Genomic DNA, 144179 nt, shown 5'->3' on the forward strand with positions numbered 1-144179 from the left:
CTGGGTACACCCTGCTTTAGCTTTTATCACTGTCTGGAGTCTTCAGATGCTACAAGAAAAGAATTAGTAACAGTACGTATGCATGTTAATAGGAAAAAAATACCATTTTCATACTGACACCCAAAAATGATCACTAGAAATAATAAATTGGGGGAGAGAAAAGTAAAGTGTTTGTTTTTTTTGTTTGTTTGTTTGTTTGTTTTTATTAAAAATGCTAATGATAAATTTTAAAAAGTGCCCAAGATGGTAGTAAGGAGAGAAAAGATATTATACGTTGTCCTTAGAGGTCTGTCTTCATCCTGAGTCCATGAGTTCTCTGATTAAGACTGTTACTCAAACCACAAGGAAAAATTAGGCATGTTCTGAGAAAGTAAAATGACTTGTGCTCAAGGACACATTTTCTTTTCTTAGCAAAGCTTAAAAAAAATAATGGTTGGCTGGCATAGCTCACAAAGCACCTGTTTTCAGTTAGCTGCAAAGAATAAATACTTTGAGGCTGAACTTCAGTAATGTGTTAGTCAAACATTGCTTTGATTACTTTCCTTTTTTCCCTCTCTTTTCCTTGTGCAGGAGTTGCAGAAACAGTCACAGTGATTTGGATGCATGCTGGTATCTGATCCAGTGTGGGCACAGAAGGATGTAGCTACACATCAAAGCTATCATGTTAACAGAGAATTCCACTGAAAGCCAGTTTTTGTTAAGCTTGAAAGAAATGTATAAACGTTACAAAAACACTTACACAGTTGAGTGGAAAAAAACTTTCAGTGAGAGACAGAAATACAGTTGAATGTAATGAAAATATTCATTTTATTATTGCTTTTCTTCTGTGTCACGTAGGACTGCCATCTTTCTGGTGCAATGAGCAGAGGGTTGACTTTCCCTCACCTGGATATTCTTGTGTAGTTAGGAGATAAATGTGGTGCCACAAGCAAAGACAAAGGGAAGGAATTTGAGTTAACTGCAAAACAAACCACAGATAAGCCCTAGTGCAGTGGACCTTGATGGGGGGTCTCTGAGGGGATCTCATCGATGTTTTTAAACACCCGAGGCACAGACTGGAGCTTGGTTGAACACCAGAAAGCACTTCTTTACTGTGCAGGTGATGGAGCCCAGAGGTTGCCCAGTGAGGCCATGGGACCTCCCTTGGAGACCTTCAAGAGCCACCTGGGCACCCTGCACTGGGTTGGAGCAGGAGACCTCCGGAGGGCCCTGCCAACCTCAGCCACTCTTTGATTCTGTGTAATCCTGAGTGAGTGATCACAAGGAAATGTTGTTATCCTTGATAATGTGCAGAGCCATATCTTGAGGTGATTTCCAACAAGAAATGGATTATGTGGTCATTCATGTGCAACTGTAACCCTTGGCAGTGTTTCTGCTGGCTGATCAAGTGAAGTTCCCGGCAGAGTAGCCCCGAAGCCATACGGGCTGTGCCCTGGTTTCCCTCCTTAACCAAGGGACTGGTGGCTGCTCTCACCCTGTGCTCATCCCTGCATGGATGGCTGGCCTCACTCTGTGCCCCCCTGCCACGTACTGCAGGAAGGATGCTCTTTAGGCCCTCTGCTTGCAGCAGGGGCCAAAAATTAAGCCTGGGAATGAGAAATTCTTCAGACCTTGCATTTCACAAGTTCTCATCTACAAGATGACGTGGCAGGTTTGGTGAAAATTTTGATTGTTTGTCTGCTTGCGTATGTCAAGAGAAGATATCGAAGTGAAGTGGACCAGCCTATTTCAAAATATTCTTTATAGTTAAAAGAAAAACGTGGATATGAAAAGGGAGAGAAAGACAGGGTTGTGCTGTGGCCTGCTTGTGCTCTTGTAGCACCCGTTTAAATTCCCATTTTTATTTTCCTAATACTCTCCTCTCCCTTTTGCCTCAGAGCTATTTTAATTGAATTTGCTTGTTCTGCCTGCCATTTAGCTGCGAGCTGCACTGACTCAAAACAGTTCCAATGCAATAACAAACCAAGCTGTTTCGCTACATTTCCGGTGTTAAAAGCAGCTGACCTTCGTGTGCTGCTGGGGGGAGGCAGTGCAGTGGGTCCTATACTGAGAGCCACGCACCAGAGATGCCCGGGCACTGGTGTGCCTTAATTGTGATGTGAAATTAAAGTAATTGCAGTCACTGCTTGTGTTAAACACGGGGGCTGGCTTTTGCATGCAAGCGTATGCCTGCAATTTTTGATATATTTCAAATACTGACCGCGTTTAGAGTCAAATTATTAAATGGCCTGTAATGATATGCTCTAGTACATTTGGGATGAGTATTTATTTTGTAATAATTCATTCCTAGGCATAACAGAGCCTTTTCTCTTGATTGTGCTTTTTTTTTTTTTTTTTTTTTTTTTTTTGGTAGTGTTTATAAAAATAAGTCAGTGAATACAACATTACAAATGTTAGAACACAACTAAAGGAATGGAAGTCAAAATTTAATTTCCTATAATACGCATTTGTACAATTACACAGCTATTAAAGCTGTCACTTGACCACCAGGAATACCAAAACTCCCAAGTCAGGGACACCCTTGCATCATTAAACTGACAGGTTTCCCCATCCACTTCAGTGGTCCAGGTGTTCATCCGTTGAGTTGTCAAGATTAGACCTGTTCTCCCCCCTGCAACAGAATCCTGTTTGCTTATGTGAAACTTCTGTTGGACATTATAGACAAAACTGTCTGTTTTTCCCAGCTCTACTGTGCTCTCTGGGGCTCCTGGTAGTCTGTTTGTTCCAGGCATTCAGGCTCTTGAGTGAGTGATAAGATTCTCAAAGAGAGGTTTAGGAAAGTCTCTGTTGCTTCTCAGTGGTTTGGTTTTCTTAAGTGGAAAAGAATGCCTCAAGATAAGGGGGTTCAGTAGCACCAGTGCTACCAAGAATAACCTACATGCACAAATGCTGCTAGGCTCCTTATTTGCACATTTTGTAAGCTACTTTAATTGCTAGCTATACCAACAACGTATCTGTTAAGGCAGAGAATAGATCCGGACAAATCTTGTGTAATTATCAGAGGCTGCCTGAAAGCAGGATATGTGCATTAGGAGAACTGTACAGAGAAGGAAGAGCTGCTGCTGCTTGTCCCCATCCCTGCCTCTCACCCTGCTCCGAGGTTCTCACTGGAGCTGCCCAGCTTTTCCTCTCTGCACCAGGACCAACGGGGAAACCAAAGCTGAAGTAGAAATGTGTAAACTGTATTGAAGTCAGTTCATTTAACACATTGCAGTATTAAACTACTTGGCTGAAACAATTAAGTTTGCTGTTGAAAAGGGCATTTCTCAAAGCCGATTTTAAACATATTCATTTCAGCAAACTGCTTGGTTTAGGAATGATCATGAAAATCCTTCTGTTGCTTGCAACACCTCTGAAAATCACTTACGGGGAAACATACTAGATGTTAAAATGGGTTGGTGCATTCTCAGTGTAATAATGAACATTTGGACAAATTGTTCTGATTTTTCTCTCATTTTCACACACACAATTACTTTGAGTTTCTTTTATGCTAAAATATAAACTTTAAACTATGGTAAAGTTTATATTTTAGCATAGGTTGCAGAAAAGTAAAGAAAATTAGTCTGCCAAGTTGCAAGAAAACTACATAAGAGCAGGTCCAAATAGTTTATACTGGTTATTCATGGGGAAGTTTGAGTTATACAGTGCGAGATTACCGTAAGTAACTAAAATTAAATTTTGAGAAAGTTTGGGGACTTTTTTTTTGAGTTAAGAAATGTCACACGATAGCATGATTCATCCCACCTCCCCTTTCCATGTTTAATTTTCTTATTCTAGTAGCAGACTGTTGTAACACACTGCTTCCTCTCCACAAGTTGATTTACTGTTCTGAGCTGTGAAGCTTAGGCAAAAACAGGAGATGTAAAGATCTAGGTGGGAGGAGAAAGAGGGAACAAACTCTCAAAGTCCTGGTCGTTTTTATTTCCTAAAATATATGTGTATATATAGAGAAACTGGTATAGAAACAGTATAGAAAGTGGTATAGGAACATTGGAAAACTGGGGAAAAGAGTATACAATACTGCTGAAAATGATATTGGTGCTGTATTGTAGTGCCTTCAAAATGCTTTCTCTGATGAGAATTTCAGTCTGGTTTCAGTCCTGTCTAGTTGTATAGGTATTTGCAGCTCATTTGCCCCACAGAACTTGTGCTTCTCATGTCAGATTTGTTACTTGGCCTTCATATGGTGGTGAGCTTCCCAGGTCCCATGCTGGTGTCATCCAGAAGCTGTGTTTAGGCATGCCTTTTCTCAGGTACGTGAGATGCTGGCTGTGTTCTCAGTCTCTCCATCTCTCTGGCACTGCAGCTGTGGAGATGAGCTTTCACTGCAGGTCTCCAGCTCAGTGGCCCAGCAGATATGGTCACCTGGAGGTTTTCTGTGGACTCGTCCAAGCTAGATGCTCACTGCATGGTTGTTTGCAGCTGATTTCTCCTCTCTCACATTCCGCTTTGAATGTGACCCCTGTACACATGGCGTGCGGTCATTCCCCATATGCAGAACTTCAAAACATTTGTGATTTCACAACATTTCATAACCATAGCTAGCACTACTCTGTATGCTAAATGAATTGTACTGAACTGGAACTGAAACATTCCTTATCCTTAACTTAGCAAGTTTTGCACATGGTAAGCAACAGACACAGCTGTTTCAAAAAAAACTTCTGTTTTTCATCTTTTTTTTTTTTTTCCAATTAAAAACATTTTTTTCTGATAGCATAAAATTTCTGGGAATCTCAATTTTGTTTTCAGATAGTTCATACAATTAAACTTCTTGTGATCTAGAGTGTGGACCCCCAAGACAAATTCTGAACTCAGCGTCACTGCTAGTGGCTTTCTTTAAGGTAATACAGTACAGGAGAATAGATTTTGAAAGTTGTTTAACCAAGCAAAGTGATATAAATGCCTACTTCTTTTGGAGGGGAGCTACTTCATCCTTACTGGACTTTGAAAATATTTACACTGCAAATTAGTGAAGATTAAGTAGAGTACCATAAATTCTTGTCCAACCGCTTTGCATGCTAACTTCTCCAAGTCACCAGTCATCATACTGCTTTTGATTTTTAGTCAGCCATCAACTCGTATCTTTTTCTAAACAACCTTTAATCGATGAAAGTGTTTTCAGAAAGGTTTCAGATACAAAGAAAGCTAACAAGAAGTGGTCACTGAAACAAAGTTTTTATAACATGTCTTTGCAGTGACAATGTACGGGAGGAGAAGGCTGCTTGACACAAATACGTGAGCCCTGCTTGTGGTTCAGAAGCTGAGTGTGTTAAGGACCTAAAAGACAAGATGTAACATGCTACCTATTCTTAAAATAATTACTCAGTTTGTGTGTATGTATACTAAGTGATAACAGCTGTTTTATGGCACGTTTTCCAGATGTGGTAATTGCATGCTGAACATTGCTCAGCTCACTTAGTTCATTGGTGGATGAATTCTGTACAAGTTTCAGACATGTCACATACTGAGATGCCTGTGAAGTTTCTGAGTGAAAATTTTAATTTATTAGTCTAAATAAAATTGATCATATGAGCTAAGACTTTGGTAAAGGACAATGGAAAACATAATTTTAGCTTTACAGGGGCTTTGTTGAAGGTAACGTAAGTTAGTCAGAGGGGAGTTTAACTTCCAAAGTCCTTACTTTAATCATAATAGTGGGCATGTGTCAGAATATTTGATTTCATGGGAATTGTGGAGTATAGAAAAGTTAATTCTCTCAAAGGGTAGAATTTGGTCATGTTACCCTAACAAGCATTCATTGTAAGTTTAGTATTATTAATTGCTGTTCTTTAAAATAAAAACAAAACAAAAACAATGAAAAACCTGTCAGTAAGGAATTTACTGATGAAATTAAAGCACTTTTGCTTTGAAGCTCATTTCAGAATACTACACAGGATGTAGTATTGCTGTCCAAAGGGTTTTGGCACCATTTGCACAACCTGAAATAAGTCACCATGTTTGCAGTGGAAACTTGAGGCTGACTTCTCCAAGGATAAGCCACTTTATCTCCTGTCTTTTCACTTGGTTAGAACACGAGAATGAGAGTTCAGGTTTCATCATTCATCTGTATAATCACTTTCAGGTTCCTTCAAAGATTGGCAGAATCCCCCTAAAAGGAAGTAAGGCAGAACTTTGTTATGCTTAATGCAAAGCAGAGGATGGGTGGTGCAGGGAAAAACATGGAGACTCCATACCATGAGACGATGCTACAGCACCTTTTATATTACATGTCTAGATCTACCCTGTGTAGCAGAAATAGAAGAGAGTAGCAGTGGTGGTGTAGCGGTGGTGGTCTAGGAAAATCTAGAGGCAAGTTTTGCAAGGTGTTTTTTTTTTCTCTCTAAGGGAATTTTTTGTCTTTGAAGTGAGCTCAGCCATTAAATGCTCTGTGTTGTCATAGCTGGGCAATTAGCCTGTCTGACTAATCAAAGCATATGTTATGATAGGTAAGGTAATCGCATGTGCATAGCTGCCTATCAGCATGCCTGTAGCTACTACGTTTGCTCTACCTTGTCTGGCAGAAATACTAAAATATATATTTGGAGGGCTTGGTGGTGGTAAGGATTGAGTGCAGGGCACAAGGAGCAGTAGAAGCTGAGGAACATAGCCTTTTTGATACTTAACTTTCCTCTTCCACTCAGCCTCCCTCCATCTCTTTCCAACTTTCCTCCCCATAATGTGAAAGAACATAGGAGAACAACTCATTGAAATCATCTGATCCCTCTGAAGACTTTTTTATGAGTCCATTTATCTGGCTTGCTTACTTTTCTTTTTAATTTCTTTCTTCCACTTAAAATAACTTATGGAATGTGGATTAGGCGCTGTACAAAAGGCAGTAAAATGACCCAAACCTCCAAAAATGCATTCAATACCGAAGTCAGAATTGGAGGGGTTTGGTACTTTTTATTCCAAGCTAATTGAATAATAGAGTTCTCTTGCTATTGCAAAGGAAACAACTTTGTGCTGTGTATTTACAATCCAGTGCTTTGTATCAATGCCACCATACTTTTTCTTTGAGAAAATATTTGTGGCTTTCATTATTTCTGCAGTTACTTGTTTTCTCAGGAGAAAAACATGAAAATGAAAATCCCCCTTTTACAACTACATTTTGCTTGTCTGGCACCTCAAGCGTCAGTGAAACTCCACATATCATCATCTCTCTTTTCTTGTGTTAAAAACACCAATATTTTGTTGACACATGTTAATAGGTCCAATGGCAATTCCGAGCATTTCCTAAGCAACTTCTTGGGTCAAGATAACAAATTGCAAGCACATGTGATTAGATCTTAGTTTGTGGACAAAATACCCAGATTTCATCAAAGTTCTGCGGACAAGTTGGGAAACTGAAGACTAACACTGTTTGTAAGCCCTGATGCTGTTACTGTGGTCTTATCTTGCAGCAGAGATTGCAGTCCCGCTTCTTCTGTTTGCTAGTTTGCTCTGGGAGAGGAACTGGCCTGAAGATTATGGATGTCTGGCTGCTCTTACTGGTATGATAAAGAGGACCTTGGAAATAATTTGGTTGGCACTTGAGAAAAATGAGTTCACATGTTGTGGAGAACGCAGCCTGGTTCTCTTTTGTTCACAGGCTGCCTGTAAATACATTATTTTTGTATGCCCTTTGTAACTACAAAGGGGTGCCTGGCTTTAGCTGTCATCAAAGGCATTACATTGGCCTCCAGATATTCTGAATCAATGTTTGCATGTTATTTGATTTGGGTAAGAGATGAAAAATGTAACAGACAAAGTACCCTTTGTCTGTTGTCACCCAGAAAATTGATTTTTAAGCCTAAAACATTGTTTAGATTTCAATTTCAACCTTAGGAACTCCAGTGTGTAAATTGTTTCCTTTTTCCAGTGGCAATGCCAGAATTCCTACATCTCTTTTACTAATGAGCACAAACTTTGCACACAGCAATTTTGTGGTAAAGGGGCTGGAGGGTCTTTACATAAGCTTGTGCTTTACTCAGAAATAAGCCTGATAGGAAACTTTTCCAAAGTGGCAAGATGGCCCGATGCTGAAGGCATTCAGGTCACTGCTTGGCGTGTCAGTCTCCCAGAGCAGTCAGACAGATGTTTGCAGACAGGCGGAGTGGTGGTGGTCCAATGGCAACTGAGCAAACCTGCTCCTGGAAGTGTTGGTTTGGGGCATCTGTGGTAAATTAAACATTTGCACTGTGAGGTGCTGTTCATGATGGTCATTATCTGTGAAGTGTAAAAAGCATTTCAAAAAGGTGAGGGGCTGAGATGCCTTTCTTAGGTATTTTTCAGTGCCTAGGACACAAATATATATCATTGTCATTTGTGAGGGTGTAATTTGTTTAGTTTGTTAAAGCTGTGGGTTGAAGATGATGAGTTTTTCTTCTCTCTCAATGTAACGTTTTTGTGCTATTAAAGGGTTTGCTCTTCAGTGAGAGATACAAAACCAGACCCGCTGTGCTGTTTTGGGGCTCTGTGTCAGGTTAGTAATTAGCTATGTTTCAGTAAGAAAGAAGCAAGTGGAGCATGCTACTTTTCTATCACAGGATATAATCCACATAGGGCATCCTGCCTTTACAGTATGTCAGTATATTTCATCAAGGGAAAGAGAATAAGAATTTCTATAACAACTCTTACTGTTAGTTCTCAAGGAGAAAAAATAAACAAACAAACAAAACTAAGTAGCAGTGGGAGAAATACATGTTTACACAGAGGGAGGTGATGGGTTTCTTCACTTCTCAATAAGTTTATTTCAGTTGTACTGTTTGAACCCAGCACTATCAACTGTCCCATCAACCAAGGTGAATCTGAATGTCAATTGTAAATTTAATTAAAGTTTGTTTTTAAAACCTAATGTATTTTCAAAGAGCCTAAGAAGTTATAGATGTGACATGGAGGATCTCCTCACTGTACTCAGAGGCAGGCTGCTGGATAGAGGTGGACTGGCCTCTGGGAGCCCAGTCATGCAGGTCCTGAAGGTTAGGGATAATTTGGAGCAGTTGCTCACATAAATAAAGGCTCATGTCCAACACCACTGTCTAATGCCAGCACAAGCTGGTGTGGCTGCCAAAAAAGGCAGTGTGACTGCCAGCATCTCTGCTTTTCATGTCACCCCCCATGTTTCTGACACTGTAGAAATATTGAAGGGATCTCATGGGGAATCATAGAGAGGAACCGGTCAGATTTATGGTCCTTCCTTTTTCAGTTTTAACTCAAATAGGTTTACTTGCTTCTTCCCATGGACTCGATAAATGCTTGCAGTGGCTGGGTGAAGGTGGCAAGGAGCAGCCAGGAACTAGGTGAAGGATGGGGACTCTTTTTGATGGTATTGACCTTTAAGATGGCTGTGAAACCATGGCAGGCTGCAGGGTGGGCATAGAGTGCGAGGGCTATGGATATAGGCTAGATGTGTTCATTCTTGAGCTGAACTTCCTGTGTTTCTTAATATCACTTTTACCTACGCTTATGCTTATTGTAATGCTATTCGTTTAAATAAGAACCTATTAGCACTTCTCTTAATTGCTATTAACCTTCATCAAGATGAGAGGTGAACTGTGTTGGGTGCTATGCAAACACTCATTAAAGTGCCTTCCCTACCTGGTAAATCTTGCAGCCTAAGAAGACTAATGATATAAAAGCAGTTGAGGGCCATGCCTATTAATGTGGCCACTGAGAGTCATTTTATTATACGTGTCATGAGGAAGAGGTATTTCAAAAAGAGATTTTTAGAAGGCCATGATGATTCAGGATGTCGTTTCTATTTCTGACAGTACTTAATAAATATGTGCATTAATTCTCCTTTCAGTCAGTGAGACTAGATTATGCTCAAGGTAAAGTTCTCTGAATTAGATGCTTCATGAAAAGAGGACATAGAGGGGTTACAGATAGTTTTGTAACTTAAATGCAAGACAGTTTAGTGGCATGGAAAATGGGGAAGGACTACTTTCCTGTTTAGTGTACCACAAGTAGAGGGATTTGGGTGGGTGGGAGACCACAGCATGGATTTGGGTGGGTGGGGGAGAAGCCAGCATGTCATGGGCAAAAGTAGATGGACTCATCAGACAAGACCCCAGTAAAGCAGAATAGCTTGTGTTAACCTTGCTGTAGAGGTGGTCACCATCTAGGATGCTCTTGATCATAGCATGACCAATGGTAAACGAGAGTTTTTCTTGCCTCGTGTATTTCTGATCTGTTTAGGAACCCTACTTAAATTAAAATACAATACACAGTGAACACTAATGTATATCTTCTGTATTTTTTGTTTGCTAGACTCAGTATACGAGTGTAGAGTACAGCTAAATTGTAGTAATGATTATGCATTGTCAAAATAAATTAAAATTGAAAACCTTATTGAGATAAAAACTTAAATTTGTTACTCTGAAAACTAATGCATGTCCGTTTTTGGACACAGCCTCAGGTACAACCCAAAGCATCTTAAATGCACAAGACTTTGGTTACATTTGGTTAGTGAGGAGGGCTGGAGAAATGCAGCAGGAGGTAATGTCTTAATAATCCAGCTAATTCTCTCAGTCAGAAAGCAGCTACAGATATGAAAGTGGCAAAGGGCACTGCTGAATTAATTGCAGTAAATCTTCACAGGATTTCAGTTGCAGAAGCAAAGGAGCCAAATTTACTGATTATTCTTTCAGTGGTCTTAAAATTGGGTGGGTTTAGCATTGACTGGCAGAGCAAGACTTGCATCAGACAACAGAGCAAGTAAGTTTCTGTACTGAGGTCAGCTAACCCATGTCGTGAGCTTGACCTGTGTCACTGGAGTTGCACTAAGGGGAGTCTCATATCTTGCCAAAAGGTTTGTATCTTCTGTATTTTAAGCAAATGGTAATGCTGGCCAATTAGAGGTATGTGGGCATAAAGCTTGCAATGAGGGAAGACAGAAATAGAAGATTTGGTCTGATTTCTAAACCTAACCTTCACATGCTGTCTCACAGTGATGGCTTTTAATAATGAGAATTTTGTTTCATTGCCATGCAGAAAGCTAAGCTGCATGAGTCATGGGCAGAACAGTTTGCTTTTAATAAATTGAAGTGGATACGGTAATAAAAAAAAAATAAAAAAACAGTTCGACTCCAAAACCATCTACCCGTCTAGACAGATAGTGCCAAGCTCGCGTCTGCGGAGAAATATCTTCCTAATACTGCTGTAATAATGCTACTACTTTTACAGTACTTCCCATTTTTCTAAGTGCTGTACCCGGCTAATTCATTGTTGGCTGGGCTTGAGACGGCCTTTTGCGGAGTTTGATAGCATTTTTGTGTCTTGCTTTTCTGTAATGTGCTATTTTGAATGCCATGTCCAATCAATTAGGGAATCACAAGAATGTTTTAGGCAGCAGTTCCCAGGGCTGGTCAATAATCCTTGTCCCAGCTCTTCCAGGGTTGCCTATTCATCCCTTCCTGGCAGAGACCCTGTGTCTCCCCATTGCCCTCTCCTATAAAAAAAAAGCCCTTGTCATGGCCAAATGTTCTGCACAGGCCCATTTTCCTCATGAGTGCTCTTCTCTTACTGGTGCCCCATGGGAAAGGATGTGCGTATGAGTATTTGCACCTTTTCCCACCTGTAATTTGCCTGCTTTGTGTCAGAGGCTCACTTTTGTCCTTATTCCTCCCTGTCTGTTCACACCAGGTCTCTCCTCCCTCCCTCTGTGGGGCTTTCCCAAAAAGTTGGTTGTGTTCACCAACCGGAAAACTGGAAGGGAAGGATGGGAAAGGGAGTGAAAGGCAGAGCTTCCTGCATGTTTTACCCATTTCCCCACCCTAGCATCAATCTCCTGGATGACTTTGTGGCTCATACAGTTGGGTGTCAGCATGTGTTGGCTCTGATGTCTCCATACCTGTGTGTCTTCCTCCCCAGAGGACCTCAGGGGAGCACAGAAGCAGTATGAATGTGCATTTAGCTCCTTCCATGAATAGGAAATGGAGGAATTCCCCAGGGCAGTTGTCACAGCACTAAGCTTGCCAGAGTTCAAGCAGCATTTGGACAACACTCTCAGACACAGGGTCTGATTTTTGGGTGTTTTCTGTGTGGAGCCAGGAGTTGGACTCGATGGTCCTTGGAGGTCCCTTCCAGCTCAGGATATTCTGTGATTCTATGAGGATCCTCATCCAGGAAGAAATGCAAGAAAGATATATGGCACAGGGGGAGGACACTACCTTACAGGGGAAGATGATGAGATTCTTGTTGTAAGGGCAAAGGTATATTGTTAGTATATGGGCTGGGAGGAGCTTTCAGCAGTCAGCAGTGGAGAGGAGATGGTCCCTGAGTAGCAGCATGCAGAGAGCTCGTGGCTAGAACAAGCAGGATGTGAAGAGTTCAAAGGCTGCATGTTGAGGGCAACTACTACAAGCTGCAAGAGTGTGGCATCCTTCATCCCTCCCAAGTTCAGGCCCCTTTCAAATTAGCAAAATGTAGGAGTTAAAAAAACAAACCTCGAGCAGAGAGTGGGCTGTCCCCTTCCTGTGGCATGCAGCAGGGGCTGTGTGTCTGGCTGCCTTGTGCTGCACCGAGTGCAGTGTGTCAGGGGTGGAGATGAACAGGAACTACAGTGGAGACATCAAAATTGGTTCCTCCTGATACCCAGCTCTGAAGCTTGACCTCCAAAAGTGCAAGAAAATAGCAGGAGTGAACCTATCATCACATAACAAGGCAGGAGATCAGAGTCCCTTCTAGCACCGCCTGGATTTTTCATCTATACAAACACTGGTATCACGCCGGGGAAGCATGGGGGGATTATTCAAGTTTCCCACCTATGTGGGAAGAGTATGGATGAGGGCTCACTAAAAACCACTGGAAGAGCATCTTGTTTTTTGTTTTATTTTTAAATAGTAATTTTAAAAATGCTGATTCATGGAAACAAACTTTCCACTGAGCTCCCATCTCACAGGAGTCAGGGCAGGCTGGCCAACTAACCCACTTCAGAATTAGAAAATAACATTGAAAGAGAGGGGAAAAAAAAGCAATAGTCAGTGAGATTGTGAGGGCTAAAAACTCGGAAACTCAGCCCATATTGGCAGTGCAGAGGTTCCAGCTACTAAATATCCGATGCAAAGATTTCCTGCTTGGAGGAACAGCCTATTAATACCGCTTGATGTTTTGAGGTTAAATCAATGTGCTGAAAGCTTTTAGATCCTCAGATGAAAGATGCTGTTAGATACACAGTATATCCACAGAAGGGATCACAGTGTGTGATATTACCATGGGGCAAATCTCCCTGCTCAAGGACAGTAGATGTTGCTCCAAAGCTCTGCTGCCCCTCTGCTTGAAAGCAGTGCCACCACCTCCCTCTGCAATGGATATGGTGATAGCTGCTAAAGGCTGAGCTGGGAAATCTTGAGCTGTTTTCAAATAATAATACTTCTTAAGTCTCTTAGCTTACTTTTGAGATGCTTAATTGATTCAAACCAACTCTGTCCTTTTCTTACTTTCTTCTTTCCCGAAACCAAGCCTTGTTAACTCTATGTCGTGGTTTAACCCGGCTGGCAGCTAAATACCACGCAGCCGTTCGCTCACCCTCCCCCCTCCCTCTCTGGGACGGGGGAGAGAAATGGAAAGTGAAGCCCGTGAGTTGAGATAAAGACAGTTTAATAAGACAGGAAAATAATAATAACAAAATAATAATAACAATAATAACAATAATGTTACAATGGTGATAATAGGAAAGTAATAATAATATGTACAAACAAGTGATGCACAATGCAATTGCTCACCACCCACTGACCGATGCCCAGCTTAACCCCGAGCAGTCCGGCCCCCTCCCCCCGGCTAGCCACCCCTATATATTGTTTAGCATGACGTCAGATGGTATGGAATACCCCTTTGGCTAGTTTGGGTCACCTGTCCTGGGTCTGTCCCCTCCCAGCTCTTACTGCACCCCCAGCCTGCCTGTTGGCAGGACAGAGCAAAAGGCTGAGATGTCCTTGGCTTGGTATAAGCACTGCTCTGCAACAATTAAAACATCGGGGTGTTATCAGCACTCTTCTCATCCTAAGCCAAAACACAGCATTCCACCAGCTACTAGGAAGAAAATTAATTCTGTTCTAACTGAAACCAGGACACTCTAATATATGTCTTAGCTGTCTAGTACATTCCCTTGTGGTTCCCGATGACTTCCAGAGTTCCTGATGGGGAAGCGTACAAAAGTTGTTTTATTTAAACTGCATGACTGGAGGTATGCCCTCTCTCAGTCGATGGCACACATTTTCCCTTTGAAGTCTCTCTCTTTCTTGTGCCTGTTACAGCGTGCCAGGTCTGCTAAGCGGCAGTTCTGCATTCAGCACAGAGCAGTGCAGGTTTGCAGAGCTGAGCTGTGGCACATCCGCTGCCTACTGTCAAAACCGCTTTCCTTTCTGAAATCCCACGGAGATGCGACTAATTAAAGGAGATCCCCCCACCCACCCCCTGATTCATATCAGAGGCCTGAATCTCATTTGGAGATTATCATTTTGGGGGAGCTCTCAACATACACTGAAGGGTAAGCCTGATTTACCCAGTTCCTTGCAGCAGAACGAGGGTGCAGCGTGGGAGTGTGTTGGGCTGCAGTTCTGCAGCCAGACAGGGCAGCAGCCTTCATGTGGCTGGTCCCACCGTGGGCAGGAACACTTTTAGCTGCTCCCCCAGAGAAGGGAATGAGCAGTGCCTCCGAGCACCGTGATGCAGCAGAACCTCAGCTCCCAGAGCTACTCCTGGCCCTTGTAGCCAGATGGCAGGGAGCTCAGTTATGTGCTCTAAGAGCAGCTACCTATTTACCAAAATGAAATGGTGCAAGTCAGATTATCCCTTCCCGAAGGGCTTTGGTGCACACTCAGAATCTGTGACGCTTCCTGACGTGTGTCGGGTTGTGGTTTGTGTTGCGTTAGGCGCACTAGCAAAACTCCAAAGTCATCTTCAGTGTTACATCGCCCTTTATGGCTCAGGAGCCAATGTGCACTAGGACCTGTGTTTCTTTCTGCTTTGGTGATGATGTTGAGTGAAATAGGGTCCAGATTTTGAAAGCATGTGGTTTGTCACTTGAAATTAAAATCTAGAAGGCTGATACTCCCCCTCCCCAGCCAAAATCCCGCAGGTCAATCAAAGCCAGACCTTGTCAGCATCCAGCTTGCTGGTTTTAAATTCACAGGCAGCCTCCTTATCGTTTGCAACTGCAGCAGCTAAACTTCTCCGCAGAGCAGAAATCACTTCACTGAGCCAAAAACCGGCCGGACCCTCCCGGGGTGCAGGTGGGGCTCCTTGCTCTGTGCATGGGGTGCATCCCCTCAGCGCCCCCCTCTTCCCCCTGCCAGCATCCAGCATTTGCCTTTTTTTTTTTTTTTTTTCCCCTTGGCGTGAGCTTTTTTTTTTTTTTGCCTTTCCTTTTTCCCTCCCTCTCTCCGGAGGAGCCTGCACAGCCCTGATTTGCTGCGGAGCGGCGGAGCGAGGCTCGCCCTGGGCAGAGCCGGGCTGCTGCTGACGCGTGGCCGCCGCCGCCGCCGGGAGCAGCCCCGGTGCCACCGCCACCGGTGCCACCACCCCCGGCACCGCCACCAAGGTACCGCGGAGCCCCTGCGGCACGGGGAAGCGGAGGGTATGCCCGGGTGTGTGTGTGTGGGGGTATTGCAGATTGCACACACCCCCCCTCCGATTTTTTCTATCTTTTTTTTTTTTTTTCTTTTTTAAATCCACCTATTTATATAGAGAGGCGGAGAAGCAAGCCCCGCTCCCAGGAGCCATTTTTAAGTTGGCAGCCGCGGATGGGGGGGGGGGCCTGTGCGGGATGCCGGGGGGGTGCTGGGGGCCGGGGGGTGTGCGGGATGCTGGGGGAGGCGGCGAGCGGTGCCCCCGTGATGGGAGCCGGAGGGTTGCGGGGGGGCGGGGGGGGGGGGAGCTGCGCCCTTGTGGCTGGGCCGGAGGGGCTGTGTGTGTATGTGTAGGGGGGGGAATGCAATTTTATTTATATTTAGAGCATTATTTTTGTAGCAAACTTCACCAGGCGGCACAGGCGCCGCGGGGGGGGTGGGTGGGGGGGGAGGCGTGGAGTGGTGGGGCACAGGCGGAGCCCCCCTTATCCTCTCCGTGGGGCGGGGCGGTGGGGCTGCCCCCGCACGCACACACACTCTTCTCCTCTCCCGTTGCCTTGCGGTGGCTGGGGGGGGGCTGTTTCCCTCCTCCCCCCCCCCGGGCCGTGGCTTCTGCAATGCGGCGGGTGTGGTTATGCACGGAGCTCATCGCAGCCCCGGCCCGCTGCAGTGCCTGCGCCGCGCCCCCCCCCTCCCCGGGTTCCTTCCCCCCCTTCCCTCCCCGGGAGGCAGCGAGGGGTCCCCCCTGCTTTACTCTCCCTTTTGGGGGTCGCAGACGCCGGGCCGGGGCTGCCCTGCGGAGAAATCACGCGTGGGGGGCTGCTTGTCACTCCCAGGTGTGGTGTGGAAGTGGCGGTGGCCAGGGGGAGATGGAAAAATAAAAATAACAAACCCCTAGGGCATCCCCTGGGAGACCCAGCCTGCGGGTGCGGGGGGGCTCCGTAGCTCTTTTTTCTTCCCTCAAAGAGCTGAAACTTTGTCAGATGAAGGGAGAAGCCTGAAAGCTCGCACCCCTGTCATCGTTGCAAGTAGCAGAGTGCGTCTGATGTGGCTTTGCACTTTCCTGATTTATTTTTTTCTTGGAAGCGGAGGGCGTCCTGCTTATAGCTCCGAATGCCGTTTTGCAGCCTGTGCTTGTGTTTGAGGCAGAAAGTATTTCCCGAGCTCGACGTGCATGTCAGTTAGAAGTAGAAGGAAAACTACCTGCTTCATTGGAAGTCTTTGCAGTCAAAATAAATGCAAGTCAGAGGTTGTGCTTGCCAAAGAAAATCTCTAGGCTAGGTGTGTCGCACGTGCGTCCGTCTCTTTGCAGTGTGGCAAGCTGAACTCTCGCCCTTTCATTTTACTTTTAATAATATCAGCGTTTTCTTTGTCACCAGAAAGCAAAAAGACTTATGTGTATATATATATATAAAAAAGTATCAATCTCGTAGAAAATAAGCAACTAAGCAAAATATGCTTTTGACCAGCAAAGATTCATCAAATTTCGTCAAGTATGTACTTTTCCTCTGAAACTACAGAGAAAAACTCCTCTGTGGAGCAGAGCATGGAACGACAGACACATGGTCTGATTTTTAGAGTGCTCCTTTGGGGACCCAGGAGTTGGGCTCGATGGTCCGTGTGGGTCCCTTCCAGCTCGGACATCTGTGATTTTATGAAAGCTCAAGCTCATCCTGCTGCATCAGCACTGTGATTGAATTCACCGGTCTTGCTGCACCTGTATGTGTACTCCTATGGTACACAGAGAGGTGAATGCTGCTGTGCTGCTCTCCTTGGGCTGGAAACTTTCAGCTCTGCTGCTAGGATGAGACCTGTACAGCAGTAAGGGGAGAAGACAGCTCGAGATCCCCGCATTAGGGTAGGAGCTGTTGGAAGTTTTTTTGCAGCGCTGCCTGAGCAGGAATGGAGCCCACGGCATGCCAGAGCCCTGTTTGCTGCAGCAGCGAATAACCAGACGCAGTGAACTGGCGTGCATTAAAAATACATCGCCTTTATTTCATCGGGCCAGCACGGCCCGCGCCTCTCCCCGAGCTAACTCCGCGCAGCCGCATCCCTCCCATCCCTCCGTCAGCAAGGCAGCCGGTGGCCTTTTTCTCCCCGGAGGCTGCCCCGCGTGACGGGGAGCTCGTCGGATGCGTGTCAGGAGCTCAGCCGATGGGAGCCAGCCTCTGCGGTGGGCAGGTTTAGCCTTTGGAGGAGGAGAAGAGGAGGAGGAGGAGGTGGGGGGCAGCAGGGTGGGGCACCCCTCCCCAGCATCCTGGGCAGGGCAGGGCTGTGCCTGTCTTCGGGGGAACCACAGCGAAAGGAGAGAGTGTTGATTTTAGTTTGGGTTTTCTTCTCTCTTCCAAGAAGGAGCGAGTGAAGGTGAACCTCCGACTTACGTAATTCTTTGCATTAAAACAGGGTGAGGTCTTTTTTTTTTTTTTTTTTTTTGTCTGAAGGGGAAACCTTTAATAAGAAAGTTACTGCTCATGGGTTTTTATTTGAAGGCTGAGATTTTGGTTTGTTTTTTATAGATAATACAAGCTCTGATGGTAGGCTTGACCCACGGTGGCATGCTCTCACCTACGTTTTGTTAGATTTGTTGTCCGGTGCGTTTGTTGCGAATTCCTTGGGGGCAATGCATGGCGGCTTTTTTAAATATGTAAAATGTCACTTCTGTGTATTTCAGGCGTGATCTGGAGTTAACAGAAACTTCTTGAAATGTGTTAAATGTGCTATTCACAGCGGGTGACATTCAGGCTTGTTTCATGGAAATCTCATGTACCAGTAAAGGGCTGTCTGTTGTCTCAGAGAAGACATCAAACCATTTACAAGTGGTTATAAAAGAATACTTGTTTCTCATGAGATGAAGTATCGTTTTTTTCTCCCAAGCTTTAGCCTTATCAACATGAGAGCATTTATAACTGTTTTTCACATTGAAATACATCCTGCAGTGTGAATCTGGGTACGTTCAACGCGTGTTCACTGTGTGCTGGTCTTTGAAAACAAAGGGTCAGTCCACGCAGGGAAGGCTCTTTCATGAGTCTGCAGGAGCTGTGCTTTTCTCAGTGTGTATTATGGCCCTAGGATATTGTGTTGTAGGATCTGACTTGTCACATTTTTAACTGGAAATATGATTGAAGAGTTTGAATTGTCAAAGTATTTTGTTCAGACATAACTTCTCTCTTATGAAGTGAAAACAAATGTGTGTATAACTGAGAAATATGATTGCTGTCAAATAGGCTGAAGATTAAGCCAAAAACATTTTTATTTTGTTTTATTATTATTGTTTTTTTTCTGAAGGATCATGATGGATTGTTTTTATCTGGTACAAAAGTTAGAGTATGTAAAGTAGTGTTACCAGAACTAGACTTCAGGAAATATCACTACGCATTTTGAACAAGTACAGTAAAGGAAATTTTTAAAAGAGGAGAAATACCGAAAAGTTGGAAGATTATCTTAGTTTTAAAGCATCTCTCTTCATTTTGCATATCCAGCACATGTCATTTCCAGTGATGAGGTAGTGGTCCAGGTCTAAATGTGGATGCAGCTGCATAGCCCTTACTCTCACATTAGCTGGCTGGAAACACCCAAAGAGAAATGCTTGTTTTCTTTGGGAAGATCTCCAGCCAGTGAAAGGAACAGCACCAGCAGCGGAGAAGAGGAGCATAACCACTTGTCTTGGTGTCAGTAAGAGAGTCCTATAGGCCCTTTGCTCCTGCGCCTGCCATTATCAGTAGTCGTCACTGTAAGCATCAGTGCAGAGGAAACTCAGGAGGATTGCTGAGAACTAGGTATCCATGGAGAAATGGGTCAGTATTTGGGACAACCGAGTTAATCTGAGACAATGTGCCGTACAGCCAGCAAGCTCCGTATCTCCTGCTCGCTTCCTGAATAAGTGATGTCATGAAATGTTGAGTAATGGTCAGCTTTTTGTCTCTGGAGCAAAATGAAATCTTTACTTCTTATTTGGTCTTTATTTGAATGTATCAGCAGAGCTGCTCATTTTTAAATAAAGTGGATAAAACCTGGAAATAAATTAATCTTCTAAATCACAAATCTATTTGCATCCTATAGGACACAGTGTATGAAAAGGCAACATGTAAACGAAAGTTTAAAAAGCACACAAAAATAAAAACGGGGAGGAAAACCCCTTTTTATATGGACCCCTTCCAGTTTTACCCTTTCCTTTATAGACCTTGGAAGTACTTTGTGTGCTGCAGACAGAGAACCCCTTTCAGTGGCTTTGCTACCTATCAAAAGTGATCTGTTCGCGAGCCGAGAAACAAAAGCAGTACTGAAGTGCATGTGAGGATCACCCACCAGATGTTTGATCCTGCTGAGGAAAGCCTTTAGCTTGGAGGGTTAGAGAAGAATGTGGAAGCTGGGGACTGGGAACGTGTGTGTGTGGGGGGCAAGGGGTGGAATAAATTGAAAGCATCTGTGGATATAAAGAAAATCTGGGGGAAAGGGAGGGGAGTGTTAGCGAGATCTAGTGCCGGCTACATGCACGCACGCATGTATTGGTATGAAATATGTGCTTACTGACAACGTGGTGGAAGTGATAAGTCATTGCGCTGCCTTAACGGGTTAGAGACAATGGGCAATGGTTGCTGTTGCACGTTAAAAACCCAGCTACTGAGGCACAGCATGTGTCCATCCGTCACTTGGCTTTTACTGCAGCCCGTCCCCCAAAGCAGGGGCTGTGTTTTGGTCTCAGCAGTACTGGCTGGGAGATGGGCAGTGAGGGGTGAGTTTTTTTGACGTGGGCATGGATGCCTTGCAGGCTCTTTGTCCGCGCTGTGTTGTTGGAGGATGAGCCATGTGGTGGGCAAGAGGAGGAGAAATACATGCCCCCAGGCCCCTAGCAGAGCAGTGGCTTTGCCTGGCTCCCAGCTGCCCTCTCCCCACCTCCACATGTCCCCTTCCCATGGCTGTGGTCACCACTGGGGTGCCCCTTCTTCTGGGCTCACCAGTTGGGTCCCCAGGGCATTGCTGGTGGCAGTGGAGCAGGAGTCCCTGGTGAAAAGTCTCCTTGTTTACTCCATGTGAACATGAGGGCAATTATGTCTAACGCCTCCTGGTTTCCTAGGACATACTGTCTGCAAATAAAATCTCCTTTAATAAGCCAGAGAATGCAAACAGGCTGTGAAAAAAAAAATGCTCTACCAGACCTAGAAAACATATGTTTATGCTAGCTGAGAGACCTGTTCTTGCACCCCTACTCGCATCGGATAGCGTCTTTGTCTGCGAGCCTTCCCACGGAAATCGGTAAGCCTGCCCATGAAGCAAGGCTTGATCTGGGTTAGATAGAAACATCAAGATCCAACCCTACAAACTGTAGCTTAGGTCAGGAAGCTGTAATCTCTCAGAGGACCCCGGAGATGATTACTTCACCACGTCTGCTGAATTCATCACTGTTTTCTTTCAATTGAATTACGGCTGTTGCAGAGCAGGGCTTTGGGCGTGCAGCGCTCCGTCCCTCCGCTCTCTGGTGCTATGGGGTTGCTGCAGGCACCCCACAGCTGCATGTGGGTGGGTTCCTGAATGTATGCATCTGTGCAAACCGAAACAATGCCATGTGGGAAATGTGTGCACCAAGAAACCCAGTATCTCTGGTTTATTCCTCATAGGTGATGCTTAACTTTATGGTATCAGTAAATACGAGGTTTGGTTTGAAAAACAGAAAAATGTGCTCTCAAAAGAAAAAATTCTTTTCAGTTTTGCTAGATGGTCTTGGTAGCCGAGGCACTGCACAAATTAAGGGGCTTGTGTGGGGAATTTAGCATCTGTCTTGGCTGAAGGGGTGCAGGGATGGCTGGGAGGAGTGCAGCATGACCCAGCACATCACCCTGTGCCTCAGCAAGGAGTAAAACAGAGGTTTCAGTCCCGCTTTAGACACTGGCACTAGACAGAGTTGCCTCTTGCTGAGTAGTTTTCTATAACAGGTAACTAATTTTTTTTTTTTTTTTTCTGGTACTTTGCTGGTTTAACCATTTATCTCATAGGCAAATACTGATGTAAAATCTTGTGGGTAGAAAAATACAGAATGGTAGGCCCAACTGCAGGGCTTAAAGATGAAATGAAATTGCTGATTTTTATGTTGGAACTCACATTTTCCATTTTTTCTCTCCAGTGGATCATTCCAGAATACTGAAAGTTTTGGTTAATTATATGTGCTTAAAGGAAAACACTATAATGTAGTTTCCATGTACTGGAGCATTATTCTTGTACAGCTGGAGCTGGCAGCCTTTCATTCCCTTACCACCTCCTTTTTCTCCTAAAAATAGCAGCACACTACAGTGGGATTACAGGAGAGGCAGAAGAACGTTTCCTGAGCAACAATTTTTGCCGGATGGTAGTTGAGGTAGCACCATGAGCAGATTTTGGAGGAGTCAGAGGGAGATAGGAATAGGAATAGATTGAAATCGGACAGAGGCAAAGCAGGGTGGAGAGGATGAGGGTGGGTGGGTGGGAAGCATACTGTAGTGCCACCAAGATGTGCTGGGCTATGTCACAGTTTGCCTGGGGAATCAGGAGAAGCCTCACCACTTGAATCATTTAGAAGTTGCTGAGACAGAGCACTCAACAGCACAACATGGGGAACAAACTCACGGCGCGCGTAGGAGACACGGGCAAAAATGACCTAATTTCCATCTCTGATTTTTATGATTTATTAAAGAGTTTTTTCAGGCTTTCTTCTAGCAGGCTTAGAGATGGAATTTGAGGCACGGCAATTAGGAGAGTCCTTTAATTCTGTGCCAGCACGCTGTCGGCTTTTGATCACTTACTTGCCGCGGTAGCATGCGAAGCAGTGGCAATTCTCCACTGCAGCACACACAGGTAGCAGATGGGCCCTGCTCTGTGTTAGTGCCCTGGTTTTGTCCTGCCCTCAGTGCCACTAGTAGTGTAGATAGATCGTATATGTGTGTGTGTATAGAGATTGTACAAGTATGTGTAAGAAAAATAACTTATTAATGTTATAGAGTAGACATTTGGAAAAAGTAACAGTAAAAGAGAGAGCTCCCCCCCACCAAGAAAATACACTTACCATGCCACCCTCTTCACTGACACCCTGAAGAACTAGAGAATAGTCGATTTGTTTCAGTTTATAGCAGTCCTGGGAATCCCTTTCTTCCCATAATGGGTTAGCAAAGAAGAGCCGGCAGATAATGCTGCCCCCCACGCTGGCTGGCCAAGGACGGGAGAAAAGGCAGCACCCAGCTCCTCCATGAATGTATTAAACTATATTCAACTTTTTGTCCACATAAAGTGCGTGCCTACTTGCATTTGTATGTAATTAAGTGTGCCACATAATTAATTATTGCTATAGTGAAATACTATTATCACCAATTTTCTTTGAAAATCCTGCCTTTCTCTTGAATGTTGGTGTCGAGGTCATTATTTCTGTTCAGTACCCACTGGCCAGAATTCTTGCAAAACCAAACCAAAATACTCAGAATTTCACAATGTTTAAAGTTCAAAAGTATTTTATCCTCATTCGCTACTGGTGTGACACATATTTCTTGACTTGCTCTTCAATGTGTGAACCCATAACTATTTTTCTTAGATTCATATCATATATGAAATATGAATATACTACTTTGCAGCTTCTCTACTAACATGGTAGTGCAGAGCAGTAAAGCCACTCCTTTCCTCAGCCTGAGGGGACAGTGATTGAATTAAGGATGCTGAAGTGAAGAATAATAAAAAAAAAAAATCCTTCTCTTTCAATTTTTACCATCTTTCTGCTGCTTTGCTATTGGAAAAGACATAAAATGTCTCTTTCCGGTATATGGCAAATGGTTTGGTTTTGGGGTTAATCCTGGAATCAAGGCAGTTTTAGTTTCTGCATTGCACTGGCCAAAGGAATACAGGCACTTCTGCAACAGGAGTGCCTGCATTAAAGTAAACTCTCTGCCTTGTTTTGTACTTGCTGTCTCAAGGTCCACTTATTTTTGCTTATTCCATATGCAGACACATTTGTTGTGTTTTCCACAGTCCTTTGTTATTCCAAATCCTCCCACCACACTAGCAGTTTGGTTATTGCTCTTTATTTTGCTGTTTGCATGTGTCTTGCATTTTCCATGGTCTAAAGCAATGTTTTCTAACTCTTGCTGGTGTTTCTTCTATCTAATAGCAAGGTAGCTGGTATGAAAGGAGATGTTCCCTGTGACCTTCTGATCCTCAGATATTGTTTTGAAGAATGCAGTCAGTGTAGTTTTGCTTCCTCCTTCTGACCAATTTGTGGAAATCGATACAAATGCTTAGTACCTCTGCAGACTTGTAAGAAATCTTGTTCTGCTCTTTATTCGAAGTGAAAAATGTCGATGTGTAATAGATGATGCAGTAACAAGCCAGTATGTGCATTATAAAGTTACAAATTACCATAAGAAGATATGCCATTTTCTGACTTCCAAGCAGTTATAAAGGGATAAAATAGACGCATTTAGTTTACTAAAAATGCTTTGCTACATTCTTTTAGGTCACTCCAGGACTATCTGTGTTCCTAACTTGCAGAATTACAAGTTTGCTTCCTTAGTAGTGTCCTCTGTGCCTGTGATATTGTTAAAAGAAGAAAAATCACTGCAGGATGGAACTTGGCACACAAATCAAGGACTCAGCCAAGGAAATGCATTGTCTGTTAATTTTCTAAACAAAACTAGTTCAGCTGAATGCAAGTGCATTTGCCTGTTTTGTATCTGATTTCCACTGGTTGTATTTTGATTTTTGTAACATAGACATGATAAGCAATTATTTCTGCTTACGTGGCATTGTTTAAAAAATACTAATGGTTAAATATTTCTTAATTAAATGTTGGCTACTGAGCCTGAAAAAAAACTGTTCAGAAATTCAGAAGGGGTAGTACAAACATGAACAAGAGTCCGAGTAAGTGTTGGAGTGATAAACAGGATTATTTCCTACTTAAAAACATACCAGTTTGAGAAGTTGGCTGGGAAAAAGCCGCTCTTCGACAGGGCATGGTTAAGGCCAACATCTTGAGATTCTCAAGAGAGGAATCCTGCTTTCTAGTGGTGTTTGGCCTTTGTTTTAAGACCTTGTAAAATCTCTAACCTAGTATTCTGAAATTACAGTATATGGAAAACCCATTTTAAGTTACTCTGGAAATTTTTAGAACTTTATTTCTTTCTGAGCTCTAGTTAAACATGCAGTAGGGAAATTATTTATCAGTAATATTACAGAGATATGAAATTAGTGCTGAAGTGCAATATTTAATGTCACTTAAGATAGCAGCTCTGCAAACTGCATGGTATCGTCAGGAAATGGAACGGTGAGGCAGGACAAGTTTTTCTGTTACTCACGAAGAATTGGCATGTGTCATTGCTGGCAGTGGGTACTCAAATGGCCCCACAACCTGTTATGTCACTCCTCATGACAAGGAAAAGGCAGCTACTTGAAAAGTTAGTGGGAGCTTGGAAATATGTATGGCCTTCAGTGGGGAAATGAAGGAGTGACTGATAGCAGGTGAGGCTTCCACTCACGCATAGGTGAAAAGCTCCAGAAGTCCTTCTTGCCAAAATCCCTTCAAGGTGTAGATGAAGCCCTCAACAGTGTTCCAGTCTCCTTCCTAGCAAAACACGGTGTTTCCTATCAATGGATTTGCTCAGGGTCCTGCCCTGCTTTGGAAAACCTCTTCTAAGCTATGAGTGAGAGATGGAGGATAAAGGTCCCGGCACCCTCCTTGCTGCAACTCCTGCGAGGAGAACTGTTTCACCCCAGGATGCCGAGGCTTCTCCTTCCCCACCTCCAGACTTCCCTGTAGTAGATCTGGTGGGTAGGTGGCTGTCTGTGCCGCTTGATCCTTTGTTGTAGACACCACAAAGATTAATAATTCAGTTTGTCAGGTGAAAATTTAAATTGCTGCAGTCACACCTCTTGTAGAGTTATCCTGTGATTAAAACTGACAAACAGTTTTCATTGAAATGTTGTTTTTGCATGTTCCTAACCTTTCAAAGCATTTGTGTTTGAAGCTTAAACATGCCATCCGCACTCTTCAAAATTCACCTTTAAAAATATGTTTAATATAAGGAGGGAAGAAAGTTTCACCTATGGTTTAGAGAGAACTGAAAGTGTGTTTGTTTCTACTTGAAACTTTGACCCTTCTTGCCTTGCTGCTAGGAACAAGCCATAGCTGTCCAAGCTTTGAATTTTTACACCTGTCTGGTGTGATCTCTTCACTGAGGACTGATGCTGTTAGACTTGATGAAACCAGAATGATTTATCTTCTGGTAGTCTCCTAAAATAGTCTTAACAGTGGTTGATAAAGGCTGAGCAGTCATTGAAATATTTTGCAACACTAAAACCTTAAGGCATTTAGCAGAAAGTCAGGAAGAAAATCAGCAATCTCGAGCCGCAGGATAAAATTTAAACTGAGTGCATTCCTTTCCTACGCTCCCACTTTGTTTAAATAGCAGATAACTTTCTGCAAGGGTGCAGCCTTCATCTTGTATGAAACCAGCCTGCAGCTTCAAAACCACAAAAGCTGCATCTGAAGAGCTTGCTTTATCTCTGCCACGTGAGGCAAAATGCAAGGCCAAAGCACGTCGTGACTCCCAAACATGTTAAGAGGAAACAAGAGGGAGGCTGACCCGCAGCGTTCCAGGGTTTCCAGCAACAGGCGACGTGGTTGCTTCAGGACCATGTGGTATTGGGAATGCTGATGGACCCTTGCCAGTTGTGTTATGAATGGATCTTGCTTGCTGTTTGCAGCAATAGCACTGCGGCAGCTGAGCAGACGTTGCCTGCTCTGGAACAGATAATATTTGGAGATGGGGGGGCCTGTTTTGCTTTGTGGGATCGAGGGTGCTGCATGTGGTCGTCCAGCCTTCATACTTGAGGGTAGGGGAGCTTTGGACTCTGCAGGTGTCTCAAACTGTATTTCCACTGGGGCTAAGTGTAACATGAGTTTGTGGATATTCAGTGGCATTTTTTTTGCCACCAATCCATGGGGGTTATGGATCATCATCCTCCTGCAGCCTGCGGTGTGAGCATGCCGGGCATTAGTCTGCTCCAACCTGATGTGCTTGTCCCAGTGAGGCCATGCAGTGCTGTAAAAAAACTACAGGGCTCACTTCAGACATCCTCTCTTCTTCTTTTTTTTTTTTTTTTTTTCAACTGGGAAGCCAGAGATTTTCTTATAAAATATTGAGTCCTCTTGAACACCACAGCAACTGCATCCAACAAAAACAGTTGCCAACCAACTCTGTGTAGAAAGGTAATCATTTACATGAATGTGAAAAACAGATTTTCAAGACCAAATTGCTGACCTCGATTTAGCATTGCAATCCAAAGTAAGATGCTTGGTTTTCACTGTGTTTATTCAAAAGATCTTTCCAAATCCTAATTCTTTCATTGTAAACTCTGGGATTGGATCAAGCAGCTGTGTAAATCCTGGTGGATACGCAGTTCTTGGCAGTGGATTTGCCATGCAAAACGTGTGAGCACTTGTAGCTTTCACCCATCAGTCTTCAAGCCCTTTGCACTCCACCTATTGGCACTATAAAAAGGTATTAGTTTAATTACTTGCTCATTTAATTTCCTTGATAAAAGATGAGACAACTTGTAAGTAAATTGAAGGGTTTGGGCCTAAAACCTGTAAGCATAAGAGGCTTTGGTCCTAGCCCGTAGTCCTAGAACTTGGAAAAAGAGCTTTTTAGGGACTGCTTAGAAATAAATGATGCATATTAGTGCCATCCCTGAGTGTGGCAGCTGGAAAGTTTAATTATAGGCTGGAAAGTCAGTTAGGGATTAGGGAAAGTGTTAGCAGAAGGGGTGAATGTTACTGACAGCTGTTTGCTGTAGGCCTCAGAGAGGCAGCGGATGTACAGAACATAAATAAAGTGCAGAGCCAAGCATATGCAGGCTTTGAACACTCAGGATCTCCAGGTCACTTGTTCCTTGACACATGAGCCTGATTGGTGTGAAATCATATTAATGGCTTACATGCATAAAGATGGGTGGTGGTGGTGGGGAATTCACGTGTTTGTTTAGGAGTATTGTGCATGGGCAACATCGTGTTCACTGCTCGAAAACTGCACCAGCACGGGGGCTGGGGATAAATGTAGAGTGGGAGAGAACAGAGGGATCATGTCCACATCAGGCAAGGGGCATAAGCCCAGAAGAAGGAGACCTGTGCAATGAGATATCAGGTGCCACGTCTGTTTTGGCGCATGCACTTTGGCCTGGCTTTACTCTGGTCTCTGCCAGCATGTAGGTGGTGCCTGCTGAGACCAATCCTCATTGGGAAGCAGAGAAAAGGGGATGGGGCTGGAGATGTGCTTCAGATGTGCCTGGATCAGATGTGCTTCTCACTTCCACTGCAGTTAAAACAGGCTGGAAAACACATGTCACTGAGAGCGGGGCTCTCCTTTTTTAAGCGTACTGCAACCGGTGTTGCAGACCTGCACCTCTAGTTTGAAGGAATAGTCCAGATCCTTTCACCTGGATATATTTCTGCATCTGCGTAGCACACCTGTAAGTCCTGTTGTGCAGCTCAGGCAATGGTGCTGAGATCAGTAATGTTATGAATTGCTACGAGAGTTATGGCAAATACAGTGTTAAAAATTAATCAGTCTTTTCTGTATTTTTTTTTTCTCAGGATTGGAGTTTTTTCATTCAAGTACATTTGGTGTGGTCTGAAAATAGCATTTTTTCTTCTTCTGTGAAACAGGTTTTCCGCTATGTATGTTTTGTTGGAATGAGGAGGAGTTGGGAGGGATGTGTGCCAGACTTAAGCTTGCTAGGTGCATATGTGACTTATGAAATCTGCTTTTTAACACACTGCAGTTACCGGAGGCCATCCTTGGAGAAGACAAAGAATGATAACAACCACCTATGGAGGAAAAAGAAAAAAAAATGAAAAAAAAAAAAACACTCCACGGAAAAATACAGATAATTTTTTTGGAGGGTGCTTTAAACAGACATGTAATAGTGACATTTCAGTGGATTTTCCATTCTTATGTAGAAGAGTAATAGCATATATGGAGAAGTTTGGATTTATCTCTGTTGGATGTGAATTTTAAGGCTGCCTTTTACTCAGCTGCAGTAATAGATCTGGTCCACCTCACAGACTGCTGTGGCCTAATGGTATACTGTCCTGAGCATTAAAGGAATAAAATAAGGAATAGCTTTATAAAAATAAAGTCAAGCTAATTTGAATATTTGAGCTTATTTATAACACATGTAATAATTTTATAGTTGTACATGGTCTTCTTTGACAACCCAAACTTGTAGAGCAAAAAAATGTGTGTCTAGTTTAATAAGCTACAAGTGTCCCATATGAGACTTACAAATGTTGTGACACCATAGTTGCAAAAAAGCAGTAACTCAGCCTTTCCATACATAATTCACTATGACTGATAAAAACTGCTGTATGGCTGCAGTATATAAGATCGTACAGCTGGCTTCTTGAAAAAGAGCTGTGTGATACTAATACCAAACATTTGCAGCTTTTGCACACTTGCTGATACCAGCTCCAGCTCTGTTTGCTGGTGCAGTTAGGCAGCTCAGTGTCCACCTGATCTGAGTTTCTGTCCTTGCTGGGCTCTGCATGCACTCACGTGAGTGGGGACAGAAGGCTCCAGCCAGCATCCCAAGCTGGGTCAGTATTATGCTGCTGGGGGACTGCTGGCACTGCAGCCAGTGCCACTGCTTTCCACTTGACAGGAAAGGACAAAGGTATTTACACCTCTCTTTCTTGAAGAGCTTGTGTTCCTCGGGGAGCTCCCTGGCAATAGAAAGCAATGCTGGACAAGAATTCACAGCAGGAGTTTCCTGTCCTCCAAAGTGTGAGCAGAAAGAGAGAGAGAGAGAAGCTAATAAAATGCAGTTCATTTTGGGGATGGTGGAATTATATTTCAACCTGTTTTACTTACAGTTATGTTAGCATAGGTCAAGCAATGCATGGAATTGCAGGTGAAATAATAGGAAATAAAAAGAACCCTTATCTTTCTGAACATGGCATGACTTTATGGGACCATAAAAGATTACAAATGGGGTAAAGTGGGGAAGCGCCTTTGGGTGTGTGTTTTGGGAGTTTTGCCCTTTCTATTATGCTTGCATGTGGGTGTGCGTGAGTAAGACAAGAAATCCTTAACTTGCTTAGTGTGCAGGCTGCTGATTTTTTTTTTTTTTTTTTCCATTTGACTTTTCTTCCCCTCAGCTTGGAAAACCCATTAATTACAGCTGTAATTCTGAGACTTAGATGCCGGTTAGGGCACAAAGGCCCCTGCCATGTTTCTGGTCTTATTTAGTACTAATGGATTAGACAAAAATCTCAGAACCCCACCCTGAAATCTTGCAAGCTGCTTTTCTTCTTAAGAACTCCTGCATATCCAAGCCCACACTTGTATCTACTTAAGCCAGCTGGAACTAGCTTTTCTGTTAAATTTTCAGTCGTCTCAATGCCAACCATTGTCTAGCAACTGGTTTGCTACTTCCATGAAGTGGTGTCATATAGTTGCCTATCAGCCAGTTCCTTGGTCTCTTTGACCCAATGGCACATTGTCTGCTGTGATGGAAAGAGCAGATGTTCTCCTTGGTGGTATCGTAGGTTCAGTTTTTGTTCTTTCTTGGCTCTCTCTGCTGCAGCCTCTGCAGGGGGCCGTATGGCCTATAACTGCCTGGCTGTGCTCCTGCAAGATGTTTGGACCTCGTACATATCCTCTTGAATTCCTCTCCACTTTTCCCTCTGAGTGGTATGAAGTTGCATCTGTTGTGTTGTTCCCAAAAAACTTATTTGCTCTTGCACTGAAAAAAATGCAATAAGAACAATGCAGTTGCTTTATTTACAGGGACATCTATGCTTCACCTGCTTGAAATGCTTGGGCAGCTTGCACAAAAGATAAGAAATCAACATCAAAGCTGTTCTTGAAATACAGGTTAAAAGAATCCCCCTCAATCAGTCTTTTGGCTTTCTGTTTTTCATTGGTAAATTCATTTCATGAGCATTTTAAGATGCCCTGATTAACATGAAAACACAGTCTTTAAACACCATTTAACTTTTGGTTCATAAGAGTTGAACCAAGCATTTGCCAGCATATTGGAAGGGAGCTGACACTTCTATTGCAAATAACTTTTCCCCACAAGCACTACTTGTGTTGAAACAGTTTGAGTTCTGGCTTCCAGCCATAGGTTCACCTAAGCATGTTACAAGAAGTGACAGGTAGACAGAAGTAATACATATTTTAATGTGCTTGACTCGGCTAGAGACCATAAAATGGAATAGACTTTCCTTTGCTTTGCTAGCAGATGTGAGCTTGCTCCCAATTTATTAATAAGTTATGGCACTGCCAACACTGCCACTCAGGTCACCTTAATGTCCCAGTGGCTCTTGAAATCAGATGAGAAATTAGAGTTCCTGAGTTTTTTTGTTTGTTTGGTTGTTTTTTTTTTTGTTTGTTTGTTTTGTTTTTTTTTGTTTTTTTAAAGATGCCATCAACTCTTGTGAAAATGTGCTGAGGTGTCAGCCCATCCAAACAATTGTTAATGACTCTAACAGTACCCAATACCAAGGTGGGTATTTCTTGAGTGGTTGTTTCAGCAATGGATGGAAGCTGTAAGTGAAACTGGAAATATTTCCTGTTGGTATTCCCTTATAGTTTAATAAACAAAAGATACCATGACTTGAATGTACTTCTGATACTGGGAGCCACAGTTGTTCTAACATAAATCATGTGCAGTCTGTCACTGAAACTAGATCTTGTACATCAACAAATACTTTACTTGTTTGAATGATACTGGGCTCAAAAGAAGGAACTTCGTTATTTGATTTTTTACATTTTCCATTTAAAAATATCTACCCAGTAGATTTTTTTTTGCTTACTTTTTATTGAAAACAATGTAGTTAAGATGGCTTTTTTTCCACTTGGGAGATCTTTAGCCAAGAGTTTGTAGAAAACAATGTAGGATTACAAATCAATCACAGGTTAAGACTAAGTTGGTAATGTCACGATGTTGTGAAGATGGTGGACTTTTTAATACCGGGAGGCATGGAGTATTGTTTTAAGACACAAAGCACTCCTTACAATCTATTCAGAACCAGTAAGTTCAGTTGATCCTCAGCTGAAACTACTGTTTGGATACTACTGCTCAGAAAAGCAGTGGACTGATCAGAAAGAGAATAGATGAGGGAGAGGAGAGTCTAAGAGAGGGCTAAAAATAGTGTTTGCAAGAAGAGGCAGAGGAGAGAGTAGTCTAAGGGGAGAACAGCAGCCGTCTGCAAGCTGCAGAGCCATTTCACACATCCACCGTCATCAGGACAAGGAGTAGTGTGCTTACGTTTCAAGTAGGAAGAATTAGGTCAGACATTTGGGAAAATTTTCCTCAACAGTAAGGCACAGGAGTCAATGTAATTCCCTGTGGAGAATATGGAAACTTCATAATTGTGGGACTTCAGTAGTAAGTGGCATAAATAAATATCACAGTGAGTTTAGAGAAGGGGTCTGGAAGGGGACTGTGAAGACACTTCAAAGAGACGAGTAGCCTAATAAAAATCCAACACATATATCTGATGTACTTGTTTTGTTGTTGGTGGTTTTTGCATACTTTGTATTGCTGTCTGTCCATCCCCTCCCTATACCCAAAAAATTTCAGTTTCTGCTGTTGTAGGAATATTTAACGCTTTTCTGGAGCTGGGAGTATTATTTATTTTTTCTTCTCTGCACATCCTGTTAAAAATGATTTTGTAAGTGTAAGGATGGTTTGTGTGGCCCCAGCTGTAGTGAAACGCGTGCATATAGTGCACACTGTGGAGAGCAGAATCAGTCGGACCCCAGCTGCAGGGCACCACTTCCCCAGGGCATATATGACATCTAGGGAGTGGGTGGATTACTTCATTCATTTTTTAGTTCAGATGTAATAACCATATGAATATTGGCATGGAGATTTCTGTCCCCATAGAAAACAGGCTGCAAAACAGGGGAAGGAGAGGTGAAATTCAACTCTGTCCATTATCTAGCATCAACCATAACTACCAGAACACATTTTTGGTTGTTGAACTACAATTTACTATGAAGTAGGGAGCAATTCTTTCTATTTTCTGAATGTTTAGTAACTCTTGAGAATGCTGAATTGTACATTAAGATACCAAAATTGTTGGATAAGTTAAACATCAAAATTGCAAATGCCTTCTTGGGCAAATCTTTCCTGTATGTATTGAGAGAGTTCCCTTATCCCCACGCTTCCATGTAGTGTAGAATATAAATAAGTTGAATTTCACATGCTGTGATCTGGAGGGTGCTGAAAGAAATGGATTGGCATAAAATAATCAGTAGATATAATGCACAGCAGTCCTTTGTCACATGCCCAGGGAATTCTGCATTGGCTCCAGCACAAAGTCAGTGAGAAGGATGGAAAAACTCACTGTTTGTGCACCTATGTAACTGATTTGGGCATTTTCCTGCTTAATACAAGTGACGAGTTTGAAATTCAGCACACGGAATACACACTGAAGTCTTTCACTTTATTTCTTAATTGTAGGATTCTTCCTTAAATTAATGTAGATAGGAGCTACCAAGTTAGTGGTTTTTAACCTTCAAAGCACACAATCAAACATTAACCGGGGCTATCTATAAGAAAAAGGAAATGGGAAAGGAAACAATTTAGGTTATATAGCCATGTATTCCTGAGTTAGGAAATACCAACATCTAACTTAATTACCTTCATTTCTGGTTTCAAATAATCAGCTTGACATAGAATCAATTATCATTTATTTTTTTAATTTATTTTTTAAAGTTCAACTTGTGCTGAGAAACTTAGAATGACTTCCAATAACTTTTTTTTTTGACTCCTCAATGATTTAAAAGCTGTAAAGAGCTTTCCTTCTTCCTTCTATTCCAAGTTAGTCCATTATTTCCCCCTCTCATTCTTGTGACTAAGCTGCATCACTGCCAATTTCTTCCTTATCCTCTCCTTTCTCTCTCCCTGCACCATTTTTTCTGACCACTGTGTAGTGGGGCACTGCAAGCCACCTGTCTGTCCTCATTATTTAACCCCTTCTGTCCTTTCAGAGCTGTTGTCACTTCTTCATGACTAAGTTCAAGATGACTGTAGATGTTGAGGAAGAATTGCCGGATCTAGTGACATCCATCTTCAGAGGCAGGAGTCATGAGTACATGATGTAATTAGAGCTGTACGTGTAGCATTTGAGGGTATGATAACTGAAAATAGTTAAATCACCTTTAAAGATAACAGTTTTCATTGCCAGGCAGTATTGGGTGTTGGTCTTCACCTTCTCATGGTTTAGAGCAGCTGCACAGATGATGAAAGGTTTTGGCTTTATTGGGATGTTGTAAGGATACTGTATGCTTGCTCTTAATTAGCTGTGGGTTCATCGTGCAAAGGATCCTCAAGACACAACTACTGTGCATGGAAAAACATGTGCATGAGCTTCCTGTGTTTTGGAAACGTGCAACTAAAATGGCCCCAAAACACTTAACTAAAGTGTAACCGAAGCTGGGAGAGAATCCTGCTTACTCAGTGGTTTTAAGTTAGATTGCTCTGTGCTGCAGATGCCTGGATCCTCCGTAAATATCCTCGTCATCTGTGCATTTATTTCCATGATGACCGACTCGTTCCTAGAAGTCTGCACTCCCACCACACCATCTGTAGGGCTTGGTTTGCATCCAACAAACTGTTCAACAGCTGGTGATTTGGGGAAGCTGAATGGGGAGAGCTGTCTTTTTGACAGTGCACAGGCAGCAGGGCAGACTGCCGATATCTGCGCTTGAGATTTTTGGGAGGGTTGGGGGACACTGTGAAATGTATTTTTTGCATTTCTCCCAGTTTGATCATCTGGTAAGTTGCTGTCTGGCTAGGGCTGGAAGCATGCTTTTGCAGTGACAGCGTTAACCTGGTGTCACGGGCTTGCTGTCTGTGCCAAATGAACGGTGGTTTTGTAGTCTGCAGCAGGCCATAACGCACTGGGGAGCATGGGGGTCCCCGAAGGGTTTTGGTATAAGAAGCTGACTGTCTGATGCCATGGCTTTGGTTGTTTAGACTCGCAAGGATTTAATTTGTTTGGGAGCCAGTGGTTTCCTGACATGGTGCTCCCAACTGGAAAGTCTATCACTTGATATCGCAGGGTGTGTTTTACGTTAAAAAGCAACGTGTACACCCAGGAGGTTAAAATCAAAAGACAAAGTAAATAATCTGTTTCAGAAAAAGAAAAGTTATTACTGCTAAACACACTATCATGCCTTGTAATATAGCCTGGCTGTGATGGATCCGTTTAATGCCTCCGAAAGCTGAAAAACGGGATGTAAAATTGGTGTGGTATTTGGAGAAGAACAGAGCCAAATGAAGGTGGAGGGCTCTAGGCCCCAGGCCTCAGACTGCTCCGCTCGCACAGAGCACCCTTTATTTAAGTAGGGCCCAACGTGGATTCAGGGTTTGTTCATCTGTTTTATTTTTTCACTGCCTGTAACTTCTTTCTCCCCTTTGTTTCTACCTAAGTTTAACATCCTCCTGGTTATTGTTATTCCCTGCTCACAAAAATGCCTGGAAAGCAGCCTGCAGTTCCCGAGTGCTAATGGGGGATGCTGTGGAGTAGGTCTCTCAAACTGCCAGGCTTGCATCTTTCCTCTGGAAATTGAGGAAGAAACAACTGATATAAACAAAGTAAATACAAACAAACAAACAAAAAATAGTTCTTGGCAGATTTTCAGAAAATATTGCAAAAAAGAAAAAAAAAAGTAATATGATATTGCGAAGGTACCTTATGATCTTCTACGATAATACTGTGAATATTCTTGCAAGTAGTGGGCTGGTGAGGGCTTAGCTCAAGTGTGAGCAGCCCTGTGGGGTTTTCTCATGTGCCACTACATAAAACAGAGTAAAACCAACTAAATTCTTCTCTGAATTGCAGTTACTAAATACCCAAGAAATCAGAAAAGCTATGCTGGCATTTTGAGCTTATATTCCATCTTTTCTTTTGTTTGTTTGTTTGTTTTTCTTCATGGACTTTTCCATTATCTGAGCTGGAAAGATAAAATGCCTGGTAGGACAGAGCCCGTGGAAGAGAAGGGCTTGATGCTCTGGTCTGCACCTTGCCTGTCTGATAACCGTCTTCATATGAGGTTGAGAGCACAGCCTGGTTAGGTACTGTATGAAACAGAAAATATTGTGCACAGGTGCTACAGCATTTTGGCCTGAGGGTAGAGTGATAATCTGCCACACCTGTCATGTGTCAGCAGCTTGTGCAGCTCTTTTTATTTTTTTTTTTAATCCAAAATTGATTCTGTTTTCTGCTTCCTATAAGAAAATACGAACTTTATAGATCTATGCCTGAAGCACACTCGGGCTCTGTAGCATTCAATGCAAGTTTTAAATAGTGAATGATGCACAGGGGACTGCATGTGAATGTTTGGCTCCAGAGCAATTCAGAAAGGTCAAAACCTCATGTAAATGTAACCCAAGTAATCAAAGTCACTTCTCTGCAGAAAATCAGAGTATGCCATTGAGGGTTCTTTCATGCTGTTTTAGTTGAGTATTTATCAGTCAGTTGTAATCACAACACTACAAGCAGCTTTGCTGTATTTTCATTTGCCTGGATTTTTTATTTTTTATTTTATAAACTGAAATGAGGGAGAGGCGAGGTTGGAGTTTTTCATGTGCAATTATGATCATCATTTGTTGGATTCTGCTCTAGTCTCTGTTATTGGTTCCTTCGTTTCTTTCTTCTCCTCCTCATACGTCTGCTTCCCCTCGAACCCTGTAATTCCCCACTGTTTCTCAGCAGACTTTGGGTGCAGGGAAAGGGGCAGCAGCAACTGGAGACTTGTATAGAGAGTTTGGTGTGTGTTTGGCAGAGTAAAGTTTCTTTCTTCCTCTGGCAAGTCCCTGTCTGTCTGTGGGGAAAAATGTTTGGATCAGCAGGATGGGGAAAAACAGCAGAAATATTTATGGTAGCCTGATTTTTCTTATCTGTTCAGAAATTAGGGTAGCTGGAGGAGGGGTGGGGGGGGTGTTGCTCTAGGTGATAAGGCCCCAAAAGACAATCTGGTGTATTCAGGGAAGTGTGTGTTGGTCATATTCATTGTAAACCTTGTATGCAGGAGAGGCATAAGAATTTGCAGCCATTCTGGGTTTATTGCTGTGGAAGCCACCCATTAAAAAAAATAAACAGGGCCGAGTAATTTCACTAATTCATAGAACTGAAAGGTAAACAGGAAATAAGGTTGTTATCCCATTCATCCAGTGCTCTGAAGTGGAAACAAATACATGCATCTTGTGAATTTGGAGTTGCCACCCTGGCTGAAAAGAGTAGCAAAACCAACAAAATGTAAATGTTTATGCTTTATAAAGTGGGAAATGGAGAATTTCGATGCTGCTCTTTATCTGTGCACAAGTTTCTAGTGGTGACTGCACACGGTTATAGACAGCCTCTTCTTGACTGTTGCTGTAGTTGGTATGCCATCTACACTAAATCCCACTCAATGCCAATCAAGTTCTTGCTCTGCTGTCAGCGAATACTTGATTATTTTCTGTCTGTAAGAAGCTTGTGTGTATTGCAAGGTTCTTATCAGTTCCCCTCTCTCTGTTCACTTTCTCAGAGTAAGCAAATTCAGCTCCTTAAACCTTTTTCCACTCATCATATTTTTCTAAACCTCATACCATTCTTCCTACTTTCTTTTTGACACTCTCTAATACATACTTTTCAAAGAAGAGGAGGCCCAAAATGAAATACAATATACTGTATACTTCTCCCTGGTGCTGAAGAAGGCAGAATAGCTCCAATAGCAGATCCCAGAATGAAATTGGTCTTGTTTAATGCGTGGCTTCAGACCCTTATGCTGCTTCATTCCTGCCACCTGGCCGGTTATTCCTCATAGCTTTTCAGTTGTGATGTCCCCATTCTTGTTGCAGTTGCCGTTACAGAATGCACTCCGATTCAGCCTATATACAGTTTTCTTTCAGACTGCTTTCCTGGTCTTAAAGCTGACTGAATATTGTGATAGCATGCCCCAGTCTCCCTTGGTTCAATGCTCAGCACAGCTCGGATACTTGCCATTCATTCATTAATGCTCTGGAGTGGGCTGTGATACCTCAACTGATGCATTCTCACAGGTTGTCATCATGCTACTGATAAGTATTCATGGCATAGGGTTTGGGTTTTTTTTAATCGCTTGTGCACCCATTTTTTTAAATCATTTAAATTGTTTCTGTGGTTTGCTCATGAAAAAGTCATGCAGGACTGCTTTAAAAGCTCTACTAAAGATAGGCTCAGTCATCTGCACTGCTTTTTCCACCTTCTTTTTATCAGCTGGGACAGATGCCCTGTCAGAGAGAGCAAGAGAGACATTACGTTAATTTGACATCACTTTTTGATAAATTCATGTTGATTTTATTTTTTTTCTAATCACATTATTTTTACAGGATTGTAAACCCCTTAGTAGTGTGTTCCACTGACTTCTCTGTTATTAAAAGTACACTATAATTTCTGTCTTCTTCATCCGTACTTTCCTTTGTAAGATCAGGTTGGGTCTTTTAATTTCTTTTAGACCTTACCTGGCCTCTCTGGCTAATGGTTTACGGATGGTTGCTGGCAGTTCCCTAAGCAGTATAGGGACATTTTCAGTGCTTCCTGCTGACTTGAAAACCTGTAATTTACTGATGTCTTAATCTCTTCTTCTTTCATTATTCCAGCCTGCACGTGCATATCCTATATGTTAGGCTGAAAGATGTGCTGAATATCTGGTCCCAGATAGCCTCTGTGAAATGAGGCATTGAATAATTCAGCCTTTCCTGTGCCACATTTGTGTTAAATAATGGACCTGTTTTTTTCAGTTTGTATTTATAGAATCTCTTCTTATTGTTTGCTGTGTTCCATGTTGATTTTAAGCCACTTTGTGTCTTAGCTGTCATCTCTTCTTTTACATGTAAGCCTATGGTGGTCTTTTATGTCCATCATATGAGTCATGTGTTCTTGATTCTGCTTCGGAGTACAATCCAGTACAATCCCTTTTTGTTTCTGTGTTTTTTTTGTTTGTTTGTTTGTTTTTTTTATTCTCACCTGTCATTTAAACCTCTTGACATTTCACATCTCCGCACTCAGTAAGCAGAGCACAGTCTCTCCAGAAACCCTTGGCTTAATTTTCTTTCAGCAGCCCTTGTGGGACATAGCCGTAGAGAGGTCTACATGTACATGGGATGGGGGAGGTTTGGGTCCATGGGGACAAGTGTGCCATCACTTTTTTGTCCCCTCTGAGGGATATATTTGTTGGTAGGTCAAAAGTGTTTCCTCCTGATTACCCAATTCTTCTTCACATATTGCCTTTGTTTCCTCTTCTTTCATCTTCATCAAGAAACTTTAAAGAAATCTGTATCATGCACCTTCCTATGCAGCCAGACTAAAAGTTCAACTCATGCTGTATCTTGTAACACCTCCACCCAGCCTTTTCTATTGTAATTTATGAATTCCTGCCTGTTTTTCCTGAAGTCTCGCCTGAACATATGCTTTGGGTCTGTGACTTCTGCCACCAGATCTGTTGAATCATTTACCTATGCCATACTGTGGTTGGAGCTCATCCTGATAATTCCTCATGTTTAGCAGCTTTCTCCAAAGATTTTCCTCTTGTCTCTTTTGCTATTACCTTTTTGACACTTCTTGTGCATTTGTGTGTGTGTGTGAACTGATTCTAATATGTATATGTCTTTAGGTTATATGCATACATAATTTTTTATATTTAAGATGTAATCTTAAACTCGTAAATATGACCAATGCATTTATAAGTATAGGGGTTGCACATCCTGGGCTGGAGTCTCTGTGCCATTTTAGACAGCCAGACAGAGAGTCTTTGCCAGGCTTTTTGTGGCCTAGGTGCCTCCACCATGTGAGGGCAAGATTAATGCAAATTAAAGGCATCAAAAAAAAAAATCCTCCTTTTCCTGCTGACAAATTAACTGGAATGAAAGAAGCTGAGACTTAAAACATTTTAATGGAAACAGTTTATGTTTCAAGTTTAGAAAACAGTGGTCTGGCACATACTCTTTTCTTGAATCATATATTGACGTTTCTGTTACTGCTCTTAGTGGCAATGTTCTCAATATGCTCTTCTCATCAGTATCTCATTGTTATTGTATAAATATGTATCTTGTTATGTGGAACATTATTTTTAAAGTATGGAGTCATTATTTTATTATGTAACTTTGCAAGTTGGACCTTTTGCAATGATTTATAATCATCTTCAGGAATTGTTGTAATTAAAGAGGAACTTTCCACAAAGAGAATTAATTAGATCACAGAAGCATTTAAATATAAATCATTAATCTTTGCATTACAGGAAATAGTTAGTGGCTATGTATAGATCATTTAATTATACTTGGTTCAATTTTATTTTGTCACTGCACCGCAATTTGTTTTGGAATTAATTTCCAATTTCTTCAGTAATGTGATTTCAGTTTACTTAATGTATCAGACACATATAAATACATGCTAGTGAAAATAAATAAAGGTTTATTAATGACCGTTGGGCCAATTAAGCCATGGACTCTGCTGTCAATTAGCTGTGAATTCAATTGCTCAATAGATGGGTGAGACAGAAGATCTGCACTCTGAGAATGGAAAGTGAGGAGTGAACTTGTTGAACATATAGATATATACAGTAGATTGTGACTGTCACTTGCTGGAGGGGAACCAGATGACATAGCTTGGGCTTGGCCTGATAAGAGAATTCTTAATAGAGCACAACATAATTCTGGTTCCAGTATGGAATAAAGGAAGTTACCAGCTTTCTCTTAGTCCATGACAATTAATTGGTAATGGCAGTAGCACTCTGTCAACTGGCAATACATTGGTATCTCTAGGTAATAATGACTGGGTGTGCTGAAAGGTTTTAGGGTGCAAGCTCTGCGCAAGTGTTTTGCAGATTTTGCACTCCAGTGTTTTTACGTTGTACAGTGTAAAGGTATGAAAAGATACCTTATCTGTAATTTGATCTATTAAAAATTATTCTAAAATATAATTTGTAGGTGGTTTTTTTTTGAAAGTGCTTTTAATACCTTGATGGTATATTAATATTCTCTTGATTTTAATTTTAATATTCTTCTACAGTGCTCTGAAACCCTTATATTTTAAACCTTTACACTCCTTGAAAGTGCATACATTTTAAACTTAATTTTTGGGTGGACACTACAGATTAAATTAGCTAGTTCTGTGCATTATTTTTCTTTAAACAATAAAGATTTGATTCTCATTCTGATTGAATTCTGCATACAAATTGACTTTAGACTTAGAGTATCCAGCATTAGCAGCATCTGTATTAAGTTTGGACTGAACTAATCTTTTGGAATCTTTAAATACGGGATTTTAAGCCAAAACTTGTATATCCGAGAGCACATCTGGGTTGCATAGTATTACCTCATTTGTGTAAGGTAGTGTTCCTAGTTTCTTTTCATTAGATTGTTTTCTGTTGGCTGGAAAAAGGAATTTGATACAGGGATTGTTCTGGCAAAAGAAAAAGTTTAAGGAACTTTAGTGATGCCTTTCTTCCTGTATTGAAATTCATATTAGAAGTCATGATTTTGGTACATAGCTAGATATAGTAAATAAACTAATAAAATATGACTAAGAAATGCTCAGCCAATTTAATATATTTGATGAGCAGGCAGAAAATACTAGCTGTTCTGTCAAGTACAAATTGCATACAAACAAAAGTAGAATAATATTTATATTGTTAGATTTCTTAAGATTGCTGTTATATCTTCCAATAAGTAACAATCTCTTCCTATGAAAATTATGATGCCATTTATCAAAAAATAAAAAATGAATTGCTTGAAAAGTTCTTTAGGATAAGCAATTGTTTGGTAAGGAAGGCAAAGAAGCCTATTGGTATGGATTAAAAGAGAGGGCAATGTTGTTTTTTCATCTTGTAGTTTCGGCATTTTCTGCCTGTGCTAGATGGAATGAGATAGATCTCAAAAATACAATCTTCTTATAAGTGCAGAAGAAATTGGATTTAAAGTATGTTTGCTTTGATTCTATTTACATCTGTAAGATAACAGCATGAAATTAATAGTATTTTGTTTTCAGTATTTGTCATTAAACATATTAGTATGCGTAGGGAAATAGAGAAGACATTTGGAAATGGGTAACCTTGGGTTAATTAAATCCATCTGGTGGCTGACTAATGACAGGAATATTGTATCCAGGGAATCACTTAATGCTACAAGATTTGATAATGCACAAGAAGTTTTCTAACAAAGCAGTCTTAGAGCAAGCAAAGACTCGCATGTAACTAGGGTGAAAACCAGTCCCACAGAGCAACTCACAGAATTGCAAACCTCTGTTTCATGCAGTATATCCCAGAAGAACTGAAGAACTACATTTGTTGCTCCTTGAGATGCAAAATTATAAATGACAAATGAAGTAAAGCTTGTTTTCAGTTCATGCTACGTATAGTTGACTTTTATGGGACTAATTTAACTGGATATGTTTCTGTGCCTACAACAGTCCAGGACAAAAAAAATAATAATAAAATAAAATAAAATAAAATAAAATAAAATAAAATAAAGTAAAATAAAATAAAATAAAATAAAATAAAATAAAATAAAATAAAATAAAATAAAATGCTCATTAGGAAAGAACCTGTATAGGGTGTGAAAATTAGCTTCTATGGTGAAAACTGAAGAAAGGCAGGCTTGATTTGTGTCAGCTGGCAATCGCATTTTATATAGATCAACACCTGAAGATACTTGTCTCTGTGTATTATACTTTGTATTGGTCATCTGTGCTGTTTGGAGTTGTTTTATCCATGATTTAGTAGCTGAAAGTTACTTTTTTCCCACTTGTTACTTCATAATATCTGGAAAAGAAAATACCATGCATAGTTTGCGATTATTGATCTAATTGTTTGATTAATTTGCATTTAATGTTTTTGTGCATTTGTACAGAATATGATGTGGAGGTGGGGGAAGAAAACCCTGAAGTTTGTGTAGTCTTGGATACTTTTAAAGCAAGCCATCCATGATAACATCAGATGAATAATAGGTCATTATATGTTGGTCTGACAGATGGGCAAAACAAAACTCTGAGAGATTAACTTTATTCCACAATTTAATTTTTAAAGCATACAAAAAGAGTGGCTTAATAGAATTGAGTATGGGGAATGAGAGTTTGCTCTACATCTGAGGAACTTGTCTAAGCTTCCTTTGTAACGAGTAGAACAAAATAGTGCTAGTAAGTGATTTATCTCAGCTTAAAGCAGACATCTAAAATAGGTCAGATGAATCACTCCCTGAAATGTCTTTCTCTTCTGTATGTGGTGAGTTTAAAGTGACCATCTCAGATGCGTACATCCAGAGTTCGATTAGATGAACACCTCCCACACTGTCACATTTTAAAAGACAGAGATAGTTACTGCTTTTTGTAGATGCTGAAGAAAATGGTTTAAATAGTACATTTTTCAGAGGCATTTTTCATTCAACTGTATCAGCTTGAGTGTAACAATTTATGATGTATTCCTCAGTAGGTGTGTCATATGTTAGGATTTTGAAAGTACGGCCTGAAATATAAGTTTACCATATATGTTATATTTCTCGCTTGTGAGTGTTGGTGTACAGAAGGTTGGACCATAGACCTACCTCCACACATGTAGTACAAAGACTGAGCACATGCTGAGTGCTGAGAACTTGCTTGCTGTACAGAGTATTCACTGGAGAGCTTAGCCTTGAGAGCACGCAATACGTAAACGAGTTTGAAAATATTAATTGACCTAATTTAAAATGTTGTCTGTCAAGCAATGTAGCTTATTAAGCATTCTAGCAAAAGAAAAAAAATTGCCCGTAATTTTTGTGTAATCTTCAGCAAATCTGTTTCTACTAGTAAACATTGTAGCGTATGTTAAGAGTTGATAGTGACTTCATAGCAGATGAATTAGCAGATGTATATTCTGTGAAACTGCTTATAATTACATAGTAGCTATGGTTACCAGGTTAAAGAAATTACAGCCTGATGATGAACAGAAATAGATTGCAGCAGACTGATTTGTTGTTGAGTTGCTTAAAAGCAAAATGCTTGAGTACATTCTGAGTCATCATGGTGCTGTACAAGTAACAAAAATATGAGTATGCTCTATTTGCTGAACTGGCACGGTGTCTGCTTTTTCAAATCCTGGTTTTCATGTGGAATTTCAGTACCTTCTAAATTTGCATTCTGCTTCTATGTAGTTTGAGAATTGGGTGTCAAGCACATATTTCTAATGAAACTATTTAAATTCATATGTCAAGAGTCTGAATGAATATTGCTAATATTTTCATTTTGATTCTGTACTGGACAAAGCTAAGTTCAGACATAGGCATTTCATATTCAATAAAAAATTGTATTCACTTTTTCTGAAATCTAACTCTTAGAATGACTTACTGGAAGTATTTATCTTTTCTTTTGCATACTCCAACACTTAGAAAGAAATGACAGAAGTGTGGGTGAATGCAAGTGGGAAGGGTAGAAATGAACACAAGGACATTATTGCACTGATCTTGGTGGGCCCACTTCAAATGCTTCCAGCATATATATTGCCTAGAAACATCAAAAGTACTTGAGTCTGTTTCCAAAAGCAATGCAGTTGTTGAGGAGTTCAAGCTCTGTTGACTTAAATGTTAAGAACAAAAGATTGAACATTTTTAAGTTTCCACATGCTCATGGTTTGGAAACCCAGGCTACGGTGAATTGTGTTGGATTTAGGACGCTTAAAGTCACACAAGCTTTTCTCAGTATGTTACTCTGTTTTTATGAATTACAAACTATGAAGAACTGCATTTCTACATTTAACTTCAACTTAATTCCTGCAATGTTGTCTGTATGTGATAGTGTAGAATAAGGTTTTATGGCATCGTGCTCTTCTTTATAGTACAGATTTAGACTTACTCCTTTGCACAAGGAAAGCTTTCCCAGTGATTCTCCTTGGGCCAGTGTAATAGTCACTTCAGGTTTACAGGCTGGATGTACTAAGGCTAAGACTTTGTGACTAATGATTCTCTATTCTGTAAGTGTAACTTACCAGTGAATGGCTACGTGATCATACTCAGTAAATCTGCTCTCCTTGTTTTACAGAATAACCAACCATGACTACAGAGTCGGGATCAGATTCTGAGTCCAAGGATAAAGAGCAGGACCAGCAAGAAACCCCTGCACAGCCAGGGGCGGCAGAGGTCCAGCCACAGGACCAACAGCAGCAGCAGCAGTTGAGCGAAGAGCAGCAAAACGCACTAGAGCAGTTTTCAGCTGTGGCAGCACACAGCACACCAGTGAAAAAGGAACAGGTAAGGGAGTCGTGCATTATTCCTCCTGGGAAATAATGAGCCTGTTTCATTAGGATTGGAAATATATACTCAGATTTGTGTGGAAGCTGTTTTGATGGTTGTAGGTTTAAATTGGTTGGTCTTTTGCATTTAAACATAATAGCCTTTGTAAAGAATGTTTGGAGATTCATGTCAGATCTTTCAGCCTCCAGTGCTTAACTGTAAGGCCAGTCTTATTAACTAAGTGGGAAACATTTTCCATTTTGCATATGCATCAGGTAGTAAACAGTGCCAATTTTTAAGAAGCTGAAAATGTTTTTAGAGTTCATTTCATCTTTGACACCTGCTGAAAACTGATTTCATGCTTGCTTGTCTGATGTGTGAGCCATAAAGAATCTGTGGTCTCTTAAGCTTCTTGTAGTTCTGAACTGACTACATTATAATTACTTTAACTTATCATGTAATAGGTTTTAGAAGGGTTGTCACACGATTTTTCCATTTGGTTCATTGTTGCACTTATTAAATTTGTGGCAGCAGTTTTCTTTTTCCCATTAACAATTTCCAGTCAATAGGATTAACAGGCATTGTTCTTCATGGGTAAGTGAAACAAAATTAATGAGGTACCTGCAAATCACATCCCTTTAGATCCATAAGGTTATGACTCCCTTCTGATGGCATTCACTTTTGTAGAGTGGAATAAGTCAGTCTTGCTCCTCGTCTACCCTTAAAAATAAATAATAAATAATAAATAAATAAATAAATAGGTACTTTGAAGTGAGGTCCTGTTGTTTAACCTAGCTGGGACGCAGTGCTGGTGAAGGAAGCAGAGGTAAGGCATTACTTAATATCGTTGTGTTTCCCTGGGAACTGCTTGGGACTGCCTGTGCTTTTGGGTTTTAAGCTTTTTTCCTCAGAAATACAGCCCAAATTTGCTGTTGCTGAGGAAAAAATGAAGCATAAGCAATTTCAAATACAAGCAAAGCCTTCTGTTGTATCCCTTATTTAGGGATGTATTACCTCAAAGTTTAGAATGACAAATATTTCAGGGATCAAATTGAAAGAGGTGTCTGATTTCTTATACCCCAAGAAGCAGACATGGCAAAGCAGGGTTTCTGGTGTTTATAGCTACTGAAGATCAACCATTGGAAGAACTGCCTTTTTTTTTTTTTTTTTTCTTTTTGATTACTGACTATTTCTACCACTGACAAACTCTGATCAGCTCTCTATCCCCACCAAAGACCTTTCTGCTCTTGTTCCCATGCCTACAAATTATGTATTGGGAGAATTTCAGTCTCTGAAGTAGATCAAAAATTGTGTTTAGTTAGTCTGGGGAAAATAGGAAGGGCTGCTTGTCAAGGAGAAAAGACCAATACACAAACAGTTCATTAACGTAAAATTCAATTATGCCAGGTATAGGCATAAGTATTACCAATTTTGTTCTTCCAGACATCTTCACTAATCTTTGCTCTTGAAGTTTCTTCTGATTTTCTTTTTTAAAACAAAACAAAGCAACAACAGCAACAAACTACAATAACAAAAAAAGCCCCTAGGCACCAAACTGTCCATCTGCGTTTATGGAGGTGTGAGCATGGAGACCTGAGATGCCCTTGTGCGCTGTGTGATCCTCTTTCTTTCCCACTTGTGCTCAGACATCTGTACAGCCTTGATAGATCTGAGTTAGTGAAGAAATACGTGAAATTTCCCATGTTGAGATTACCAGTGTGAAGCCCAAATTCTCTTGTCAGATAATTGCCAGGTCTAGCAGTGATGATCTGTCCAGTATATTTTGTAGTAGCTTAAGTGTCTGCATCACAGGAAAGAACTACTTAAAAGCAATACTAACCAACAGAACTATTGGCAGTGACATCATTAAAAAGGCCAAAAATTGTAGGATCAATGGATATAATTTTCTCTCTTGCTGTCATTGAGCATACTGTGTATGATATATTAATATAGATGAAGATGAGACAGCTTATACTCAAAAAGCAAACCCTGAGACAACTTGCGATGCACTAGAATTTAGTCCGTAGCATTGAAAATACTGCAAAACTGTGGTCTGAGGGAGGGAAACAGGATGGGGGGAAGAATGCAACAATGTTTATGGAGTTCAGAATAATCCACTGAGTATGTGGAATTTTCACTGGCCTTTTTTTTTTTTTTTTTTTTTTTTTTTTTTTCCTAGATACCACAATGTCAGGTTTCTTTAGGAAGAAGAAGCTTAATTCGCTCTGAAAGTATCTCAGTGCCTAAACATGTCAGCATAGTTCAGGAGATCTTCTCTAATAGTTCTCGGCATGTTTTGTTCTTCAGACAAATGGGAGTAAAACCATTCTATGATTTTAACCTAGACAGATTCCTCTGATCTTAATGTAGACAGGAACCTAATAAACAAAATAATGTCAATACTGTTTTTGTTTTTTTTTTAAATATATGTATTTATAAATAAATTAATGTCTTTTGAAGTCTTGAGTTAAAAGTGTCTTCATGAAGGAAAACAATCACCAATCTAAGGATTCAAAAAATTTGTTTTCAGGCAGAAAACGTTTCTAAAATTTAAATGTCTGAAGGGTACCCTTGCTATCACGGGCTTTTCTCTCAAGAAGCTTTCCTATTTTCTTTAAAAAGATTAATTCCATGCATCTGTTTTTTGGTTTGGTTGGTTGGGTTTTTTGGGTCATGGGAAGGGTTTAACTCTTACATGAACCACCTGCAGTGATGGTATAATGCCTCCAGCCCCAAAATGACTTTTGTACATGCAGATGTGCATATGTACTTTCCATCGTAGATTTCCTTAAGAAAACATGTAGAAATCATGAGAGTCCCTCTGCCCATCAGTGGCAGGGGTCCAAGGAGAAGATATCTCGAGTCTTGTTTTCCTCTCAGTGCAGTAGGTTGAACTGGTTGCCAGCTGGTCCTCGTGGTTGTAGGGGGGTAACTGGCCTCCAGCCTTGCGCTGAGCCTGGAGGGACTCTCCCCCTTTGTCATGGCCACTGTGAGCATTAAATCCTCAGCAAACAGCTAATCTTGTGACATATGCTATGCCTTCATCTCCCGCCAGCCTTCAAAGTGTACAAGGACCTTGATGTCTGAATGCAGAGCTGGCGTCCAACTGCTGGGAGGAGGAAATCCTCCAGGTCTGGAAATAGATGGGGGAAGAGTCGGTTGGTGGGTTATGAAAGCAGCTTCTTTGTCCCTCTTTGCATCTTCATAGTCACACTTTCTTCTTATCTCCCCACCCAGGAAATCCCAGGAGACCTTCTTGGCTGTGCCCTCACCTGTAGGGAAAGGAGGAATGTGGGGTCTTGCCTTGCTTCTTCGCAGCTGGGGCTTTGGTGGGAGATGGTGCTGTGGATGACTCCAAATGTCCCCTTTCACATAAATGAAAAAGGAGAGCTTATGGCTTGCTTGTATTAAATCTCTTGAGGAAACTTCCCTGTGATTTAGTGCCATGCTGTTGTTGCTAGTTACATGATGCAAGGTTGTTTTGGTCTCAAAGCAGATTAAAGCCTTTGGACGGATTTGCTCCATTCTCATGAAGGCTTATTACGTACAGTGAATGGAAACAGACTTGGAGGATTAATTTACAATATTACTTCCAGTGATTCTTGTTGCTTCTTACATGAAAACCATTTGGAGCCCAAACGTTTGTTTATTTTTTCCTTGTAGCAATATATATATATATATATATATATATAGAGAGAGAGAGAGAGAGAGAGAGAGAGAGTATATATATACTCTATATACTCTAGCTTAGATATTACTGCACTCCTGATGAGGTTTTGTTTGGATACTACCAGGGGCATAACTGATTTGAAAGATAATGTCTGCAGCATAGCACTGTTGCTAGGAAGGGCAAAATGCTGTAGAGCTGTTCTGGCTTTCATCTATTGCAGTGAAAAGGACCACGAGCTGTGCTGCGTCATGGTAACTCTTCAAATGGTCTGACCCTCAGATAAACCCAAGGAAAAGTAACCATGATTGTTTCTTCTCTCCCCTTCCCCCTGCAGTATATTTGTCTTTCAAATAGAACCTACTTCTTGCCAGCTTAAAGGACTTATCGAGCATCTGCAGAGAGCAAAATCCAGCCTCTTGTCCTGTAGTTATCATCCATTAGCCAGCCAGCTGCACATAAAAGATGTTTGGCCTCTTATTTCCATCCTGTTTGTTTAAACCTTTGCTCAGGCATTTGGGGAGCCTTTCGCTCTCAAAGGCACACCTCACTGATATCAAAACTAGTGCAAACCTAATGGTCTTTTCCTGTTCCACATGGAAACATGAAATGATTTAATAGATACAGGACTTTAAGGTAATATCAACAATCTTTAGGAATGTCTCTTCATTGCAACGTTTACTTATTGTTCAGCATTTCCAATAGATGAAAAAAGGGTCTGAGAGTGATTTTGTAACTATGGAAAAAGAAGAAACCTAAAGTATTTTCCTGCATGTCCTCCCTCTCTGGGTGTTCTGTACCTTTGGAGTGAGGTGAGAGTGTTGGGGGGAACACAGGGAGTCTTTTCAATAGGTAGAGTCTACACTGCATCATGGGCCCTCTCATCCAAGCCCCATGCTTGACCCACCTTAAATTTTGGTGTGCAGAAAGCAGGGTGCATACTGTACTGTGTTGCATGATCAGATTGTCTAACTTAATTTTTTTCTCTTTCTAGGCCACAGACAAGGAACAAGAATTTGCAGCTGCAAGCGCGAAACAGCTGGAATACCAGCAGTTAGAGGACGACAAGCTCTCTCAAAAGTCATCCTCTAGCAAACTTTCCAAGTCTCCTCTAAAGATTGTCAAGAAGCCTAAAAATATGCAGTGCAAAGTGACACTCCTGGATGGATCTGAATATGCATGTGAAGTAGAGGTACGTTGCTTCTTCCTGTTTAGTTTTGTTTGTTTGTTTGTTTGTTTTCTGTCTGGAGGAAAATATTTAGAATAAGACTTGTAGATTAAGACAAAAAACAAACAAACAAAAAGTTTTGTTTTCTTTTGTTTTGTTTTTTAAAAAAAGACAAACTATATTCCTAGTTTAAACAAAAGTATGAATGGCCGGATATTTCACCAATGCCATGCACAAAACTGCTTCCATTGTTTTATCTGGAGATGGAAGAAGTTGCACAGATTTGAGCTCCAGTGAGGACTAGTGAGCAGTCCCTGGAACAGCCAGAGACTGGGGATTAATGTTATGTCAGCACATGCCACAACAGAATGCAGAAAATAAATTATGGGCAGTAAAGCCCATAAACAATGAAGGATTTTGATCTCACAGGACTTCTCTTTTCCCTGGTACTCCGTTGAACAGGGACTCACATGGAGTCACTATCTAAACAGTAGTTTTGACCATCATGAGATGAGTGGGGACACAAGAGATGCCCAGAGGAAATGTCAGAAGCAAATAGAAGTTAGAGTGGGGAATTTTATGTGCTTCTCCACTGTGACTGGGAATCATAATTGCATGTAATCATCACTGGTGTAAAGTTGCTGGTGGTTTTCTGTAAGGAAACTCACCTTCTGGGTCCCTGCCAGGAGCCTCCTTTGGGGAGGGACAGTCTTCACTGCATTGTCACTTATGGTCTGTGATTGCTGACAGAGCCATGCTGAGAGCTCAAGGATGTCTTGCCTTGAACTCCAGAAAGCCATAGAGAAGTAAAGGTATGAGCAAATTTAGCACCTTAGGGTGGACCTGTTTCTCCATTCAGCCACTCCAGCCATGTCACTAAGGTGGTCCTTGGGCAGTGAACCTGTCTGTCCTGAGCCTGCTTTAGGTTAGGAAGCTACTCATAGAAGGTAAGCCTGAGCCCCAGCCAGAGCAACATCCTCCTGGTAGGGGAAGGATGTGTGTTAGAGGGATCAGCATTGCCAGCCTTCCTTTGAGTAACTGCAGTGTGTGGTGGAAAAGTCACCCAGGGAGGACAGAAGATTTAAAAGGGAGGGATGGGATAGTCTGTACACTTGAAAGGGGAATCCACAGGAATAAAAAGGAGGAGAGCTCATGTTGGGGACAGAGTGGGGAGGACAAGAGTAACTGGTTGGGAGCTAGTTTCTGACATCCTTGCTCAGATTTCACTCAGCTGCTCTCGTTTTAAGTGCTCTGGAAAGTGATAGTTGAAAAAGAAGGTTTTACAGTTTGGGCCAAATATTGCTATGTTAGAAGTTAGCTCCAAAGAGCAGTTGTGATTAAGTTGCTTGTATAGCAGTTTAGCAGTCATGCTTTTGACTATTGTTTAGTTTAGGTGGCCAAATCCTGTATTGTTTCCATCAGACTAGCAATAGCTTTCTGGTTGTGTACTTTGTGACTATTAAATTGTCATTTCTTGACCTGTATTCCCACTTTTATCTGTTAAAGATAGTGTGCAAACCATTAACCTGGAAGAATGATTCTGCTGGCTTTGATGGAAAGAGTGATACTTGTTTCAGCTTTTGCCACTCGAGTGGAAAATCTGAGTCATTTTTTGGAATACAGTCAAGCAAATTTTACAAAATAGGAGTTCTGTGGAAATCTTGTCTACAAGGCTGAGTTTTATGAGGATATAAGATGGAGCGGAAGGGGAGATTTATTATGTTAGACTCTCACTTATGCAAAAAAATGCTATGAATAATGCTTTATTTTAGGAAGTTTCACTTTTCCTCTGAACTTAGACTCTTTTGGAGTTGAAATGTCAGAATGCTAGCATATAGAAACCATCATGTTTTACTGCTTGTCACATTTGTCTGCTTTGTAAGTTCTGAATAACTCTTGAAAAATATGTCCTATATAGATTTTGTATACATTTTCTCTAGACTGCTGAAATATCTTGCAGTTTTATTGAGTGTCATCAGTAACCACTGCACCTGCCTCTAAGATGGTTAGAATTCCTCAGGAGAGTGTAATATTGATGAGAATAGGGCTCCCAAAAGGATGAATCCTCAGATGACAAAGCTGTAATACTATGATGATGAGCAGGCCATTAAGTGCATTGAAACAGAATTTAGTAGTGAAAAGTCAAAAATATTTCAAGGCACAAGTACAGCTGAAATGACGTGTATTTACACCCCTTAAATGAATGACCCAGACCTTGCGTCCTTCATAGGTGGTATTGTTAGCATATGGTACGCATTGAGGATGCAACTGCAGGTACCTCTCCAGGACACCCTACTCTTTGACCCCTGGGCAAGTCTGCTTTATATGTGCACAAAGTTCAAAAAGAGTGAAAGGAGTCCATGTCCAGCCAAGACAAACGAAGTAATGTTTGCAATGCTTTTTATCCAGGGGAGAAAAAGTGTATACAAAGAGATTTAGTAGGCTGGGGAGACTGAGGATCTGTCACAGGAGACATTTCAAAAAATCATGTAGGATTTGAAGATGAAGTTTTGTTACAGGAATTCTGCATAGGGAGGTTCAGGTTGGAAATGAGGAGAGATTTCTCAGAAAGAGCAGTCAGGCACTGGAACAGTTTGCCCAGGGAGGTGGTAGCGTCACTGTCACTGGGGGTGTTCAAGGAAAGGTTGGATGTGGTGCTTAGGGACATGATTTAGTGGATGACATTGGTGGTAGGGGGATGGTTTGACCAGATGATCTTGGAGGTCTTTTCCAACCTTTATGATTCCTTGAAATAATGTCATATTTAAAAGAAAAAAAAAAAAAGAAAGAGCAACAACAACAAAAAAAAACTATTATTTTAAAGATGGCCCACAAGTAAGCTTAATATATACTTTTAAACTGAAAAAAATACATAAGCATGTTCAAAGATCTAAGAAATTATGGAGGTCAGTAAATTCCCCAAGGTGGACCCCTTAAAAAGAAAAGTGGGCAGGGACATGCCAATCAAATATCTAGTGTTCCCATTAATTGAGTTTTATCCACGTAACTATAACTCTCAGTGTGGACAGCAGCCCAGGGTAGGGATGTGACAATCAGTGGATGTGAGTCAGAAATGCCATCCTGTGTTGCCAGCTCTTGTCTTCCATCTCTGTCTGTATGCCATGCTTCTGCCTACTGAAGGCTAAAAAGCAGTGTAATCTAGAAGGACAGGAAATTTAGAAACCTTCTTTTGGGCTAGAATACCAGCTCTGTCAGTGAATCTTAATTTGGATGTATGCCAGTTATTTATCCCTCTGGAAGTGCATTCGCTAGTCAGGGGGATCATTATAGAATCCATCAGTTGCTCTATAGAGTGCTCTGCAAAAGACAAATGCTTTTATATACATTAAATATTCATATCATTTAAAGAAGCTTATTGCTCTCAAGTAGGGCACAACCTACAGCTTATCAATTATGTGTTCATCCAGTTAAAGACCTGACAGCCAAAATTACACTTGCTCACAGATTCAGATGCTTCTGAGACAGGTTTGGTTAATCCATTATCCCCTTGCTGTTCTTTGTTTCACAAACCCCTCTTTCCTATTCCCTATCCAATACTGAGAATCTTTACCGCCTTCCACTGTTCCTTTCTGTCTCTCTCATGCCCAGTACATCGCAGACATGGCACCAGGGGCTTTTCATATTGTATGAGATGTATCTGTAGAGGAAAGTGTAGTGGAGGTAATTTCAAAGAGGAGGTTAACAGCAGTTTATCTAATGTGGTACTCTTTCGTTGAAAAGATCTTAAGCAAATGCCAGATAAAAGATTCCTCCTGTCACCCTGCACTGTTATTGCCAGTGTGTTGTATCTATCCTGACCCAGAAAGTCTTTCATGCAGTAAGACATTACAAGCCAAAACCAGGTTAAATAGCTAATGCAACCTGTTAATTCATCCTCATCCAAAAGCCAAAACCAGAAGTGTTACCATCTGCACTGCTACTGCAGTTCTCGACTGGGAGCCTGTGGATGGTAGCAGCAGGCTTATTTAAGAGGATTGTTTCCTTTCCGAGGTGGGATGGCTACCTAATGGGACTTCACCTGTCCAGGAACAGCTGTTGGCTTTTGGAGTGGAGTTGTTTGTTGTATGCTGATGTTGTCACCAGCAGAGCAGCCTTGGGTTCAGTCCATGCTTCCCTCGTGTCCTGAAGCAACTGGAGGTTTCTCAGGGATGCTCAGACACAGCAATTGTCACAGCCTGCTCAGATGGATGCTGGCCTGTGATTTCAAATGAGGTGCCCACCCCTCCTGGAAGCAGTTCTCCTTGTGCTGCTCATTGCGCTCCCCAGCTGGCACCAGGATCAGAAACGCTTTTGCTCAAAAGCGGCCAAGTCCATAGCTGGGGCCAAAGCTGCTCTGGCAAAGAGGATGCTGAAGGCTTCTCTGTAAAGCAAGGTAGGCCAATATATTGCATTTACTTGTTTAGTTCTTCAGATCAGCAAAGGAAGATCCAAGACTGTAAATTGATTTCAGATAACCTCAAAAAAAGACAATGAATGCACTAGCTGAGGTTTTTCCTAAGGTGCAGGAAAACAAGCAGAAGTAACTTATTTCTAAATTCCTTCCGCTGTAAGTAGGGATCTTCGAGTGCTCTAGTACAATTACACTATTCCTAGGATTTATCCCTCTCCATTTCCCTATCTGCCTCATTTTGTTTTTCTGCTATGTAGACTGCTTCATTTTAATTAAAAGATTGAAGTGGAACCAGCTGTCATTCTCTTCCTTATACGTTGCCTAATTTGGAGTGTCTTTCTAAAACAAGTTGGAATTTGTCTTCATTTCTGCTCTAAACATATACAAGTTATTAATCATAGAGTGAGATCAGAAAGCTATAACATAATCTGTCCAAATAAATGGCAAAATAATTAGATTTCATTTTCAAGGGCCCACTGTCTGAGCCCATTGGTAATTTATACTCCTTTTTCGTTCTTCTACCACTTGGACTTTAAGATCATACAGGAGAACAGTGGAAGAAAATAATTGTTTCCGTGGCAACCTTGCTGTGGCATCTCTGCAGCCCTGTATCAGACAGGTTGAGTTGCCGTGTAATTCAGATACTGTGGAGCGTGGAAATCCAGCATCTCAGGAAGCATTACTAGTACCCCCTCTTCTTTGTGGATGGGGCTCAGCTGAGGTAGGAGGAGATTGTTAAATATACTTTTTTTTTTTTCACATCCAGTTTTCTATCAAGCTTCTGCTTTCACCGAAGCATTAATCTGTTGCCCAGTTGCAATAGCCCCTTCTACAATTCTGTGAGGGGCCTGCCTAATCAGGACCCCATTTTCTTAGCAGTTTCCCCACAACCTCAGAGGCCTTCAAAGCACCGTACTTGAATGGAAAGGGTGAGGTGTATTTCCGTATATTTGTAACCAGGATTTATAACCCAGACAGAGGCAGGCTGGAATGGACAGGTTGCTGTCTGCCCTGCACAAGTATGTCCTGAAACTCCTCCTTGCAAAATGAGCATGAAGTGAATGGCTTCTCATACAGCATGAAGCACTGTGTTTAACAGAAATTTTTCTTTTCTTGAGAAAGTGAGGGGGTATGGATGCTTCCTGTAATAAATTTGAGAGTAAGGATGGTCGTAGGACAGACTTGAAGAGTACAAATGAGCACGCTTATTTTTGCCCTGCCACCATTGCCAGAAAAAAAAAAAAAAAAAAAAAAGTGATGACTTGTGTTTCTTCTCCTGGTTTTCCACATCTGGCTTGTAATACTAACTCCGGAGGAAAAATCCTCCCATCTCTCGGTATACCACTGTACCCCTGCCCGGTGCAGCACTGGAGCCAGCCCTCCCTTCCCCAGGAGCTGTCTTAGGGCAGACGTGTGCTCTGCTTTGCCACAGACAGTTCAATAAGGCCTTTCTTACCCATTTTGAGGTAGAAGTTAAGGTCAGGAAGGAAACTGCTGTAATAAGATGCGCTCTGCTTTCTGAAGGATACAGTTTCAGTTACCCCCTGCACATTTTAATTGTTTAATGAATTCCACACAGACTCGTGCAAATGGCCTTACATGTGAAACTTATTACTGAGTGCAAGAGGGAATTTTTTAATAAGTCTTTTCCTTTTGACCTACTCTCTGCTTACATTTCAGTTAATTTAATATGAACAGCTTTGCGTTAGGTTTTTGTTCCTTACCTAGGACGTGTTTCAGTAAATGTGACTGGCCTGAGATGCATTGTCGGCATTATACAGAATGTTTTCTGTCCCCAGACCCACTAATTAGGGCTGACTTAGATTAGCCAGGGGATTCAGTTAAGATCTATGTTACCTGACACACGTCAGTAGGAGTCTGAGTATTGCCTGAGTATGTTCCAACTGAATAGATTTAATATACAACTCTTCTGGTTTACTTTTTAAAAATACAATATATGGCTTTTTATGAGTTAAAATACTTGTCAATTCAGGAAGCATAATGTTCTGGAAATCAATATCCATGTTCTCCAGCTTATAATAATGAACCACGAGGCTAGGCAGAAAAGAGTTATTTGCTTAGGTTTGGTATTTGAAACAAAAATAAAAATATTTGGGCTTCCTTTTACATCTTTTAAATTTTTTATTTTTTTTTTTCACTGAAGATAAAGAAATCAAAATTTAAAAAAAAAAAAAAAAAAAAAAAGTCCAAGGATGTTGGTGTGGCACCTCTGAGCTCCTCACAGCTGGGAACATCTGGACTGTGTGGTATTCATGGGTAAAATCTGTTATAAGATGGTGGGGAAACACACCTAAATGGTTAGACAGCTGGGTCTCTTGTGTTTCCTCCAGTTAATATACAAGTATTTTATAGACTGAAAGAGAACCAAGAATTAAAGCCAAGTCACAGTTTCAGATGTTGTACTAAGTAAGCAACAGGTTGGGCTTTAAATTCTGCCTTTCAGCACAGCAGAGGACATGGTTACAGTGAGAATAAATACCAGAACTTTAAAATTAAAAATAAATAAATAAGGTATTGTACATGTGCTCTTGACCTTTTTTTTTTTTTTTTTCATCTAATCCTCTTGTCTCTTGTCTTTCACTAATGGCTTCTGAAAATGATTTGAGCAGTAAAATGGTGGGTTTAGGAGACAAACATCTTCATTTTGATATTTTGAGGCACCAGCCATTTTTCATAATGGTGTAAACTATCAAGAGGGCTAGACCTACCTTGACAAATAATTTCAACTGCCCTGAAATTGCACTTTGTAGAGAATAAATCATTAACTGAAAACTTCCAAGTGAAATGTTGCCTCTGGTTCTCTCCCCTTGGTGAACCAGTTGGAAATGAGCCAGGCAACAGGAGCTTGTTTTCCATCTGGCAGACTCGTATTTATGTAGTTAGTTGGTTTTGGTCACGCACACACTCAAACCCAGCTACTGCAGGCCGGTTGCTGGTTAACCTGGGATGATCTTTTACCCCGGACAGGTAGAGGTCTGTCTGCTCCAGTGCCTGTCCAATCTTATTATTGTGTTGCTTCTTTGTTTTTCTCAGTGAGCAGCAAGCGGGGCTCCTGTCCTTGTCACTGCCATTGCAGATGGTGAGACTGCATCAATGCGTCCACATTTGTCTTCTCCTGATGTGCTGCCTTGCTCACGCTGGCCAGCCTGCAGTTTTTTTCACAGAGGTGCAGCCAGCACCCAGTCTCTGCAAGTGTTTTTTAATCACTACTGGAAAATGAATCACACATGTCACAAAAAAGGGCTTTGATTAGCCCTTTTCCCTTCCCTGAACTGATGCTCAGATTTTAATGCCTCCTGCTGTTTCTGGACACTGTGTCTGTTCCCCATTTACCCCGCATTCCCATTCTACCAGTGACATTGGTGATTTTCTTGTCCCTGCTCCAGTCACACTTTTGCCAAGCTTCCCTGCCTTTTGTGGCATAAACATACTGACCCTAAACACACTGGCCTTTTTCTGGGTTATGCAGGTGCCTGTTACTTGTTACAGCTCCCAGCCATCCAGTCTAACCTAATCTCTGACTCTGTTGCTATTTGTTCCTATTTTATAGGTGCTGTCCCCATGTTAACACTTAGAGTTACTGTTTTCATAGCAAAATGAAGCCAATGCTCATTTTATCATCCCCTAAAAATATTAACTGTCTCCTAAAATCCTGACACCTCATATAGGTGACTTTTCCAGGTGAGCCCCATGCAGTGTTTGCTGAGCTGCCTTTATGGTTTGTTACCCCTGCCTGTTGACAGGGAGAACAAAATATCAGAGATAGGACTGGGCAGTGAGGAAACACCTGCATATGATGGAAAGCAGTGGTGGGCGGAGAGATTTGTCTTTCATGGTTGATCTTGCTCAGGCAGAAATGGGTTTGGTCTGAAAGGGAAAAAGCTTTGGTAAAGTTTACAACTACAGGGAACAGAATAAGTTATTTTTATTGACAACCCCAGCACTGATGACGTGATGCTCTCTAAGGTACCCCAGATCTAAAAGTGTGATCCTCATGGTGCCTCTCCTGTCTCAGGAGTGTCTTTCTGTGCTGTGGTTTCTGTGTGATTTATTTATTTATTTATTGCCCTCTAGCCTGGCAATGTAGGTCAGGGAGAGCTCTGTGGCTTTTAAATTCATATGGCAAGATTACACTTTAAATCTGACTATGTTTACAGTGGGGCTTTTTTCAGTTGAAAATAAACCCAATGTTTACGGTTGATTTTTGCTGATAGATGCCAGTAACCATGTATGGTGCAGGTAGTGGCGTGTTCCCCGTGATGATAAATACACCTGTGCACAGTTACACAGTGGTTACACAGGAGAGATGCACATTTGCTGAGCTCATCCAAGACCTGGGAGAATAAGGAAAATATTTATTTTTACACCCCCCACTGGAAAGCCTCAGCTGTTGTATTGGATCCCAACAGACCTTCTTGAGTTACTGCAGACCTTCTTGCAGGAGGGAGTGCAGTCAGAAGGCAAATGGATCGGCTGTCTGTCTGGTTAAACACCAGACCCAAACAATCTGTGTGCTCCAGCATACTGAGCAAGGGTAGTACTTTCTCTCTTGAAAAGCCTCCAAAATCATGGAATATGGTTTATTATTGTATGACAGGATTTAGCAAATGTGTGAGACTAATGAATGTGCTGAGAATTGAACTGCTGTTTGAGAAATAGTGTCCATTATGTGCTTCTTTTTTTTTTTTTTTTTTTTTTCCAAGTATTGGAGAGGAATGCCTGTAAGCTGTTACTAGATCTCAGTTCTTGCAGTATGAATGTATGAATTATGCTGATGCATTTGGGGTGCCTAAGCATTTGGTAGTCATCATGTTTAACATGCATTTCTTCAGTTGTGCACATGCAACTGTTGCTGCTACCCTTCAATATATAAAGATATGCTCTAGAGTATTTATTATTCCTCAGGTGCCACCTCCTGCAGCTTAGCATTGCCACGTACAAAGTGTAGGCTTTATTTGTAAACATGCACACTGTGTAGCACACCCACGAGTACACTTAGAGCTCATGTGATACTGGTGTTAGAGTGATCTCTGCTGCTGATGTAGAAGGCAAAGACCCTAATTTGGTTTGATTCCAGCATCAGGACTAGGTCACCAATCTTCTTACGGGGATTTAGCAGTCCCCTGGGTTTTTTTAGATTAGTGCTGGCTCTTTAGGATTGCAAGCTCAAACAGTATTAAAGAAGGTTGCCCTGATAAAAACTATGTCATGTTATACAATGTCACTGACACTAGGTGCAGGTATGTAACTATAGCACAGGCAGTGTTACCTATTTATCTAAATACTTGAATTAAATATTTAAGAGGTAGGTGTCAAAAATGACTCTTTTTAGGAACAGTAATATATTTCAGTGTTCTATACACAATAAATATCAAAAAGCTGATAAATTATAGAACCACCATGATGAGGGGGTAAAAGATCAGTCTTCACTGTGTGTCAAAATACCTTCTAGTTTATTGTATGTTTCTTTATGTGGCATTCATTTGTATGTGCGCAGCAGTATGGGATAGAGTTCTAAATTAATAATACTGCAGAATAATACTGCATGTTTTATTTCAAACTTTTACATATATTAGACAGCTACACTGATGTACGTGTGGGTCCTTGCGTAGAAATCTTCATAAAGAGAATAATTGGAGAGCTCGTATTGGCATACAGCTTTCAGGCAAAGCACCTCTTTGGATGAAATACATTCACATTTGAAAAAAAAAAAAAAAAAAAGCATTTTCATCATAGCTTTTATTAAACGAAAGGTTTCTGACATGTCTAATTCTTAGTTCTCCACACATTTGGCTAAATTGTTTATGCAATACATTGTATTTGGAATTGTGACCTAGAACATTTCCATATGCAGTTTACCAAGGAATTTTAGTTTGTAGTTAGAGAGTAGATGAAAGATTAAACAGTATATCATCTTGAGAACCAAAAAATGAATGTGTTTCATGGAAAACTTATTATTTTCTTTGCCTTTATTTTCTTTGCCTCCCAAAAGGCTATCAGAAAGTTCCTGTTCAGTATCTCCTACCTGTGATGCATAAACTTCTTAAAAACTGAATGGAGATTATTATGTTGTTATGTACATCAAGGAGATATGTGTCCTCCTACATGTTCATTTATAATAGTCTCGGTATGCCAAAGTTATGATTTTTCTTTAAGAAACAAAGTATTTGAAGTAAAAAGACCAGATGAGTTTGTCTCTTTTGTCTTTTAGTTTTTGGCTATATACATGATGGCAGTGGGATGTCTGTTGTTTGCTCTGTCCATTTGTTTGCTTTGTCACTTCATTGTACAGCTTGTACAAGTATCTTCAGCAAAGTTTTTGCTCGGTATCAGAGGTGGCTTTCTTTAAAATGTTTTATGTAATACACATAACATCAGTCTCAGCAAACTAAACTTTCAGAGAAAACAAAATGTTGACTTTTCTGGAACTTTCATTACCATTTTCAGCAAATGCAGCAAGGGACTTAGGGGGCTAAACTCCAATGGTTGAGTCATGTTTTTCTTTGGAAAGATCTCATCCTGTTAGTTATACGCATTTTCTGTAAGATGCACTTCATTAAACCAGAGGAAAACTTGCTGATTTTCTGCCAATTAACACTCCAGGAAAGATTCTTCGTCCTATTTTTCTTCCTGAATGCTACACACTTAGCTTCCCGCTGAGGGATTCATTTGAGAAACCACAGATTTGAAGAAATTTGTGGATTCTTTTCTCCTCTGTCACCTTTCTCCTTCATCATCTTTTCCCAGTGGAGAGAAACTGTGGAGGAGAGAGTAAACAGCCCAAGAGAAAATCCTCTCACATTGCAAAGTATGAATATGTGGAAGTAAAAGGAAGTCAGACTTATTTAGAATGGCTTCTTACATTTATCTTCCTTGAGGAAAATTAACCCCTGCTATTTTTTAATTTTTTTATTTTTATCTTCTAATGAAAAATATAGATTAGTTCAAAAACTACACTTTCTCTATTTGGAAATGTTTTGTCCTAAAATGCAGTAATTAGCTTCTAGAATTTCTCAGTTCAGCCCTTTGTATGTTGGCCAGATCAAACTTATCTCAAAACAATACAGGCAATGTCATAGCAAGTAGATTTTTACTTCACACATAGGTAAAAATATGCTTTTTACCAGAATTATTGCTTGAGTTTGGGATCGGTGATTGTTTCTGCATAGATGAAGTGGTGACATGGTCACCTGCTCCTCCAAATTTGGAACCACACTGCACATTTATTTACTCGTAAGGTTGCATGTGTTTGCACATACACATATTGCGTGTTTTAAATTATGCACATATTTGCATATGCACATTAAATTATGATATATTCATGATGTTGAGATCCCTTCCACGGAGATGTAGTTCTCATTACTAAAGGGATCTTGGAAACTTGCATGCACTTGCCCCCTTTACAAGCAAGTAATGACTATTGGCACAAGTCATGTTTTTTTCCAAGATTGGGCCAATTTTTGTGTATGATGGGTAATTCATGAGGAAGGAATGTGAACGCTGTCAGGAGGCTGGAATTCAGCCACTCTGAGGCTTGCTTACTGTAGATATCTCAGCTGGGGGAGTTTGTGGGAAGAGAGTGCTTGCTGCGGCAAGTACAAAGTATTCCTGCTAACCAGCTAATCATTTACACTTGTTTGTGTTGCAAGAGTAATTGCAGAAGCTGCAGGATGGAGAGGATGAAAGTTCCGCCTTGTGTGTGTTACTTATTTGATGCCATATGCGTCTCAAATTTTATTTGAGTGTTCCTTGCGTTTGCGTAGAGAAGACCATCATCGTGGCCTGTGCAGTGTAGAAACTGAAGTGTCAACAGAAAATCTTGCAAAATGCTTTTTAAATTGAAACACTAAAATGAAATAAAATCAGGGGTTTGGACACAATTGGAATCTCTTTCATCATGCATTGTAAATGAAAAAAATTAGCTAATACTTCTCTGCTGAAAAGAACGAGGGGAAAAGAAGAGGCTAGTACAGTCACATGCCAAAATGCATTACTCCATGCAAGACTGGAGCCAGCACACACATTTATACAGTGTATTGTTGAGACCCATTGGAAAGTGCAAATGCTAATTAGGAATGTGAACCAGATAACCTCAACATCATTTAAAGACCAATTATTTCTACCGGGATTTCATGATACTAATCTGTTTGTCCTTCTTCCAGCAGTCATGCCCACTGGAGTTATTACAGTAATTGTACAGAAATTAACGCCAGGCCAGTGCTAGTGTTGCATTGTTCACTGGCAGCTTGACAGCTTTCCCAAGGAAGGCGGCAATGTTATGTTTGCATATGTATTCGTGCAGAAAGAAATGTGCAGACACTTTCCATTTGAAATCCAAGTCCACAGCTGCGGTATCTGTTTGTCTCTGCTCCTTGACTGAACAGAAATGGAGGCAAAGATTCAGCTCAGTGGGGTGCCCTGACCTTGTAGGTACTATGCTGTGGAGATGATGGTTGTGGGTGGCACAAACAAATCCCGTTATAGCTGCTTGGATGGGAGACTCTATCTTTGGATTTTCCCTTGCCTATAAAATTTGCCCTCAATGTGATCGCTTGTAATTGCTTTCAGACAGCACTGGCATACCTGCATGCTGCAGACAGCTTCCTCCCCCAGCCCTTGCTCAGCGTTTTGCATACACATGAGACTGCAGCATTGTCTGCAAAAATAGAACCACGTTAAAAATGCGACACTTCGGGGGTTGCAGTAGCTTTAATTTCTAGGAAGCAGAGAGGGCTGTTTTCTGCTCTTCAGCTGCACATACTGTTTCCCTATCAGTGAGAGGAGGGTAATCTACTAGTGAATAAAAATAGAGCACGAGAGTAGGCCAACACTCTGCGCTTTAATCAGGTGTAGGACGATTAACCCCTTAATGGTCTCAGAGGTGCAGTTCGCTGCCAGCAAACTGAAAATGGTGGTGGTTCGGGGGCAGTGCAGGATTGCCAAAACAGGAGCCACAGCAGCTTGAAGGAGATGTTTCTGACAAATGGTGTTTCTTGGCCTGCAAAGAACCAAAATTTGCCTGTTGGAGGCAAGTAGTTCTGGATGCTTATTAGTTTCCTCTGGCATAACTGACTTGCAGTCTGGGAAGTACCATCCAGCACATAGCATTTTAAATCTTCCTGATCTCTTCTTTTATCACAATAAATAGTGAAGGTGGTTCACAGGGTCTTCCTAGCACCTGCGTGACAAGGAGGTGTTGTTACATCTTTATATTAAAATGCTGGTTGCTCATTTACCATGCAACTTTCCTAGTTGCTTATCACATCATAGTAACGTATGGATTTGGTAGTCTGATTGCTTCATTTGAGGGTACTACTGGAGGATCCTGATAGACAACAAGGTGAACAAGAGTCAACAGCGTGCCCTTGCAGCACAGATGGACAATGCCGTTCTGGGCCACGTTGGGCAGAGCGCTAGCAGCAGGTGGAGGAAGGTGATCCTTCCTGTCTGCTCAGCACTGGTGAGGCTGCACCAGGAGTGCTGGATCTGGTTCTGGTCTACCCAAGAAATGATAGACATGGACGTACTGGAGAGAGACCAGGGAAGGGCCACAAAGATGGTGACAGGACTGGAGCACCTCTTCTGTGAGGAAAGGCTGTGAGAGACCTAGGACTGTTCAGCCCAGAGATGAGAAAGCTCAGGTATTTCATCAGTATGTACAAATACTTTATGGGAAGAATAAAGACAGAACCAGACTGTTCTCAGCAGTGGCAAGTAGACAAGAGGCAACGGGCAAGAATTGAAATACAGGAAAATCCATTTAAACATAAAAGCAAACAAACAAACAAAAAAGAAAAACTTTTACTGCAAAAGCAGTCAAACACCAGCACAGGTTGCCCAGACAGGCTCTGGAGTCTCTATCCATGGAGTTATTCAAAACTAGACCTGACGATCCTGACCCTCTCTGGTCCTGCCTGACCAGGGGCCTTGGACCAGGTCACCTCCAGAGGTCCCTGCCACCTCACCCCTCCTGTGATTCTCTGATTAGATTAATGTGCAATACATATTTTGTGACCGAAATGACAAAGTATGAATAACAAAGGCTTACATTTTTTCACTTTAATAATGTCCATTCATCTTAAGTACATTACAGCGTATGGGTTTAATCATAACAAAGGAAAACTTTTTCATTTTTCTGCATTAAGAAATACCAGACATTGTACCCAAATGTTCACTGGTGATAATAATTAACTTTGTAATAATCTTGTTATCCACACAGAGCTAAATGAAGTACTGAATTTTTCAGCTCCTCATTCTCAATGCTGTACAACATGTTACTTTGGTCTGTCGGGTTTGTAATGGGGCAGGAGTGGGAGGGATATTGGCTAAATTCCCTGAATTTAAAACATCACAGATGAGGGCAGGAGATATACTTGCTTGTTCCATCCACCAAGTACGTGCTCCTTTTGCTGAAATACATGATTTTAGTAGAATCAACTATTTCATTTCTCTTTTTCAGTGCTGCGGAAAAAAAAAAAAAAGGTCATCATCAGCAAAGATATAGAAGGGAAGAGTGCCCCCTGGGTGGATTAGGGCATTGCATGGGTTGGGGGCCACGTTGGGCAGGGGCTTGTGGTGGAAAAGTGGCAGAAGTCAGGCAGTGAAGTGGAGAAGTAGAAGAAGGAGAGGTGTCAGATAGGGTGAGCGGTCCTGGCTGGCCAAGAGGGCTGTAGAGCTGGGCTGGGGGGAACTGGGGACACGGAGTGGAGCAGCAGCGGCAGCGTGAGAAGTTGATGTGGAGGGGGCTGAGCCTGGGCTGTTTCTGGGGAAGCCAATTAGGGACCCGGAGAGCCTTTTGTGGCCTTCTGCCTCCCAAGGAGGAAGAGGCTCAGGTCCAAAACCAGAGGAGAAGCTGGCGAGGAAAGACCGCTGCTTCTCCTCTCCCTTGCGTGTGGGAATTGCTGGCGGGCACAGACTTGCCAAGTTTACTGCTGTTGGCTCTTTTCACTGGGAGCTTGACCAAGAGGCTGTTTTTTTTCCGATTTCAGTTTCAAGCGAGAGCTGTGGGCTTTACAGAGTTGCAGGGAAGAGTCTGTGAAAAGTGTAAAGTTTTTACTCCCTGACTTCTATACTCATTTATACTGTGCAATGTATGCTTTGCATTGTTTCTGTGGTCTAAATTTCCCAAAGCTTGAGCAAAGTGGCTCTTTTTCACATCTCTACATTTCATTTCATCCTATTGATGCCTGAAATGTAGCTAAGAATATTTGTGGGGGAGACTCTTCCCATGTTTTTACCTTTCACAACTCTTCAGTTATATGGCCAGTATGTTATAGCATGGAGTTTGTTTTGTGATCCACTAAAAGCATTGCAAAGGCACTAGGCACAGATTTTGACCTGTTGAGAATTGCTTTACATTTTTGATATTAAACTATGATTGCCTTGTCACCCCCAAAATGGTGGAAGGCAAAGGTTTAGGGTGAGTTGAGGAGCAGCATGATTTTGTAACTTGACCTTTCTCTACTTCTCCTCATCCTTTCCCTGCCAAAGCTATGATACCCATTGCCTTATCTGTCATGCTTATTTGATTGCATGGTAAAAGAAAAGTAATTAACAGGAGCGTGGGAGGTCTGTTCATTTGCTTTAATTATATATTCCCAGCTAAACCTCTTAATGTCTCATGGATTTATGAAGTAGCCTCCCCTCACTCTGTTTTTGTGCTTTACAAGGGTGGCAGTGGTGGCTCCATTTCCAGGCAGCATGCACCCCCAAGTGATAGGAGCCCTTTAGATCCTGCGCCAGTGGTGGCATGCGGGTCAGGTCTCACTTGGGAAGAGGCACTCTAGTAGCAGCTCCTCTGTCTTAATGCTGATGGGCTTTTCTATGGAGAGTAAGGAAAGTCATCCTGGTAAAGCTGAGACCCAGTGAAGAGAGCATCCTTACCAGGAAAGGCTGTTAGGTACACATGGTGTTTCTGAAGCCCTCCTGCAGAACCAACAAGACTTACCAGCATTCAAATGCATCAGGAATTTTGTGAAATTGAATTTTGGCTGAGTGAAGCTTGGGCATCTTCCTAGGGAAGGAAGAGGATAGATTTTGTCACAGGCAAAAAATAAGCCATGCAAGTTATTCCAGGCTTGCTATATTTAATCTCACTTGCCCACAGTGCATAGCCAAAAAAGAAATCCTGAGTGTTTTTATTACAACATAGCTGCACAGAACTGTTTCCTACAGTTCCCTATGAAAACATCTTACCTTGCAGCTGCTAGCTACTGTTTCTCACAGCTGACATCTGTGTGGCTGTAGAGATTGGCCACATAAAACAGCTCCTGTGTTGACCTTGTGTGACTCTTGAAGAGGACATTGAAGTGTTGAAGTGTCACAATTCAACTGTAAATGGTGCAGTGGGGCAAGCAGGTAACCTGCTTATTCCTCTTCATTTAGTATAAACAGTTTGTTATCAAGTAGAAAAGCAAGAAATTTGGCAAAATACGGCATTGCTTGTTTGTAGCAGAGATGTGACCATTTTGGCTTGAGGGCACTGGCGTTGTTCCTCTGCACACAGTAGTGGAGTCATCTCCAAGGAGCAGCAAATGTAAAACTACCAAGCTCCGTTATCTATTTCCAGATTTGGGGATTGAAGAATTAACTAAACATTTGTTTGAGATTATGAAGGAGCTGGGTTTTATTTATGCTTCCTGATGCAGGGCTGGAAGCGTGTGACAAGCCTAGAGCTGGTTGCTCAAATGATGTTATAAGGCACAGTAAATGAAGTTAATACAGTACAGCTTCAGTACATTTATGTGGCTGGTTTCTCTCTCGGCTGAAGAATACTTGTTAGGTTGTAACAGCCACATTCTTCAGTTTCCCCATCAATAAAACTGTAGAAGATATTTCTCTGCCTTATGTACCATCAGAACCTCAATACAAATAATGAATTTAACAAAAAAATAGGTTCCTCTACACAATTTACTCCACCATTGCTCCTAATGTTTTTTTGCCGAGTGTTAGACAGCAACCTTTTATTTATTTATTTATTTTGTTATTTTCTGTTGGCTTGCTTACCACTTCTAAAATAGTTTGAGGCCAGCTTTGGGCTCCGCAGTTTTGTTGGCATAGCCCTGTCAGTTTGGATTGTGAAATATTCGTGCAGCCTGGCCAACACTGCTGGGCTGGCAGCGTGGTATGGGTGCAGCTGTATTGACAGAGGAGCATTTTCCTCCACTCCGTTTGTACAGCTCAGAGAGCTGGTGAGGGAAGGACAATGCTCATGCTCACTGAGGGGCTCTGGTGAAACTGCTGTTGTGACGGGATGATGTAGTGCCGAAGGGACGTGGGTCCAAGTGGGTGACCTTTGAGGAATGACAGGCTGTCACGAATATGCTCGGCGTAACATGACCACAAATGGCCACTGCATAGCACAGACAGAAGACAACAATCTCTGTAGTGCTCTGGATTTGTCCTCATTATTTTAATGAAGTTGAGTTTGGAAGAAGCGTTCTGTCTGCTTTTGTTTCAGCCTTCTGTGTTGCTTTTGAAGTAATTAGTGTATTTCCATTCTGCTTAAAGTCATGTGTATGTTACAGATAAAGAAACTGGCTGGCTGACATCAACTAAAATATTTATGCATGTGTGTGTGTTTGAAATTAAGTGGTGAGGTTTTTCCATTAGCTGAGGTGCATGTAGGGAAGCAGACAATGTCTGATGGCCCAAACAATTTTGAATTCTTTGTCATAGTTAATGCATATTAAAGTTGGCATGGGTAGCTTATAAAGAGGACATTTCTGGCTGTGGTTTGTTTGTTTTTTTGTTTAAGATTTTTTTTCAATGTCATATGCAACAGTTAAGAAGTAGAATGACCTGAATTTTTGCTGCCCAATGTGAGAGAGATTATGATGCTTCTGCTAAGAAGTGAGACAGTGAGACATCTTTCCATATAACATGTTAGCAATAATGAAGATGAGTGGAACACCGGAAGACTGCTGTCTTACCTAATTGCATTCCCTGTGAGATACGAGGCTCTCCTTGATTTCAGTAGATGGTATGTTGCATTCCCCTATATATCGGACAGAGAAGGATCCTGGAATCAGTCTACAATGTTACTGAAGCAAGACGTGTCTCCACATTTGGCTTTTCCTCCAGTAGATTGCCCCCAAGCCACAGCTCTGATAATCCATTAGAGGGAATATTTTGTACCATTGCCTGTTACTGCTGTTGCAAACAAAGGAAACTGGTTTATTGAGATATGACCTCAGAATAAATTTGAAGTTGCAATTTCTGAAAGACAGAAGAGGTCTTTTAATTGAAACTTGAAACATGATACGTACTGCCTTACGTTTAACTCCACGACTTTTTATTTTAATGAAAAGCAGATTTGCCCCATTCAGCAAATTCGTATGAAGATCTGATCAATAGGTCTGAAAAATGGCTGAGTTGAAATAAATCATTTCTGGGTTACAAATTTGAGGATTAAACATAAAAAGTGTTATTTTAATGGTTATATTACTTTATTTTTCAAAGGTGATTTTTTTTTCTTCTGTTCATTTCCCACAGAAACGTTCCAGAGGTCAAGTACTATTTGACAAAGTGTGTGAGCATCTGAATCTTTTGGAAAAAGACTACTTTGGGCTAACGTACAGAGACACAGAAAACCAAAAGGTAACCTACAAAATATTTGTTGGCCTTCAGCAACCTGACAGTTGGACATCAGAGCTTCCCCAATGCATCCCCAGACAGTTGCAAACAATCCTGAAGGTGTTTTTGTCTTCCTCATCAAGTTACATATATGTATCTAGAGCTGTTATTTTTTATAACTGATTGTACCTCCTGAGAGCATCCCCTGGGCTTCCTTGGCCTACCTCTCTGTGGGCTATTAATGGCATGAAAGAAGTTAATCATGTACCTGTCTCTCTTTCTAGTATGGTTTATTTCATTACTGCCATAGATGAAAGTCAGATTTACATTTCTGTGTATATTTTTAAGCATATAATATTAAAATATGGCTTATTTAATACAACATTTGGGATCCAGATAGGCAGGAGTTGCTTCACTGCTAAGAAGTTTTGACTTCAAATCTTGACCTGCCTTGTCTTATGCATTATGTTTGATTAGGCTAAAGACATGTCTTCAGAAGAAGTCAGCAGCTATAGTGAATCTATTCTGCATATCTATGGCTCAACTTTAACATTAAGTGAACTGTGTATTAAGATGATTTAAGCTTTGGGTAATAAACACATTTTTATGGACATGTGAAAGAAAGAATAGCAAAGGCTAGCTTAAATGCTGCGTGGGGCATTTTAAGACAAATATTTTGAAAGAATCCAGGAACAAAACTTCTTAGCAAGATATGCCACAGTCCAGCAGAGATCACCAGGTGATATTTTGTGCTTTGTATATCCTCAGAGGTCTTCCCTGATGAAGCTAGAGTTATTACTGCCTCTTTAGCTCTTTATGTCTTGTGAGAACAACTTTATTTTCTAGGCTTCCTTTTTATTTCAGTTATATATGATACAAAAGAAATCAGTGTTCTTTTGTTTTTTGTTTTTTGTTTTTTTTTTTCTCTTCCCCTTTCTTTGCAGACTTTTAAATATGAGGATTTTGTTCCTGTTTCAGAAAGTCACTTAAGCAGACACTTGATCCATGCTAGTCCAAGATAACACTTCAGCGTATACTTAGTTAAGCAGATGTTTAAGTACATTTCCAGATAGCTATGCTTTCCTGTACTGGAAAGAAAAAAATGCATGCATTACTAATGGGTGGCTAAGAAGTACCAAACATTTATAGATTACCAGTTACTTTACAGAGCTAAGCAGCTAAAAAACGACTGACACCATATTTATTGATCAATAACATGCACATTTCTAATGTCAGAGTACTTAGCAATTCACCTCCATCCTCTGCCAGATAACCTCCAGGCAGACAGTAACGTGTCACATTTGAAAACAGAAATCCTGGTGCACCTTTCATAGAGGCACATAGTGTGCTTTTACAGAAAGTTTAGAAATGGTTGGAACTCTTCGGGCTCGTGTTTTGCGCTACTGACTGGATTTGGACAGCTGCAAACTGGTTGTTTTTGTTGGGTGTGGGAGTTTTTGTGTTCTGCCCGTTTGATATTTCTTTAATATTTTTTCTATGATACATCTGTTTTTCTTTCTTTGGACAAAGTGGAACTTTCCTCAGGGAAGTGAACTTTATGTTCTGGGCTGTGTGAGACATTTTAAATATTAATTTGATTCCGTTAGAGGACAAGGCAGAAGGCACAGGGTCTCTCTCTCCCATTATCTCTCCCAGGGGCAGCACTCTTTGAACAGCAAGCTCTCACTGCAGTGGCAGCAATAAGAGACCCCAACCTGCTGCTCACCTCCTCTGGAGGAACTTGGTCTCAGCCTGCAAAGCTCCTTGGTATTAGGGGAAGTAGTAGCACATTACTGTGACAATCCCCCACCTCCTCACCTGCCTTTATGTGCTATCTTCTTGCCTAGCCACCAGCCTCAGATGGCATGGATGGGGGTGGTCTGGGCCACAACTCTGTCCCAGGTCCCCCCATGCTCCATCATGCCCTCATGCTAGCAGGGGGTCACAAACAGTGCAGTGACCTATGGCACGCTTGTGTGTCTGTGACAAAGCTTTTCAACACATGCAGCCCTTCCACAATTCAAGAAAAAAAAATTAAAAAACTAACAAGCTTGTAGAAATTCAATTGGCGTTATACCAGAAGATACACTAGAAAAAAAAAAAAAAAAAAAAGGTTTCTGTGGATTTATTATTATTTTTTGTTTGTTTGTTTGTTAATTTCAACCCTGCCCCCCCACCTTCTGGGAAGGTCAGAAACAATCTGGATTCTGCATCCTAAAAGTCACCATTATCCCTGCTTACTGCTGCTCCAAAGAGGAAGGGGTGGGCGTGCAGGTTTTCTAGCTTTGTCTCATAGCACTGTTTTAGAAATTATGTTGATTGTACTTTCTGATTCAAATTGAAAAAAGGAAACATTTTCTTTTCAGAATTGGTTGGACCCTGCCAAGGAAATCAAAAAGCAGATCCGAAGTAAGTTTGTTATTGTTTGTGTGTTTTTTTTTTCAGGGATTCTGGAAAAAAAAATTCTGGTGTACCTAGACCCCAAAATTTGAAAAAAATCCTTTTTCCCTCCATACTGTTTCATCTGTTTCTGCAGCTGGCACTAGGCATGGCCTTCGTTTCTCCATGAGTGTGGTCTCTTACATATGGAAATCTGCCTCACAGAAGCTTGGTGGGCTACAAAGCCTCTTCTGTCATTGACTCCAGCCTCCACTGTAACAAAGGGACAAGGCTGGTGACCCCAATGTGGTGTCTCAAGCTGGAAGATCCCAGTGGAAGAGATACTACAGCTCTGTAGTATCACTCATTCCACTGTGGTCACGACCCCTCCAAGAGCCATCCATAGGAAAGGTGGGGGTGTCCTGTCGCTGATGGGCAAGAGATCTGCCCCACTAGATGTCCCTGTGGTATGAGTGCTCCACGCACTGGCCCCCTGCTCATGGGGGCTACGAGGCAAGTGGTTTGGGGCCATAGCCCCCTTGTCCCCACCTTTCAGTGTATAAGGCAGCACAGAGCTTGCTTCCCCCTGGTGTGATGAAACCTCATCTTGGAGCTGAAGTTCCAGAGTCATCTTCATCCTGTCTCTGGAACAAGAATTACCCACGTGTTTACCCTATAAAGAGTTCAGGCAGTTACTCAGGCTCGTAACACATGAAATTCCATTACTGAAAACAACTTGACATTTGCAGAGATGCAAAAACATGAAGTTTGACATTAAACGACGTAACCCTAGGGACTATGATATAAGTTATTTCTTTATGTTACTGATATTTATATGAAATCCAGGAACACTAGTTAGTGCTCCACATTGAAATGTTTTAATGATGCAAAGATAGTGCTCTAAAATATCTTTCCTTCCTGCATGTCAAAAGCTTGAACTTTGCTTCTAAAGTGACCATTCAATTTGCAGAGAATCAGTCAATTTTCTGCTTCACGTGAATATTTTAAAAAGCCCCGTTGTTAAATTTAGCTGTCTGCTGCATTAGAAATTCAAAAATGTCTGGAAGGAAAACTGTGTCAGGGCTGCCAGGCTTGAAACTTGACCTGCCTTTTTTTCACCCTCACTTTTTCAAATTGATTAAATGTTTGTGTGTGTTATTTATTTATTTTTTTTTTTTTTTGGCAGGAAAACCTCAGTATTTTTGTCTTTGTACGTTTTGAACCTAGCACCTGTGCTTTTACAAGCAAACACATCTGGTGGTTCACAGTTTTTGGATCAGGTCTCGCAAATGAGTCATTCCCCTCTCCGTAATTCAAAGGGTTACTTGACACTGACTGCAAAGCTTCCTCCGCTTCTCTGAGCAACTGCACCTTTCCACCAGTATTATTTTCATTACGAGTTAAATGATCAGCAATGAAGAACAATGAAAATCTGTGCTCCATTGTGTGCCTTTTTCCAGTCCATGGAGAAGGTGGCTCTGGAGAGAAAGGTGCTGTAGACCTTCTTGAGTCAGGTTATGCTGATTGTCAATGCAAGTAAAGCAGCTCAGCTTCAAACTGCTGATGTGAAATGCATTTAATATGTGCCCAAGCCATGAGTTGGATAGTGAAAGATAGTGACAGCGAGAGAGAACCAGGGCAGAAAAGTCTAGTCCTGGACGTGGAGCTGGGGACAGTTGTATTTGCAGGAGATGACAGTGATAATTTGCTTGCTCTGGAGAATTCACTGTAGAAGTTTGGAACAAGAGAAGTGTGGAAAAGTAGGACTCTTATGCATGATACTTTTCATGAAAGGTAAAAAAAATAAATACATATATCATCCTTTTTACTCAGTGCTGTACTGCACTCAGATATTCTTGATTCCCCTGCAAACAGGAGATTTCATTCCAGTGTCTAAGAAACAAGGTCATTGCTGTGTTTACAGCCTCTGGTTCACACCCCATTAGTTTTAACCCACTATGTTTTATTTTAGCCCCTGTAGTTCAGGAAGAGGGCTTCTTACTTAGTCACCTTAACTGGCCGTGCTCCCAAGGGTTATAAAGTCGGTTTCATTTGTCTTTGTGTGTGCTGGAGGCATGGGCACAGATTTTCAGGCTGTGGTTTTTGAGGCCCCCCAGCCCTCCACTGGGAGGGGCAGCAGTTGGACCGTGCCCCATCCTCACTGCCGGCCAAATCTTCCTTCCACCAGGTTTTATGGTGCAAGGGAGTGGAAAAGGTCTTGGAATAAGGAGCCTGAAAATTTCAGCAAGAGGTGAAACCCTGATGGTAACCATCAAAGACTCATTGTGCATACAGCTGGTTTTCTTGGGTTTTCATGTATGACCATAGCAAATGGGACTTTGGATAGGATGAGATTTCCTTGAAGTCTCTAAGTAAATACTCCCAAACATCCAATCGGGAAAACCTTACAGCATTTCCAGGCAAGCAGATGTTCACTCTGCCCAGAATATAAGCTTCTTATACCACAGAGTGTTCCAGATACACCACCAAGACCCATGTTCATTGGGAATTACCTAGGCATAGGGTACTTCTGGATCGAAGATATGGGAAAACCTTGCTCTGAAGTGTTTATAAGGAGGAATCCTATTTTTCACAGCATTCATGAGCATTTTGTCATTACACAGCCAATATGGGACCTTTCGAAAGATTTATGCCTAGTTAGATTTGTAATTAGATGGCAACACATTTCAGAAAACTGAGATGTCTTTACTTTGGCTTTGGTTTCTTGACTGCAGAAATACTGTACCTTACAGTAGAACTGCATATGAAGAGGTGTATCCTGCAACAAAGGGCTCAGAGAAAGTCCTGTTCACAAGATACCACCATGTTGCTTGTTAGCATATTCTGGTTTGCGGTTTTGTTACTGCTTTTCATTTGCTTTAGAGACATGCACTAGTATAACCTCTCCATTTCTAAATAACAGCATTCATATTTACATTGCTGTATTCAACACTTTCTGGTTTTCAGTCTTTGTATTCTTTCAGGACAACATCTAAAAGTAGCACTCCAAAACGCTTTTCACTAAATATTTGCAGTGATGCAAACCAGTTATCCCAGGGGTGATCTAAATCAACCAAAATTACTAACTGGGAATTTCCTGGTGTTCTGTGCTTAAGGCCTTTTTCTTCAGCCGTGGTGCCTGTGTTTGTCCTTGCAGTTTTGTCGGCACAATGATTTCTGCCTGCTGGCAGCAGGAGCTATGTGCTGAGGCAGCACCCTGAGATGATGCGGCTGAGCTGCCCTGGGCAGTGCCCATCCAGCACATCACCCCAGTCGGCTGCCTGAGTGAACCCTAGCTTGCTGTGTTTCCAGTGCCTGCATTCTGGGTTTTTAGTTTTAATACATGTATAGGCTGTGTTTTCAGATGGTTAATTCCAGTAAACATTTGTGGGTTTTTTTTGTTTTTTTTTTTTGTTTTCAGACTGAATTTTCCTAAATATTAGCAATAAATTGCTACTCCCTTAGAGCCCTTGCTTCAGTGAAAATCTTACTAAATAAGAAAAGAGCTGTAAGATCTGATCTAACAGTGTAATTATGAGACTGGAAAGTAGTATCTTCAGAAAGATATACAGGAAAAAGATTCTATGTCCTGTTCTTATGAATTTCTTCACTGGGGTATTTGTAAGTCTGCTGGTAACTGAACAGCATGAACATCTTCATTTGCACTTACACTGTACTTTCAGTAAACATGTGTTCTCTTCCAGGTGGTGCTTGGCAGTTTGCATTTAATGTGAAATTCTACCCTCCAGACCCTGCCCAGCTATCTGAAGATATTACCAGGTGTTTAAAGCATTAAATACCTTTCTAGAAGGGGCTGAAAAGCTGTTTCTGAGAGTGCTTACGCTCTAATTATCCAAGAAAAGGAATGTTTTGTATTCCCATTGGCTTTCTTTCTCTTACGAGCTTACGGAAAATATGTGATGCTTTGGCAGAAAAGACACTGTGGACAGTGTTTAGTTTTCTGAGCTCAGACAACTTTATTTTTTACAATTTAACCTCAAAATCAAGCTTTTCCAATATGCATATTCTTGAGAGTTGATTCGAATTTTCACAGAGATGCCCAATGCCCATTTTTGTCTGTGGTAACAAGATTTTATTGTCAGCAAAATTATAACTGTGAAGGGAAAGAAAGGGGATGAGAATGAGCATGCATGTCAATTTTATGTGTCACTGGCTAGGTGTGTTGTTGGTGTGCACAGTATGGTGAGTGTGGTGGTAACAAAGTCAATTAGCTCTGCAACCTGCACCTCTGCTGAAGGGAAGGATTGCTCTTTTTTGTGTGTGTAACTGGGTTCAAGACACAGAGGCTATATCTGCAGTTTGGGAGCATTTCCAAATTCCTCCTAACCCACCTGAGTTCTCCATCAGCTCCATGTTAGGGTAAGCCATGTTGGTTGTTACACCAAAAATCGTACCTGACCTCTGAACAAGGGCACACTGTCATCAGGCTTGTAGCAAACCTTGTGGAGGACTCAGGAGCTCTCTCTCACCCTTAAATTCCTGAGGGAACTCTGTGCCTTAACCACGAAGCCAACACGCTTCACTTTATTTCTGGATTCTTCTATCTGGTGATCCCTTGCACTGCTTGTCATTGTGCTTGTAACTGCATGTACCATTTAAGTGTGTTTTTGAGAAAGCTTCACAGTTTGCTAAGGAGACATCTTTTGAACTGCTTGGAGTTCAGCTACCCCTTAGGGAACATTATTTATTCTTAAAGAAAAAAGTTACCAGTTAGCAATATATCTCAGTGATTTATTACAGAAACCGATGGGGTAATTCTCCATCTGGGTCACAAAACAAAATAGCAACCCATTTTATTAAGAAATCTCCATGCAGCTTTTTAAAGATTAATTAAGCATTGCTACCCACAAGTTAGGCAAAGGGTGGTTTTAAGTCTCATTATCCTTGCTAATGCCTGAAAAACCTTGAGTTTGGGAGTTTTCTGCCCATCAGCAGAGGACCCCTGGCTCCTTGCTGCTCTGTTGTTGGCGGGCCCTGTCTGAGTGGTGGTGGTGCTCCCCTGCAGGTACTACCTCTGCTTGCAGCTGAGAGACGACATCGTGTCTGGCAGGCTGCCCTGCTCCTTTGTCACGCTTGCCCTGCTGGGCTCCTACACCGTGCAGTCTGAGCTCGGCGACTACGACCCCGACGAGTATGGCAGTGACTACGTCAGCGAATTTCGCTTTGCGCCAAATCACACTAAGGAGCTGGAAGATAAGGTGATCGAGCTGCACAAGAGCCACAGGTAAGATGGATGGATGGAGGCTGTAGCCTGCCTTCAGGTACATCCTGAAGCATAAGAACACGTTGAAACCTGCTGTTACGTACTTCTGAAGTGACAGTACTTCATAAAAGTACTTTTTGGATGTGACTTCTCTCTGTGTGACTTCAGTTAGAGAAGAGATAACAAAAAATCATGAAAGATAACAGTGCTTTCACCAGAGCTTCAGCTCTAATAGGTACCATGCTATTTAAGGAATACAGCTTCAATTGTGACAGGCTGAAAATGTTTTCCAGGTGCTGGGTTTTAATTCATATTCTGTTTCCTTAATGTTGATGCTAGAATTGGTTGATTTTCCTCAGGGGAATGACACCTGCGGAGGCTGAGATGCATTTTCTGGAGAATGCCAAGAAGTTATCAATGTATGGAGTAGATCTCCATCATGCTAAGGTATGGACTACAGTTCTTCCAGCAGGGAGCCTACAACTGTCATCTTTCTCATCTGGCATAGTACTTGAATATGCATGGACAGCCTGATTTATTCTTTCTAGTTTGGGACAGGCAGATTGGGAATAAATCACCGGTAAACATGAGGAAAGGTGGCTCCTGGGATAATCATAAATATTTCTTGTAACTGTAACATAATTTAGCCTATAGATTCAGAGATGTTGCACATCAACATTTTATGTTAGTTAAACAACCAGATCCATGGGAAAAAAATACTGGATGGACACAGTAATGAAAAAGGATTTTAGAAGCTGTCCAAAGAGTGATCAATTGTCATTTTCATTCAGCTACATTTTTCAATCTAATAAGGCCACGTATGGTATCTTGGCTAAATAAGCAGATCATTTCTAACACTGCAAATAATTCTGAAGCAATTATTTAGCTGTGCTGGAAACCTAACCAGATTGATAGTCATAGGGAGACAGCGTCTGGTCTCTCTTCTGAAGTGTCATTGTTGCAGTTGACTGGAAGGGAAGTAATGCCGCTGGAAGCATTCTCCCATGATGAGGTGGTTTCTCTAATCATCAGCAGGTTAAGATAGAAACAAAAAAATGATCATGCTTATTGTGGCTTGGGAAAGCCACCTGCCAGCTTTCTGTTTGTCTGTGGCTTTCTTTTTTTCTCCATATAAATAATTACTTCATTCTTCACTCTTTTTTTTTTTTTTTTTTTTCACTTTTCAAAGTAAGGTTGAGGGATTTTAACATCTCTGAGGTTAGCAAGCATCCTTGGCAATGAGTACTGAACAAAGACTCCTGAGCTGTGGAGAGTGCTGCATTTTCTGTAAAGGTCAAATTGCTTTGAGCCTGTTTTTATGCTGCAGCAGATCCTTTCAAGAACCGAGATAAATTTGCAGCTTGGATCTTGAAAGGGCATGCAACCGTGTCCCTGGAGCACTTCATAGGATCTGTGCATGTGTGTTACAGAATTCAAGGTAATCTTTTGTGTTCTGTTAATTGCCTCCACTGAAAATGAAAAATATGTGTATGGCTCAATGGGCAGCACTTGACCAGGAGGCATGCCACTGTTTTTCCTGTGAATGGCAGATAGGTACAAAATCTTGAGGCACCTTTGGAACAGAGATAGAAATGGATTGATAAATGTCACTCAGTAGCTTTTTTTTCAACACCCTTTGTCCAACTCAAATAAATCTGCAGAACAGCAACAAAGTGAGTTCTGCTCTAAATATGTTACAAGCTTCATTACCGAAAATCTGACATAGCATGGCTGAGAAATTTAAGATAGGATGTCCTGAGATAACCTTATTTTTTTTTTTTCCTACAAAATATCAGTGTCTAGTTTTACTGTTCTATTCTTCATATTGAAAGACTCAGAGCAAACGAAGTTGTTAGTCAAGCCAATCTCTTTCTAAAGTGATATTCTTAATAGAGAAAGCTGCACTGGTAATGCATTGGGTCTGTCGTAGAGTAAGAAATCAGATGATAATTTTGGAAACCGAGCTAAAAGTAGGAAAACTAGAATCTGCATGAGAAGCAGCAGTTGGTTTTAATTAGGCCTGGTGGTGAGATGGGATAGTATCAGGCTGTGGGACCAGCGTCTCTATGGATGCCTTTTTGAAGTCGTTCAGTGGCAGATGTCTCTGTGTCAACGTCAAGTCATTAAGGCTGTGCAGGTATCCAAGTTATTCAACAGATGCTGGACTTGCCAACTGCTGTTAAAACTAGCTCTCAATTACCTAGCACAGAGCTACAATTAAGAATGTGTTCAGATGGATAGATTTGTCCTTTGGGCTGTCAGCACTCTGACAAAACCTCCCATTCGTATGCAGAGCTATGGGTATGTGCAGTTCAGCATCTTGTGCCTCAGACGACAGAGCAAAGAGCGTTGTGTTCTGTGCAACTGCATGGCTCCTGAAAAACAGCCAAATTCTCCTCGTACTCGGGTTTTGTTTTACGCCAGTAGTATCACATTGAAAAGCAGTTCTGACACCAAAAAAAAAAAAACACAAAAGAAGCCTTGAATGGATTGAGGTCTGCCGCAAAGGTGAAGAGGAAGAAAGGAAACATTTCTCAGGAAAGTTTTAAGAAAATATAACAAAAGAAACAGTCCCTTTCAGCTGCAGCTACGTGCCATATTTGAGCATGTACGTGTTTCAAGCGTTTTCCAGTCAGTGTGATCACAGGCAATGAGACTTCATTTAAAAAAATGTATTCACTGTATTTAAACATTACTTTTTCCTTAGGAAATTGTAAAACTGAAGTCAGCTGAAAAAAATAACTTTCTCTCTTCTGCAGTACCTCACGATGTTATCACGAGAGCCTTATTTAGAAAACAGATATCTTTTGGGGGGTTATACCATCATTGTAGAAGCATACATCCTTTATTGATACATGTTTTTTAACAGTGGAGTGACCTTGTGGCACTAATTCATTGTCGTGTCTCTGACTTTAAAAGCATCCTTTTTTTTTTTTTTTAATTCAAGCTGTGCTATAGGCTCTTCATCTAGCCATGTGTGCCTTTGTGCTCATCTTAAAATATAATTAAACTTTCACTATGTGCCTAGAAGATGTTTGGAAAAATAGCAGAAAATTATTAATTCATTTCATGATTATCATACGATGACATCTCTATAACTGACTTTTACAACATTAAGTTATTTTAAAATAATTACCAGAGGACTCTGTGCTTTAAGGAGGACATTTCTTTTCTCTAGAACTATTAGTACTTAACTAAATGAAAAAAAAAATACAATTTAACAGGCTAGTGGTGATGGTAAACACTGAAGATTGACTTTGAGAAAAAAAATCTGTCTGATTCACAAGGCTTAGTCATGCAGAATGGGTGATGCTGGGACTGGTAAATGTGTATACAGTCCTACTTACTTTCAATCTCGTATTTATCTTAATGATGCTTAAGAAGTATTAAAGTGTTCTGTATTGTTAATATCATTATTTTAATACCACATAAAGTGAAACCCCCTGCTTTTGGAGTCTTTCTAAAAGATGAGATAACTTCCACAACACTCAGGTTCTGATCCTGCCCAACCTTACTATTACTTGCATGAATGCGGTCAATGAGTAGTGTAGCTCTCAGAAATAAGGTCACTGTAGATGACACATTACAGATTTGTAGCTCAGACAGAAGCACAGTAGACAAGAATCTATAGTACTATGGGATTTGAAGAGAGAAGTGTTCAAAAAGTATATTGCTTGCTTTTCTAGGATTCTGAAGGAGTGGAAATCATGTTAGGTGTTTGCGCAAGTGGCCTCTTAATATATCGAGACCGACTCAGAATAAATAGATTTGCCTGGCCAAAGGTTCTGAAAATTTCCTACAAGAGGAACAACTTCTACATCAAAATCCGACCGGGGGAGGTAAGGGCATCCTTCAGTGAATGAACCTTTTCCAAAAACCTGTGTTCTCATTGATTTTTTGATTTGTCATGTCTTACAGCCCTTTAACATTCCTTTTCATTTATATTTTTTAATCTGTGCTGATTTTCTTAGGAAAGAGTAGGTAAATACTTTATTTAAAATACAGGTAAAATCTTTGGTGTTTTTCTGTTTACATCCATGAACTAATGTAACCAGTAAATATGGTTATCTGCATGTAAAAAGCTAATCCATGTTATGAATACTTTGGGCATTTAAATAATGTATTGCATATCCATGGAGTGCTCATTATCCACCAACATGTTGTATATTAAATTAGTGTCTATTCATCTTACACAGTAAGATGCGAACAGGACATACCAAATTTGAAAGCATATCAGACTAGTAAATATGGGGTCTAAATATGGGGTCCCCCAGCATTTTTGGTAGCTACATGCATCAGCCCTTCCAGGCCCATAGGAGCTCATGTTCTAACACGTAAGAAGGTGTTGTGAAATCTCGTACAGTGAGTGCCCTCTCGTGGCTCAGCCGCATGCATAGCAAATACAGCGCTGGTAACGTGTGTCTGTCTACCTCATGTGGCAAGCATACACTAACACAGAAATAAGATGATAAATCTTAGCAAAAATCCCAGGAAGAGTTCAAGATCATCATAAACAAAAGGGTCTCCATTTGAACTTCTGACATAGTAATCGGACTGTGATGGATTAAAAATCCATATATATCCATTTTAGAGGTTGTAGCTATATAGGAGGACAGAAATCACCTGGTTGAGGACTGCATTTCTCCCTTTGAGGATTGCATTTCTCCCTTAATGTAATATGGCAGTTGGGAGTCCTGAGCCAATGTCTCTAGTACTGGCTTCATAACTGACCTGGGAAATCTATTGGCGCCACCACCAGCATCAGGGCTTGAGCAGTTGTAGTGCTATAAACCAAAATCCACAAACCTACATCTTCTGCCTCACAGCAGACACGGTCTTATTCACCAACTTTGCAGTCTTGAATTTAATTTAAAAGACAAAAAAAAATCGAATAGCCACTGATGTTCCCAATATCTGTACTCAAGCTCTCCACCACTGATTTCCTACTGAGCTCTGCTGGTCTTGGTATGTAGCTTCTTGTGACCAGGTCATAGTTACTTCTGCAAAATGATTAATGCAGTCCATTTGAAATCACATTTGATGATAATGTGATTCACCATCTCATGTGTTGCTTCTATCATCTTTATTGTTTTGCTGTTTCCTGCCATGTTTCTCTCTGTCAGTTCCCCATAGAGATCCAGGCTTCCTTACAAGTGCCCTTCTGCCTACCTTTCCCCAATCACAGCAACACTATTTCACCTACTCAGCTATCTGCATGTAGCCATCAACATGTTACAGCAGTTGTAGCTGTCACAGCTTTTGCATCTGGAATATAAATCTGCAGCACAACCCAAAGAGGTCACTTAGTGTCCCCAGCCAACTCTTTCAATTACCTGTTCCTTTTCTCATCCTTCCCAGGAGCTAAATTAGCTAAAAATACTGTGATTTACTAACTCTAGTTCTTTCACTGTAATTCTCCTTAATATAGGGCTGTGTGAGACCAGACCAGTCCCAGGAGACTATTGCTCCCTTCCAGGCTATTATCAGGCTTCCCACTGTTCTTTAAACTGGTGAATTTGAAACATTACGGTTAAAGCACTTAAATGTTTTTGTTAGCTTTTTTTTTTTCTTCCCCTCAGAACTCTCCCAAGTCTTAACTGATCTCTGTTACTATAGTGCATAAAACATCACTGTCAGCATCAAAAACCTCTTCCTCATTATCTAAGTTTTCACCAAAAAAAGCAATCCCCAAAAGCTGCCTTTGTTTACTACTCACAGTTTCCTTCCCAGACAGTAGTCTGGAGTATGTGTATATACAGTTATATACATGAGACTGCAAAGAGATGATATAGACAGAGGAAATGAAGATGAACCTGTGTACCTGAAGATGAACCTGTGTACCTGTGCATACTATCTAAATCTTAACAGTGTGACCAGCAGGGCTAGGGAGGTGATCGTCCCCCTGTACTCAGCTCTGGTGAGGCCGCACCTCGAGTACTGTGTTCAGTTTTGGGCCCCTCGCTACAAGAAGGACATGGAGGTGCTTGAGCGGGTGCAGAGAAGGGCGACGAAGCTGGTGAGGGGCCTGGAGAACAAGTCCTACGAGGAGCGGCTGAGGGAGCTGGGCTTGTTCAGCCTGGAGAAGAGGAGGCTCAGGGGTGACCTTATCGCTCTTTTTAGGTACCTCAAGGGAGGCTGTAGCGAGGTGGGGGTTGGCCTGTTCTCCCACGTGCCTGGTGACAGGACGAGGGGGAATGGGCTTAAGTTGAGCCAGGGGAGTTTTAGGTTAGATGTTAGGAAAAACTTCTTCACTGAAAGGGTTGTGAGGCACTGGAACAGGCTGCCCAGGGAAGTGGTGGAGTCACCATCCCTGGAAGTCTTCAAAAGACGTTTAGATGTAGAGCTTAGGGATATGGTTTAGTGGAGGGCTGTTAGTGTTAGGTCAGAGGTTGGACTTGATGACCTTGAGGTCTCTTCCAACCTAGAAAATTCTGTGATTCTGTGATTCTGTAAATATAGATGCACCACATCAAATGTGTACTTTTTCTTTTTTCCCACCTAGTTTGAGCAGTTTGAAAGCACTATTGGGTTTAAGCTGCCAAACCATCGCGCCGCAAAGCGCTTATGGAAAGTGTGTGTTGAGCACCATACATTTTTCAGGTATGTCAATTTCTTTTCCTAAAGGTGTGCCATAAAATGCAACAAAAAAGAACAATCTTGTTAGCAGAGACAAAACCCTTCAAAGCAAATTGTCATTTTGATCAAGAGGTGCCTCTGAGCAGACAAGAAAAGATGATTATTGCTCCTTACAAATGTGAAATGTTTCACCCATTTTTTTTCATAGTATTTCAGTTAGATACTGAATGTTTAAAATCACCATATGATTCTAATTAATTGTTTTGCTTTATCTGTGCCATGATGTTGTCGGTCACTACACTTAAAAAGCCATGGGACTCTTCTACACTTGTATAGGTAGAACAACTCGTATGTAAAGTTACTGGGACATATGTGTTAAAATATATATATGTATGTGTATACTGGGATATATGTGTTTAAAAAGAAAAAAAAAAAAGAGAGATTTTGACTTAATTACATATGAAGATACAAACAGTAAGTAGTGGTGTAATATTTAGTCATGTAGAATAAGCAATTCATGGTTGTAATTTTTATATTACTGAGGAATTTTGCAACTATGCATAAGCAGCTATGCTTTTGTCATCTATGATGACTTGAGAAAAGTTTGGGATAGTAGAATAAATGCAGTAACTAGTTTGTGCTAAGATAGTCAGCAAAGAGATTTTTAGCAATGAGAACCCAAAATGGGAAGCTTTTCAATGGCATGAGAGAGTGTCCAGTGTTTCCCTCTCAAGATTTTTGGGAGGACTGAAGAATTTCTCTCCTTTCTTAAAACTGTTGGTTCAAGTTGTCTGTAGATTCATATGAAATGCTATTTTAGTATCACAAGATCTAAAAAGAAATTGTGCATTTCTGGGTGTTTCTGATTTTTCATGGAAAATCAATTTTTAAAGCATAAACTCCATAGCAGGAGCATGGAGCAAACTTCAGCAAATGCTGTAGCCAAAATACAGAGTGTGGGAAGGCTCTGACCTGAAAAATGTTTGCATCCCTATGAATGAATATTTCCCTGTGGTCTTAGCACTTTAGCTAAATGATGTTGTAATGTTGTATGTGAGGCATTATTTGATCTCTTTCTTAACACGGACCTGTGAGACATAGGTCCCAATGGGTAATGATGTGAAGCAGTGGTCTTCTCCCCTCTGCAGAAGCAGTAGACTGATCTGTGGAGGAAGTGGAGTAATTCCTGTATGTCTTGGTGTGTTTTAGGCTCCTGCTACCTGAAGCACCTCCAAAGAAGTTCCTGACGCTGGGCTCCAAGTTTCGCTACAGTGGCAGGACGCAGGCTCAGACAAGAAGAGCCAGTGCGCTCATAGACCGGCCCGCGCCTTACTTTGAGCGGTCTTCTAGTAAACGTTATACTATGTCCCGCAGCTTAGATGGGGGTAAGGTCCTCTTAACTGACTTTTTCAGAAGTTAAAGTCACCGTGGTCACTGCTTTAAATTAGATGTAAACCTCTTGTAATCTCATATCCCTTGAGCTTCTGCTGAGAGGAGAATGTGAGTACTTGCACGTTTGCTGCGTACCGGGGATGGAGGCTGTGTCAGTACAGCTGGCTCTTTTGCTCCTAATGACCTGTGCAGCATACAGCTTGTGTGGGAAGTGAGGCAGTACTTACACTTGTCTGCATAGCTGGACTTCGAAATTAGGTTCATGAGGCCTTGCAATGGGAATGTTCACCCAGGCAGTAGAGGGTAAAGCAGCAGGAAAATGTCTCAGATGAAACAGGATAGGCGTCAAGTAGCCCTACAAAGCTTGCTAGCTTTCCACAACACATCTTCTGTGTTGTCATGGAGCCTTTTTATAAATGACTGCCTGCAGTGGTTTTCAGGAGCCATGTCCCACTTGGGGAGCCAAGGAGACCCAAAGAGATGAGCAGGAAAGCAAGTCCTTGCCCCATGACTGCTGCTCCCTTCCAGGAGGGAGAAAGCAGATAAAGACCAGACTGAGGGGCATCAGGAAGGTGGCCCACCGGTTGCCATGAGCAGGATACAGATAAATAATGTCCTGAATTTACTGCTTCTGCAGTTACAAAATGTTTGCCTGGAGGATGTTATTGGGAGCATACTCTTCATGGGCCTTATTCCTTGGCCTCACCCCTACAGATCCCTTCCCAGCCTGGGAGAAGTTCAAGGTACTCAAATCTGTCAGACTGGGCTTGCCCTCCAGAGCAAGTCTGGCTTCAGTGACTTTACATGAATAATTGTTTGGGTTTTGTTTAATTTAGTTGGTTTTTGTTTTTTGTTTTTTGTTTTTTTCCCCTATACTGGTTTTTTGTCCAAGTATATGTTAAAACTCATAAATGAGTTATTTCCCTCCAGAGAGTAATAACTCCTGCTTGTTAACTAGTACCTCACTCTGAAGAGTCCTAGTGGGCTATGTATGTACATCACTTTTGAGGGTGTAAGATGGAAAGTAACGTGCAGGTTAACAGTAGGTCCTCTCTCTTTCTCTGTGGTTCACAAAGGTCAAGTTTTTGCTGCTCCTTAGATTATACCAACATGGGATGCAGTCTCAGCTACTTCATCAGCTGTTATTGTTGTCAGATATTGATTAAAAGTAGGTTGCAATTTATTTTTGTAGAAAAAAAAAATACTGAGACCAAACTTAGAATCTTTACAAACTTTAAAAAAAAAAAAGTGATTTCTCCTGCGGAATATGACCGATGAATTGCAATGAATATAGCTGATGGTGGGGAGGGGGAGAAACCATGATTTAAAAGTATGGGTGACGAGCCTTCTTTTCTCCCCCTAAAGATGCTGCTTGTCATTAATTATTTTGGAATCCTCTAATTCTGATGTGCTTCTTGCTTGTTACCAAGCAACTGGTGACCTGATTGCTGTGCATGTGTCTCAAAGCAGAAATTACCCTTGTGCACTATTTTGTTTGTAACATCTAAACAAGATGTCTCCCTCTACTCGTTTTGCTCTCTCCCGCCTCCTGAGCTCATACCCAAGAGACAAGATATCTGAAAGCTTTTTTCAAGCTTTTGTTAGACTCTGCAAGGTTTTTATTATGCTAATTTGCCTAAGTGCAAATGGGGAAGAGAGGTTTTTTTTGTTTGTTTGTTTTTTAATTAATGCTTATGATTCGTTCACTAATGTTGTTACTGTAACACAAACATGCCAGTAATGTTCTGCATTACGATTACGCTGTGATCTTGGCCCTGTGGTTTGCTATGCACGCAAGTCACTTTGCACATTTGAATGGTCCTGGTGAATTTGAAATTGGTTACACAGTAGTGAAGAGCAGGATCTAGGTATATATTAATATACTAATTACATTCTATCTGTAAATTTACTATTTATTTTAAAATCCTTTATATATGTTTAAGTTTGCTGAATTGTCAAGCATTTACATCCTAAAATATTCCTTTCAGATTTTTTTAGGACAATGAGCTCAGTGAATTGACGGACTTCAATATCTGATAATAGAAAGATGACCTTTCTTGATTCTCAAGTATTGTGTGTGTTACATCAGTATTGTCATTTCCTACAATACGGTGCATTACTTACCCTGCATTTGATCTGTATTGCTATATTCTGACGGATTTCAAAAAAAAAAAAAAAAAAAAAAAACACTCTTCCTCGGCTGATGTCATAGCTGTTTTTCTGTATGTTTTCTGCCGGATACATATGGCAATGCATTATTTTTTCTCTGATGTTTTACTACAATAACAATGGCTTGCTAACATTTAACAACTGTGTAATGCACACATTAGCTACAGTAATGTGTGTATACACATCCATAATATATGTTTATGCATATAAAAGCTTTATTTCACGTAAACAGTTTATTTAAATGTATGCACATGCTTCTGGTTTCCTGACACATGACATAGTTGTGTTTTCAGCAATATCTGAATGTTTTACTAACCCAGCTTTTTAATTTTATGCAGCTTCTCAGCAAAAGCTATTTCAGACTTTCCCTCTTTAAATATTTGCTTTTAGCATCAGTGAATGAAAACCATGAAATATACATGAAGGATTCTGTGTCTGCTGCAGAGGTTGGTACTGGCCAGTACGCCACAACAAAGGGCATCTCTCAGACCAACTTGATAACCACTGTGACGCCAGAGAAAAAGGCAGAAGAAGAAAAAGATGATGAAGAGGGCAAAAAGAAAAGAGAAGAGGAAGTCACCCCAGTCTCGGCAATACGCCATGATACAAAGGTAGAGTTTTTAGGTTTTTTTGTTAAACTGACCTGCCTGGACAGCGCTTGGAGCAGCACAGAATGATTAGGGAGGGAGAAGATACCTAATCCAGTAAGAGGAACATAAAATATACACAGTTGTTTGTGTATGTATATACATGTCTTGAATCAATTTGTATATTTGTATGATCCTTTTGCATGATGTTGTAAAAGCCAATTCCTGCCTTGGACTGCTTTTGGAAAAAGCAAACGAATTTATCAGGAGCTCTTTATGAAATATTCAGAAAATAGCCTAGAAGTGCAGGTTTTGCTCTTTTGGTCTTCAGTTGTATTTTGACATTAGTATGGGCATCAGGTTTTCTATTTCTTGACAGGACAACAAAGTAGTTCTGTGTCATTGTACATATCTCTGTGCTTTAAACTATTGCATTTTTCTCATTTCCTTCTCATAGCAGTATGTTTCCCTCCATATATTTCAATGAGTATTTTTTTCCCTTTGGGTATGAATATACTATGATAAACATTTTTCTGGCTTACAAAAGCATTTACTTCCCTATTTTGAAATTTTCACTGTAGAAAACTGTTTTTGTTGATGATTCTCTACTCAGTTGTTAAATTTGATTTGTGAGTCACCAAACCCAATCCTACCACCACCACATGTATATAAAACACACAGCTGTGGATTACATCTACGGAGATATTAAGAAAGTAAATCAGAGGGACAGAGAAGATGCTGTATTTTGGAGGTAGATAGTGAAGAGAAATAAGGTAGAATCAGAAAAGACTGAGTGTAAACTGCCATCTGTTTCTTATACATTGAAGAGAAAAAAAAGAAAAAAAAAAAAAAACAAACACTATGAAATACTGAATCTGGGATATCATTCAAAATGTGTTGTATGGAACGCATTTGTTGAATGTGCAAGATTTACTCTCTTCATGTGTGAGGAAAAAACTATGTATACCTTTATACCCAGAAAACTCATTAGGAATGTAAATCTGAGAGCCTGAACTTCTAGCCTTACCATATAACAAGGTACATATAATGAGCTAAAGGTACAGATCTTCAAATAAAAAGCTGCAATTAAGGTACAAAAATTGGAAACAAACAGAATTACTGAAACTGCAGATGAGGAAATATTTTCTTTTGAAACTGTGGGCTGCAATTGTGCTATTAAAAATAATCTTTGTAAAATTTGACAAGGGTCTCCTTGAAACTCCATTAGTTTCTGCATGGAGAAACATGGATGAAAATCAAATATGCAGAAAAAATCCAATAGAAACTAATTCCGTTCCAAGTGTTTGTTAATTTAGGTCAATGGAGAGGTTCAGCTGCATTTCAAAGATCATATGTTCCTTATTGATGGCTAGAAATAGAGCTATTTTTAGGAAAACACTTTTCCTAAAATGGTAGTTAAACACACACAAATGGATGAATTTTAACCCCCAAGAGGTGGGTTCTGTTTAAACCACCTGTTAACAGAATGTCAATCCTGTAAGCATATAGAGATCTTAGTCCTGCTTCCACTGGACCTGCCAACAGTTTGTTATTTATTACAAAGAGAATAGGGTCTCAAGAAACACAGGACAAGTTTGCAATCACATTTCTGTTTTAAAGATATATGTGTAGGTTTGCAGATTTTCCACTAAGACATTTTTTCTTTGATTTATCCATATGTGTTTAAGCACCAGAAGTTATTCTAAATATTAATGCTGCAAAGCTGTCCATAAATGAATAGTCTGCATTAGCAAAGAAGAAATTTACTTTGGCTTTTTTGCCTTTACAACATAAAGAGAAGTTCTATGTATTTAGCTCACATAAAGTCCTATGGGTCCATCAGCATTAGATTTTGGCTTGCATTTACTGCCTTAAATTCACAAAGAAGGTATTTGTTGAAGTTAGACTCAGTTTTGATTGCTTAATTCTGGAATGCAAAATGCCTGAACTGATAGATATATACATTTGTTTTACCTGTTCCCATTAAAGAAAAGATAGAAGCAAAATATTAGGGGGAGGGGAATGAACTCCTCCATGGAAATATTGGACTGAAATCCCATTCCTACTGTTAGTATAACTGGTAAAGATTAGGCTTAGTAGGTATCATTGATGCCACCTGTATATAAAACTCTGATCCAGCTTGTTGGCTCAGATTTTGCACCGTCTTGTGCAGACAAAAGCAGTTTTGTCTTTGAAGTCATTTTACTCCTAGGAGTTTGGAGTGTGAGTGCAATTGAAATGCCTTTTATAAGCTCCTCAGGAAGATGAGCAGTGATGGAACTCAGGTACTTATGGTTTGGTCAAAGAGCCAGTTTGTCACTTTACCTAAGTGCGCCTACTTGACTTTGGCCAAAATGCCTAATATCCATCAGCATTGAGACAGATCTATGATAGGGGGTTATTTTGGTGGCAACTGTTGGCTTTTTTGTGACTAAACATTGGCTGTGGCTGCCTGCTAGGGAGTGTGTTGTATGTCAGCAAGAAGCGAGTACCTTCTTCTGAGTTACATCCCTGCTTATACCTTTTTTTCTTTTTTCTTTTTTTTTTTTTTTTTTTTTGTCTTGAATTATCTTAAAGACCTGATGAATGCCCTACAAATGGTGCATTAAAGCAAGGCCTGTTTGCCTGTTTGTTGGTAGTGGATACTCTGCATTGTAGTAAAATTTGTAGCAAAAGCATTTGGTACTTTTTTATCTCTTCCCTAGGGGTAAAGAGTCACTTTTTGACTACAGAGATGGCCATGCATAGGGCTAGTGTGGTGGGGTGCACAGAGTGAGGGCAGGGCTGGGCAATGAGGAGAGGTGGGATGAGGAGCTGCTGCTTGGCTAGGTATCAACCTAATACAGTTTCTTCTGACCCCTGCCAAAAACAGAATGTGTTTTGATTAATTTTATGACCTAGCATTTTTTAAAAAATGTAATGCTGGAATTTGGGCACACAGATTAAAACCTTAGGGGTCTTAACAATTACTACTGAGGTTCTCCAAGGCATCTGGCCCCAATTCTGTCTCTTCGTGACTTGAGTAAGGTTGTTGCTATCCATTTACTTCACGTTTGAAAGCTCCTTAAGATCTGAAGCAAGTTGTGCAGAAAGTGGAAATTGGCAGCACCTGCACCTCCACAAATGGCCATGAAGATTTTTATTTAAGTCCTGTACTGCAGATGACTAGACAAATGCTGAACTGAGAAGTTGCCTTTTGTAATCTATAACCATTATTTACTAATGCGTGTGGTGTGCAGCATGGGAACATGCAACATTTAACTCAGTGAAAAGCTGTGGTGTTAAAGTACTGTTTATAATAATATATATAAATATATCTTATTTATCATCACAGAAGAAAATTAACTAATGACAGTTTTCTTTTTGTCCTTTTGCTTTTGCGCCTTGTTTGCTGCTCTTTCTCTGTCACCAGCCACCTTTGCTTGGCGCTGACTCACGCCACTCCTCGCCATCCTCGCAGCCTGGCCCCCATGCATCTTCAGCAAAGCTTCGCAGGAGATGCAAGGAGAGCGCTCAAAAAAAGTCATTAGGTTGCGAGTCGCCTAAAGAGGGTGCTCCAAAGCACGGGGAGTCAGAGCCGGACTCCGACAGAAAAGGCAGAGTTTGCTCCGCTGAGCAAGACGTGGGTTTCGGCTATAAGCAAAAAGCCAGCAAAGGCGGGACTTTGTTTTCCTTCTCCTTGCAACTTCCCGAGTCATTCCCTTCTCTCCTGGATGACGATGGCTACCTGTCGCTCCCTAACCTCTCCGAAACCAACCTCCTGCCTGCCAGCGTGCAGCATTACCTTCCCATCCGCTCCCCCTCCCTCGTGCCTTGCTTCCTCTTCATTTTTTTCTTTCTGCTCTCTGCCTCTTTCTCAGTGCCATATGCCCTCACTCTCTCCTTTCCTCTGGCTATGTGCCTCTGCTACCTGGAGCCCAAGGCGGCCTCCTTGAGTGCCTCACTTGCCAATGACCTGAGTGACAGTTCAGAGGAAGAGGTGTGTACCTCGGCATCGAACACACTCTTTTTTGTGTTCAGTGCTTCAGTCCTAACCAGTGTTAGATTGCTGCAATAGTGGTCCTACTTTCAGAGCCTCATTTCTGTCTGTGCTGATATGTTAGAAGGGATGGGGTTTTTGGTTTGGGGTTGGTTTTGGTTGTTTTCTTTTTCTTTTTTTTTTTTTTTCCCCCCTTATTTTTTTCTTTTTTTTTTTTCCTTGTGTTGGGAGTGCAGCTTGGGGCCCAGGGTTAGGCACAACACTGTGTAAGTGGCTTGGTTCAAACTATGTCAGCTGATGCAAAGTGACTTGTGCTAAACAAATTGTCAACAATCAACTCTGAAGTATGGTATTTGACCCACCAAGATTTCTCTTTTTTACTATGAGTTCATCCTAGGCCATGGTAGAATAGTCATCTAAATAGTGGGAAAGGAGTACAATTTCATGCGTAATTACATATGCATGTAAATGTATATACACTATATAAATAGCTAGTCAATAATAATGAGCGCCCTCACCAACTTCAGGGTGTTCAAAATTCAGCCAGGCTTAGCTTTTTGTAAGAGGCCATAATCTGTATCACAAGTCCAGAAAAGGCTTTCTGGTCCAACAGAACCTGAATCTGGATTTTAAACCTTAATCCCATCTCTGCTGATGATTAAATTGTTTTCCCACACTTAAATCCAATGTATCAGTGAGAGATCACACTGGGACAGCTGTTACGGGAGCATGCCACATGGGCCGTTTACCATTTGCAGTGTTAAATTAGCACTGCCAAGATCAATGCCTCAAGTTACGAGGGTTATCACAGGCAGATGATAAACCAACAGCAGGAGAAGAATCTATAGTGCTTCTGAGAGCTATGGACATAATAATATATCCAGAAGAAGAAAGGAATCTGCTTGATTAAGTAACAGAGTAAGTGGTCTCTGTTTTTGCTGGTACCTTGTTATTCTTGGTTGACAGAATAAAATAATGAGTTCATTTTTTCTGATTTTTTCCTTTTTTCCTTCATCCTCAAAATGCACCAATACATTTTGCTTTGTATGTAAAAACACAAGATCAGATACTTGCAGACCAGCTGGCCATTTGTAAAAACTGTATGGGCCACTTGTCTATGCCATCGCACTATTGGTTTCAATAAATATCTTGTGCTTCTAAACATTTGTGAAATCTGCCGTTGCTGTTTTTGTAAGACTTGGTGCAGGATTTCATTTCCTTTTCATGGAAAGCCAAAAGTTGTATCAATTTATCTTGTAAAAACATTGCCTTTAAATGCTTTTGGCTCTGTAATGCCTAACAAATAAGTAATAATATGTAATTTCTGATAAAAAGCATCCAAAATTTTGCTGTCTCATTTCATGTCCTCGCTTTGAGATAGCATTTATGTCTCAATTTGCATTAGCTCTGCACTTGGATTAATCTAATAGCAATAGCAGCATTAATACAGTGCCAGCTCCAGAGGCAATAATGAGGCAGTGTTTATATAATGCATTTTTCTGCTCTTCTTTCAGAAATGAGCATTTCTTTTCGTAGTAAAATTAGGAAGTATTGAGCATAAAAATGTACAAAATAGGCTTTTTAGTGTAGCTTTTTTATGACGGTGATTACTCTGGCAGTGCTTTCTGGCAGACAACACAGACTTGTGCCTAATCCAGGGGGTATTTCTTGTTCAAAATATTGCATGAAAGTGAATATGTTTTAAACTTGGGCATGTCTGCATTACATTGGCAAAACAAATCACAGCAATTATGATTACAAGCTACAGGACATGCAGCCACAGCATCTCAGGAGGTAGCTGCTTTCTCTTCCCTTCCAGCCCCTCGCCTGCCCACGACCACAAGCAGCGGCTGCCTGCCATGCAGTGCACTGCAGCCCCTCTCTGATTCAAGCTCAACCTTTCTTACTCCCTGCTGCTGAGGGCGCCTGCCTTGCTGAACCTCATAATTGGCCCTTCCGTGCTCTGCAACAGTCTTTATTTCAAGTAACCCAGTAATGCTGACTTCTGCTCCATGGCTCTTGATTGGCTTGTTAGCAGACATGTATGTTACAATGAACCAAGTTTTATGCCTTATTTAGGACTTCACTGCTGTTATGGGGAAAGAAATTTTTCCCCAAATGTGCTTCCAGCTCACCAAATATTGCACACGGTGATGCAGAAGGCACTTATAAGAGCTACAGGCCATATCTCATACTTTGTTGAGCTCCAACCTCCTTTGAACGGTGCATCTGGACAGAGTCTGTGCAGTCAGAGACAGGATCTGTCCCCTTCGATTTCACTAGTTTCTGCACTGGTACTTTGGTAGCTAGCATTGCTATTGACTTTTCACTAATATTACCAACTTCAAGTTCTCAACTGCACAGTATATGCCAGACTCACAATGCAGTGCCTTGACACAAATCTTTTAATTCTTTTTAAATGCCTAGGTTTATTAATTCCTTTTTCTTTTAATAGTAGTGACAATGCATAGGATGTTTTTTTGTTTGTTTGTTGTTGTTGTTGTTTTTTTCATGTTGCCATACAGTTATTTATGTTTTAAAGATGTGAGCTTCTATGCTAATAAAGAAACAATTTTCAGAGAAATGTTTTGTAATGTTTTAGTGAAAGCAGCCTGACCAGATAGGTAGCCTATTTTGGCAGTACAGATTTATTTAAAAGTAAACGTGGTCTGTCTAGTGAGTGGTTATTACTTGAAAAATTGCATCTGACTTGCATTCATGCACTTACCCGATAGTTCAAAATATCTGCTTATTCTTCTGCCTGTCATACAAGTAATACAAATTATTTGAAGAAATGAATGATAAAGAATAAAGCAGTGAAAACATAAAAAAAATAATAATAATAAAAAAAAATAATCATTGCAGTTGTCAGGAAATGACAGAAAATAGGAAATTCAAACTTAGACTGATCATCCGTGTCTTGCAGAAGGTTGCCTATTTGTCCTGTTTCATACTGATGTGATTTGAGGATGAGATATATTGTCCTGGCCTTAACTTGCCTGCTGGTGTTACTTTAGATTATCTAAGGACCACAGAAAATCACTAATCAAAACAAAAGGTTTCACTGACGTTAAAACAACTTGTATGTGCCAATCTAGGGCATTAGGGAGCCCTTTCATTACTTAATAGTTTTCTGTAAGCTTGTATAACATCAAAAATCGTCATTTGATCTGTCTTCTCAGCCTGCAGTAACCTACACTTGACTCTCTATTTACGCCTCAACACTTGGGTTCTCCACTAAAATGTTATTCTTGGTGTCAATATTTTACCAGAGCAAAGCAGGGACAGATCAGTCTGTGCAATGCTGTGCTTTGTTTCCTTTTTATCACTTGTACCCAGTGAGTGTTGTGGGGGGGGAGGGAGTTAATTTTATTTTTCTCCTGCTTTTGTCCATATTCTTAAATGGAATGAGAAGTATTTCGATTTTTTTTTTTTTTAATAACAGTTTTATTTCTTTTTACTATTGGTGACAATGTCAGCTGCTCTTTATTGGAATGAAGTGGGATCTGAGCCCTACCTACTTTTACTTCATAGGCAGGCAGTAGGTGGGCTGAGGGTACAGTTATTTCTACTCCTTGGTAATGCAGACAGCCTCATAGTGTATAAATGTGGATATAAGACACCTTCTGTACAAATGAGGGGCTGAAAGTCAGGTGACTGTTAAAGTAGCCTTTTGTTTGTTTGTTTGTTTGTATTTAATTATCTTTTCCCCCTCCAGATAAAAAGTCAAGCAACCCATTAATCTACATTGGCTAAAAAAAAACCTTGATAAATAATATTCTTATAAAAAAAATATGGGAGGAAAAGTTTGTTTAGAAAATATCTTTTTTTTTTTTTTCCTTTTTTTTCAAGCCACCTGGCTTTCTTAAAAATAAAAATAAAATCTGCTACTCAAATAACACTTTTTCTGTAACATTTTGTTTGGCTTATAAATTTGTTACAGTAAAGCCGTATACTGTGTACAGTACGCCTTGAGTCTTCCTCTGAGTCTGTTCTGTTTACTAATATAGCATTTTTATTTTGCTTCTTTGACTTGTGCGTGATTTGAAAAGCAATGCTAATGCAGTTCACAGGGATGTTGAATTTAACAGTTCTCCATGTGGCCTGCGTGTACTGATGAGATGGGTTTATTCTTTATTCCTGCCTTCCTCTTGGAACGTGGTTACTTGTCTAACAAAATAGACTGACAGTGAGCAGACGGATACTGCAGCTGATGGTGAGACCACTGCCACTGAGGTTTGTACAGTCCCCAGCACCCAGTTAGCGAAGGGGAGAGCTTTTTGCTTCATCTCTCCCCGACCCCACTGGGCATGAGTGCTAAAATGCATGTCTCCTCCTACAGTGTAGGGTACTCCACACTGTGCATGTCTGCGCGTGAGCGCGAGTTTCCCTTGGCGAGTGGTGTTTTCAGGGCACCCTTCAGATTCATCTTATTTCAGTATTTTATGGGGAAGCTGCAAACCTCGTGCTTTCTTGCGTGGATAGCAGGATGGTAGCAGCATCACCCATGCAAGCAGTGACTACCTGGACGGTCAAGCCGACCAGGTCATGTTCTGCTTTTTTTCTGTTTGTTTCTTTGCACTTATAATCTGCAGTCTGTTTGAGAGAGGGAGGTTGGGGAACAAAGTAAAGCAGAGTTTTCAAGTTTTCTGAAAAAAAAAAAAAAAAAACAGCTATTTTCAGATTATAAATATTTTCAATGCAATTAATTTCATGTATCATCTTCAAAGATGTGTGTACAGCCAACAATCAGGTGCGGGAGATTTAAAAAAAAAAGAGTTTTTCTTGGTACTGATAAGCTTCATATCCAACAACATAGTATGTAGACTGTGCAGGCAAATTCAACTGTGTGTGACTCCAGTGAAGTGTATATAATGCTTTCATAATTAATATGGTTGCAGCTGCAAACATGAGATGAATTTGGTCTGACATCTGGTAGAAGACAGAGCCTTACTGCAAACACTACTGTTGGTTTTCAGTAAGATCTCATTAATATTTCAGACTGTTAAAATTATCATCAAGGAAAAATTCTCTATATGACGTGTCAGGACAATTCAGCCTTGGCTGTAAATAGAATAGATTTGAACTGAGTTATGAAGTAGTCAACAGATAAAGATCTTTCAGTGGGTCATTTCACTAATTAGAACTGTATGAAAAATTAACATTAAAATAGTGGCACAAGCATTAGCAGAATCCACATGGAGTAACAACATAATGTCTGTAGAGGCTAGTCAGGAACACAAAAGGCTTTGAAGTACCTTTTGCACTCCATAGCTTCAGGCTGTGAGCCATACAGAAAGTAAAACATAATCCTAAAACCATGACACTTCAACTGTTCCATTTATTTAGCAAAAATGCATGATAATTTCACTATACTCCACCTTTATTTTAGGAGATAAGATTTTGTGAACCATTTTTCCTATGGACACCTGATTTTCAGAAAGTGCAGTATACCTGCCATCTGAAAATTAAACCCTCAGAAAATGAGCTGTCTTGGTAGTCCATATTGCGTTGCTTTTGAAAATTTGAGCTGAAGTGAATGTGGTATGTGTCCAGTTCCAGAACCATGGCAGATTGATCCTGAAAGAATATATACAGACTGAATTTGAAATACATTTATATGGATATGAAGTGGGACTGAGGTTAGGGAAATAGCATTTTTAGCAAATAAAATATGGTTCATTCTGTAGAAAGTGTTGCACATTGTTTACCCATGATGAGTTTACACAAAACATTTCCTGTGGCTCGGGAGATGTCCTCGTATGTTTAAATTTGGGGATTATAGATTTCCAAAGAATTTGCTGTTGCCATTTGGTCCTAAACCAGCAGTGACCTCAGCAAGATGAGGTCACCAATGATAATGGAAAATTAAATAATGGAAGTTAAATAATGATAATGTAAAATTTTAAGGCAAATGTTGAATACTCCTTTGTTCGAAATTAACAAATTTGAAAAGATGAGGCCTGCTCTGGTTTAGGAAGCTGTGTAGTTAGCTCCTGTGTCTACTCATTTGCCTTAAGCTTTTAAGGAAAGTGTGATCTGAATCTAGTCCACTAACCAACTTTTATAAAGCCTTCTGTTAATATGAATGGATAAGGTATTTTCTCAAATCTTTCTCATGCTGGCAGTCGGACCAAGAGGAAGACGGAGATCTAAAGGCGCAGGTAAAGAAACAAAAGGCCCAGATGTTACTGAAGTATTGATGTTGGAGCTGTTCATATCTCTCAGCATGCTATTGTCAGTTCTCTGTGAAGAAATGTGTAGAAACAGCATTTTGTATCCTTTCAATACTGTGTCCCTTACCTTTCCCTTTCTTTTTCACTTCTTTCAGAATAGTCTGATTAAACGAATACAGGGTGAAAATGTGTATGTCAAACATAGTAATCTTATGTTAGAGGTTGGTATTGGTATATACCAGTGCATGTGCGTACATGTGTGTTAGTTTTAGTGGTAAACCGTGAATCTGCACTATGATGCATGACTTGTGTATTCCCACCTGCTAATAAATTAAGTAGATATTTTTTTCTCAGATTATGATGAATCCTCTAACTTGTACTATAAATATATATATGTGTGCGCGTATGTGTGTGTGCCTCCACGCGCATATGTATGTTTGTTTTAAGCCTCTTTACCAGGTATAAATTAAAGCGATACAGATAAACTCTTTAAGAGTATTTTTATACCCACTTGTACAAGATATGCTATGCTGTTACCTTTCAAAATGCCACATTTTCACAGAGTGTTGTGTTAGTGCTGTGCTCCCCAGCTCCCTGAGATGTTACTTTCCCATTTACTAACCGAGTTACATGTTTTGGCTCTGAAATTTGGCCAGCTTAGGATGTATTTCAAACTGCTCTATTCTTTTAAAACTATCTAGGACCTAGACAAAACCCAGGAAGATCTGATGAAACATCAGACCAATATAAGCGAGCTGAAACGAACCTTCTTGGAAACCTCCACAGAAACGGCTGTGTCTAATGAATGGGAGAAGAGGCTTTCCACATCTCCCGTTCGGCTTGCAGCAAGGCAGGAGGAGGCTCCTATGATTGAACCGCTAGTGCCTGAAGAGGTCAGCTCGATCTGAAAGGCTTCACAATGTATTTGTGTATTCACTTTTACTTACAGTAGCTCTCAGGAGATGTTAGAGGCCTCCCCATGTCTGCAGGTGCTCCCCTTTTTCAAGACACAGGCTCTAGCAGCAAAGGCACAAGGAAGAGCAGATAACATATATATATATATATATTTATATATAAGTACGTACAGGCAGAGTGCAAAATTCACTGCAAGCCACCTGGCAGAATTGGGTCTCTCTAAGGGTGCAAAACGGAGGCTTCCTTACAGGTTCGTTGAGCTTGAGGAAGTCCAGCCATGCATGAAGAAACCATGATGGTGATTGAAGGGAAATTTAAACAATGGTGACTGCTTGGGAGCAGTGGCGTAGCAGCACGGTTGGGGCTACAGTACTAAACCTGACAGGAAAATACAGAGCAAAGGACAGAACTCTGTCAGTCTTTGAAGGTGAAGAAGAAATGATGATGATAATTGGGCCTGCTTGGCCACTTCCGTAGGGGAGCTGATAGTTGCTGCCGTCTGCTGCATACCTATTGAAGACCCAGTGCAGATTGTTAAGTGTGCACATTTTCATGCAGTGTGTATGCAGGAAAAAATCTTACTGTGCAGCCTGAAATGCTCACAAGAAACTTGCCGATTAAAAAGCTGTGTTTTATTTAGGTTGTGGATAGATACTGAGATGTAGAGGTAATGATGTAACATTACTGTTCCCTTAAAACATATAGGAGTTCAAAACAAGCAGAGAGTGTCTTAAGTCTAGTAGAGCAAACAGAAGCCTGCTTCTGTCATATGCATGAGGATTAATTTTTATTCCATTGTGGTTATCTGGTTTCTGTTTCACAGGAATCATCTTTATATTTACCACTTGCTTTTTAGGATCAGTAACTGCTCCTAAAATTTGCTTCTGACACCGTTTCAATGATTTACTGTTGTAAGGAACTTAGCAAGATTGGACAGAAAGTATAATTCAAAAGAATCTTCTGGTTTCCTACCTTAGAGATTGGCACTGCGGACCTGTAACTCTCTGGGGAGGCATGCAGATAACATGTCAACTTCTCCTTCTTCCTGGTAGGGTAAGGGATGTTGACAAGAAAAAGACCCCAGTTCCTCGTGTCCCACATTATATCCATCTATTCCAGTGTCTGTTAGAGGCATCTGACTTGCATTAGAGTGGCCATTAGGTTGTATTAAAATATCGAAAAAGCTGACTCAGTGCAGAGGGCTTACCTTTTGGAGAGAGCACTAGTGTGATTGGAATACTAATTTTACTCCTACTGTCTTGCTCAGGAATCATAATAGATCCTACAAACATATTAATAAGGTTGTAGTTGAAAATACAGGTTTTCTGTCTTAAAAGAAATAATGTAATTATAATAAACAGGATGCATCTAACACATTAATGATGTGAGGAACTGTTGAAAAGGGAGGGACTGGTTAGCTGGGCCTGAATCAGAGAAGTGTGGGTGAAGCAAATGTAACTCCCGAGTTTGTTTCAAGTCTTTATTATTATGCAAATTTAATAACAAAATGTTTATTAAAATGCACAGACATGGCAAAATGTTACAGTTACGTATGCTTTACCCTGAGGAAAGACATCTTAACCATTCATTTGGAAAGGAAAAGGGCAAGAGATATCCCCATCTGATAACTCTCTTACTGGATGAAAAGGACTTGCTCAAAAGCAATGTCCAGTTGCTGTCTTACATGCATCTAAGTAAACTACAGCTGTCCCTCAAAATCTCATCCAAATGAAGGTATTTCTGTGAAAAATGTGAGTGGATTTGAGCTATCAGAGCCTAACTCTGGGGTGACTTCTGGCACCACACTGTAGGTAACACGTGACTGTTCTTTTTGTCTGTGTTAAGTGGGATGGTTTCAGTTTGTATGTCCTGCTTTAAGCCATGCAAAGTCAAAATCAGCACCATGGCATCTACGAAGAGATGCGTGGGCAGTCAGAATCCAGAGCATGTAGACCCACAGTAGCTCAACATAGTCAAGGAAGCTACATGTTTAAATCAGAGTAGCCACTTTAAAAGTGTATTCAAAGCTGTTACAACTAGTTCTTTAAAATTAGTATAATAAAACAAGAACATAGGGGAAAATACGCCTTTTCAAAATATATACTTTGAGTGTCTGGCATGGTTTGTGTTTGGTCAGACTGACTTTAAGCCTGCCTGGTCAACAATTCATTTCTCACAATAGTAGGAGAAATTCTTTGATTTTATTTAGTTATGAAAAATTGTTTTAAATGGTACTTTTTTATCATGCCATTGTGTTACTTGCATTTACACACCTAAAGCATACATCAGACTTTAAAGTGGATTGAAAAGGTTTGGCAAGGAACCTGCTTTGCTATGCGGGGGTTTATATGCTCCAGCCAAATGAAGAAGGTGGACAGCCTAGAAGCAGGGAGAATGTCCAAGAGTATCTTGCCCAATGAGAAATATGCATGCCCAGGCTCAAAAGGCTTAGGAAATTGGGCCTTCCCACCATTTTAAAATTTCCGAGTTGGTCAAGTTGCAGAGAGATTTTCATTATTCTTACAGCATTGGGAAAGCACAGATGGGATAAAGCTGAAGACGAAAATTCCTGTCATGCTGTATTGGGTAATACAGCAATGGTTGGCTTCCTGCATGTGGAAAACATTCTGAGACCTCTTATACCCATAAGGAGAAAGGGCAAGCCAAAATCTTTGCAGAGCACACATTCTGCCTGCTTCAACAGAGAAAGCTGCAAACTCAGGAAAGAGATAAAGCCAGCATGAGGCAGAGGGTCCTGCATTTTGGCTGTTGTTGGAAGCCATGTAAGTTGGCACCAGACACATTTAAGTCAATAACATAGGATGACGTCAGGTGCATCCACACCTGAATATTACTCAGTTTGCTGTTTTTCCTGCTATACAAACTGTATGCTCATGTCCACTTTGCATTCATCTGAATGTCCTTAACAGCGCGACTGTTTGAAAACCTCTTTGGTGTAAAATTATTCGTTGTAATTCTGTTTCCTAACTTACCATGCAATTAATAATTCGTAGAGTAAAGAAATCTGATAAGCTATTGTATAGTATAGTGGACTATCTGCCCTCCATTTACTAAAACCATTTATTCCCCTGACATTAGACCAAAGAAGAAAGAGAAAAATCAGAAAAACTCATATTTTTGCAGAAGGGAGGTACTACATTCCTTGAAATGCAGGTAAAAACAAATCATACTTTTCTGAAATACGGTCAGATAGGCTGGCAATGATTTATTATTGTATTATCTTTTTTGCTTTCCAAGCCACTTTTTTTATTTATTATTAATTTCATAAATTCCAGAGGCAGATGTAATCTGGGCCTAAATTCTGAAGAATGAGTCCCCTCCAGAGCTTATGACTGCCTAATAGAGATTGATTTCTCCTCTAGTTACAAATCGACCTGTGCGGTGCTGTTTGTGGATATTGTTTGCAGTTGTGCATGCATTTCCAGCATAAGTCGCAATGAGAACGTTATGATTAATGGGGCACTTGTGTCATTAGAATGAATTTCCTATATACTGTCAAGTGAATTCAGATTATGCTGAGTGATGGTGAACTTTGTGTTCTTATTGGTTTTTCTATTAGCCAAGTGTGATAGAGAAGAAGCTGCAGGAAGGAGAATCTGCTGGCACTTTGGTTACTTCTCATCAAATCATTATCCAGAAAAGTATCCCATCATCCCTAGAGGTTATTTTTAATTCATTCAATTTTAAACAACCACATTTGCTTAAATACAGAAGTTATGGTGTTGTGGTCAAATAAGTGGATGCTGACTGCACAATCTAAGCAAATCATGTAGAATATTTGCATAAGGAGAAAAAAAGACATTGCCTTCAGTTCAGTGTCTTCAGTAGTAGGAAGTTTTCTGTGTTGTGCTATTAAATTTAAATTTAAATAATGCTGAAGGGGGTTGATGCTTTCTAACAAAAGTAAGGAAATTCAGTGCAGACTGCAGCTACATACAAATGCATATTATTCTAAAACCTCATAAAAAGTCTGTTCGTGACAACTGGGGAACAGCTGAATGGGCTTATTTGCCCTATTTTTGTAACATGTTTTCAACTGTAGCATTACGAACCATTGTGATACATGGTTTTTAACCTCAGGATGGTTCCAAACACCATTTTACTTTGCTTTAAGTTACTGCAGACATAGTGTGACAAAAGTAATTTTTTTGTGTCTGCATTGTATGGGCCTCTAAGGGGAGGAAGCCTACAAAGGAAATCATACTTTGCCTAAGGTGATATTGTTTATCAGTTTGATAACTGCTCTAAGAAGTTCAGTGGTAAAAGTTATTATATGCTTTCAGAAGAGGCAGCATTGATTGCTTAAAAGACTTCACACTTTAGTGCTTCTGAAGCACAGATAAACCTTCAGATATTCTAATTTAGCTTTTGTATCTCAAATATAGGGCACTGAGGATTGGGTTATTATAGACAAAATACCCTCTGAGGTAGTTGATGGTGAATCGAAAAAAAATGTGACGTACAAAGTAGTGACTGTGAGCAGTAAAGCTGGCATTCCACCTGAGCTATTAAAATCCAGTACCATTCTGATGCAGAGCTTTGAGGACTTGGAAAGTGAAATACAATCCAAAGAGGAGAATAAGCAGAAAATGTTCACCCTAGGAAAGTCCTATGATACCATGTCCGGGAAAATTGTAACCATGACAAGTAAAGCTAAAGAGGGAGAGAAAACAGTACAGCCTTCTGTAGAAGTTTTGCAAAAAATGGAAAGGGAAGTGCAAGAATCTGTGAAAATCGTTCCAGCAGTGGCTGAGTATGGGATTGTAGAACATGCCACTGATGAGAAAGCCAGGAGGGGATCCGACGTGCAGAGCACAAAAAGAAAGCTGTCCGACTCCCTGACACCTATAAAGGAAGCAGAATCTCAGTTGCAGAGTCCTGAAGAGGAGAGTTGGAAAAAGACACCAAAGATGGATCAGGATTTGCAGTTACATGGTACACTGGGAAGCTTGCAGCTTGGCAAAGCAGAAAAACACCTTGACAGTGAAGCTGTAAAAGCAGGGGCATTTGTCCGGAAAGAGTGGAGATATTCCAGAGAACAACCATTTACCATTGCTACTGCTCACTATGTTACTGAGTCGTCTGCATCAAAAGTAGTGGTAACGAGTGGCTTTGACTTCACGCCACGGGTTTAAAGATTAAAGCATGACTTCTTTTAGGCAATACCCTCACACTACCCTACCTTTCAGTTCTGCTGCCTGGCTTTATGTTGACAGCAGCCAACCCAGCTTATTTTTTTTCTCATAATTTGAATCTTTACCACGGTCTAAAGCAGGCATTATATAAGGCTTTCAACTTTTCCAGTTTATTTAAAGATCCATGTTACTGAAATGTGGTATTGCTGCTGTTGCTTGTTAACCAAAGGATAAAAAGGTTTGCTTGAACCAGCGAAATGCCAGTGCTAACAACTATGCTTTGTAACTATTGCTTACTACAGCCGTTATGAATTTGCTCTAATTTATTTTCCCATTCTTATCCTGTTTCCAACCTCTGTGTGCCCCTGCAACCTTCTTTTCCTTTCCTCTATCTCTGGCTCCAGTTTTGTCAATTAATATGTCTGTGCATATGGGTCTTCCTTTCTCCTGTGTATGACTCTCCATTTCTTTGTCTGTTTAGACTAAACAGTCCACTGGTGAAAAAACCTTGGATGGCTCAGATATCTTCAGTTTAATAGAGTCCGCCAGAAAACCGACAGAGTTCATAGGAGGGGTTACTTCTACTTCACATAGCTGGGCTCAGGTGGCCGTTTGATTCCATCTGTCAGTGTTATAAATGTGCACTGATGATTTTGGTTTTTCTTTTGTTTCCTGTTTTTATGCATAACTCAGAGCCTGTATAACTAACACATGGACTTGCTGTGCTTTTTCCGTTGTTACAATAGACCACAACAGAAACTTCACCAAAAGGAAAAAAAAAAAAAAAAAAGATTTTTTTTTTCTTAATCTCATTTCACTTTATTTTGGTCATTTTACAGGGTGCTGTATTTTGCCTTTATAAACCTCGCACAAAACTACCAAGAAGAAAAACACATTTCTCTTCACCTTTAAAAATTGTAATTCTTGCTTTATTTTTCATTTCTACTATGCTAATTAGGTCCTCAGAGTGAAAATCCATCAATGCGAGAGAAATAAATTGGCAAAATGTAATACCCCATTTTTATTTATGTTCACAGTACATTAAGCTGAGGAGCTGTTCTAAGTACTGTTGTCTGCTTCTGACATTGAGGTGTTTTTTTTATCTTTCTCTACAGAGAATAGACACAACGACATCTCAGGAGACAGCTTCCAGTGAAATGAAGCAAGCAGCTCAGCCACACCAGGATGCAGTGACGAAGGTTGTACAGGAGACTGTGGTTATCGAGGAGAGACGTGGGATGAATGTGCATGCAAGTGGGGATCCTGCTAAAGTGGCTGGACTTGTGCTGGATGCCCAGGCTCAGGCAGCATCTGCGGCAGCTGCTAGCGTGAAAGGGAAGGAGGGCTCTGCTGTGACTGAGGGGGCTAAAGAGGAAAAAAGGGAGGAGGCTGATAAAGCTGTAACCAAACAGGAAGGCGTTGCTGCTGCTGCTACTTCTCATGAGCAAGCGGAGGAGCACAGTACAACAGTTCAAGTTTCAGATTCTTTGGAAAGAAAACCTCATTTTGAGGTAACTCGTTATTAAATCAGTTATTGCGCTGAGTTGTAAATGTATGCAGTAGTGGACTAAATCAATTCCTCTCATGGAAAGTAAAGAGTACAAGGCTTGTATGATTGCATCTTTACAGCAGGCAGTTTGTTTCTCCTCTTATTTCCTCCTTGCATGGCACCTGCAAGGCTTGTCGCTGGTTTCCATCCTTGGCAAAATGCCATGCATATTTTACCTAAAAGCGCTTTTCATGCTGCAAGGAAATACCTAATTTGGTGGCTTTTTATGCAATGGATAACTAGAATTCAGCTGGCATTTTCTTTGGGAAAGTCCATCAAGATTGGCAATGTTCACATGTCCTCAAAGACAGAAAATGGTTTTTTTCTGTGTTTGGTATAATTGTTAAATTATTGTACTATGTCTCAAGCAATCCAGGCTTCTTATATTAATCCTATTTATAGAATTTCAAGAATTATTTGGCAGAGGGGAAAAAAAAAAGCTTGTTTTTCTCTCTCTCTTTCTTTTTTTTTTTTTTTTTTTCTCTCTGAGACCTGAATGGAAAAGTAGGCCTGAATAAGATTTGTTCTCTTGTCACTCTGAGAAAATGTGTAATGTTTACATCTTTCCGGAAGTTTGTTTTCCTGAAATCCAGGATAGTGTTAAATATTGCCAGAATAATATACATGTATGTACCATTATAATTAAGAGATTTTCTCTCTTTTATTTTCCTAAAGAGCACTTATTATTCATCCCCCCTTCTTTTCCCATGCAAGAATATATTCTGAGTAATCCCAAAGCTTTAGTAAATGTTCCAATTCCTTTTTTTTTTTTTTTTTTTTCTGTTTACACAGTCACCAGTTGTGAAGACTGAGACTATCAGTTTCAGTAGCGTTTCTGCTGGGGGGGAAAATCTTGAAATTTCAACAAAGGAAGTGCCGGTAGTCCATACAGAAACAAAAACCATTACATACGAGTCTTCACAGGTAAGAAATTCTGCACAAGCCAAGGTCTTATTTAACATGACCTTAAGGAACCCATGTTTCTTCATTCATGTTTAAGTGTATGCCTTAGTGTGAACTGTTGTAAGTTGTTCAAGTATTAAATATTAGCACAAGGAGGATGTACGTAGTTATAGCATATCTGAAGGTCACTGTCATGTCCTGATGTAGGACTTTTTGAGAATGGTGATGAAACTGCAGGTGTCAAAACCACACTATCTCATCAGTCTTTCCAGAAGCAGTGTCATTACGCAGAGAGAAATACTGACACATGATCACCCTAACAGCAATTATTTCCCTTTTATTAAATATTATTTTTATGAAGAACAATAACAATAGGGAAGTTCAGTTTTATCTCTGCTCAAGAGCATGTTTCTGATGATTGTGTTTTGGTTCTCTAGGTGGATTGTGGTGCTGACTCAGAACCAGGTGTGCTGATGAGTGCACAAACCATCACGTCTGAAACCACCAGCACTACAACCACTACACATATCACCAAAGTGAGTCCTCTGAAATCAGGGAGCTTTTTTTTTTTTTTTTTTTTTTTTTTCTCAGAAGGATAAGTTTTCTTAGCTATTGCTCTATATATTTTAAAACATGGACACATGTTTATAATCTCTGGACAATATCCTGTCTATTTTGTGTACCTGTCTTCATTCACTTGTCTTTGGGTGTACTAGCTTGATTAACCTGTCATCCGAGGACTTGACAGCAGTCCCAAAAAAACATAAACCCTTAGGGCATGTCTACATAAGCATAAAACGTTGCTCTGCAGAAACACTTGAGTTAGCTGCAAATACTCTCTGAAACTGGGAGCAATGTAGCCACATTGGTATCAAGTGATTGCAATGAAGGAATAATTTTCCTGAGTGTGAGGGTGCATTGACAGGACTATACTGCTTTTGAGTATTGAGTTATTACCTCTGCATGGTGTTGAAATGATAAAACAAATCTGTATTGTCAGGTCGCCCCTAAGCAGAAACATTATTTTTACAGTGACAGCTCTCCTACCAACGTTCACTGAGGACAGAATGTCATCTTTCTGCAGTCCAGTTCAGTAGATGAACTATACAAAGGCCGTACAGCCTCTCTGTTCTTCTGAAGCCTGCAGTAGGACTTAACTAGGTCTTAACATGAGCTGTCTGTATGTCCATTCTTCTCTTAATGGGACGAATTTACCAGTAATACCTTCCATTTTTGACCCAACACATACAAGTATCTCTCCTGACATATACAATTTGGTTAAAATAACAAAATTCTCAGTGTTGGAAGGACCCCTGGTGAGCTCCAATCCCCATTCAGAGCAGGCCAACTCCAGAGCTGCTCCAATTGCAGTTCACGGTTGTCCATGTGCTCTGTTTGAGACTGTTCAGTCTGGTCACATCTAGATTCCCAATCATTCTGCAAATGGGTCACAGCACTCTTTAAAGCAAGTTACTGACATGCATTTGTATCTCCCATTTAGACTGTGAAAGGAGGCATCTCAGAGACAAGAATTGAAAAACGAATAGTCATCACAGGAGATGCAGATATTGATCATGATCAGGTAAAATCTCTGAGTTGTTTGAGGCTACCCTGAAGACTGCCAAACAGAATATTTTTTAACATGGTTCTAAAAGATGCTATTCAAACTGGCATGCCTTAAATTAAAGTGGATTAGTAGTTTAATCAGTGATGGTATATTTCATATTTTAATCATTTTCCTCATTTGTAAATTGTGTAATATCTCATGAATCTCTCCACCTTGCTACTGATCATGCATGTTCCACCTCCTTTTTGTTTTTGCCCTTCTGTGGTTTCCTTGGGATAGGCGCTGGCTCAGGCAATTAAAGAAGCCAAAGAGCAGCACCCTGACATGTCAGTGACCAAAGTAGTGGTACATAAAGAGACAGAAATCACACCAGAAGATGGGGAGGATTGACCACAGGTAAGAGGACTAGATGATTTTACTAGGCATTTACTGGGCTGGCATGTTGCAAAGGTTGTTTTCCTACCATAATTCACCTCTAACTCTTTTCTTTCTCTCACTGGCATTTGCAAGTTGCATTTGTGCAAGTTATCAGTTCTGATATTTGAATGCAAAGCCCATTCTATTCTAAATGTCTTCATTTAATGGTGCCAGCTGGAGGAAGAGAAACTACTCATTTGCTTTTGTTGGCTTTCTGAAAATTCCTTATTGTCCATGCTTTGATATAGTGTAATTTCTAATCCTGAAGTCAAAAAAAATCCATTGTCTGCTTTTATGTCATTTAAGAACAAATTGCTTTTGTTCTTAAAGTTATGCATTTTGTTTAAAAAATGCCAAAGGAAAAACCTATAGCTGCTTTTTAAACTTTCTGTGCAGATAAGTTACAAGTTAAACTTTATTCAAAACTTGCAAAGATACAGTCTAACTTGCTTTTGAGTTTTGTTTTGAACCCAGTGAAGCAGTGTGTCAGTATTTGTATGTCTTGGCTTTCTTAGGTATTTTAAAGGACATTTTACATTTTAAAGCGGCATTGTTTATCAAGATGAGATGATAATGCAGCTTTCTTGTGTCAAGCTTTTTTTTTTTTTTTTAAAGGCATGCTCTCCAATTGTGGTTGGCTAAACAGATATCTTAATATTACTATATTTATTCTATGTGCAGAAACATGTCATGCATACTAACCTGCTCTGCAAAAGCTGTTAATGCCAGCACCATTGCACAAATTGCTTTGAATGCTGTATGCAGAAGAAAAGAAAAAAAAAAAAAAAAGAGCTGCTTGTCTAATTTGTTTAAACCTATAGCAGCATTTTATTCTTAAAATATGTATTCCTTAGCATTTGGTGTAAGTAACAGAGTATGATGCACAGCACCTTTTGAAGCTGTTTTGCTCTCCTGCTTTCGGATATAGAGACCTAAAGAAAACTGAATTTCAGTATCTGTAATTTATTTTGGAAGATGGAACCAATCACTGAGGAGTGAGTAGCCATGATTCTGGTGGTATTCTGCTGAATGTTTCAGAGACAACATAATGTGGCTCAGTTAAAAGTCTATTGATGTCACTACATTTTTCCATTGGCATCAATAGTCTTTAGAATGACTTTGGGCCAAGTTGCTTATACTGGAATGACGCTGTTTTTAAATAATTTTTGTTATGCCAATGATTTGACAAAATCTCTCTCTGCAGGAGAATAGTTGTTTCAAATAATTAACTCAGTTCTCTTTCCTGCAGGAATAATCTAGGTTGCATATGAATCCAGACATGCACACCCGTAGGAATACGAGAGCCTATATGGAGTCTCAGTTCCAACCTGACTGACTTGTATCTGTCTATGGAAAATTTCAGTACAGAAGAATTGATCATGACCGTTAATAAAGAAACTGGCAGAGATATCTTCCCATAGAAAGCAATCTGAATCAGCAGCAGTTAAACAATATTGCATGAAGCAACGATTAAATTACAGAAAAGCAGCATTTTTAATTTTCTTAAAAAGTCTAAGTTTTCAGCTATACCTGCACGTTCATAAACAGTATAAACAGTGATCTCATGTAACACATAAACAGTTCATGCCTTTCACAGTTTATGAAAGTCTAAACAGATTAAAATTTGTTAGGTGGCAAGCCTTTTGTTTACAGATATTGTAAATGAAGATTACCCCCAAAATGCTAGAAGCTGTATAGGTACTGTGTATAATGTTTTACCACACATTAGATGTGCCAATAACACAGTTTATTCAGTAAACAACTTGAATCTTACATTTGTTTCATCTGGTTTTATTACTGCCCGATAAACAATGATGAATCTTTACTCTTATCAAAATATTTAAATGCTTACAAAGTGTGCTTTGTATACCTGACTGAATACCTTATGAGGTAGTAATGATTTTAGCATATTAACTTTAACAATTTTTGTCAGCGTTGTTCAAAGTCAGCTTCTGGTCACCCTTCACAGATCCTAACCTTGTAAATTATATGTAGTTATTTTGGAGAAAATCTGTATTTTACTTAGTTTGCAGCTTTAGAAAATTATTAATTTGAAATAACCGTGATGGTTTTCTATTGATTTCCCTTATGTTCTCAGAGGAAAAAAAAAAAATCTGTTTGAGAATCTGGTCAGCATTTACTATCTAGTTCAGAGTCAAGCCTTAACCTGTACAGAACGTCCACTGAAAACTCGTTAGTGTTCAGCTATAATACCCACTGAAGGGATAGAGTCCATTACACTGTCAGCTGCATCACAACACATGGTGAATGTATGTTTCTGCATAGTGAAATAAAAGTGGTAAATGCATCCAAAATTGTACTGTTCTGTGTCTAAAAGAACCTAGTGTTTCTTATATTCAAAACGTTGTGTTACATTTGCAAGGCACCACAGGTTTTACACATCTGCACAGTAGGCACATTTTGTCTTCAGTGGTTGACACTGCACTGTGCAGACTGTTGGAGTTAGCAGGGGGTCCGAAGATGTTCACCTTTGTGTAAGTTGTGTTTGCAAATGAAAAGAAGTATTTGGTTTCTTCTGTTTTCTGTAGTTGTGTACTGTTTTCACTGAGGCTAAATGAAGGATTTTGTGGTTGCTTAGAAAGTAAAGGCCAGTAGCCCTTCTCTTTTTGCATTTTTGCTCTGAAACATGGATAAAATTATCTCTTTAAAGGAGTACTTCATTTTCTGTTCCTTTTTCTTGCTCTTTTGCCATATCTCATTGATGCTCCCCTGGTAATTAAAAAGAAATTCATAACAAGTAATTCACCCTTCAATCTGTATCTCCTTGCAGGATTGAAAGAAATGGATACAAGCAGACTTTTCAGGACTTAAAGGGCCAAATTTGCCCTTCATTGTTTACACAGGGCTCCCTCTCATTGAAGTCAATGGGTTGGCTTCAGCAGAGAGCAAGACTTGACCCAGTGACTTGTTAATAAATGTTTATTTTCTTAATTTAGAAAGAAAAATAGAATATATAGAGAGAATAACCTGTAGATAATAGTTTAAAATAATATCCCAAGCTTCAAAAGCTTTGCCCTAAGTCTCTAAAATGTCTTCCTTCCACCAGCCATTCTTCATGCCTTTAATCCAGAGTGCTAACTATGTAACTTCCCATACTGCAGTCATTGCTTACCTCTTGCCTGATGAATAATTCAAAAGTTACGGTCTGTTGTGGTCTTTGTCTGACCTCTCTCCCTACTAGCCCTTCAGATTTAGAGAAGAACGTCTATGTTCTTGCCCTCTTGGTGAAGGTAGGATCAGATTTCTGGTGCTGCCAGTGCCCTGCGGCAGCCATAGTTGGAAGAGGTGCTCACACAGTGTCTCAGCAGATTTCGTTCCTGGTTCTCGCTACTGCAACAGGAGTTTAAAAATAGACTCTGAAGCCATATTGATCTTCCCTCAGGTGCCCCTTATGTTGTCAGCTAAGAAACAGCATTGTATTACCTCAGAGAGACATGAGGCGGTTGCACAGCCTTCTCTCCAGAGTTAGCGTTATATTTTAGCATGGCTTGAGGAGATTGTACTTTGGTGATACTGCACAGTATGTATGCTGTCTACAGATATTGTATCTTAAGAAGTTAGTCTCCTTGGAAAGGATGCTCACAGCTAAGATACGGCCTAAGCATGTGCAAAATATGAGGAGATTAGAGTGGACAGGCGAGGACATCTCAGTGCCACTGTTGGCATAGACCCTTGTTTGGGGGTTGGTTCCTGGGAGCAATAGTTTTGGTTTTTGTTAGAAACTGTTTCTTGGGTTGTCTGCCTAATGCTGTGCCACATGAAATAAAAAACACCTGCCTGTTTCTACCAACCAGCTTTTGTCTCTGACTCTTCTCATTTATTGTTGGTCTTTGTCTGGTGTCTTGATGTAAAACAGTTTATAAAATAAGCCTTCAAATGATATATTACTTGAAAACACCATTACTAACACAGACATCAGTACAGGAGACAACCTCACTTGTTACAAATGGAGCCACATCAGAACTGGCTGATCTGCATCATTGAGGTAAGGGATCATGATGGCTCTGCAAAGCAAGAAGAAACATAACAGTCACCACAGTTGTAACCATTATAGATACAGAAAAAAATAAATCACTACCTCAGCCTTTTTAAGGCCATTTGGAATGACATTATATTTCTCCCTCTGAAGTTTTTTTAAGGTATTCCTCTCCCAAATTGCAAATAAAGATTTGTGTACAAGCATCTCAAAAAATGTTAATGGGCCTCTAAATCCAGATACTAGATCAAAGCATTAGATTAGATTTAGCTGTTAGGTTTAGCAGCTCAGTCCTATTTAACAGCTTAGTCCCAAAGCAGATTTAAGGAGCTGGTGTGATGGTGAAGCTCACCTGTACAATTAGTATCTGCAGAAATAACAGTTCTCCATAAATAGTTTCTCAAGGCAAACTGGGTCCAGGCTTCAGTCTGGAAAATACTATGTCATCTGGAAAATTTTGCATGCAGATTTCTTACCTTAATCCAAAATAGTTAAGAGTGCAAGGCCCTGTTTACAGGCTTCACCTTTACAATATCTTCTCTGCAACCTACCTTCATTACATAGTGTAGTGAAGTAAGGAAATGAGTTTCCTCTGTTTATAAAGGAATAGTAATGGTTCGGGTTCTGCAGAGCTAGGAATAAAACATTAATTTTTAATTTTTCTTCATCTTACATTCTACTGTAGTCTATGAAAAGTTTTCAGTGTGCCTGTGGCAATGCTAAGATAGATTGTATGGCCTTTTTAATGTTTGTTGAATACACCAACAGCTCATACTGCATACTCTTAATTGTATTGCCCAAACAAAATGCTGTTCAGTCACCCATACGTTCTGTCAAATAATCTGGTATTATTTTTACGTTGTTAGTTACTATACAAGCAGCCAGAAACCCTACACTAAAAGTATCTCCAATCAACAAACTAAAGCCAAAAGAAGCCACATTTTCATTTGACTTTAGCCATTGCAAAGCATTAAGAACAGGGATATTTTCCAAGGTACACAAGTCCCAAACTACAGTTCACTGCTTTGACAATATGATCTCTGCTCTTCTACATTTCTAACTCTAGGGAAAATCCTTAATTGGACTTTTTCCCATTCCCAACTCTTAGATCCACTTTCTCTTGAAGTGCATAAAAGAGTAATGTTTGGCAAAGTAGAGATGTTTTTAATCAAAAACAAACGTTAGATTCTCTTCTTTCCCTTACTCTCAATTACGTAAAGAAGCAGGAACTTGTTTTCAAGTATCTTCTGTTAGTACTGAAGCTCCTTAAGTTGGCTCTGCTGATCTAATCTTTCAAATGCCTTTGCAATTTCTTTTCCTCCTGAAAAAGAGAAAGCTATCTGTAGTTACACGCTTCCAGTGCTGATGTTTTCTACAACTACATGGTAATGAAATGACACCAAACCAACTCCCACTCAAGTGGAGTAAGGCAAAAAGTCCTGTCAAAGAGGATCTGAGATGGGATGAACATGAAGAAGCACTTCGGATCTTCTGAAGTCCTGTATAGATCCTGAAGTATAGTGGTGGTCTGAGGTGTCTACATGGATGACTATGAGAAATGCTTACTACACTGCATGCTTTTCTTCAAAGAAAGAGAAAATGAGGGGCTCTTCTCAAATCTACAAATTCCAAAGGTGGTCTCAGTCTTACACTGTAAATGATGTTTAACTATATCTTTTATTCTTAGCTTTATGCTACATCAGGAAAGAGGTTGTCCATGGTTGGCCTGAGTTCTCTGAGGGCAATACAAAGTGCCAGCCTTCCTAATAAAATTTTTGTCATACACTTGAAAGGACCACTAGTGGTTTGCATCTTTTAGTTCTGTCTCATAGGGATTTATGTTGGAATAGGCAATGAGGCATATTGCTGTTCATTTTTACATAAAAATAATTTCCACAAATCCCTGTATTCATTAAAAGAAACCAGATTATTTTATCTTGGAACTAATGTTAGCTCTTGTTCACAACCTAAACTGTTCTGTTTTATGACATTTAATTCCCCCCTCCACCCTTTTTCCTGTCTTTGATTCACCATCATTCCTACTTCTCAGTTGGAACTAATGGCTACTGCAAAAACTGTTAGCACTAGAATTTCAAAAATCCGAGTTTTAAAGAAGATCAATATGCTCATGTTATGCAAAAACCTGTCAGCTCTCTTATTTCACCTCCTGCTCCCAAATGCAGCTATAACCTCCATAAATCAACAACTTCACTCTTACAGCTGAAACAACTATGACTAACTGTAAGTAGGATCACCTTGTCTTTAAGAGAGACTATAATGACATAGAAATAATAATAATAATAATAATAATAAAGTATTGATACTAGAAATATTAATTTTTATTTTATTTTATTTTATTTTATTTTTTTACGCAGATTTGACTTTTCTGTAATACAGTCTATCAGGTCTGTTTTCTCTAGTATAAGAACCTTCTTTTTTTTATCCAGAGTTTACTATGCAAAATTTGGTCTGTTCAGCCTGGGAAAGAGAAGGCTGAGGTGAGACCTCATCACAGACTACAGCATCCTCATGAGGGGGAGCAGAGGGGCAGGAGGTGCAGATCTATTCTCTTTAGTGACCAGTGATAGGACCTGCACGAATGGAGTCAAGCTTTGACAGGGGAGGGTCAGGAAAAGATTCTTCATCGAGAGGGTGGTCACATACTGGAACAGGCTCCCCAGGGATGTAGTCATAGCACCAAGCCTGTGGTCTGAATTTTTGGGTAGACCTGTGTGGAGCCAGGAGCTGGACTCGGTGATCCTTGTGGGTCCATTCCAGCTTGGGATATTCTGTGGTTCTATGATTCCATTGCTACATATGTTGCTTTTAAGTACTAGCTGTGTATTCTTTGGAGGGTATTCCTGGGTGACTGGTAAAAGGTAACAGATTATTATTAGGAAAAAAAAAATAAAATATAAAAATTAAACATCTTAGAGAAGGATGTGTCATAAATCATACAACAGAGCAAAGAAAAAAATGAAAGCAATCTACCTGAAAGTACAAAAGCAGGTCATTTAAAAACCTTCAAAGCTGTTTCCACTAGGAAGAGCCCAACTAATATGATGCTCTCTCTTTCCTTAAATCAAGAGTGCTATTTGCACAGATATCCTGATATCCTTCCTCTATGGATTTATGAGGTTGTTTCTCAGACATATTGGTTTTCTGATTGAACTCAGCTGATGGATTTCACTTCTAAAGGCGTTTATGTTCATTTTATCTAATCTCCAGTACATATAAAACTCAGACAAACATGAATTGTGTTACATAGTCAGAAGTGCTGAGTTTCACCACTCACCCTTAGAGCTCCTAAATCCAAAACTACCAGACAAATATGCACACATGTATACATGTTGCCACAGAACATTATTTGTTCTGACAGTATCTATACAAAATCATCCTAGAATATGTATTAAACAATGGACTTTTTTGTCCGTTTTTCCAGGGAAAATGTCATCTAGTGATTGACATGTCAGAAGATTTTTCTTTTCCTGCAATCAGATGCAATATGTCAGTACAAATACTTTCTGTCATATCAATTGGTAAAAGTGAATATCTAACATGAAACTACTGCAGTATGTTGCCTGCCTTCACAGAAACAAATGGCTGTCTTCAATATCTGCAGGAGGTGGCCTTGTGACCTGACAAGGAAGCCTCTGCAAACTCTGGGAAGACAGACTGCAACAGTGAGTGGCAATAATACCATGATTATTTCAAATTCTCTTTTACCATTTTTGCTCATCTTCATATTCTACACCTTAACCCAAGTGTGTTTGATATATCAGGTTCCACTCTTCTGCATTTTCTCTCTGGGCTTTTGAACAGACTACATCTGCTGCTTCTGTTCCAATTCATTCCTGCTGTTGCCTCTTGTCATCACTATCAACCTTTTGTGGACTCCTGATATTCTGTCCTGCAGGCTTCACCACTGAGAGTTAACAGCTTCAGCTCCTACAGTCATGATGCCACCAAATCTCGTAGTGTATATTTATTTGCTTTCATAACTCTCTTCAAATTTCAGGGTTCATCCATTCTTCTCTTCTTATCAGTGGTGTCTTTCCCTCGGCTGTTTTTACCAAGCAGTACTCTCTTGGATTTTTATTTTTTTTTAAAGCCGCTCTCCTCCCTCTTCAACCATCATCTGATCTCTTTCAGAATGAGTCCGCTCTCTCTCACACTGACCCTTTTATGTTTTCTGGTCCATTAGCTTTGATGGTTTGTCATCTGTTTTCAGATCTTCCAAACCCCATCCCTAGTTTCTGACCTGCCACTGAAAAGCATGAACAGTGGAAATCCTGTAGATTGCTTTCCTTCATTACAATAGACATTCTGTAGAACAGAGCAGAGTGGAGCAGGATAGGATAGGATAGGATAGGATAGGATAGGATAGGATAGAATAGAATAGAATAGAATAGAATAGAATAGAATAGAATAGAATAGAATAGAATAGAATAGAATAGAATAGAATAGAATAGAATAGAATAGAATAGAATTAGAATAGAATAGAATAGTTCACTTCAGCTGGAAAGGACCTTCAAAAATCATCCAGTCCAACTATCTGACTTATTCAGAGCTAACCAAAAGTTAAAGCCTATTACTGAGGGCATTATTCAAACACCTCATGAACATTGACAGGCATGGGGCATCAACCACCTCTCCAGGAAGCCTGTTCCAATGTTCACCACCCTTATGGTAAATAAATTTTTCCTAATGTCCGGTCTGAACATTCCCTGTTGCAGCTTTGTGCCATTCCTGTGCGTCCTGACATCAGTTAATGGGGAGCAGAGACCAGCACCTCCCTCTGCACATCCCCTCCCCAGGAAGTTGCAGAAAGCCACAAGGCTGCCTCTCAGCCTCCTTTTCTCCAGATTAGGCAACACAAGTGTCCTCAGCCTCTCCTCGCAGAACATGCCTTTCAGCCCTTTTACCAGCTTTGTTGCCCTCCTCTGGACACTTCCAAGGACCTTAACACTCTTTTTATATCTTGTAGCCCAGAACTGCACACAATACTCAACATGAGGCCACACCAACACTAAATATAGCAGGAAAATGCCTTTTGACTGGCTGGCCATATTGTGTTTAATGCTCCCCAAAATGTGATTTGCTCACTTGGTTGCCAGGGCACACTGCTGGCTCATGCTGAGCTGCTGCCACAAGCACCCCAGGCCCCTTTCTGCAGAGCTGCTCTCCAGCCGATGTTGGCTGGTGGCTAGTGGTGGGTCTGTTTTGGAGCTAGCTGGAACTGGCTGCATCCAACATGAGGCAGCTTCTCAACTCTTCTCACAGAGGCCACCATGCAGGCCCTCAGTGCCCACACCTTGCTACATAAACCCAATACAACTTCAGCTTCTGATATCCTCAAAACCTCTTCATGGTACATCCCAGGGGATCTTTCTCATCATGATACTGGATTTACATCTGAATTCTTAAATTCCTTTCCTCCTAAAAATATCTGTTCTGTCCCCACCAACTCTCTCTTTCACATGCAGGGCCATGCTGTCAGTTTCACCTGGAGTTGCTCTCCCCCACTCTCCAGGCCAGTGTGTTCCCGCACAGTAGCTATCACAGCCCCTCTGGTTGTCTACTCCAGGCTCAGACTCAGGCCCAGTATTCTCTTGTCATTCTCCATAACCTGTCCTCTCAGTCAGACACATACTCCACCCTAGTATCTGAATTCCATCCTCCTGAACCTCCACCAGCTCTTTCAGCATGTCCTCCAACAGACTCCCCTCCTTTCACTCCGCTTTTCAGTAGGGATCTTCAACATTTATGGTAGGAGTCCAATCCCCCTCTACCCATCCTTACTGTGATACCCACAAACATGGATTCAGCCACCCCATATTTATGTTTCACCTCTTGGAAGTAAGGTTAGTATTGCCTCTCTTTAACCAATTTGCACATATTTACAACATTGTGTTCTGTGTGAAGACAAAATAGAAACACCCCCTGAAATGCAGTATTTATTAGTACATGAGAATGAAGAGGTTACATCATCACAATGCTGACACCTAAATTATCCTGAGATGAGCAGCCAGTTGTAATTCAGCCACTGAAGGAGCTCTGTAACCAGGAGGGCATCTCCACTGCAGCCCAGTGTTATCGAGCACCTGAATTGGAGCTGGTTTCCACCTGATCTGCTCAGACTGGGGGCTGAGGAATAAGGCTGTCTTTTTCCATTCTTGTACACATGGGCACATGACCCTTGCACAAGGCTTAGGAATGCAGTGAAATTATATTATACATGTGATGTAGGCTGCTGTGACACAGGCTGAACCAGTCAGGTATCAAATCACTGATTACATCTGCCATTACATTTGGACCGAAATGGTGCATCAGCATTATTTATTCCATCATACCACTGGGCTCTTCTTCAGTGCATTTAATGCTGAGCTCACATTTAAGTCTGTCTGGTTTTAGGACAAAGAAAAGACAGGAAAAGAGACATAAGCAGAGCAAAAGTTCTGCTATAGCCATATAGGTTGTGGAAAACTTGGCTGACACCCTGAGTAGTCCATCTGTCTTGTCAAGTACATCAATCACTCCAGTAATTAAGGCTAATGGATGTTGGGACAACAGTAAAACAAAATGGCTCCCTACACAAGTTTTACCATTACATATACTTGATTAGCTGGAAGTGGAAATTGTGGAGATGTGATTCCAGTTTCTCCAGTGATGTAGATTAATCCCCCACTGACAACTAAGCACACAATGTCAGAAGAGCCATATCTTTGGCAGGCCAAAACCCATTGTTCTATTGATTTGGAACAAGGTTTTTGGTGGGTTTTGTTTGTTTGTTTGTTTTGTTAATAAACTGCTGGTGATCAGAGGAAAAAAAAAAAAGAGAGAGAGAGAGAGAAAGACTATCAGCTGCATTAACAAAATTCCTCAAATAACATCAGTGTTGTTTACATGTTGTGATTAAAAAATCAATTCCTATGAGTGCCTGCTGAAAGAAGACATCTGCTGATCAGATGTCTTCTTTAATCCAAGGTAGTTACTGAAAGAAGGTTAACTTCACCTGAAACTGCTGGTTGTGCCTCCCTTCAAAGACCAAGAGGACAAGGAAAGTCTAGATTAGATGATTTCAGAGAACAAATATAAAATATTTCCTTCACTGACTGTGACGGAACCTGTACATGGGCCTGGGAAAGATTATATGAATGAAAGAAAAGGTAGGTGGTAATAGTTCAAGACCAAGAAAGCAGGTACTTACTTGTCTCAAAAAATAAACTTAATTACAGAGTCAAACGTTGAAACTTTGTCCCATATCCATGGAGTAATTATTTTTTGTATTTCTCCAAGGACAAAAAAAAAGGGGGGGGGGAAATGGAGGGTTTAAAAAAGTCCTTGTGACTATTCATAAAGGAACCATTGTGGAAAAAAAAAGGAAGCCTCCAGACATGTGCAAGTAAAATAAGGTGGTGCTGCAGATGCAGTACTGGATACTTCAAGGCAGTACAGAACTATCATTAGCTGGGTGGGTTTAATAATTTTTTATTTTTTTATTATTTTTTTTTAGGACTGTGATATAGGGGGTACAGTCCTAATTCAGAACTTCTATAGAGAGAACATAACCTATTTGTCTAAGTAACACTTAGTAAAACACTAAATCAAATAAAATGCTGTACTGCAGGGTACAATGCTGTACTGTTGTACATGTTCATATGTGCAATAGAGTATCTCTCTTCAGTTAGCACGTATCTGAGAAAAATAGTTTGATGTACTCTGTGTTCATTGCAGTCATGGAATACTACAGTTGCTGTCTCAAGAAAGAAAAAAAACTTGTGATGGACTAATATCTATCCACCATCTGAAACAGACATATTTTCTTTTTCTTTTCCTTTTTTTTTTTTTTTTTCACACTATTACTTTAAAATTGTGGCAATTAGAGATAACTACAGAAAAATACATCCCCATAACATTGCTAACTTCCAAAGAAGATGCTTCTTCAGTGCATACAGTACTAAAACATATCTCTAATGTTATCTTTTGGTACAGACAACTGTCTTATTATTTGATGATATTTTTAACACATACTGGGGGGGGGGGGGGGGGTATTTGGGAAAAGGATGTCTATATCCAGTGCATGCATGGCTCCAGGTGTAATCGTATTGAAACTACTACTACTGAGTCAGTCTTGAGCACAAACATCAAGTGGTGTCCAGATTCATTACACACAGTGGTATGCTCTTGCATTTGTCCCTACATAAACAGGCATGAAACAATGCAAATATGTGTAAGCCAGCTCAAGATGTTTCTTCACAACACTAGCAATATCTCATCACTGCATTAGATTATGTAAAGCAGTTATAGCTGAGACTCAAAAGTGATCCAATTCTAGCTATACATCCTTGACTAATGATGTCCATCTTGCAGTCTTCACTTTGTCAAAGCAGACCTCTGTGTGCTCAGCAACATTGGCAAGGAGATTTGTTACATATAAATCAGTAGAGAAAACACCATTTGGCAAGACTGATGTGCACTGTGTTGACACCAACAATTAAAACTCTCCAATATCCTTCCTGCCTCAAGCAATGCTTTGCTGCTGTAGAGAGAAATGATGATTTCTTGAGACAACACTTAGGTCTAAGACTTCCTCATATGGATGCCTCACTCTCTGCATCTATTTCTCTCCCAGGGTAGGAAAAAATAGGGAAGAAAAAAAAAAAAAAAAAAAAAAAAGTAAGATAAGTAAGATTTCACCTTTGATTTTTTTGGGGAAGATACTGAAGAAGTCATAATAGAAGTCATAATCCCATTCAAGCTTTTTTTCTCTGACAGGGCAAGTCTTTGACTTCAGAACATGTGGTACTGGAGAGCATTAGACTTGGTGGTGTCTTTTCTCTCTGGTTTGCAGCAGACTCCTCACCACCTTTCCCTTTAACTTTAACACTCTAGAACTGCAGAGGGGAGAAACTTCCCTGTCATTTTTCTGCTTCTGCTTTTGAAACCCTCTCCTCCAACCCCCCAAGTCTACCAGATAATCTTCTATGTTTCTCATTGTATCTATTATTGTGTCCCTGGGCATTCATCGCTCACCTTCATCTTTCTTCTCACAACACTTTCAGCTCTGTCATTTCTGTCTTTCCTCCCCTAAGCCCAGTTCATGCTGAGCTTTACTGCCATTTTCCTGGTTAAAAGCAACAACAACAGCAACCAAACAAATAAAAACAAAAAACAAGAAAAAAACAAACAAAAAACAGTGACCCATATCACAAGACCCGAAGAGCTGACTTACCTGTCTTCTGGATTTAACCTACAAAAAAAGCAATACCCCTACCACTTTGGTGACAGAGTTTTCATAGCATCCACATCCATGCAAGGTGACAGGGGAACTTTCCTCATGTTTATATGTCAGTCAATACATGTGGCCTATTCAGAGCCTGACATGATGGCAAACAGGTCCAGGACCTTTCCACATTATAAAAACCCATGTGTTGGGTCTCAGCCCCTGTGACGCCTTTTATCAAGCACTGATCTTTGTGTGAGCTGAACAGAAGCTAACAAAGGAGAAGCAAAAATGCAAAAAATGCAGCCCTATCCCCAACTTTTTTTCCAACAGTGATGAAAGGTGTCTATAACCATTTATCTGCAGCTATTTCCTACAAATGCCTACCAGCATTTATAGTTTGTCATATTCTGCTGCTATGTCTGATGAGCAAAAGTTGACAAATACAGTGTGTGTGTAACTATTATTTCCATTAGAGTTAATCATAAAACAAATAGCCTGAATTCAATGTATCCCATTACAAATATTAAGGTATAAATGATTAATCTCATAGCTGATGGAGAAAGCGCTCAATATTTCCTCTAGGATTTTTAATAGGAACTTCTTTTAGAAAAAGCTCAGTCATTTGGTGTACAGAAACAGACAGCTCATTCTCTAATTCCCACATTTGTATGTAAAAATATGGGCATTGCAATCAGATGACCTTTAAGGTCCTTTCTAACCCAAGCCACTCTGTGATTGTATATAGCTGACTTCAACAGCAACAATAATATCCCCAGCTCAAACACAACAACACAACAGAGGTGAAAGAAGGTTATCACCTTTCCCCAAAAAGATTTCATGACAAGGCTAAAAACTATCAGGACCAGTGAGAAAGGGCACTTACTATCCTTAGCAATAAGAGAGACAGCAACTTCGCAAATGGACCCAAACACATTGGGTGTGTCTGAATTTATATTTGCTTCACTTGCAAAAGGCAACACAACAGCAATCCCTTCATAACAGCTGTGTGCTGTCATTTGAAGGTAGATTCCGCCACATGCTCATGCTGTGTGTTATGCTGCTCAATAACATGGCTTGTCAGGTATGTTGCTTTTGCAGATTCCAGAATTACAAAAACAGTAAGGGCAACTCCTTTACTATTCATTTCTCTTTACTGTTTTGAATCAAGCTGAAAACAAAATTATCTGATAGCTATCTATGCTTAAAATACATTTCAGAGGCAATTGTCAGCTTTTTTTGTCAGGTCTTCCAGAATACTGCTCCTGAGATAATTTCTTTTTCTAGATCTTGTTCTTGGTGACTTTCTCTTTCTTTCTCTTTCTTTCTCTTTCTTCATTGCTTTGTACTGCTGATAGAATCTGAACAGTGAAAGATGGCAATTTTCTTGGTTAATTACCATCTTCACCTCACATGCGAGCAAAAGAGAACAAGAACCCAGTTAATGAAACTTGCACTTTGAATGATGACAGTGTCACCATCCTGCACAAATTCAGTGGTTCAGTTACTAGGATGGATGTGGTGTTTGTGACAGAAATGGTACAGTTTATGGGCACAGCTCTAGGAAGCCATGCTTCAAACAGAGAAAGTTACTTGTGATTGGCAACAGTAAATATAGCATATGGATATGTTATGTATATATGTTAAATATAAATAGAGGGTAGTATGGATATGTTTGCCTTACAGACCATAAAATATGTTTGTTCTCTGTGGCCTTATCATAGGCAGGCAGAAGCATCCCATGACAAAAAAAATACCAGCTGGGTGGAAAAATTGTCACTTGGATTTTATGTAATTTTCTGTCTTTTTGTAAAACTGCAAGTACTAATGAATCAGGGTTGGCAGTAAGAGTTGAGAGACATAGTTTCAAAGATGTAGGGGGGAACCTTGCTCGGGAGATGTCTCAAGACACGCAAATTTGTCATGTGATATTAAAGAATGTGTATTCCTTCCCACAGTGCCAGATGGGAGACATAATGATAGGTCTAGGAGAAAATATAACATATGTCTAAATCACAAGGATAAATAGAAATGTTTGTTTTTTGTAAGAAACAAATTAGTTTGGAAAGTAAAGTCTGTAGTCTCAGAGGTCAAACTAGCCCAAACAAAGAGATCTGAAAGATACAACCCTATAGCACACAGCAGATGCATAACAGATACATCAGGTTGTTCTGAAAGCAGGAAAATTCACTTGGAACTGAGGTTTTATTATGTGTTTGTAGTGAAAGAACCAAACTTTTGAACAAAACTTGTGGGAGATATTATTTGGGCTATTAATGAAAAACAGTTGTAGCACGACTTGAAAGAAAATGAGAGGAAGAGACAGGAATTTTACTGTGGAAAGTTTTGTTTTGACAGCAAACAATTCTACAAGGTATTCCCATTTCCAGATACAATGTTTTGGTTATTTGTTAAACTTTATACAAAAGGCATATGTTCCACTGTTAGAAACTACATTTATGTCTTTTAAAGGCTGCTTGTCCTTTAAAACTGTAGGTCTCCAAATACGTCATAAAATGGTTTGTGCAGTACTTCTTTGAAGTATGACTTCGCTTCAGAATTTTGCTTCAGAAGACTAATATTCCTTTAAAAGGGATTTTTCCACCCGATACCTGGCAGTAACCTAAAACAAATCACTAGAACTATGGTATCAAAACAACCTCATAATTACAGTACAGATTTCAAATGTAAACAAAGTCAAGCATGGGCTGAGGGCCATAGATATTTGAAGGTCTGAACTGGTGAAGCTGATTTAACCATGTGAAGGTAATTCATAAAGCAAGTGTGCTTATGCTTTGATCTGAGTTGATAAGTTTTTCACACATTAGAATCAGCAGAAATACACAATCCTAGAATCTCCTAATCAGTATATAAACAAAGTGTATAAACCAGTAATAAAAGAGATGATTGAATAAGAATACACAGGTGGATACAATGAGATTCTGTTGGTGAAGAATCCCAGTGTATGTGTCTGCTACCAATTTTGAAAGGGGAATTTTTAAGGAGTTCAAGAAATAATTTTATACATCTTTATAAAGAACAAACCAAGGTAGTCCCACAATGAACTGTCTGGGAGAACATCAAGAGAAAACATGGGACCTTAGAACATGGGAATGTTTTTTTGCCAGGAAGGTGGCAGTGCACAAGACAGAAGTGATTTTAGAGTGGGAGGACACAGCACCAAAGCCCTGTTGTGCAAAGAGAGCAGTGGAAGAAGATGCAAAGACAAGATGAACGTTCAGCCAGGGCTTGGTTGACCTCAAAGTGGAGACAAAAACTGCTTTCACTGTAAAGGTAGAGAAGAATTAAACATGAAGAAATCAAGGATGACCTCAATTTAAGAGCCAAACCAGATAAGAGAGATTAAGACATAAATTTTGATAGGCTGAGCTAGTGATAGGACATGATGATGGGAGCCAAAAGCCTGATATAAGAGCCTGATATAAGAGTCTGAAGCTTACAGAGGTGAAATAGAGCCAAGCATCACAGAGAGTCTTATTTAATGAAGACCCTAATGGGGAAATTAGCCTTCTGGGAAGTTTTGATCTAAGCCTGGAAGTTGAGCAGAGGTGAGGAAAAGGAAATGGGCAGCTAAAGTGGGTCATCAACAAGGAGATCACCGAAGCCTGAGCATGTGGGACCTTAAGAAGAGGAGAAAGACATTCAACAGAGAACTGTAAGACAAAATTGGAGACAGTGCCCCATAGAGCCCAGGTACCGAGGAGATAGTAAGAAAAGAGTCAGGTGAAGTCAAATGTTATGAAAGTCAGAGGGGGTGAAAATGTTTGAAAATAAGACTGGAAAGGGAAATCTGTCACATCCTCACTCTGGTCTGATTTGCACCAGAGAGCTTAAGAGAGGAAAATGGCACAGTGCATGGGGGTGTTTCAGGAGAAATTGTGTGTGGTAACAAGTACCCAAGATTAAATGGAACTCCTGTGAGCAACACACTGTACATTTCAGGATAAGCATACTAATGGGCTGAGCAGAATTCATGGCTTATATTGCTTCTACACAATGATCAAGCAAAAAGTTTTAATAGCATGTTAAGAGGACAGCAAGAGAATATTGCTGAATCAACACAGCCTGCGATGCCTAAGGCTTTTGTGATCTACTTAGTCTGAGTTGATCTGGTAACTATTACAGTAAAACATGTAAACTTATGTAATAAAGCTAATACTTAATGCAGTATGCTAACAGACAGCATACTGATCCAAAGCTCTAACAGTTGTTCTTGATTTGGATGGTGCATTAAATACTTAAATATTGTGAACAAAAAGTCCCTGATTAAAATAAAAATATAGTGCCATTAACATGTCAAGCTATATGCTCTTAAGCTAATATATTTGCTTCCTTTTTTATTTTATTTTTTTAAACATCTAGTTGCATTTGAGGTTTTAAAGCTAGTAAGCTAATAAAGGCTGACTCAGGCTCTTCTGAAACAAGATAATTATCTAAGCAAATGAGGATCTTGGAGAATGCACACATTGAATGAACTTAAACCAAACAACAACCAAAACCTGCTAGTTTTCTCTAAACTGAGCTTTGGAGAGAGTTTCAAGGTAGTTACATAGATTGTATGTGGTACATCACCTTACAAGTGTTTGCCACCCTAAATGCCAAAGGATACAACAGGGTGTGAGGTACCATATAGGATAAAAATGAAATAGTGAATGTTACTGAAATGCTGTGTGGATATCATGTACCTAAACAGAGGATCTTCTGATACTGAAATGAATGAAATCTATAGAACCTATATCAATATAAGAGGGAACCTATATATATATAAGAGGTGATGCTTATAGCTGTTGTTATTTTACTCTTGCTTCTGCCAAGTTTCAGGCAGTTTGAAAGAGTTCTCTGAAATAAGGGCCTCTATTCTTAAGGCACCAATCCTGTGGGCTAAGCAGCTTCCAGAGCATGCAAAGACTCATCCCATAGGCATCAATAGGAGATATTAGCAGGATGGTCTAATAGAAACAAACTGCCACATTGCCTCATATTTGAAGTAAGAATTATCCTAGCACTTTGATTAGCATAAATATGCTTGAGAATTGGCCTGTTGTCATTTTATCAACTATGACAAAATATGATTGTGCAAACATAAGGCTAACACCCAGAATTTGGTTTACTTCCATTACTAACCATACGCCTTGTTGATATGGGAGCAAATATGGAAATTGCTGCAGTTATTCAGAAGAAAAAAAAATCTCTCTAAAAAAAAAAAAAAAAAAAAAAAAAAACATAAATAACCCTCATTATCCATTCAGTGAATGTTACCCATATGGACAGCACTGTCCATCCAGCATGTGGAATATTCTGTTTTGACTTTCGCAAGCTTAGAGAATGAAAGTCAAAATGCAATAGCAGTGTACCATATACCTGCTTTATTTGCATTTATCTCCACCTAATGGGTATGAGCATCAGCAATGGCCAGTCTCATTTGATTTAAGGAGAGATGATACTTGAGATGGAAAAACCTATGGAGGGACAGAACCTTTCTTAAAGCACTTGATGGACTTTCTATTGACTTCACTTGAATGAGACCCACCATTCACAGATGATTTAGCCCTGAAGTATCACTTTCTGTAGACTGAACTATTTAACAGACAGTAGCCAGAACTATTATATGGTTGATACTATTAAAATTCTTTTCCTTTATCCCTTTCCATTCCTCCTTCAACTTATGTTGCATACAGATACTGGAACCAGTGCTTTAATAATATTTCCTGGCCTGTGTTTATGCAAGGTCTTTGAGAAGCTGCTATATCTTTGTCAGTATCTCTGTCAGATAATTGTTATCTTGGTTGTAAAACTCCTCTAGAGTTTTACAAAAAGAATTTCTTATTTTAAGAACATGTTTCTCTTCCCCCACTCCTGAGACCATCTCTCTGCATTCATACTAAAACAAAACAGGAAAGGAAACTGCAGAAGCTAGAAAGCAGAGAATGATGCTTAGCCATCCCCTTTGAATTCCCTGAATAATAAATTGGGATTGAACAATAAATACAGATTAGTTTAGTTGCCAATGCATAAAATAATCAGACTCTAAGTTTGCAAATTATGCTGCAGATGTACTATAAATGATTAATGTAACACTACTTTATTTTGTAATCATAGCACATATCAAGCAAAAAGGCTTGCTATATTGCCATCAGAGGCTGTAGTTATACCACTAACAGCTTTGGCTGAGAAGTCAGTGGGCATTTAAGTCCAAAATATGCATTAGGCAGAGCAGAATGAATAATGCTTGGGATGACCATAAGGCATGACTGTTAAGTCTCTTTGTGCTTACAGAGACTGAGCAATGTTCACTTGCTCCACATAATTTGGCAGTCACAGCTGCTGGAAATATTTTTATGGGTTCTGTGTGGAAAAGACTCTGAAGGACTGTGGTTATAAAGCATAAAGTGTTCAAACCAAGCATATGTAACTTCTACTTATTTTCATGGGACTAATAATTCACATAACTTGCAATGAGTTATAGGGTTATGTTTCCTGTATTACATGCAACTTGTATGGTATTGAATCATACAGCCTGATTTTGACTGCAATGCCCATGTCCATTTGACACCATGCATCAGTTTGCAAAATGCATACACTTGTACTGGGGACATGAGCAGCTGAATTGGTCAAACAAGGTGCAAAGAAAAGTATATTTTGGCATTAAATCTGATAATCCCATGGCTGAACAAGCAACACTGTTCTCAAAGCCCACCTGTACAAAAGCATTTCACTAGCAGAAGCGGCACACCACAGTCGATCATCATTCTAGAGTGCAGCAGCTATATCTTATGAATCTTTTCCAATTTCCTCCTTTTATGCAAACACTTCAGATTTGGAATATTCATAGGTTTCCTCAGTGTACTGAGTGCCACCTCTTGCTGTGGCAGACCAATTATAAATTGTTTGTTATTATTATTATTTTTATTATTATTATTTGCCATATCTGTTGTATTGTACCTTTTTTTTTTTTTTTTTTTTTTTTTTTTTTATATATATATTGTAGGCATTGCATCTCTGTTTTTGGTATCTGTGTTCATGAGTATACTTAAGGAAGTACGTTATCTGTGTGGATCCTTCTCTCAAAGGTCAGTCAGATTTTGTTGTAGGTTAAATATTACCAGCTGTAATGTATTGGAATATTTTCAAGCTTCTGTAATGGTAGCAGAGCTGACCTAAAGTGATTAGGGTGCACTGAAAAGCTATTAGAGAGCGCTGTGTTTAAAGTCAGCAGCAAAACTGAGGCAGAGCTAAGCTTCATAAAGCTGTAGTATTAGGTTTTTCTTTTGACATTGGACTTCTTTTTGACATTGGAAAGTAGCTGAAAAGGGGACTTTGTGATGTATGCTGTGGACTTAGATCTGCTAAGACCAGAAAAAAAAAAAAAAAAAAAAAAAAAAAGGCCAATTTGCTAGGAATATTCTACTCTGTGAAGGAAATATACCAGTAACTCCTTGAGTTAACTGACACAAATGCTGCAGTCATATGAAGGCAAAATTAATAGGTCTCTGTAAAGTGAGGAGAATTAAAATGTTGAGTAATGTAACCCTTTGAAATCATTTGTGGCCACCTGTAGCTCCTGGCACGATGGTCCACACTGACAATGGAGGAAAGTATATTGCTGACCATTATATTTAATATGCATGTGGCTGGGTTTTGTTTGCCTTTGTGTTCCGGGAAATATTGAGGAACCTGTAACTCTGGACAGTGCTGAAGGGCCAAGAAGAAACTGGGGGTGGAGTGTAGGGGGGGGGGAGGGCAAAAGGAGGGGGGAAAGAGAGGAGGAGGGAGATCTGCTAAAGTTCTGTTATCTTAAGTTAGTGTTTTCTGCCCATCATCTCTATTATTTATTCATCTTTGCACCTCTTAACAATTTAGAACTGGAACAAGGCAATTTGTTGAGGATTGCACAGAAATAGAAGTATTGATCATACTACATACACTCAAATCTGTCAAGACAGTAATAATGCTTATGCTGATTCTAGTAGGGGATATTATTTTTCTATATTCCCATTGAGTTAAATGGAGATGTAGTTGTTTTTTCATCTTATGAGACTAACGAGACTGTTAATTTATGGTAAGAGTTTTGAATTTATCAGAATAAAACTCATTAAACCTGAAGAGAGCTAGGATATACTCAACCCTATTCCAAATGCAGTTTGACATTGTCTCTGGTGGAAATCAATGGGAGATACTCTATTTACTTTATTAAATGTAGAGTGAGATCTTCAAATATTTCACATAAATATCTAGGGACACACTAAAATTAGACAAATTAAAGTCTAGATTTCTCATTTATACTTTTGCATATGACTTCTTAATGTAATGTTTTGATTGCCCAGAGACAAGGCTGACATAAATAAAATCAGTCTTTCCTCTCTACCCTATAAATATACTTACAACATTATTTTACTTTAAAGTAGTAAACATATTTCCTAAAAACTGTGCTGTGTACAGAGACGTAGAAGCATGTATCTTTATAAATGGGCTTAAAAGATTCTTGCATAGCTCTATACATTTTTCTCAATCAAACAAAACAAATCAAAAACAGGAAAAAAAGACATATTATTCCCTAAATATGAAGTGATGTGTTCAAAAATTCTTGTCGGTGGATAAGCAAGTTTTCTCTGCCTACTGCATTATGAATTATGGGTTCACACCTAATTCACTTATGAGTCACAGCATTCCCACTGACTGTAAGTAGAATGCATTTAAGTAAATTGCTGGGCAGCAATTTTTCACAGTATCATCCATATTTGTCTGTATCTCAGCTAACACACGTATATAAGAGAAAAAAAATCCTCCCTACAAAATACATTGTATTCTGCAACTAGGCTGTGACCGATATGCCGTATTTATGAATAAAATATTTGTTCTTAATATTACAGGGTTGTGTCACCTCCATACCCATGCTGCCTTTCAGAATAGGCAGGACAAGATTGATACCCTAATGGGGTATCATTTCTCCTTCAAGATTAAGAGTTCCCATGCCCTTGGTAAGATCAGAATTCCCATGCTTCCATTCACTCAACACCGACACAAAGTGCCTTTCATTCTGCCCATCCTTTACACAATTATGTGCTCTATGCACCCCTTTCTAAGGGGGACCCACATAAAAGTAGAAGACAGGAACTTCAAAAACTGGTGGCTTCAGCATGAAAAGCAGCCACAACTGCTCACTCACTCCCCCTCATCAAAGGAAAATATGATGGAAAAAGCTCAAGATTTGAGATAAGGATGGGGAGATCACTCACCAATTACCATCACAGGCAAAGCAGACTCAACGTAGGGAGATTAATATAATTTATTGCTGATTGCGAACAGACAAGAGCAGTGAGAAACTAAAAGCAAAATGAAAGTACCTTCTTCTCCATCTCCCTCCAAGCAGTGCAGAGGAACAGGGAATGGGGGCTGTGGTCAGTCCCTAACACTTTGTCTCCACCGCTCCTTCAAAATCACTCTGCCCCTGCTCCCCATGGGGTCCCTCCCAGGGGATGCCATCCTTCCCAAACTGAGCCTGCGGGGGCTGCCCACAGGCAGCAGCTCTTCAAGCACTGCTCACACATGGCTCCGTACCATGGGGTCCATCCCTCAGGAGCAAACTGCTCCAGCACGGGTCCCCCACAGGTGGGCGGCAGCTCCCCCCAGACACCCTGCTCCTGTGTGGGCTCCTCTTCACGGGCTGCAGCTCTGGCCCGGGGCCTGCTCCTGTGGGGGCTCTCCATGGGCTGCAGCCTCCTCCAGGCCACATCCACCTGCTCCACCGGGGGCTCCTCCACAGGCTGCAGCGTGGAGATCTGCTCCATGTGGGACCCACGGGCTGCAGGGGGACAACCTGCTCCACCAGGGGCCTCTCCACAATCTGCAGGGGAACTGCTGCTGCCTGCCTGGAGCACCTCCTGCCCTGCTGCAGTGGCCTGGGGGTCTGCAGGGCTGGTTCTCACTGCTTTCTCCCAGCTGCTGTTGTGCAGCAAGTTTCTTTCTTCCCTTCCTTAAATCTTCTCTTCTAGAGGCCCAGCCTGCATCACTCACTGGCTCAGCTCTGGCCAGCAGCGGGTCCCTTTTGGAGCAGGCTGGACCTGGCTCTGATCTGACAAGGGGCAGCTGCTGGGCTCTGCTCACAAAGGCTACCACTGCAACCCCACTGCTACCAAAACCTTGTCACGTAAACTGATACAGGACTATTTCTTTAGATCAAGGAACAGAAGAGTCTGTGATTTCTAAAGATTTAGGGTTATAACTCTGGTAATGGTCCATGTTGAGAGGACAATCCGAGTGACTGAGCAGTTAAGAGTGCATCACAATGCAAATGCACAGAGGATCATAGTGAAGATTATTGGAGTAACCTTAATTCTGCCTTTTTTATCCTTGGAGTGCCTAACTTTAATGCATTATTTTTCCTTTAATGTAGGCCTTTGGCAGTTGCAGTATTTCAGAGGTGACAAGCCAAAGAGAACTATTACAACTATCTAATTTGACCTCCTACATAAAACAGGACACAATGTCACTTGCTGTTTTTACTTTGAGCCAATTAACTAGAGTGTGACTAAGCATGACTTTCAAAGACATTCAATTTTCACTGGAGGATTTCAAAAGATGGACAATCCATTAGTTTTCTTGCTGGTTTGTTCCAACAGTTAATCACTCCCTCTGTTTAAAAAATATATGCTTCATTGCCTATCTGAATGGTTGCATGGTCTCAGCTTCCACCTATGGGTAATTCAGGTGGTTATTATTTATTTATTTTTATAATGTGTGTGGGTTTTTTTTTTTGTTTTGTTTTGTTTTGTTTTTTTTTTTTTTTTGTTTTGTTTTTGTTTTTTCCTTTGGACTAAAGAACCTTTTATTCAACCGGTGTTCTGTCTCCATTAAGTTAAGTAAGTGTCTTAGTCACTGTAATCAAACCAAATTAATACATTATTGTTGAGGGAGCTAAATAGCTTGTGCCTTGAAAGTATTTTACTGTAAAAGAGTTTCTGCAACCCTCAAAATAATTTTGAAATTATTTTCTGCTCTTTTTTCTTTCATACCTTTCATAACATGGGAACAGAACTGTGCACTGTACTTAACAGAAAATGAGCAAACAATTTCATTAAACAACAAAGCCTACTGCCACCAACAGTAGCGACAGGTGGTAAGGGGGGTTCTTTACTATGGGACCTACCACTGCTGCAAGAGCAGGGTCTGTTGTGGAAATTCTCTGACCAGCCTAAGGTGTGTAGAGGAGGCAGCTAGTACTACTGCCTTTACCAGGTCTGTGCCAGTCCAACATCAGATTTGTGCTCTTCCTTTCATCTTCTCACTTCTTTAGCTCTTCCCCTTTTGTTTCTTTTTCTCCTCCTCTGCTTGAGAAGCATTTGGGGCTGCCAGATAAGCCTCCATTTTCTGCAGCACTCCTATAACTGTGTGACCAAACGCATCAGCCAAAAATAGTATCTTAAACAGCTTTAGTGCTGGTGCAAATTAGTTACATCTCAGAGTTGCCTGAAGGCAATGTGCAAGGCTTGTTCTTCTGAAATTGAAAGGTTATAAGCAATAGGAAGCACCAGAAGAACTTCAATGTCTATTTCTGTGTTTGCTGTTATTTCATGTATGTGTGTCATTGGAAGGTAATTAGAAGGAAGCTAGTTTGAATGACTGACATCACAGGACAGTTAATGCCGTCTTCAATACAACCAAAAAGACTCAGTTTAGACAAATGAAATAGATACAGGAGATATTCCTTCTTTTTTTTCTACATTTGTCATGACAGATTATGATTTTTATTTATTTTTTGTCCTGGGACAGAGAAAGCTGAAAAGGCAATTTTTTACTACCTAGTGCTCTATGATACCAGGATAACTTTTTTTTTTTTTTTTTTTCTTTCTAGGCCCTTTCTTATTCCCTCAAATGAATAAAATGTGTCTCTCTTTTGTTCCCTTATCTAAATATTCCTTATTCTTAAGCAGGTTACAATTGGTGATATTTAACAGTTCTGACAGATCACTGAGCTTTTTTGCCTCTAGCCTGATTTCAGCTCAGTTCAAATAATTTGGTGGTGGGGATGTTTTCTTGGTGTGATGTCTTTTTTTTCCAGTGATCTTTAATGACTTTGATACTAGATGAGATAAGTTGTGAATTCTGCTTTCGTTATCATAAAATTGTTCCCTTGCTTTCAACAAGTATTCAGATGCAATAGTGATATCGATATTGCAGGTGTTAACAGGCTAAAAATTCCTGGTCTCTTTAGTGAAAAGTGCTGGTAAAGGATTCAAATGTGTAAAATGGAATATTCAGTGAAAGCGCTCTTCACTCTACAATTTCCACTTTCTATTTCTTTTTTTTTTTTTTTAAGTGAAAGTTCATGTTTCTTAGCAAATGTGCAGGAAACCCCATTAACATTAAACAGAGTCTCACGCTCAATGCTGCAAAACTTGTCCATTGTATAAAGCTCACATAAAGACACTTGTCTTTAAACATACAATTACCAATATAAACGCAACTACTTCAATCATCCAGTAACAGATATCAGACAAAATTCATACAAATTCTGAATTCAAGCCTCCCTCTTAAAATTTGTTGATTTTACATTGATTGTATTATGGCAAAGACATGAAAAGGAAAGCAAAAATAAAAACCGTTGCTATTAATTACCACTGTAGATAAGGCAAAAGATGCCATTAGGAAGTTTGCCTTTGTATTCTGTTAACCAAAGTGCCACCCTGACCATGCTCTCAAAAAGGGAATCTCATGTCTGCAATCAAATGCTGATGAAGGCAGCTGTATCACCTGGAAGCATACAAGCTGTCTGCTTGCATTCCTCTTCACCAATTGCCACAACACAATTGCATTGTGCATCACTTCATTCCTCTCCACCAATGGCATTTTTGAGATGCATGAATCCTGGTCACTCAGTCTCAGCTACAGACTTTCAAGCATTTTGCGTAGTGTGGACAAGATTCCATTTTATTCTGTGGTTGTACCCTATGTAGTTGTTTATACTGACTGATGTGTGAAACTATCAGATCAGACAGTGCTTTTAGTTTATTTATGGAGCTTTAAATAACCAAAACAGCAATGGAGAATTTAATAAGTTATTCTTGCTGTAGACAACAAACATCTAAACACAAGGAATGAGGGTGAAGGGAAACTGAGGGTTGTAGCTGTGAGACAACTGATTTTTCAGTTGTAGCCTATCCATAAATATGAGGGACAGTTTCCAATACTCAAATGCAATATAAAGACTTGTTGTTTGTTTGTTTTGTTTTGTTTTGTTTTTTTTCTTTTGACAAAATAAATACATTATAGTTAAGAGTACTCGCTTTCACTTGGCAAGCTCAGCTCCTTTCGGAAAATGCAGAAAGTGCCATGTGCCAAAATACATCTTTGATAAAAATTAAGGTTTCACAAAGCTGTGGCAAGATCCACTGTAAATTGGTAACCCCTCAGACCAGTCTCACATCAGCAGATCATTCCTCCCCCAAAAAATGTGTCTAACCTACTAAAACAAGCAAACTGGACATCAAGCGAATCACTCACAGAATGGCAGTCTCTTCTATTAACTGCATCCTGACAGAATCTGCCTTGGGCATGAAACATGGCTGAAACTGAAGTCACTGTGCCAGCGTTATGGGAACAGATGGTACATGTGCTCTGTAAATCAAAAAGATACCTCACCTGTAAATGTGAGAAATCTGTTCTTTTTGATAGGCCAGTCATTATACTCTTGTAGATCGGTTGTTTCTTAAGAGTGTGTTTGTAACAACGTTAGCACAACCTGCCATACAAACAGGAATCAAGCACAGAAACAGCTTCCACCTACTGAATGTTCAGCAAAATGCTTTCCATTCTTTTTATGATGGATTACTATACACTCAAAAGTCAAGAAATATCCACGTTAATACTGAATGTGCAACTTTGGGCTTCTGTTCATTTGATACCATATTTGCCTAGGAGAAAGAATACAAATACATGGAGCACTTTCTTTCTCCTCTGGGACCTCTAACCTGTATTCTGTGACTTCCTTCCATTGGTTTTCATGGATGGCAATAAACATTGCTGCTGCCCTAAGTTGCTACCTGTATCATTAGCTCCAGCACCAGAGTACAGGATCAAAACTACATAAGGCAGGAATATAAAGGCATAGGATGCAAGGAAACACAGATAGGACACTCGTGAAGAGGAAGAAAGAAAGTGAAGTTTTCCTGAATTACCTCCAGCACTTGGCATTGGGAAGTGGCAAGCATCCTTCACTCACTCCCTGCATCATTTGAATCAAATAAGGGTGTCATACAGAGTCAAGTACTGGGCCTGGAGAAAACTGATGGTGAAAGGAAGGAAAAGGGAAAATGAGAGAGTAGTGGGGATACAGGGAAGAAATAGAGAAAAAATCAATAAAGAAATGGAGCACAAACTGAAAAACATCAATAAAGACATATAAAAAAAAAGGATGAGAGTGAGACAGAGTCAGACACGGACTGTAATAAGGCATCCGGTATTATTCAAGCTACAGCTGGACTATTTTGCTTAGGAACAAAAAGAATATGGAGTGCCTTCTGCATGCACAGAGAGTGAATTGCTAAGTTTGCATGCCACAAATCCTAATCTACCACAACTTTTGACAAGCATATCATCATGTACTACTACATGTGACTGTAGATAAATGTGGCACAAGGTGTAGGATGTCCTGGTTTCAATTAGGATAGAGTTAATTTTCCTCACAGTAGCTGGTATGGTGCTGTGATTTGGATTTAGGATGAGAATAACGCTGATAACACACTGATGTTTTAGTTGTTGCACAGCAGTGCTCACACAGATTTAAGGACTTTTCAGCTCCTCACACCGCCCTGCCAGGAGGAGGCTAGGTGTGCTCAAGGAGCTGTGAGGGAACACAGCCAGGACAGCTGGCCCCAGCTGGCCAAAGGGATATTCCATACCATGTGGCATCATGCCGAACAATTAATATGGGGTGGCTGGACAGGGTGTGGGGGTATCACTGCTCAGAGATGGGGTGGACATTGGTCAGAAGGTAGTGAGCAACTGCATTGTGCATCACTTCCTTTGTACATATAATTATTACTACTGTTATTATTATTATTATTATTTCTGTTCTATTTCTTTTCTGTCCTATTAAACTGTCTTTATCTCAACCCACAAGTTTTTACGTTTTTACTTTTTTTTTCTTTTTTTCTTTTTTTCTATTTTCTTTCCTATCCCGCCGTGTGTGGGAGTGGGAGAATGGCTGTGTAGTATTTAGTTGCCTGCCAGGTTAAATCACAAGGGAGAGTGTACAGTTGAGATGCTCTTCTACCTCAAAATACTACTAAATACAATTTTGGAGCTCAGGGTCTCTGGACAGGACCTGTGTGCCTTCAGGCACAGGTGCAAACTGTTAGCACTGTTCAGTGTTTGGGATGGCGAGATGGTCTCGCCACTTTTCCTGCTCGTGCAGCTGAACTGAGGGCAGTGCCACCAATCTCCATCCCCTGTACTTTGCTCCTCCTTGTTTCTCTCTACTATTCTATCTTCAAGCATCTGAAGATGCTTGAAAACACAGAAGTGAGTAAATGATGCAAAACCATGACTAAGTTGCACGCAAATTTCTGCTGGGAAATTTGCCAGGTTGCTACGGGTAACACACTCTGCGAGGAGCATCTGCTCTGTGAGTGTCCTCCTCTGTCCTAGCACATTCGCTTTTACTCCACCGAGGCTTAAACAGATAGTCCTTGCTGACGTGTGGGAATACGTGAATGGGCTCTGAGATTCCCTTTCACAGAGTGGACATTTTGTATCTTTGCTGTCTTCTGCATGCTCTGTGTGATGAAACGTCCGACCCATGCAAAATTCACATGGGAGATCTATGCCTCTTTCTGCAAGAGCAAGATACAATCAGAATACATGACAACAGGCCATGATATTAAGATTTAACACCTTTAACACCATTAAGATTTAACACCATTGACATTAACACCACAAACGCACAAGAACGCACTGACACAATATACATGTATATATTAAAGCTAGTCACCACTTTCAACATTTTAGAAGCAAACCTTCAGCACTTCCTGCCTGCATCTCTGATACCTCATTCACATACATGTATGATTGCAGAAAGTGGCACTTGTCACCCTGCACTCCTGTTACACAATTTGCAAAACCAACAAGCCCATCCTACAAAGGTCTCATTCTCCCTACATGTATATCCCTACGGTGAAAGTAGTCTGGAAACAGCCTGTTAGTTCAACAGTTCCACAGTATCCACAGTCGGGTGCATCAGATAGCTAAACAGCAAATCTGCTTCAAAGCCTGAATATTAATCTGAGCTAGCTGGGTGCCGGGTAATTTCACAGGAAGAGTGTTGCACTCAAATATATAGGATCAGGGCATTTTTTTCCTCCTGGTTACACTCCTTCTGCAGAAGAGTATTTTCCAGTAGACCGAGGAAATGCTTACTTTTGGCAAACTGACATGATATATATTAGCCCACAGACATGCTAGTGGAGATGTTTTCCTATTTTTATGTTCTACTGTCAGTAATGTGTACTTTTGATCCCAGGTCTTTGCATTAGAAATTTCTGTGACCTCTACCTTTTTTCTTTTATTCCTGAAGCCCAGAGCAACCTGCCCACATCCAGACCCGCTTCAGTTCCATATGTGCAGCCATTTTACTTGCAGTTTCCACAAACCCCACTTGAGATGACTGCTAGGCCTCTGGTACCATTCAGCGTAGGGCCTTCAAGAGACATAGAGGGTGCATGCTTGTAGCTGCATTTCAGACAAGCAGGTTTCACCAGAAGCTTGTGACATGACTTTTTTTTCATGTGACACTGGTTTCTATCTCTTGTCTGCTTCAATCACTCAGCAAAAATCATCACAGGGAAATGGGTAATTGTCTCACATGCAGTAGTTTAAATAATCTGCAATTTTATTGTTATTTGTTATTTGTTATGTTTATTGTTATTGCCTGGTACTGCCAAATCTTAATAACCTTTAGGCCTACTGCTCACTGTACGTGCTTTATTATTATCTATCTAAATATTATCTATAGCATTTACAGTCAGGCAGTGTTCCTGCACCTCCAGGTAGAAAGGAGGAAGGTTTTAGCTCAGCTTGCAAGCTCACCAGAGAGCACTGCTGACTTCAGACCACTTGGCAAACACCTGGGATGGTACAAGTGATGAAAAAGATGACACAGTTTGGCAGTGGCAATGTTTCATTTTTCAACAGGTCATAGTTGTGGAGATATAATCTGGATACACACACGCTTGTTGTGTTTTAGCCTCTCAGTGAGAGTTGCTCCTGATACAACTTGAAACATGTAGCACTCATTCAAAAGTAGATTACACAGAAAGCAGAGAGAGGAAACCAAGGGCCGTACTTTCACTGTGGTAACCGTGCTGTCCTCCGCTAGCGGTTTAATTAGGACCATGTGCACTACAGTCGAACCTGCCCCTGGATATTGAGCACATTCACATTGTGCTGGGCACTCTGCAGGTGTAGCAGAAACACAGAGCATGAGGCACAATTTGCTGGTCAGCAGGGGGGTCCTGCTGGACACCATGTTGGCCATGAGCCAGCTATGTGCCCTTGCAGTAAATTAAGGCTAGTGGTATCCTGGGCCGCATTGTGTCACCAGCAGGGAGCTGACCCTACCCCCTCTACTCGGGACTGGTGAGACCAAACCTGGATTTCTGTGCCCAGTTCTGGGCTCCCCAGTGGAAGAGACACGTGGAGCTACCACAAGAGTCCAGCGATGGGCCGCTAAGATGACTGTGGAAGCAGAGCACTCTCCTATGAGGAAAGGCTAGGGGAGCTGGGACTATTTAGCACAGAGAAGAGGGTACATAGAGGGGCTTTCAGCAATATGTATAAACATCTGAAGGGAAGGCACAAAGAAGGAACCAGGCTCTTTTCAGTGGCATCCAGTGACAGGACAAGGAGCAGTGGGCACAGGCTCTGAGCCCCAGGCCGCTCTTGTGTGCTGTGTAGGTGGCCGAGCACTGGCACAGGCTGCCCAGAGAGGCCGTGGGGTCTCCTCATGAAGGCCTTCAGAAGCTGCCTGGCCGTGGTGCTGGGCACCCTGCTCTGGGTGGCCCTGCTGGGGCAGGGGGCTGGGGCAGGGGGCCTCCAGAGGGCCCTGCCAGCCTCAGCCGTGCTGTGCAGTCAGTAAACTCAGCAGTTAGGTTACTCAGGACTAAGGAGGGTACCACCAGAGTGCCCAAGGCACTGTCACAACAACACACACCATGTCCTGAAGCTGTGTGGGGAGCTCCTTCCATGCTGGAGGGAGTTCTTGTAGGGGAGTCAGAAACGCTTCTGGCTGGGTTTAATACAGTTGGTTCTGCTCCCTCAGTGCCAGGCACCTACAAAAACAGGCCTGGCAGTCCCGGCTGCACAGTCAAAATACAAATTTGCTTTCATAGCACCTAAAACCAGGTAGATAATATACGTTTTATAATGAATAATTTTAAAAATATAAGTTTAAAAATATAAAAATATAAGCTGGCGAGCAATTCGCTAAATGTATTTGTCTGATATAGGAACATTACGGGAGATGACTCAGGAAGGGGCAAGAGTTGCAACTTTTAAAGCTTTATTTATCCACGGGTTGTTTCCACGGGATGGACGCCGTGCCATCGGGCTACAGCCTGGTGATAAAAAAATAAAATAAAACGAAATGAAATAAAATAATAAAATAAGAAAATAAAATTAAAAATAAATAAAATAAAATAAAAATAAAATAAAATAAAATAAAATAAAATAAAATAAAATAAAATAAAATAAAATAAAATAAAATAAAATAAAACAAAACAAAATAAATAAAACAAAATAAATAAAACTAAATAAAATAAAACAAAACAAAACAAAAATAAAATAAAAATAAAACGAAACAAAATGTAAGGGAGGCGGGCGGTGACAGGTGCGGCCCCAGCTCTCCTCTCCCCGGCGGCCGCGCCGGCTGCCTCAGCGCTGCCCGGGGCCGTTAGGAGCGCTGAGGCGCCGCCGCCGCCAGGAGCGCGCGGCGCGCGGCCGGCCGGGGCACGCTCCCCTCAGCGCTCCCGCCCACAGGGCCGCGAGGAGCCGCGGCCCCGCCTCCCGCTCCCGCTCCCGCTGCCGCTGCCGCTGCCGCTGCCGCCGCCGGGCGCGAGCGCCCCTTCCCGCCCGCCGCCGCCTGCCGGCCGGCGCGCGGCCCCAGCCCCGGCCCCGCCCCCGCGCGCCGCCTTCGTGCCCGTGCCTCACGCGGCCGCTCCTCGCGCCCCGCCCGCTCGGGGAAGAGGGAGACGGGGGGGGGGGGGGGGGGCCGGGCTCGCACTCGCGGGCGGGTGCTCGGCGCCCGTTGGTGCGCGCGCCACCCCCCCTTACACACACACAGTCTCTGTGCTCCTCTCCACGCTCCCCGGCTGAGGCGCGCCCTGCTCGCACCGCGCATGCACGTTCCGTTCCCCCCCCCCCCCCCCCCCCCCAACACCACCCCAACCACCACCACCTCCCGCCGCCCCCGGCGCGCGCGCGCGCACTGAGTGCTCGTGCAGGAGGGCGGCGGTGGCGGCCGCACAGACGCGCGCGCAGACCCCCCCCCCCCCCGGCCCCCTTCCCCAAATTACCCCCCCCCCCTCTCCCCCTTCCCCTCCCTTCTCCCCGTCCCCTTTCCCTTTATCCCTGCTCCCCCCATCCCCGCTCCCCGTCCCGCGGCGGCGGCAGCGAGCAGCTCCCCGGGAAAGCGGCGGCGGCGGTGGCGGCGGCGGGCTCCGTGCGCGCGCGCGGGCGGGCGGCAGGTAAGCGCGAGCCCAACCCCCCCCCCCCCCCCCCCCCCTCTCCCAACGGCAGCGCCGCGCGGGGGACGCGGGCGCCGCCGCCGCCGGGTGCGCGCGGGCGGCGCTGCAACAAAGGGGCGCGCGGCCTGGCGGCGGAGGCGGGAAAGGAGGGAGGGGAGGGAGGGGGGCGCTGCGCAGCCCCGTGAGGCGGTGCCGCCGCCGCCGTCGTGTGCGCAGGGAGGGTGGGGGGGGGAGAGGCCGGGAGCGCGGGCGGCGCCTTCCTGCCGCGGGTTGCTGCGAGGGACGGGCCCCGTCGGGAGCCCGCCCGCGCCGCGCCGCGTCGCGTCCTCGGCGGCGGGTGCGCGGCGCCGCTCCCGCGCTCCGCCCGCTGTGGTGGTGCGCGGTGGCCTGGGACAAAAGGAGCGGGGCGCGATCGCTGCTCGGAGCCGGCAGCAAGCGCCCCGCAGGTCCCGTGGGGGTCTCGTAGGAGTCGTGGGGGTCCCGCTGGGGCTGGGTTACAGAGCCAGGCAGCCCAGGAGCACACACACACACACAGCTTCAAATATCAAGATCAAATATCAAATACGAAAAAAAAAAAAAAGTACGCTTCCTTTTCGGCTATCACAACATCTGGTTATACACGGCAACGAAAATAATGTTGGTTTTCTTCCTTTTTTTTTTTTCTTTTTCCCTTTTTCCTTTTTTTTTTATTATTGCTTAAGTCCACCTGCTGCAATGCCAGACCTGCAAACGCACTTGCAGGGTGCTGGCTGCTTCCATGCTGTGTTTCAGAGTGGCAGCTGCATCCCTTTCATATTTGGTCAAAGAAAAATAAGGATACGCAGGAGTTTAGGAGCTGAGCATCCTGCAGCTGCACGTGAGGTGATGGAGGGAGGTGTTCGAACCAACTGTTGGATTGCCCTCCTCTCCAGTGCGTTTCCTGTCTCTGCCACAAGTGTGCCCCTCTGGGAAATGGGGATTGAGTAACATAAACTCTGTATCTTTCACCATCCCTCTGCCTTTCAAGTATCTCCATCGTTTCTTTGGAGATCTGGTGTCCTTGGTCTCGCTGCATCCATCTCGTGGTCTCTCAGTGCATCCATCTGCAGCCCAACGTGCTGTCCTTCGAGCTGCTGTCTGCTTACCGCTCTCTCCACGGGTCTTGGTCTGCTCACTAATTCAGCAGAATTCAGTCACTCAGTCTTTTTGATGGCTTAATAGGTCAGCTGTGTTGATTCCTGTAGAAGTTTTTCTGTCTTTCAGCGCTAGTCCAAAGTAAGCAAGTAACAAGAAAGCAGAGTCAGGGAAGTGCTGAAGCCAGATGAAAGCAAACGTGTGGTCTTTGGACAACAGTGCTATCAAATTAATTTACAAAGTCATCGGTAGGATAGGGCATTTTAATAGTATTTACCGAATCATTGTAAATAATGGCAAATGCCAGTGTTTTAACACACTAATTTAAAATAACTTATGTAATATATTTTATCATTTCTTAAAATGCTACTATCTTTCTGTCTTTCAGGCTGAAGGTGGCCCATTGTAAGGGTTAATCATCTGTCAAATACTTAATAACCATTTATTCAGAAAATTTCCTGCATTGTTCATGGTAAGGCTTATATTTGATGTTTCGCGTTTTAGTTGGATATGCTGACACATTTAGAGTTTTTCCTCAATTTTCAGAATGAAGATTTAGTGAATGACTTCAGCTGCAGTTGGATCGCACGTTTTCAAGGAATTACAACTTCACAGGGAAAGTTTCTCGTTGTGGATGACTGAATCAGTATTTGAATAATTAATATCTAATGCAAAAAATATCCTCTACAAGTACCTATGTGTCCTACAAAATGTGTAATCTAGGGAGAGATTTTTATATTTGCAGTTATTTATATGTATTTACAATATTTTTTATACATTCAAAAACTTAAAAGAGGCTTAAGAGTAGTGTTTTTATACTCTGAAAGGCTTTTCCTGGTCCTGTTAAACTAAAAAATTTACCTGGCAATTCTTTTGGAGTGTAAATAGCATCAGCTGTTGGGATTTTATGGTTTAGACTACTTTGTTACAAAGCTTTTCCTTGTTATTTTACAGGAGTTTTTCATCAGTATGTCTGAAACCATTAAGTACAATGACGATGATCACAAAACTGTGTTCCTGAAAACATTAAATGAACAACGTTTGGAAGGAGAATTTTGTGACATAGCTATCGTGGTTGAAGATGTTAAGTTCAGAGCACATAGGTGTGTGCTTGCTGCCTGCAGTACCTACTTCAAAAAGCTTTTCAAAAAACTAGAAGTCGATAGTTCATCAGTAATAGAAATAGATTTTCTTCGTTCTGATATTTTTGAGGAGGTTCTCAATTACATGTACACTGCAAAGATTTCTGTTAAGAAAGAGGATGTAAATTTGATGATGTCTTCGGGCCAGATTCTTGGTATTCGCTTTCTAGATAAACTCTGCACGCAAAAGCGTGATGTGTCTAGTCCCGAAGAAAACACCCAGTCCAAGAACAAGTACTGCCTAAAAATAAACCGTCCTATTGGGGAACCTAACGATACCCAAGACGATGAGGTGGAAGAAATTGGAGATCACGACGACAGTCCATCTGATGTGACAGTGGAAGGAACTCCCCCCAGTCAGGAAGATGGAAAATCACCCACCACTACCCTGAGAGTTCAGGAGGCGATTCTGAAAGAGCTGGGAAGTGAAGAGGTTCGAAAAGTAAACTGCTATGGCCAAGAGGTAGAGCCCATGGAAACAACTGAATCAAAAGACTTAGGATCCCAAACCCCTCAGGCTTTGACATTTAATGATGGCATAAGTGAGGTGAAAGATGAACAGACACCAGGCTGGACGACAGCAGCTGGGGATATGAAATTTGAATATTTGCTTTATGGTCACAGGGAACACATTGTATGTCAGGCTTGTGGTAAGACCTTTTCTGATGAAGCACGACTGAGAAAACATGAAAAGCTACACACTGCTGATAGACCATTTGTTTGTGAAATGTGTACAAAGGGCTTTACCACACAAGCTCATTTGAAAGAGCATCTGAAAATACACACAGGTTACAAGCCTTACAGTTGCGAGGTATGTGGAAAGTCTTTTATTCGGGCACCAGATCTAAAAAAGCATGAAAGAGTTCACAGTAATGAGAGGCCATTTGCATGCCATATGTGTGATAAAGCTTTCAAGCACAAGTCCCACCTCAAAGACCATGAAAGAAGACACCGAGGAGAGAAACCTTTTGTCTGCAGTTCCTGCACTAAAGCGTTTGCTAAAGCATCTGATCTAAAAAGGCATGAGAACAATATGCACAGTGAAAGAAAACAAGTTACTACAGCCAATTCCATCCAGAGTGAAACAGAACAATTACAGGCAGCAGCTATGGCTGCTGAAGCAGAGCAGCAACTAGAAACTATAGCCTGTAGTTAAAAAAAAAAAAAAAAAAAAAGAAAAAAAAACACAGAAAATTTATCAGAAATAATATAAGAAATTGAACAAAATCTATTGTTGGTATACATTTAGACTGATAATTATCTTTTCCAAAAAGAAAAAAAAAGCAACTATTTTTAGAAGAATTGAATGCTACATAGGAACACAA

General features: G+C 40.7%; 2 protein-coding genes across 4 annotated transcripts in view; both read left to right on the forward strand.

Moving 5' to 3' along the window:
* The first annotated feature begins 44668 nt into the window (after positions 1 to 44668).
* EPB41L3 (erythrocyte membrane protein band 4.1 like 3) lies at positions 44669 to 108951 on the forward strand. The gene is made up of 21 exons (XM_084283214.1): positions 44669 to 44807; positions 49451 to 49648; positions 68550 to 68654; positions 70997 to 71039; positions 74714 to 74789; positions 76036 to 76254; positions 76593 to 76680; positions 79920 to 80072; positions 82736 to 82833; positions 84019 to 84194; positions 86761 to 86981; positions 95119 to 95172; positions 97065 to 97100; positions 97814 to 98005; positions 101127 to 101201; positions 104299 to 104694; positions 105525 to 105656; positions 106073 to 106171; positions 107137 to 107217; positions 107482 to 107598; positions 108869 to 108951. Exons 2-20 carry the CDS (start codon positions 49595 to 49597, stop codon positions 107590 to 107592), a joined length of 2409 nt encoding a protein of 802 aa, XP_084139340.1. The 5' UTR covers positions 44669 to 44807; positions 49451 to 49594; the 3' UTR covers positions 107593 to 107598; positions 108869 to 108951.
* A 31543-nt stretch (positions 108952 to 140494) lies between these two features.
* ZBTB14 (zinc finger and BTB domain containing 14) overlaps positions 140495 to 144179 on the forward strand; it is a 17331-nt gene continuing 13646 nt past the window's right edge. For 2 of the 3 annotated variants that reach the window (XM_084283127.1, XM_084283126.1), the window contains exons 1-3: positions 140495 to 140599; positions 142101 to 142184; positions 142667 to 143665. In XM_084283127.1, the coding sequence (XP_084139253.1) occupies positions 142182 to 142184; positions 142667 to 143665 (1002 nt within the window). In that variant the 5' untranslated portion in view covers positions 140495 to 140599; positions 142101 to 142181. Of the gene's footprint in view, positions 140600 to 142100; positions 142185 to 142666 lie in introns of all 3 variants that reach the window. The other variant, XM_084283125.1, reaches the window with a different exon arrangement.

Source organism: Netta rufina (assembly GCF_964035555.1).
Source record: "Netta rufina genome assembly, chromosome: 2".
Taxonomy (NCBI): Eukaryota; Metazoa; Chordata; class Aves; order Anseriformes; family Anatidae; genus Netta; species Netta rufina.

Coding starts and splice junctions, on each gene's coding strand:
- EPB41L3 (XM_084283214.1), top strand. CDS start 49,595: ATGCAGTGCAAAGTGACACTCCTGGATGGATCTGAATATGCATGTGAA. Junction 76,255..76,592: donor GAGCTGCACAAGAGCCACAG/GTAAGATGGATG, acceptor GATTTTCCTCAG/GGGAATGACACCTGCGGAGG. Junction 86,982..95,118: donor CAATACGCCATGATACAAAG/GTAGAGTTTTTA, acceptor CTAACAAAATAG/ACTGACAGTGAGCAGACGGA.